At 44.7% G+C, this 139,688-nt stretch overlaps 4 protein-coding genes and 1 pseudogene across 8 annotated transcripts in view; 2 read left to right on the forward strand and 3 right to left on the reverse strand.

Moving 5' to 3' along the window:
- Positions 1–5,863, forward strand: part of LOC110573734 (zinc finger protein 787) — a 182,790-nt gene extending 176,927 nt beyond the window's left edge. Inside the window, exon 5 of one of the 5 annotated variants that reach the window (XM_044911291.1) lies at positions 4,234–5,863. In XM_044911291.1, the coding sequence (XP_044767226.1) occupies positions 4,234–5,200 (967 nt within the window). In that variant the 3' untranslated portion in view covers positions 5,201–5,863. Of the gene's footprint in view, positions 1–4,121 lie in introns of all 5 variants that reach the window. The other 4 variants (XM_044911293.1, XM_044911294.1, XM_044911292.1 and 1 more) reach the window with 4 other exon arrangements.
- A 16,485-nt stretch (positions 5,864–22,348) lies between these two features.
- NLRP5 (NLR family pyrin domain containing 5) lies at positions 22,349–53,020 on the reverse strand. The gene is given in 14 exon segments (XM_021682292.1): positions 22,349–22,481; positions 24,076–24,246; positions 25,487–25,657; positions 27,686–27,856; positions 29,914–30,084; positions 32,035–32,205; positions 33,670–33,837; positions 35,344–35,514; positions 36,846–38,436; positions 38,532–38,540; positions 39,044–39,097; positions 42,119–42,474; positions 52,761–52,911; positions 52,999–53,020. Coding segments are annotated over 14 exon segments (3,510 nt in total).
- A 576-nt stretch (positions 53,021–53,596) lies between these two features.
- On the reverse strand, positions 53,597–74,178 carry NLRP8 (NLR family pyrin domain containing 8). The gene is made up of 10 exons (XM_021682293.1): positions 74,096–74,178; positions 73,713–73,990; positions 72,225–72,299; positions 69,114–70,713; positions 65,204–65,374; positions 63,065–63,232; positions 60,845–60,997; positions 58,942–59,112; positions 56,580–56,750; positions 53,597–53,771 (listed from the first exon to the last, which is right to left on the reverse strand). The coding sequence occupies exons 1-10, from the start codon at positions 74,176–74,178 to the stop codon at positions 53,597–53,599; spliced, it is 3,045 nt and encodes a 1,014-aa protein (XP_021537968.1).
- Positions 74,179–95,184: 21,006 nt separating this feature from the next.
- LOC110573597 lies at positions 95,185–95,676 on the reverse strand (annotated as a pseudogene).
- Positions 95,677–102,786: 7,110 nt separating this feature from the next.
- Positions 102,787–126,667, forward strand: LOC110573676 (NACHT, LRR and PYD domains-containing protein 13-like). The gene is made up of 9 exons (XM_021682294.1): positions 102,787–103,087; positions 106,680–106,751; positions 111,320–112,907; positions 115,193–115,351; positions 116,710–116,877; positions 118,666–118,836; positions 122,053–122,223; positions 122,754–122,924; positions 126,493–126,667. The coding sequence occupies exons 1-9, from the start codon at positions 102,787–102,789 to the stop codon at positions 126,665–126,667; spliced, it is 2,976 nt and encodes a 991-aa protein (XP_021537969.1).
- Positions 126,668–139,688: the final 13,021 nt, after the last annotated feature.

Below are 139,688 nucleotides of genomic sequence, written 5' to 3' on the forward strand. Positions count from 1 at the left end.
ACAGCCGGGGGGGGACAGCCATTGGGGGGGTCAGCCGTGGGGGGGCAGCCGGGGTCTGCTGCGCTGTCCCCGGGGGAGGGCAGCCCTTCCGACCTGCTGCCTGGGGCTCCTCCTGGTGGCCCCAGCCTGGCCATCCAGGGTGCAGGTGGTCAGAGGCCTGGGATCAGGTGGTGGCGTGGCGGGGTGGGAGAGCCATCCAGGCCTGTCCTGGGGCTTTAGCTACAGGGTATTCAGAATGGAAAGTAATCCAAAAAAGGAATACATAAATAAAGGTGACATTGTGATTCTGAGGAGGGAGCTCTCCCAACAGGAAAGAAGTGAGCTGGTGTCCTGGAAGGCAGCCACTGGGGGACGGGGTTCTGACCTCCCTCAGCCGAGCTCTGGCTCTCACGTTGAAGTGCACTTCAGAGTCATTCCGGGGGGCTGACCTAAAATGCGTCCGGCCCAGAATGATGGCAGCCCTTAAGCCTCCCCAGACCTCCACAGAAAAACCATGTGGCAGAACCCAGATCCCTCGGGCCACACTGATGACAATACTCCTTAGGTGTGAAGGTGCCCCCGTGACCCCAGAATACAGTTGGATGGGGACAAACCAATGGTCACAAGCCTGTGTGGTGTTGGCATTGTGCTGGAGGGAAGGAAGCAAGGAGGAGCCCCAAATAGCCCTCCGGGGTTCACTGGAAAGCTTGGGGGGTGGTCCCACTGAGACCAGCAGCTGAGATTGGAGGTGTTCTGTCCAGACCGGGAGCAGGGAGCTCGGGGCCACAGGAAGGTCTGGGGCTGGAGCAGCCTGGGGGCCCACGCGTGGGCTCTGATGCCAACCAGAGAGCGCGTTCTGCCCATGGCAGGACCCACTCAGAGCAAAACCTTCTGGGAGGGAACTCAAAACTGAGTGGGACCCCTGTCCTTGACCATAGGGAGGGAGGAAGGAAGGAGGAGGCACAGATAAAAACAGGGAGGCTGTGGAGCCAGGAGCTTGGGACACTGTCACACACTCAGCTATGGTATGAGAACATCAGAGGAGGGAGCTCGGAGAACCTCGCCCCCTGGGAGTCGGGGGACCTTGCCTCCTGGGAATTTGGGACCTCGAGCACCCAAAGTTGGGGAACCCTTCCGCACAAAAACAAGCAATGGGAACAAACTGAGCATAACACTAGTGCCCCCCCACCCCAAAACCGTTAGAATAAAAGAGAAAATGGGCAGGTAATATCTCCCCGATCGCGAGGCCACTTGGAGATACACCACCTGGTCAGAGAGGTGACAGCCTGTGGAAGAAGCACGAAATCAGAACAGCTCAGAAGCGAGGATGCAGGACTCAGCAGAAAATACGAGCAAAGTCGTTTCAAAATGAAAACTGAAGGAGAAAACCCAAGAGGGAATAAAAAGAACACATTCCCTGAGAAAAGTTGGAGGTAAAAAGGAGGGATGTTTAAAATTAAAAAGAAATGAAGGTTAAAATGAAGTATAAAAAAAAAAAAAAAAAGTCAGAATCCCAGCGCGGGGCTGGGGAAGTCCTTGCAGAAATCCAAAGCAAAGGAAGAGAATACTCCTGAATTGTCAAATTGTCAAATTGTCAAGAAGACTCCTGAATTGTCAAAATTAGGTCTTGAAAGAGCAAGTCACAAATCTGAGAATATTTCCTCAGAGGTCACCGGAAGAAGCAAATCTTTGGAGCACCTAGGGGCAGTGCTTTATGCCAGAAGACAGTAGGGCCATATTTATGGTTCCCAGGAAAGAAAAGGCGAGCTGAGGGTCTCTTTAAAACTGACCTACAGGGGCGCCTGGGTGGCTCAGTCGTTAAGCGTCTGCCTTCGGCTCAGGTCATGATCCCAGAGTCCTGGGATCGAGCCCCGCATCGGGCTCCCTGCTCGGCGGGAAGCCTGCTTCTCCCTCTCCCTCTCCCACTCCCCCTGCTTGTGTTCCTGCTCTCTCTCTCTCTCTCTGCCAAATAAAACTGACTTACAGGTTGGAAGGGCAGAGGAGGAGCTCAGTCCACAGCGTCCTGGGCCCTTCCGGGGGATTTGTTAGCAGGCGAGCCTCGGACAGCCACTGGCTGGAGAGAGACGGGCAGCGAGCAGGGCCGCGGGAGGTTGGGTGGGACAGGAGTGGCGCCCGCAAGGCCGTGCTTTGTGCTTTCAGAAATTGCAATCGGCAGTGGTGGATTAGGGTGGTTATCTCCACACCGCAACATGGGGTCAGCAAACGAATAATGACAGACTATTCAAACTCTCTTCTCCCTTTTGAAGAAGGGAGATGCAGACATCCCAAAGAAAAGACTCAAGAAAAACCTGTAGGTCCGGATTTATCTGGGAAGAGGTGTTGGTGTGAACTCAGCAGAATATTACTGTAAGGAAAAAAAAAAGCAATGACCATTTCCAGATTTGGGTCTTGAAATACTTTCCACCAGAAGAAACCAGGGCCTCCTGGAGAAACAGCGATTGCACGTCTGGGCGTCTCATGAGGCTGGGGAGCAGGGAAGCTGCCAGGGGACGGCAGTGGATGGAGACCCACCAAATACAGGTAAATCCAGGAGTTCGTAGCGATGTTCAGCAAGGGGAGACTGGAGGGTGATGGAGAACGGTTCATCTGGCGAAGCGAGCGTGGACCGTGCCACAGCCACATGTGGCTGACCGTGGTGATGGGGAGCGCGTGTGGGAAGCCTTCCAGCTGCCAGTGCCACGAGCAGCTCCGGGCCGCGCTCCCCGGTGAAGCGGTCGTGAGTGCCCCAGAAAGGCGCCGAGGCCGCCATGTGCCTCTGGAGCAAGAGCGGGGTCTTGCCTTCAGGCCCGGCTGCTCTCCGAGGCACCCCCTGAACCCCATGCAGCGAGCCGGCAGAAGCCAGGGGGACTAGAGCAGGGCTCTCCCAGGTTGTGATTCCTCTCCTGGTGCTGGGGTTCTGTGCTGTAAAGACTCGAGTTCCGTAGCCCCTCCCTTACAGGACGTAGACGCATTGAAGCTTGTTGAGTGCGTGGCGCCCACCTCGGTGCATCCTAACGCCTCTTTGCATGTTTGTGAGTTACCCTGGGTCAGTGTGAGTGCTTCGGGCCTGGCTTGTGCCCTAGTGAGGGAGGGAGGGAGCGGGGAAGCAGTGTTCCCAATGCATGCTTGGAAGGGAAGCTGCAGGCACACCGTGGAGGGCCACGCCGGGCTGGTGGGCACCGTGGAGGAGTCCCGGCTGAGGCCCAGGCTCCGCTGGATTGGGGAGCAAGAGCCCTTGTTGCAGGTGCTCACAGGTTGGTCTCTGAGCTGGGCAGGTTGCCCGGGGGAGGCCAACGCTCTTCCCTGGGAGATGGCTCAGGGCCAGGTGTGGTGCAGATGTTGGACAGGCTTTGAGTCCTCACTTCACAGCCGGCAAGACCAGGGCTCCATGCTCCTCTGTTGTCTGCGTGGGGCAGCAGGGATAGGGTCAAGGACGTCTGTCACAGAGGCTCCGGTGTGTGGGGGTCGCACTCCCAGGTACTGGGGCAGGCGGGATCCCATGCTGGCCTGTGATCCCATTAACCAGTCCTGTTCCTCCTTCCTCTTCTCCACCTGCACCGGGATAGTCTTCCTGGAAGCCAGGTGCGATGCCATTACTCCCGGGCTTGCCTTGTTCCTGGGCCAGGGTGTGAGCCCCTCTCCCTGGACCCTCCCCGCCCCTGCCCGGTGCTTTGGGCTTCAAGTGTCATTTCCTAGACTTCCATCCATGTTCGTTTATGTGGATGCTGTTTATTTCCCAGACATTTCTGGAGTCCCTGTTACGTTCCAGGCATTGTTCCGGGTGTGGGGGAAGCAGCTGGGAAAGAAAAGTCTTGACGGTGGGTAATGAAATGACCACATGAACGTTCAGTACAGTGTCAGGGAGTGAGCTCTGAGGAAAATAGGGCGGGTAAGGAGGTGGGGAGACGGGCATCTGCGGAGGGCCAGGTCTGTGCAGAGGCCTTCGCACCGACCCGGCCTAGCTGCCCTCCGGGGCCGCCGGGCATCCTGAGAAGGCGCGCGGGTGAGGCTTTGCGCATGCCCTGTGGCAGGTGGCAGGGGGCAGAGCCCCGTCGAAGCCCCCGGCCCTCGGTCCTGGACCGGCCCTCTGCCGAGCCGGGGCTTCTCTGACTCTCCTCCCCTCCCACCCTCTTGCCTTCTAGTGGACATCCTCATCATGGATGATGACGACGTCCCCAGCTGGCCCCCGACCAAGCTGGCCCCGCCCCAGTCAGCGCCCGCGGCCGGCCCCCCGCCCCGGCCGCGGCCCCCGGCGCCCTACATCTGTAACGAGTGCGGCAAGAGCTTCAGCCATTGGTCCAAGCTGACGCGGCACCAGCGCACGCACACGGGCGAGCGGCCCAACGCCTGCGCCGACTGCGGCAAGACCTTCTCGCAGAGCTCGCACCTCGTGCAGCACCGGCGCATCCACACGGGCGAGAAGCCGTACGCCTGCTCCGAGTGCGGCAAGCGCTTCAGCTGGAGCTCCAACCTCATGCAGCACCAGCGCATCCACACGGGCGAGAAGCCCTACGCCTGCCCCGACTGCGGCCGCAGCTTCACGCAGAGCAAGAGTCTGGCCAAGCACCGGCGCTCGCACAGCGGCCTCAAGCCCTTCGTGTGCCCGCGCTGCGGCCGCGGCTTCAGCCAGCCCAAGAGCCTGGCGCGCCACCTGCGGCTGCACCCCGAGCTCTCGGGCCCCGGCGTGGCGGCCAAGGTGCTGGCGGCCAGTGTGCGCCGGGCCAAGGCGCCCGAGGAGGCGGCGGCGGCGGACGGCGAGATCGCCATCCCGGTGGGCGACGGCGAGGGCATCATCGTGGTGGGCGCGCCGGGCGAGGGGGCCGCGGCGGCCGCAGCCATGGCGGGCGCGGGGGCCAAGGCGCCGGGGCCGCGCTCGCGGCGCGCCCCGGCCCCCAAGCCGTACGTGTGCGTGGAGTGCGGGAAGGGCTTCGGGCACGGGGCGGGGCTCCTGGCCCACCAGCGCGCCCAGCACGGGGACGGGTTCGGGGCGGCGGGGGGCGAGGAGCCGGCGCACATCTGCGTGGAGTGCGGCGAGGGCTTCGTGCAGGGCGCCGCGCTGCGGAGACACAAGAAGGTGCACGCCGTGGGTGCGCCGTCGGTCTGCAGCCGCTGCGGACAGAGCTACTACCGGGCGGGCGGGGAGGACGACGACGACGACGACGACGACGACGAGGCGGCTGGCGGACGCTGCAGCGAGTGCCGCGGCGGGGAGGGCCGGTAGGGGCGGCGGCCCGGGGGGGCAGGGCCCCTCGGGCTTGGCGGGGACGATGGCGCAGGACCCGGAGGCCGGAGAGAGACGGACAGAGGGCCCCACGGGCGGCGGAGGCCTCGTCTCCCTCCCCCGCCCCGCCCCGTCCCGCCCCGCCGGGTGGTCCGCGCTGTGGGGACGGGCGGCCCGGGGCGCTAGGGCCCTCCCGCCCCCGCCCTGCGCCTTGCAGCCTGCAGCCTGCCCCAGCCTGGCCTGCCCTTCTGGTTCTCGGCGAGCCCGGGAGAGACCGCGCGCGGGAACTGGAGACCGAGGGAGGACGGAGCCCACGACCGAAAGAGCGGCCCCTGGTCCCTCTTTCTCTTGCCCCGCCGCCCGGAAGGCCCCGCCCTTCCGCTTCACAAGGGCCGCACGGAGCGAAGGGAGGGGGTCCTTTTCCCCTTAGAGTTTTCTTTTGATCACACCCGCCTCCCGACCACCCTTCCATTAATTTGTCTCTACTTCCCCGCGGGTCCTATTCTTTTTCTTGGCCCTCGTCCCTCTCCCCTTCCTGGGTTTGGGGTCGTGGAGGAGTGCTGGAGCAGGACTAGGCCCTGTTCCCAGCAGACCCCGCAGAGATGGGGTCCCGTCTATTCCCTGGCCTGGACGCGGCTGAAGGAGGGGCGCGGGGGCAATAAATCGCACTATCTGATTGTCCCTGCTCTGCGTGGTTCTTGAGTTGGGAGGGAGAAGGGCAAGAGCATGACTTGAGGGCTCCCCAGCCCGCAGTCACAGAGGGGACACCGGGCGAGGGCTGGGCCGTGGAGAAAGCTGCTGAGTTGGTACCCTCCTGGGCTGATGAAGACTGGGCTGTCCTCCTGAAGAGTGACCCGACCTAGTCACCTGCAGTGGGCCGTGGGCTTTCCAGACAGAAGGGCACCGGACTTGGAATATTCCTTGGGCTTGTGAGGAACTGGGGCTGGTTCCGAGTAGGGCCTGCTTCTTGCAGCTTAGAGGAGGAATCCCACAGCCTCAGTGGGTTAACACAAGGCCGTTCCTCACTCGTGGGACAGTGACAGCAGACGAGGTGCCTGTGCTCCCGACTGTGGCTTCCTCCCCCAGCACCTGAAGCCCCTTCCTGCATCTAGCTTCTTGGAAAACTTGGCCTGGAGGTGACCCGTCTTTCCCCTGCTCACATCTCATTAAGTGTGTGTGTTTGTGTAGGGGGGGGGGCAGTCACAGGGTCACATCGCACTGCACAGGGGGCTGGAAATGTCCCTGGTCAGGCCACTGTTTTCCAGTGGGGAGCTACACCATGGAGGAGGAAGAGGGACTTTGGTGGGTCCAAGTGGAGGAACCAGCTGAGGGGCTGGGGGGGGATGAAGACAAGGATATTGACGGCTTATTGACGGTTTGGGGGCACTTCTGTGTCCCAGGCACTGTGCTCTGTGCCTGACAGACACGGTCCTATAGGGTCATTGCAGCCGTCCTGTGAGGTGAGGCCCCCTAGTAGGTCGTTCATCAGGATAGGCCTCCCCCCAAGCTGATGCTGATTCCAGTTTCCTGGGACCCACAGCCAGAGTCTGGGTGCCCATGTCCCTGGATTTGTGGGAGGCTGCAGTGGGCTGTCCTGGGGCAGAAAGGGCCCCACCAAGGGGTGTTTTCAGCCTGGTGTCCCTTTTACCTCTGGGGAAAGAGGAGTTTGCTGGCATCAGGGAGTTGAAGGAGGAAGCAAGATTTCCAGCGTGAGCTCGGAATCTGGCACCTGGTACTTCCCTGTCCTTGGGCAGGTCATGCTCCCCACTCTCCCCCCGGCCTCATGTCCTCATCCGGAGGATGAGGGGCTCAAAACCAAGTCACAGGTGGCCACCTGGGGGGTTGGAGCCTGACTCCAGGGAGGATCTTTTAGACTCTCTGGTTGTGATTGTAGGTCAGAAAAGCCTGGTCTCAAGTGGCATTTCCTTGCTTGGAAATTGGTTAATATGGTTCAATTTGGTTTGAAATCTCAGATCGCTTTAAAGGGGCGGGGGGTGGGGTGAAGCTCTTGTTTCTCCAGAGAGGGTATGCAAAAGCAGAGCCCTGAGAAAACATGGCCTCATGCCCTTGGGTCCCCTCTGTGAAGCACTGACCTTGGACCCCTTGGGAGGCGGGGGTGAGGAGTTGTGGGAGCACGAGTGGTGGCGGGTGGAAGGAAGCAGCTGGGCCCTAGGCCTGCGTCTTCTGCTCCCTACCCCAGGAGGGGGGGAGGAGCTGACCCCTAGGGCTTGTGACCCTGGGCAAGTGAACTCTGACCCTCGGGTTCCTCTGCAAAGAGCTTGCCTGCCCCACTTGGAGGGATAGCTGGGGCATCTGTCCGTGCCTCTCCAAGCCTCAGCTTACTTCACTTAACGCAGAACTCAGTGAGCTAACAGGACTGTGTACCATTAATATTAATATCACCATTATTGTTGTCCCGATGCTTTCCAGGAAGACGAGTCATTGACTCACTGGAGTGAGACTAAATACACTTACCCACAACGTTAACAATGACACAGGATCATCATTCCCCGGGTGCACTTACTATGCGTCGGGCACCCTTCTCAGCCCTGCCGTCCAAGACGCCAGTTCAATGTTTCTTCATCCCAAGAGACCACGTATGCCCACGTGGAGAACTAATGTGCTGCACAAAACAGATCAGGCCCTCTCAGCATCAGCAGTACTGACATTTGGGGCTGGGTCACTCTGTGACCCAGTCCCCAGTAGGGTGTTGAGCGGCATCCCACCCAATCAATGCCGATAGCACCCTCCAGCAGTGTCAGTCCAGCTTGTCTCCAGACATTGCCAGATGTCCCCTGGGTGTGGGGCAAACTCGCCCCTCGTTGAGAACCACTGAATGAAACTGAAGAAGCCCCGCAGCCCTTAGCTTTTTCCTCTCACGGAGTGAACATTGCCCCCTTCTTTCCTGCAGCCGACTCTGCCTCTCCTGGCTCTTCTACCACGTGCTTGATGTCTTGGCTTCAGGTCTCGGTGGTGCCTGGTCTGAAAAGTTCACCTGCAAGCTGCAAGCTTAGATTCTTGTGGGGTCCAGGCAGGGGACGGAAATGAGCGAGGGCCCTGGGAAGATGATACCCCGGCCAGCGCGGGCCCTGCGGAATGTGGGCGTGGCATTGCCTGGCCTGATTTTCCAGGAGAGATCAGAATTAGGATTTTTAAAAATGGGAAACCCCCCGTTTTTTTTTTTAATGTTAGCAACTAATTAAAAAAGAATTAAAGCCCAGTGTGAACCAATCCAAACATACCGGGGGCCGATTTGGGTTTAGGGGCTTCAGTTTCCAATCCTCTCTTTAGCATCGATTCGAGAGAATTAAGTTCTCACCAAACACAAAACAAAACAACCCCCCAAACAAAGCAAAGGTAACTGTGAGAGGTGAGGGGTGTGTTAATTAGGGGGTGGGAACTTTGACAGTGTACACGTGTATCAAATTAAGATGCACACTTCAAATACCTTACAATTTGTCAATTTTACCTCAAAGCTGGCAAAAAAAAAATTTTTAAGGGGGAATTAAGGTTTTGGAGTCCCATATCAGTAACCTTTGTCTCCTTTTCATGATCTCGAGCCAGAATTTTAAATTGGAACATATCACATAAAAGCATGGACTTCTGGCTTCTCTTGGAAGTTCTGCAACACTGGGTCTTCATGCTGTGTGGAGACAGTTGGCCGGAGGTGTGGGTATGTGTGTTAGTGTGTGTACGATAGTCCTTTGTACACTCCAAACCCAGGGGTAGGGACCTTTCTCATGCTTGGTCACAGGACCCCAAAGCAGGTCTTTACAGTGTACAGACCCAATACGTTTTGGTTTCCTCTTGAGGCTTGTACAGTTAGTTCTGGAGGTCAGAGATTTTGACTCTGGGCTAAACATTCTGAATTGCAACTGGGGAAGGCTGTGGTGGCCATGATGCCCAGGACTGCTTACTGAGCATTTCAGGTGATTTGGACGGCTGCCCTAATGGGGAAGCTGCCTGCTCCAGAATAAACTCAGACCTTCTCCACTGGGAAGGAATATGTGCTCTTTGTCGGGGTCTGCTGTCCTTGAGCTTCGACGGGCATGCGGATGTGGAGGGGCCGTTGCTGACCAGGCAGATGCCTGGGACCTGTCTTCTCATGCATCTTGCCATGTAGTCCTCGTGGTACGCCTATCCTGCAGCCGTTCACCCAGGGCAAAGATGAAGTATTCGGGGGACATGAATTTGGGGGACCTTTCCAATCACATGAGCCCAGAGTGGGTAGTGGTAGAAAGAATCACACTTGCTACCATGTATTTAGTGCCCACTTGGGGGCAAGGCTGACTTCCTGTCCCTCACAGCTCAGTCCTCACAAAGGCCCATGGGGTTGGCATTAAGTTCTCCCTTGTTGGTGATGGAACTGCTACCAGATCATGGTCTGCAAAGCAGTAGAACTGAGATCTGAACCCAAAGCCCCAAATTTCACACTCCTTCTACTGTGTCCACATCTACTTCCTTATTTGTGTTTATTGAGCACTTACTACTTGTCTGGGACCCTGCCAAGCACCGGGGACACATCGCTGAACATAACAGGCACAGTCTGCCCTTGAAGCTACCCTCTAGTGTGTGTGTGTGCAGGGGTGGGGAGTGACACGCAGGCGAGGATTGATGTGGAGAAAGCCCTGGGGTGGGGAAAGGGGAATGGGCGGTCGTCTGGAGAGGTGAGGTCTCAAGGAGTGGAAGTCAGACAGTCACGGGATGACTCCGTCCAGCTTATTTCCTGCTGTGAATGCGATTGTCTGGGAATGTTGTGTTCCATGTATCCCCACACCAGGACTGTTAAATGAACATTTATTAAGTTGAGCACAGATGGTGAGCTGAGGCTCAACAGTAGACCACAAGAGAAACTGAAATAGGGAAGTTTATTATTTACGGGTCCCGGAGGAAGTACAGAGCACGCCTCAAGGGGCCACATGGGGAGGTCAAGGCAGAGTGCAGACAGAGCCAGGACCTGGCGCACTTGCCTTTCTTGGGATCTGTGGGTGGAGTGCTCTGGGGTTCCCGGGCCAGGACTGGACTGGGATTCAAACCAAAAGAGTGGGGTTTTGGTGAGCCCCACAGGGGTCTTAACCAAGGGGTGGATGAGGGATATAAGCGCTGGGAAGCAGGGGAGACTTGCTCACAAAGGTGGTTGGGGGAGTCACCAGGAACTTGCCTTTGCTCGTTACTCTAAGGCATGTGCTGCTGGGAGGGGCGAGTGTCAGGTTCAGGTTCCCACAGGCCACCTGGCAACACAGAAGGGATGCCGAGGCAGCCATTTTCTGGAGTAGCTTAGCTAAGGTCTGGACACCACCTTCCCCAAAGTGTGCCCTGGGGAAGGTAGGTTCCAGGGAATGTGCATAAGGTGTTTGGAGAAGACAGGATCCTGTGTTCATGGAATTTAGGAAAATGTTGTATTTGAACTTTTTTTTAAAGATTTATTTATCTATTAGAGAGAGAGAGAGAGAGAGGTGGGGAAGGGGCAGAGAGGGAGGGAGAAGCAGACTCCCTGCAGATCAGAGAGCCTGCGGGGCTCAATCCCAGGACCCCAAGATCATGACTGAGCTAAAACCAAGTGTTGGGCACATAGTAGGTGCGAAATCAAGATTTTTTCACTGAATAAATCATAAAACAAATTTTTATTTGTTCCCCTTCAGGAGCCTTTCATTGCAGTAGTCGGGGTGGAGGGTACGTTGTAACTTCCGGCATTTTCTGAACGTGTTTGATCATGAAACCTTCCACTGATAGAGCATCTTGGGGGCTTGTGAGCTCCAAGCCATCCCTGGAGGGGTGCATGTTGTGTGTATGTATATGGGTATGCATGCATATGCACATGTGTGTGTCCTTGTGTGTCTTCACATCTCTGCATGTCTATGTCATTGTGTGTGGATTGTATATGCATGTGTGTCTGTGTATCTGTATATGTGTGTGTCTCTAGTGTCTCTGTTTGTGTGTGTGTCTGTGTATTTATGTCTGTGTTTCATACACGCACTCATCTGTTCTCTTCCACTTACCTTCCAAAGAAGCTATAGGTGTGGAGGGAATTGGTTCTGGCCCCATCGATTTTGCCTGCTCTCTGCCTCGATAGACAAAAAGTCTATCCACAAACCCTCCCCATTCTCTTGCCTTGGCCAGATCCTTCAGCACCACGGACAGAGCCCCATTGCTGGGTCTTGGGTGTTGGGAGTCCAGCTTAATCCACATGCATCATCTTCTGAAGCTTCCCAACCATCTCATGAGGAGGTATCATCCCCATTTTACAGATAAGGAGAGGCTCAGGGGAGGTTATTTCCCCCAGACTCTCCCAGCTCGTAAGTAGCAGAGCTATTTAATAGTGAAATCAGTTACCCATACTTACAGTGGTCTCTGCTTCATGCCATGTTTGTGAAATTGATGTGGTCACCAGCTAGCAAAGCAATAAGAGTATTTCGATGGACAAAGTCATTATGGCTTCTGGGGGCTATGCCTAAGGAATTTGGGTCAAGAATTGATCTGTTTGATCACAAATAAGATATTTTTCTTTTTTTTAAGATTTTATTTATTTATTTGAGAGAGAAAGAATGAGGTACAGAGAGAGCATGAGAGGGGGAGGGTCAGAGGGAGAAGCAGACTCCCCGCTGAGCAGGGAGCCGGATGCGGGGCTCGATTCCAGGACCCTGAGATCATGACCTGAGCTGAAGGCAGACACTTAATAGACTGAGCCACCCAGGCACCCACAAATAAGATCTTAAATAGAATAGATACTTGGAGGAAAATTACCAAGTCTCTTTTATGCCAATTCCCAGATTCCTCATTCCTCTTCCTACATTATTCTTTGAGATACTCAATGAATATACAAATGTTTTTATTTATTTTTTAAAAGATTTTATTTATTTGGGCGCCTGGGTGGCTCAGTTGCTTAAGCGACTGCCTTCGGCTCAGGTCATGATCCCGGAGTCCTGGGATCAAGTCCCACATCAGGCTCCCAGCTCAGCGGGGAGCCCGACTTGGGACTCTATCCCAGAACCCTGGGATCATGACCTGAGCCAAAGGCAGATGCTTAACAACTGAGCCACCCAGGCACCCGGAATATACAAATGTTTTTAAAAATAATTTACCAAATGGGAGCACATCGTGCATATTATTCTGCTACTTGCCTATGTATGTATGTATGTGTATACGATGTATCTGTGTATCTACTCTTGTATCTATGTATCTATCTAATCTGGATATCTATATATCTATCAACTGTCTATGTATCTATCCTTGTATCTATATTTCTATGTATGTATGTGTCTGTCATCCATCTTTCCACTACCACCTAGCTAGCTAGCTACTGATCTACCTGTGTATCCAAGATTGTTCCAGAGAGGCCCATATACATCATCTCATTCCTTTCAATATTTTCACAACATTTCATTGTGTATATAACATTTTATTACCTAGTAACACAGTAAGACTGTCTCTTGTCTTCTGCTATGATAACAATGCTCCAGCAAAACTCACTGCTTCTCTCCTGGCTTCCAGGAGCTGCATGAAGGGGAATGTGTATTTGAATTCTGACAGATACGACCTCTCCCCAGAGGCTAGACTGATTGATTGTGTCCCCAACAATGTACGAAGTGACACTTTCTGCCTGCCCTCCCCGTGAGGGTGATGTGGTTTGGAGTGTTGGGGTGCGGAGCAGACCGCCAAGAAAGAATTCTTGAGATGTCTTTGGTGCAAAAAAAAAAAAAGGTGGTTTTATTAAAGCACGGGGACAGGACTGGTGGGCAGTAAGAGCTGCGTGAGGGGTGACTCATTATATACTTGGGAGTTGGGGGAGGTAAGGAAAAAGGGGGGTGTCCAAAGGGACTTTGATATGCTAAAGAAGACTCACCAGATTCTGGCGGCCTGGTTATTGTCAAGCTAAGGTTGTTTTTCCTTCTACTAAGGCATTAAGACAGTTGGGAGTTTCCTGGTGGAATGTTGTACTCTGCCTATCTCAAGTATTTATCAATAGGCTGCAGGTTATAAGGAAATTCCCCTCTGCCTTTGTTTCCCACAACACTAAGGAGGGGAGGGTGATGTTAGCCTCCAGGAAATGGAGTCTGGGTCTCTGGAAGTTAGGCCAGTGATAAGAGTGCTTTTTCCTTGTAAATCACTAAGACATTTGTAAACTGATGGAGACTCCTGTCCTGTAGGACTGTGATCTCTATCAGTGAACCATTGGTTTTTTTTCCCCTTCCCTTAGTTTTAGGGCAACCAGGAATGCCTGATGAATGTCACATGTACCCCAGCTGGGGGGCAGGGGGGTTGTAGGGTCTCAGCTTGCGCTTGGCCCTCCCCTTGCCTTCGCTCCCTCATCAAGGGGACACCTGAGCGAGGGTTTTGAGATGGCCATTATCTAGGGAGATACAATCTAATGTGCACCTACTCTGTGTCCGGTGCTTCATAGATATCATCTTGCCTAATTTCACACCAAAACTCGGAAGCAGGAGCTGCTTTCTCTGTCTGACAGAGAAGCAAACCTCAGAGAGGGGACGTGACACATCCTAAAAGCCGCTAGATTTTGTTATTGTTAAGTGAAGCCACTGGCCCAAGATCTGGTGATTCATTATCATTCCCCATGGGATAGAAAAACTGCCCAGAACTCCATCAAGTTTGGCAGCTTCCTCCAACCCACCCGCCTTGTCCTAGACCTCAGAGGCTCCTCCCTCTCCTTAGCTGCCTTTCATGTGGGAAATAAAGGCAGAAGAAAAAAAATAAATTTCCTTACTGCCTACAGCTCATTGACAAGTCCTTGAAACGGGCAGAGTGACATTCCTCTAGGACCCAGCTGCCTCTATATTAATACTTTGCTGAGGATAAAAGGCAACCTTAGCCCAACACCCAGGATCCTGTAAGTCTACTTTAACATATAAAAATTCCTTTAGAAATTTCCTTTATCTCTAAACCTCCCGAGAGACATGTTGGCAATCACCCCCCAAGCATATGATCCACCGATATATATCTGAAAGGTCTCATGACTCAGGTTTTTTTTTTTTATTTAAAGAAAAAAAATCTTTATTTCATACATAGAAAAAATAAGAAAGTAATTAAGCTTGACTAATTTTTATTTTATTTTTAAATTTTTATTTATTCTTTCTTTCTTTCTTTCTTTCTTTCTTTCTTTCTTTCTTTCTTTCTTTCTTTCTTCTTTCTTTCTTTCTTTCTTTCTTTTTGTTAGTCACCATACATTACATCATTAGTTTTTGATGAAGTGTTCCATGATTCATTGTTTGCGTATAACACCCAGTGCTCCATGCAGAACGTGCCCTCCTTAATACCCATCACTGGGCTAACCCATCCCCCCACCCCCTCCCCTCTTAAACCCTCAGTTTGTTTTTCAGAGTCCATAGTCTCTCATGGTTTGTCTCCTCCTCCGATTTCCCCCTCTTCATTTTTCCTTTCCTTCTCCTAATGTCCTCCATGCTATTCCTTATGTTCCACATATGAGTGAAACCATATGATAATTGTCTTTCTCTGCTTGACTTATTTCACTTAGCATCGTCTCCTCCAGTCCCATCCATGTTGATGTAAAAGTTGGGTATTCATCCTTTCTGATGGCTGAGTAATATTCCATTGTATATATGGACCACATCTTCTTTATTCATTCATCTGTTGAAGGGCATCTCGGCTCCTTCCACAGTTTGGCTGTTGTGGACATTGCTGCTGTGAACATTGGGGTGCATATGGCCCTTCTTTTCACTACATCTATATCTTTGGGGTAAATACCCAGTGGTGCAATTGCTGGGTCATATGGTAGCTCTATTTTTAATGATTTTTTAAAGATTTTATTGATTTATTTCACAGAAAGGGATAGCAAGAGCAGGAACACAAGCAGGGGGAGTGGGAGAGGGAGAAGCAGGCTTCCCGCTGAGCAGGGAGCCCGATGTGGGCTTGATCCCAGGACCCTGGGATCATGACCTGAGCTGAAGGCAGATGCTTAATGACTGAGCCACCCAGGCGCCCCTCTATTTTTAACTTTTTGAGGAAACTTCGTACTGTTTTCCAGAGTGGCTGTCCCAGCTTGCATTCCCACCAACAGTGTAGGACTGTTCCCCTTTCTCCGTATCCCCGCCAACATCTGTCGTTTCCTGACTTGTTAATTTTTGCCACTCTAACTGGTGTAAGGTGGTATCTCAATGTGGTTTTGATTTGAATTTCCCTGATAGCTAATGATGATGAACATTTTTTCATGTGTCTGTTAGCCACTTGTATGTCTTCTTTGGAGAAGTGTCTGTTCATGTCTTCTGCCCATTTTTTGACTTATTTGTTTTTTGGGTGTTGAGTTGGAGAAGTTCTTTATAGATCTTGGATACCAGCCCTTTATCTGTAGTGTCATTTGCAAATATCTTCTCCCATTCTGTGGGTTGCCTCTTTGTTTTGTGGACTGTTTCCTTTGCTGTGCAGAAGCTTTTAATCTTGATGAAGTCCCAAAAGTTCATTTTTGCTTTTGTTTCACTAGCCTTTGGAGACGTGTCTTGAAAGAAGTTGCTGTGGCTGATGTCGAAGAGGTTACCGCCTATGCTCTCCTCTAGGATTTTGATGGATTCCTGTCTCACATTGAGGTCTTTCATCCATTTTGAGTTTATCTTTGTGTATCGTGTAAGAGAATGGTCGAGTTTCATTCTTCCGTATATAGCTATGACTCAGGTTTTATTAGATGGTAATAAATGACCTTTTCCCAACAATAGCTAGCCCCCTCAAAGTCCTGGAAGCCTTACTTCCAAAATTCCTTAGAGACTTATGCTATCCCTAACCCCCTCCCAATTTGAAAGTATATCATGGGCCACTCCTCATGACCCCAGTGCAGCTTTTTCTGACCATGGGTCCTATCCCCATGCTTTAAAATCACCTTTTTGCACCAAAGACGTTTCAGGAATTCTTTCTTGGCCATCAGCTTCGAACCGTAATGTCTTTCCTACATCACATTCACTGCTGTGAATACATCCAGAACAATCTATTATTTATTTATTTATTTTAGATAGAGAGAGTGTGCCATGTGAGTGGGGGGAGGGACAGTAGAAGAGTGAGAATCTGAAGCAGACTCTGGCTGAGCTCTGGCCTGGGTGGGTGGGTGGGGAGGGGGGTCGATCCCACTGTGAGATCATGACCTGAGCTGAGACCAAGAGTCAGAAGCTTAACCAGCTGAGCCACCCAGGCGCCGCTATGTCGTATCATTTAAATGCATGGGTCTGAGTTACACCTTGTTTTGTTTGCTTGTTGAGGTAAAATGCACATAATGCAAAACCAACCATTTTTCTAAAACTTGGTAAGATTGTTTAACCAAAAAATTAACAAAATAACAAAATACCCTAAGCCATGTTCATTTTACTTTATAAAAAGTATAAATGACCTCATCATAACCTCATATATCCTAATCACCTCCCATGGGCCCCACCTCCTAATACCATCAGATTGGGAGTTTCAACATGTGAATTTGGGTGTGGGGGGGGAACACAGACATTCAGTCCATAACAGTTATAGAAGGAGATTCTTTTCTTTTTTTAAAGATTTTTATCTATTTATTTGACAGAGACACAGCGAGAGCAGGAACACAAGCAGGGGGAGTGGGAGAGGGAGGAGCAGGCTTCCCGCCGAGCAGGGAGCCCGATGCGGGGCTCGATCCCAGGACCCTGGGATCATGACCTGAGCCGAAGGCAGACGCTTAACGACTGAGCCACCCAGGCGCCCCAAGATTTTTTTTTCTTTTAATAAAAATAGCTTCCTGAATTTTTCTCTCCGCTCCCCCTTCAGCTTTTAATCATGGTCCCTAATCGTCTGTGGCAAAACAATGAAGAAACACCATTTCTGACACAGATGCTCCCAGACCATGAAATGACCTGACTTGGTTTTCACCAAGAATTTAAGAACTCTGCAGCCAGACTCTTTCTTTTTAAAAGAATAGACTTAATTTTTAAAAAAAGATTTTATCTATTTATTTGAGAGAGAGAGAGAGCACGAGCAGGGGGAGGGGCAGAGGGAGAAGCAGGCTTCCCACTGAGCAGGGAGCCTGATGCGGGGCTCCATCCCAGGACCCTGGGATCATGACCTGAGCCGAAGGCAGAGGCTTAACTGACTGAGCCACCCAGGCGTCCCAAAGAATAGACTTAATTTTTCTCAGGCAGTTCTGGGTTCACACAGTTCGTGGAAGGTGCAGAGATTTCCCAGTAAATGCCTGACCCACCCACGCACAGCCTCCCCCACTAGCAGCATCCCCAGCCGGAGTGGTGCATTTGTTACCACCGATGAACCTACGCAGGCGCATGGTTATCATCCAAAGCCTGTAGGTTACATTAGGGCTCATTCTTGGTGTTGTATATTCTACTGGTTTGGACGCGTGTATAATGCATCTCTTGTTCTAGCATCACACAGAGTAGTTTCACCGCCCTAAGACCACCTGTTCCTCCCATCCGCCTCCCCCACCCCCTGGCAACCACTCATCATTTCACTGTCTCCATAGTCTTGCCTTTTCCAGAATGCCATATGGTTGGAATCGGATGGTGTGCAGCCTTTTCAGACTGGGCTCCTTTCACTCGGTAGGGTGCCCTCAAGTTCCCTCCATGTCTTGGCTTGATAGCTCATTTCTTGTTAGTGCTGAGAATATTCCGTTTTCTGGACGGACCACATTTCATTCATGCATTTACCTCCCGAAGGGCACCTTGATTGCTTCCACAGTTTTGGCGACTGTGGATAATGCCGTTACCCTCTTAGGTGTCGGTTACACGGCGGTCCCTCTCTTATGGAAGAAGCCAGCCGTGGAGGTATCCGATATCCTCAGCACTGCATGCTGACATGGGATTGCCTGTGGATCAGCCCGACCCACTGGGGTTCAGGGGAACCCACTGAGGGTGCGACTGAGGGAGGTTTTCTGCTGAATGTAGAGTGATGGTCCTCAGGTGAGGGCGATTGTGCCCCCGAAGTGACATCTGGTGGTGTCTGGAGTCATTTTTAGTTGTCACAACTGGGGGCAGGCCAGTGCTCCTGGCGTCTTAGTGGGTAGAAGCCAGGGATGCTGCTCAATATCCTCGAACGCGCAGGACAGCCCCCTCCCCCATAACAATGCTAACAGGGCAGAGGATGAAAACGCCGGTGCAGGGAGGTGTGAGCGGATCCTTTCTGCCGGTCCAGCTGTCGAAAGATAAGGATGGTGTTCTACTGCCATCTAGTGAGGATGGGGGGGGAGGTTCAAGGGCATTGCAGAGCCATAGAAAGGCAGGCGGGGCATCCCGACCCGAGGCCATATCCCTTCTGATGCTTTATTTATTTTTTTAATTTAATTTTATTATGTTATGTTAATCAGCATACATTACATCATTAGTTTTTGATGTAGTGTTCCATGATTCATTGTTTGCGTGTAATACCCATTGCTCCATGCAGAACGTGCCCTCTTTAATACCCACCACCAGGCTAACCCATCCTCCCACCCCCGTCCCCTCTAGAACCCTCAGCTTGTTTTTCAGAGTCCATCGTCTCTCCTGGTTCGTCTCTCCCTCCGATTCCCCCCGCTTCGTTTTTCCCTTCCTTCTGAGGCTTTAGGCTGCACTCAGTAACCGGCTCTGTGGGTGGCTGATTCCAGTTTAGTTAATTCAGCAATGCTGGGAGGTTGTGGGGAATAAGCGTGGGGCACAAGTGGGCATGAGGGATTTTTTTTTTTGGAAGATGAACTGTTCTGTATATTTTGGTGATGGCTATCCAACTGCTTGTCAAAACTCAGAACTGTACACTAAACAGAGGGCAATTTCTACTGCATGTAAATCATATCCCAAAACCAACTTAAAAAATTACAGACGATGCGGAAGAAAAGCAGCCTTCTCAGGCTCTAAAGTAAAAAATGGCTGGCATGCTCTTGCTAACATGACTCTTCATAGGATGTACTGATTGAACATTTGCAGCTTGTACTTGTCGCCCCCCCCCCCCCAGTTGCTAGAATGTAATAAGCTCCCAGAGAGCGGGGACCTTGTCGGTCTTGTGTGCTGCTGAATTGTCAGCCCTGGCCCAGCAGCCAGCCCATAGGCGCTGGGCATTTCTAAGACTAATCAGCACCTCGTCGCCTCCTTTTGGAACTTGGAATCAAATGAGAGATCAGGAGTTAGATATAGATCAAGATGTCGCCTCTATTACTCAAAGCTCCATTGGTCCAATGGCCTATATTTGCAGATTTTTTTTAAAGATTTGAGAGAGAGAGAGAGAGAGCGCACACAAGCAGGGTGAGGGGCAGAGGGAGAGGGAGAAGCAAATTCTCTGCTGAGCAGGGAGCCCTATGTGGGACTCGATCCCAGGACCCTGAGATCAAGACCTGAGCCGAAGGCAGACTTCACCGACTGAGCCACCCAAGCGCCCCTGTATTTGCAGATTCCCAACACTTTGCCTTAATCAGAGTCGTAGGGGGAAAGAGTGCACATGTCCTAAGGACAGGCTACTTGGAAGGAGTGCCCAGAGGGTCTAAGCCACACAGGCCTGGTGTTTTCCTTCTGTCCTTACCAACTAGGTAACTTCTTTTCTACCCTTGGAGATGGCTGGGGTGGTGGTGGTGGTGGGGACAAGACATTAGCTGCCCTTTCCAACACGCAGAAGTGAGTTGAGAGTGGCTTCCCCCTAGAGCATAGAGCAGAGCATCGGACAGACTCTAAGGTGGCCCAATGATCTCTTCATCCCTTCATGCCCTTCTGGGGCCTCTTCCCCTTGAGTGTGAGCAGGACTTGTGACTTACAGCCAAACAGAATATGGCAAAGTAGGTGGGACCTCACTTGTGTGGTAACATGAAATTTTCAGTCTGTTTTGCAGGGAGACTCTCTTGCTAGCTTTGAAGAAGCAACCTGCCATGCAAAGGGGCAGCATGGCAAGTAGCTGGGAATGCCCTCTGACAACTTGCAAGAAACTGAGGCCCTCCGTCCAGCAGCCTGCAAAGAAATGAACGCCTCCAGGAACCACTTGAGTTTGGAAGAGGTTCCTTCCCCGGTTGAATCTCTGATGAGACCATGGCCCCATTGGACACATTCATTGTGGCTTTGTGAGACCCCGAGGCAGAGGACCCAGGTAAGCCACACCCAGACTCCTGACCCACAGAAACCGTGAGGTAATGTATTTCAAGCTGCTAAGTTTGTAACAATATTGTGAACGGCCATAGATATCACAAGTAGGTATTTAATAACATATTTGTGGGATGAATGTTCTAGCTTTGAGAGCTTTCCAGGAATTCATCTTCTCAAACTGCCCATAAGAAGTAGGTGCCATTTTCCTTATTTTACAGAGAAGGAAACGAAGGCTGATGGAGGTTGGCATCTGTCTTGTGTCATCAGTCATTTAGGAGAGCCAGGATGCCAACACGGGTCTGAATTAAAAACTCATTGCCTTCTCTCTTTGATCTTCCTTTTCGGGCAGTTTTCCAAAGTGGGACATATGTACCGTCAGGGGGAGAGAGGGACAGGCAGTGCTCAAGAGACTCCACTAAACACAGACGGCAGGTGTTAGGTACTTTTAGCTCGAGGTCAGGTGATATTCCTTTAAAGACTAAAATAGTAATGTTTTATTAGCGTTTTTTTTTTTTAAAGATTTTATTTATTTGAGAGAGAGAGTGAGAGAGAGAGAGCACAAGAGGGGGGAGCAGGAGAGGGAGAAGCAGACTCCCTGCTGAGCAGGTAGCCCGATGCGGGACTCGATCCCGGGACTCCAGGATCATGATCTGAGCCGAAGGCAGTCGCTTAACCAACTGAGCCACCCAGGCGCCCGCCTTATTAGCGTTTAACACAAGCATTAGTGGTACTGCCTCACGGGGTATGCGGGTCAGATGGTCATGTGTCCCAGGTGGAAGAGCCGGTATTCCGAAGACTAGGACGTCTCTAATTTAGGAGGTGTAACTGTGACCCCTCTCCCCCATTCACATCACACAAACCATGCCCCACTGGTCCAAGGCACAAGCATTATGTAGTCTGAGATACTCCCAGAACATGCATTTAAAAAGTATTCCTGCAGAGACACCACAGACTAAAGATAATTCTAGCAACATAAGCCCAAGGAAACTACAGGGCTGACATTTCTCCTATGCTCTGCATAAACTTTTCCTCAGCCATATTACAGGGCTGAGAGGAAGCAGGCTGATCACCATCTAATCACCATCTGAGAGGGAACAAGCCTAAAACATTTCCAGGTTTGAAAAAAAAATGAGGCTTGGAATTTGAAGACCGAATGAGTTAATTTGTAGATTGTTTCAAGTAGAGCCTGTGTTAGCGACCATCATCATGGAATAGAGAAATAAACGGAAGGACCAATAAATAGGACACATTGGTGAGAACACAAGAATTTCCCACTTTCCTGGGAAGAGACTGGTTGATCTGTAGCCATGGTAACAAGTAGCCACCCAACCGGACCCTTAAATGGATCCAAGATGACTTGCCCCAGGGAACATGCTTTGACAAGGCAACGATGGACTCCCCTTAGCTTCTGAGATTCAGCCGATCAGGAAGGGATTCACTCTGATGAACACACTTGTGAACGCTAAGCAGTCTTACCTGAGGAACTACATGTCGCAGCTCACTCCAAAGACTCACCAATCCCTGAACTCCATGCTTCCCCAAATCCCTACCTACATAAGATCAGCAGTCTGCTCTTCTCGGAGACAGTGGTAGACCAGTTCTTCACTACACTAAGCAATACATTTGGTTTGTTTATATTTAGATAGTGATAGTCACACCATCCTCCTCTGACTTTTAGATTGTGCTTTAATTTTTTTTTGTAACACCAGCAGAGTTGTATCATCAACATCTGGGGGCCACTTTTAGAACCTAAGTCCTCCCACTCTTCTCTTGGATCATATCCCCACTGCTCAAGAAGGTCACATGGTATTTACTCCCCAAATGCTCAGTGCTTATTTTATTTGATTTTCTCTATATGCTCCGAGGTAGGACAGACATTTCATAGATACAGAGATCCTAGGATTGGAAGGTCACAGCCTATGTCAGAGGCAAATGCAATAACCAAGTTATATTGGACACATGAGAATTGCCACCAGTGAGGGCTTTGTGAGAACCAGAACTCATATTCCATCTCTGAGAGGGAACTCCTGGGTACAGCTTGCCCCAGAAGACCGCTTTTAAATGTTCCTCCATCAGAGTGCATGTGTGTGTGTGGTCGGGGGCGGGGTGGGAGAGTTTCATGTTTTCAGTTTTTCCACCAATACCGGTCATCTTCATCAAAAGAATACCAACCGTCACCAATTATGATCTGTGGCTTGAGTCGTTGGACCTCGTTCAGAAGCTTCCGTATTTGAGTGGGATATTGCCATTTCCACAACCTGGAGAGGCAGAAGGGGGACACATTACTCTGGGAATTTGCTTCTGCTTCTCCTTTCCTTAAAATTCCTGGAAACCCCATCAAGGATCTGAAACCTCTTCTTGTACTCTTGAGGTGCTCCACAGAGCAAGAGTAAATTCCTACATGTGAAGGCACACTTGCATGTATTAGGTGCTACACTGAGCTTTTATGGGCATCTGCCCCTCACCACGGTCCTCAGAGGCAGGCATGATTACTCATCCATCCATAAACTCCTTCCTGAGAACCTTCTTTGTGCCAGGTCCTGTTATAGGGTTCAGAGGCACAGTGATGAATAAGGCAAAGCCCCTACCCTCAGGAAGCTTATATCCTAGGGCAGGAGAAACAGGTATTCAAATAGATACACAGCATTGTTTCTATTTTACAGATAGGGAAATAGGCTCCTGGAAGGTCCAGTAGTAAAATCCAGGTCTGACTCTTCAACTGCCAAGTCCCATAATCACAGGCTGAGCTTGTCCAAAGCTATACTGCTTCATGAGTCATTGATACAAATATGCTCTCTTTCAACCCAATATTCTGCCTTTCCAGCTTCTCTGCTGAAGAGATCACTGTGACAGTTCCCCTTGTCCACACTGAAGTCTCTGAATCCACAGAGCCATGCCTTCCATTCCATCCTTCCCCTCAGATCCCACACTACAACTACCCTGTTACATCCATACGTCGACACTTGAGCCCTGCACAAACCCAACCACCGTGAGCTGGGCTACACAGAGGCAGTTTTTCAATCAGGGAGTTTGCTATTGAAATAAATATAGGACAACCAACCTCAACGGTCTGTCCATCTTAACCGTTTTTCAGTGGGGAGTTCAGTGGTGTTAAGTACACTCGTGCTGTTGTGCGGCCATCTTCACCATCTATCCTCATAACTTTTCATCTTCCCCAACTAAAACTCTGTGCCTATTAAACACCGACTCCCCATCCCCTCCCCCTCCTCCAGTGCCACCATCTACCTTTAGTCTCTATGGATTTGACTGCTCTAGGGACCTCACTTAGGTAGAATCATGCAGTATTCGTCTTCTTGCACCTGACTTACTTCGTCCATGTTATAACAGGTGTTAGAACTTCCTTTTGTTTTAATGCTGAATGATATTCCACTGTGTGGATATATCACACTTAATTTACCCATTCCCCTGACCGCAGATGCCTGGGCTGCTTCTGCCTTTTGACTACTGTGAATAATGCTGTTGTAAACATGGATGTACAAGTAGTTCTTCTAGATCCTGGTTTCAGTTCTTTTGGGTATGTACTCAGAATTGTTGGATCATATAGAAATTCCACTTCTAGCTTTTTAAGGATAAACATCTGATTTGTATGTTGTCTCTACATTCTTCCTAAACCCATCCAGAAGTAAGCCCCATGATATCAGGCACCTTACCTCTGTCTCTATCCCTATCCTCAGTACGGTGCCCGGAACACAGTGGGCACTTAGTGGCTGAATCAAGGATCTGGTTGTTGAGCCACATCTCAGCTTCTGGGATAAAGCGTTTCTCCACCAACCAGCATGCTTTGTAGCAGAAGGAGGTTTGTATCTCGGAAGACAATCGCCAGGGACTCACCCGATTATTTGTAGGTTAGATGTGGGTTGTGCAAAGGCGGGACACAGCTTCATCATTCCTACGGGGCTGAAATTGTTCTGCATCAGATTCAGGCTGGTCAGGCGCTGGCTGCAGAGGAGAGCCGAGGCGAGGGCCTCACAGCAGCCGGAAGTCAGTCCACACGCCTCCAACCTGCAGGGCCAACACGCCAAGAAATGCCTCCAAAGTTCAGTGACCGACCCTTCAACCCACTGGCCTTTCATGGCAATGTTTAAGATAGAGGGGTGGGCTCTACCACTGGTGTTTCTGGTTTCTAATGGATTCCCAGGCGACGATGCTCGTTCTCTTGTTAAGAGCCACTGGGTGACTTAATTACAGTCGTGGAAAGAATGAAAGATAAAGGGTGAGAATGCTTGCAACTAGGGAACAAAGCAAGGCACATGGAGAAAGACTTGCTGAAAACCTGCATTTCACCTGGAACCCAAGAGGCAAGAAGGAAGCCAGGTGAACAGGGCAGGAAGTAGCGATATAGGCTTGGGAGTTGCACGCACCTGACCCTCGCGGAAGGAAGGCTGGGACATGTCAAAGACTCGGACAGTGAACCAGACAGCCACAGGGGAGTCAGAGGCCACGGTGTGAAAGGAGGCTGGGCATTTTAGGTCACATTAAGGATTTAGGATTTTATCCTAGGAGCAGCTGAGGGCCAAACAACTTTGTTGGATGTAATAATTGGATGGTGGCCGTGTTCTCCCATGTTGGAGATGCGTGTTGAGGTATTCAGAGGCTGAACAACAAACTATAACTCGCTATGAGATGGTTCACCAGATAGAGCAAAAGACTGATGATCGTTTAAACTGGGTGGTGAGCATGCAGGTTTTTAATGTCCCAATCATTCTAGATTCTGTGTATTTGGGAATGTCTTGTGATAGAGTAAAAAGTTGTGGGATGTGCTCAAGTATTTTTAAGTGCCTATAGTTAGATGGTGAGGTGGGGTTGAATAAAGCTTATTGTTATTATTGGTTTTGCTTCTAAAATAATATCTAAGCCTCTGTGAAAACAGGAAATCTCTACTAGGGAGGCTGTGGAAAGAGGTGAGGGAAGGTAATTCAGTGATAGCATAAGGCACTTGATAGATTGCCGATATGAGTGAGGTTAAGCTGATAGCGGTAGGGATTTTTCCTCTATTGTTTCAGAAAGAAGGGAACGTGGGTACAGATATTAAGTGGTTTCATGGTGGAACGTGCAGGGCTTTCCTATGAAATGGCTTCATGTTGATTCGAAGGGGGTGAGGTCATTTCTTAAGCACCAGGAAGAACAAGGCAGGTTCAAATGGAATTGTGAGAGTTGGAACACTGTCTTTGTTCAGCAACTTCACGCCCAGGTCCCCCTTCCTCTTCACCCAGCCCTCATACTGGGGACCCCAGGAACTCACCCGAGCCTCCTCAGAGAAGCCCTCCTGTGTTTCAGCCCCTCGCACAGCGCTATGATGCCTTCATCACCCAGGGCATTCACTGCCAGATCCAGGCTCTTCAGGTGTTTGCTCCTTGTGATCACATGGGACAGTTTCTTACAGCAGGCGGCAGTGAGATGACACTTAACCAGTCTGCAAGAGGAGAGCCCATGTCATTTGAGGAGAGGGCTAGAGGGGGACGATGCCCAGAAACATCAGTGGGGCTTTCCTGGACTCCTTCCTCACTGGGAACCTTTCTGTCCATCCCTGGGAATGGCTTAGGTTGTGCAGCATCCAGTGGCTCAGGTAAGGAGGGATGATAGTGGCAGGTGGGGAAAGCATGTGATGTGGCTGGAGGGATCTCTGGAAAAAGAAATGAGCACATCAGAGCTTGCTTCCCACCTGCAGATGGGATGAAGATTCTCCCTGGTGGATGGAGAAAAAGAGACAGGAAAAAAAAAAATGAGGAGAAGTTGGTAGAGTCCCTGAGAAAGTGAGAAAAGATGACAGATAACAGAAGGTACTGAAATGCTAGATGGGTTTGGGGTCCGAAAGGAGAGGCATCTTGTGCTTCTGTTTCCGGGACGAATGGGGAGGGTGGGGGCAGAGAAGGCCCCTGAAATACCGACTGCATGACTCATTTGAGTAGAGATGATGGGAACAGCTCCACTGTCTCCTATCTTCAGCTAAGAATAGAATGATCCCACTGGGGATGAGAGAGTCCATCTTCACGAGGCGTTCACACAAAGAATGAGCAAGAGCTCATACCTGCAGACCAGGTGTTAGGGCTCACACCTGCAGACCAGGTGGGAATGGCTAAGCCTCAGATGCCAGCAAGGATCAGTGATGATGATCCCCCAGCATTTAAGCGTAACCCCAAAGAAGTGGCGCCTCCAAGTGATTAAGCTTTAGTTTCTACACCATGCAAAAGTAGAGCTCGAAACACCGATTTCATGAAAACAAACATAGGACTAATACTTGGGGGGGGGGGGCACTCAGATCTGTGGGCTATGATCTCTATCCAGTTTCTTTCTTTTATTTATTATTGGAGAAGGAGAGATATTAAAATGGTCCTACTTTTTGGTTCACTGATTCTTTTTTTTTTTTAAAGATTTTATTTATTTGACAGAGAGAGAGATAGCGAGAGAGGGAACACAAGCAGGGGGAGTGGGAGAGGGAGAAGCAGGCTTCCCTCAGAGCAGGGAGCCCGATACGGGGCTCAACCCCAGGACCCTGGGACCATGACCCCAGCCGAAGGCAGATGCTTAACGACTGAGCCACCCGGGCGCCCCTCTACTTTTGTAACTGAGAAAAAGATACTACCAAGTACACAAAGATTTAGAAGGTATGCATGACTAAAACATTGGACGTAAGCTCTATGTCCAGCTTTAGGGGATTTTTAAAGTTATGATGCATCATTCAGTGGAATACCATACCATACTTAGTTTATGATTACGGTCTGCAGATCCTCAAGGGACAGAATGTGAGACCAAAAGGCAAGGTTTGGGCTCCTAAGGGAGTTCTGGTTTCCCCTGCAAATGATTGGTAGGAGAACTACATGAGCCTAGACATGTGAAATATTTAAAGCCCTGTGCCTGCCATGTGGCAAGAATGCTTTCAGCGGTAACTGCTGGGATCCTTTCTTTGTAATACTTATGCATCCAGGAGGAATTTGCCAAAGTATTAACTGCTTTGTCAGATTGGAGATTCATTTCTGTTCATTGATATCTTTTAACTTTTCTATAGTCTGTTTAAGGATGGAATAGTCTTATTAAATAGAAACACTCCAATAAAAGGTAAAGAAATTTGAGCCCCAGAGGAAGAAGGTGTTGAGAGAGAGCCCCTCCATCTCCACCCTACATACAGAATGAACAGCTAAAGAGTAACTTAGGGCAAAAACAGGTTTTCTGAAAAGTGAACAGGTTTTAGAAATCGAGGGTGACCTAAGCTCCAAAAATCCAATCGTGGGGTTCCTGTCTGGACTCATTTCTGTGTCCTTCCCACACTCACTGTGGTAAACATATGAAAGCATGAGCATCAGTTGACCCAACTAGACCCAACTAGACCCAATTACCAAGAACTAATTTTTGGTACCAGTCTTCCTGCTCACATATCTGGACTTTCTAGGAACCCCAGTCCCCAGTATGGTAGAACTGACCCCTGACAACCATTGAAACTTACTCCAGGTCCTGGAGGTGACAAGATGGTTCCATCAGGACCTCGCAGAGAAGGTTCATCCCACCATCTTCCACGGGGTTCATGCTAAGGCTCAGATGCGTCAGATGTTTGTTGCCCATAAGTGCAAACGCAAGAAAGCCACAGCCGGCGACATCCAGGTTGCATTCATTTAGTCTGTGGGGCGCACACAAGGGAAAGAGGAAGGTTATACTCGTGACTTGGTGTCACCTTGGGTAAGCCATTTCTGTTGGCCTCAGTTTCCTCCTCCTTTGGGAGGGTATTATGTAAGGGGGTACTTAGGGAGGTTTCAGCTTGGGTAACAGGATGACCATGAAGTGCTTGGTATGATATCTAGCAGAATGCATGCACTGGATGCCGTTCAAGATGCTCTTTTTAATCTTCCTTCATACTCAATGTGTTGCTTTCCTATGGCTACTGTAACAAATTACCACAAACTTAGTGGCTTAAAACATACATTTATTATCTTACAGTTCCGGAGTTCAGCAGATTTTGACTGAGGCAAAAATCAAGGTGTCAGCAAGGCTGTGTTCCTTCTGGAGGCTCCAGGGGAGAATCGGTTTTATTGCCTTTCCTAGCTTTTATAGGGCTGCTCATAGTCTTTGGCTTCTGGTCTTCAGTCAGCCATTATATCCTGTTACCATATCTCCTCTCCCACTTCTCCTTTCCCTCATAAAAACCCCTTTGATTACATTAGGGCTACTCAGAGAATCCAAGATAATTTCCCATCTCAAGATCCTTAACTTGCTCACACCTGCAAAGTCCCTTTTGCCATTTGAGTTCACATATTTACAGGGATTAGGACATGGGCATCTTGGGGAGCAGGTCACTCTTCTGTCCACCATCCTCAGCATCTTCCCATCACTTATTCACTGAAGAACCTTGGAACCCACAAGGTAGACATGTACATTAAAGTTATATTCTTTAACAGAATTTCTGGCTACAGGTACACCATTAACATATGTTGATTTTTTAAATTAGAGAGTTATTGGTGAACTAATTGGTCAATGGTGTGAAATGGCAGAAAGCAAAGTGACCCCAGCAAGGCAAGCTGGCAGTGTGGGACTGGTGTAACACCCATCTTTTGTTCTCACCACCAGACCAAAGATGTAGGCTAGAAGAATAACCTGGCAACAGGGCAGCAGTTTTCAAAGCAGTTATGGAGACCCCTTGCTCTACGCTAGAGTGCACGGCCTCCCCTCACTGTGCACGTGGTACTGTCCAGAGTGGTGGGGACACTACCTCTGTGCCTGCCAACCCTGTGTCACTATTACCAGCATCCAAAAATCTCAACTATCCAGCTCTCCCTACCAGAACCTAAGCTCTGTGAACTTAGGGACCACGTCGGTCATCTCTGCATCACTGGCAACTAAAAGTGTTCGCCAGTTGCACGCGCTTACTGTAGTCAGTCCTCATGATGTGGGGATTCTGTGTTTGCACATTTGTCTGCTTGCTAAAATTTATTCGCTACCCCCCCGCCCCCAAGTCCATTTCGTGGTGCTCATGGGTCCTGCACGGACACACGTGCATGTGCAGAGAAATATTCGCACACGCTCCCCGCTGAGGCTGAACTCATTTCAAATTCCCTGTCAACAAGTATCCTTTTCATGATCCAGTTAGGGCCATGTTTTCCGCATTTTTGTGTTTTTTGTGGGTCATTTTGTTGTTTAAGATGTGGTGCTAATGTGTGGAGCTGAAGTGCTGTCCAGCGTTCCCATGCCCAAGAAGGCTGTGCTGTGTGGAGAAAGTGCTTCGGAGATGAGCTTCGTTCGGCCACGAGTCATGGCGCGGTCGGCCCCGAGCGCAATGTGAGTGAACCAACAATATGTATTAAATAAGGGGTCTTTAAACAGAAACACACAAAGCGAGGTTAGGTACTGGTTGGTTGATGAAAATGTGACCAGAGGCTCGAAGGAACCGAATCCTGTGTTTCCCCTGGGAGCAGTGGTTCGGTGTTTGTGACGACTTTATAGAACATAACTGCAGGAAATGATGAGAATCGCCTGTATTTGGATAAATGACGACTTCCCACTGTAAGAAAACGGGCCGAGATGGAATTTTCCAGGGAAGGAGGAAATTGGCGGGGACAGGATGCAGCCTTATCGGTTCCCTTCATCATAACAACCGTCCTCCCACTGCTTTGAGCTTGCGAGCGTCACATGCTGTTTGTAACAAAGCAATGCAGTCCTCCCAAGGAAGCAAGCTGGACTCACGTCAGCCTCTGTAGCCCACAGGTGGGCACTTTTATGGCTTGACACAGCTGATTCACGCCTTCACTCCCCAGGCCGTTGCTCGACAGGCACACGTGCGTCAGACTCTGGTTGCTGGTGAGGGCTGAGGCCAGGTCCTGGCAGTCGGCAGCTGTGAGGCCACAGCTCCCCAGTCTGCAAGGAGAGAGCCCCCAGGAAGGAAAGGGTGAGGTCTATTCTGAAGGTTGCCCCCTCCCTCCTTCGCAAATAAGGGAAAGAAATCCTACCCCATGGCTGACCATGCTCTTGCAGACGTATGCTGAGGTCACACTGTGTCTTGCATTTAACTTGCAAACCCAACCCTGATATTTATATAAATGGCATGGGTGACTAGATCTGCCATCACCCACAATGGGAGACACATGGACAAGGTCAACCTGCTCCCCATCCAGGGGTCCTTGCTCCTTACATGTGCTGTGGTGTGAGGTGTTGCCCAGATTAGGAACCTTCCTATATAGAAAGTGCTCTTCCTATTCCATCCGTTTCTCAAAGCTTCATACACAATAGCACTTGAAAATAAGAATTTCATACTACTTCTCTCATGGGATTGTGGCAAAGCTAAATGAATTAACACATCTAAAATGCTTAGAGCAGCGCATATAGCAAACATTTACTCCCTATTACTGACAGTGATTTATTTTGATGAAGAAATACTGGCTGGGTTGGATTAGAAGGGGGTCAGAATATGTAAGCCTGAAATATGCCACTTGGGCATAAGGATGATCTTGAGCTGAAAGCAACTGAGAAAAAGCAGACACAGGAAGGGCTCGGTGCTCTCCCCCATCTGCCTAAAAACAGGGCATGAGTTTCCCTTGTACGTGTGTCCCTCCTCTTTGGTACCAGCAAGAGAATGACCCTTGTCACCAGAGATGGACATGACATGGAGATGAGTCATCATATAACATTTATCTACCATTAATTCCTCTCATATACTTCCTAGTCACCTACCCACAATTTATCAGCCCCTAGAAGCCCCAAACGCCTTTTGTCTAGTCACTTCTCCACAATTTAGCGTAACTTTGTTAAAATGATATATAAGCTTGAGTCTAACCACTTCTTTGGGTTTCCTCACATCTTTTCTGTGAAACCTCCATGCATGTTAAAAAAAAGTAGTACCAATACAATATGTGTGTCCTTTGTCCTGTCAATCATCAGTTTAATTTGCAGGCCTCAGACACTGAACCTAAGAGGATAGAGGGAAAGTTTTTTCCTTCCCCTACAGACTGAGGGAGAGAAATGTTGGCTTCTAATGTGATTCCCCCCCCCAGGAATTTAAAGGGTAATTTGTGCCATTTTGTTTTCAATTTCTGCTATGACTTTAGACTCAAACTCCCCAGGAAAGAGGGATGTTATTGACATGGCATGTTTTGGGAGTGATGAGGGGGGAAACAGCTTTGCCCAGATTGTAGGTCATCGAGGGGGAGATTTCCAAGTCTTAGGTATCAAACCAGAGCTCGTGTTTTAGTTTTGCCTTTTATTCCCTATGTGGCCCTAGACAAGAGATTTTTCTTTCTTCTGGATTCTGTTTCCTTATCAGCAAATGGGGTGAAAATAATTCCTATGTGGCACGTTGTGAAGGGTGGCATTAATGGGATTAGAACACTCAGCACAGGGCCTGGAAGGACGCCATAGATGGCAGCTCCAACCACAAGCTAAGACTCTCTGGGATTTTGGCATTGGTGCAACTTTCCAGTATATAACACGGCAGTGCTAACTCTAAGCAGAATGCCGTATGTGAGATCCCCAGACCTTATTTGTCTTTTAATGGTACATCTGTACCCTTAACCAACCTCTCCCCATTTCTCCCCCCAACCACCAGCCCCTGGCGGTCAACGTTCTTCTCTCTGGTTCTACGCATTTGGCTTCTCCCCTAGACTTTTATATCGTTCAGATTTGATAGCAAAGACACAGATGTTATTTACTGAGTCTTCTTTTATACCTCAATATTGGGGCACTCCCATGGGGTCAGAACTCCCATTCTAACCCTTGGCTTAGGCGTCCACTAATTCCCCTCCCCTCCTTCCCCACCATTTGGGCCACGTCAGCTAAGAGAAAGGAGCCCTGGTGGACAGAAGTGCAACTCACATCAGCTTCTGCAGGGTGCACTGTGAGGCAGTCAAGGCATTGCAGAGCGGCTTTATGCCCCGGTTTGACACCTTATTTCCTACCAGGCTGAGAGATTTTAGGCTGATGGACGTAACAAGGATTTGGGAGATCACCAGGCAACAGGCGGGGGTTAGTCCACAGTGATCCAACCTGCAGAGATAAACAACATGAAATGCATTCTCACTTCTCCCCCCAAAGCAACCCATTTCCCTGTGCACCAGCTACTCTGGCCATGTTGCTGATTTCTGGACACAGTTTGCTCTAGGCTCAGGGTCTGAGCATTTGCTATTCCTTGTGTTTGCACCATCCCTCCTGATCCCCAAACCCACATCTTTATGTGGTTCAATTTTTCATTCAGGTCTCCTGAATGTCACCTCTGAGTTCGCCAGTCTCACAACCTTACTTAACTGTGCCTGCCCCACCCCACTGCACCCAAAACCCCTCTATCCAGCATTATTTTATGCATAGCAATGATCACCAGCCAATGTTTCATATATTTGCACTTTAAAAAAATTGAAGTATATCTGACACGTAATATTGTGTAAGTCTAAGGTATAAGCATGTTGATTTGAAACATTTATATACTGCAATATGATTGCCATTGTAATAGTGAGGACCTCTGTCAGGTCACATAATTATTTCTTTTTTGTGGTGGGAATAATTAAGATCTAGTCTCTTAGCAAGTTTATGTTTATAATACAATATTGTTGTCTATAATTATTATACTGTGTGCTAGGTCTCCAGGACCTATTTACCTACTAGTTGCAAATTTTACCTTTCAACAACCTATTTCTACTTTCCCCCACCCCCAGTCCCCGATAAACACCATTTTACTGTGTTTTTATGAGTTCAGCTTTTTTAAGATTCCATATGTGAGATCATAATGGTATTTGTCTTTCTCAGACTTATCTCAGTTTGCATAATGTCCTCAAGGTCCATACATGTTGTTGCAAATGGCAGGATTTCCTTCTTTCTCAAGACTACTTGCACTTGCTTATTGTTTGTCTTCCTCTCCAGAATGTCATCTCGATGACCCTGGCTTGGAATGGCAGCTCGCAGGTTACAGAGCAAAAACGCATGTGGTGCAAAGCGAAATACTCTTCCGCAGTTGCTCTGTGTCGATTAAAGCTCAAAACAGAGCTTATGTTTCTCTGTCTCAGCATGGCATCCAGTAGCAGTGTCTTTAGACCAAGTTAATCTAATTGACAAAACACATGCCCAGGATCTACAAAACCGTGTTAACAGCCCCAAACTGGAAATGACCACATGTCCCTGGACAGGTGAATGGCTACATTACTGCAATGTATCCATCCTACTGAATAGTACTCAGCCCTAAAAATGAACATGCGATTGATACCCAGAACAGCATGGATGATGGATCTGAGGGGCATTTGCTGATTGAAAAAAAGCCAATCTCGGGGGCGCCTGGGTGGCTCAGTCGGTTAAGCATCTGACTCTTGATTTTGGCTCAGGTCCTGATCTCAGGGTCACGAGATCGAGTCCAGATTGCCCTCTTCCTTTCTGATAGGTTTGCAACTTACTGCGAATGATTATTTAACAAGGAAAGACAACAACGACAAAGCCAAAAATGCAGAAGCCATACCCAGAATGTACCTCAAAGACTCCAGCAAGCAGTTTGGGTGTCTTAGTGCTTCACACGCCATCATCATATCTGCCTCCTTCAGGTGAGTGCTTTCCAAGTTCAGGTATTTAATATTACGGTTGGTAATGAGAGTCAACCAGAGATGACGAAGGCCCAGGGTAACCTGCGCACCTTTAAATCTACCCAATAGAAAGCAGAAAATACGACGAGACACAGGAGACAGCTGTATCCCAATTTTCCCCTTTCCCCTCCTCTCCCATTCCAACTCTCTTATCTCTCAACTGTTGGCATTTATGTAATCTTAAAGATTTTTAAAATTTTGTAAGTGATCTCTACACCCAATGTGTGGCTCGAACCCACAGCCCTGAGATCAAGAGTTGCACACTCCAGCCAGGTGGCCCACATTTAATTTTAAAGCAACAAATACTTGAGCATCTATGATGCATCAGGCACTGGAAACAGTATTAAGTGATGCTGATACTCCATGTTCTGATGGAGCTTGATCTCATGGGGAGACACTCATCAAAGAGCTGAACCAGAGTTATGCTGAAGAATGAAATATGGTCGGTCCATTAAGAACGGAGCTAGAGGGGCACCTGGCTGGCTCAGTCAGAGGAGCATGTGACTCTTTTGATCTTGGGGTCGTGAGTTGGAGCCCCATGCTGGGTGTAGAGATTGCTTAAAAATAAAATCTTAAAAAAAAAAAAACAGAACTATAAACAGATATGGTCAAGTTCAGGCTGAAGAGAAAGGTCAAATGTCCGAAGAGTGTGTATATCGTGACACCACTTGGATTTAAAAAAAAAGTCATTTGCCAATATATACATATAATTGCATGGGAAGTTGATGAGTAATTAGGGTGATAGGAAGTTGAAGAGGCATCAGAGGTTTTACCGAAAACCCTTGTAATGCCCGAATCTCGTTACCATTATGATGCGTTACTGCTGTATTACAAATACAGTGATGACACAGACTTAGGCTCATCACTGCGTGGCAAGAGCTAAGAGCAGGGGTTCCCAGGGAAACGCTAGGGTAAAGCCGGCAGAGGGGTTTGGTGCAGGACGGAGGTGAACAGGGCACTGTCAAGACTCTGGCATAGTCCAGCTTACGGAAACTACTTAGGGAAGGGATACAAGTGGCAAGAAGGGGAAGAGGTTTGTACGGAGAAGTTACATGTGCTTCTCCTGGTCTTGGAGGGAAGAGTCCAGAACAGAACCTTTGTCTGCAGCAGAACTAGCACCATCTCCTACTCCAGGTGCTTGGTGAGTACCCTGGGGTCTACCACAGACCCAGGACCTTATTGGGTGTTCAAATATTTGTTACCTTATTGATGAACGTAAAAGCATTAAGACCTGACTTAAAACCTCCCATGAGTCAAGTACTTTGATCTTGCAATGGCCTCGCGCTCCACCCCATTTGCCTGCAATGAGCTCCCCGCACCTTTGGCCCTAACAAACTCCTATTCAATCTTCAATACCCAGCGTGAATGAACCTGCCTCAATAATCCCTTCACAGGGTCTTGAGTTTCTCCCTATTGTGTGCTTTTGGGAGCTTGGCTCCTGTATCTTCCAAAGCAGTTATCCCCTCTGATTACATTCTCAGATGGGTCTTTTCTGGTAGGTGGGAGAAGAGAGTGGTGACAGAGCCATGCCAAGGGGCATGTACCAGGGGCCGGGTAGCCTTACATTAGATTCTGTATTTTACAGGTTGGCTGCCTCAGTTTGATGCAGAGGGTCTTCATGGCCCATTCATTCAGGATACTGCCACTCAGGTCCAGCTGTCGCAGGCTTGGGTGGGTGCTGAGTACGAAGCAGAGACTTTTCCAGCACTCATCAGCAAGGGTCTTAATCGGCGTCCTACATTGGAGAAGGAAATCAACATTGGCTTCCACTGGATGGGGTTTAACATGAGCATCTGCCACAACAGTGTCAGAGGAGAGGAACCAGGCTGTTATGGCAAGACGGGGAGGACTTCAGAGGTCCTGAGGTCAATTTAGTGATGTCGCTTTGTGCTTTGAATGCGTGCTTGCACACCCACCCTGCCTCCTGAACGGGGTACATACTAAGGTGATGCGGAGGCACCAGCTCTTGAATTGGGTTTGCCCTTAGAGTCTAGCTCCCCCTTGGATGTAAAATGGTGCAGCCACTGTGGAAAACAGTATGGAAGTTCCTCAAAAAAGTAAAAATAGAGCTACCGTATGATCCAGTGATTGCATTTATAAACATCGAATTTTGAAATTGAATTGAATTGAATTGAAATCAGGATCCTGAAGAGATCTGTGCACTATCATTCCCAACAGCCAAGATATGGAAACAACCTAAATGTTCGCTGATGGCTGATGGACGAATAAAGAAAACGTGACCCATACACGGATATATACACACCAGGGGATATTATTCAGCTTTAAAAAAAGAAGGAAATCCTGCCATTTGCAACAGCATGAACGAACCTAGAGGACGTTATGGTAAGTGAAATAAACCAGCAACAGAAAGATGCGTACGATCTCATATATAGAATCTAAAATAGCCAAACTCATGGAAGCAGAGAGAGGATGGTGGTTGCCCGTGGCTGGGGGAGGGGGAATGGGGCAATGTTGGTGGAAGGGTACAGAGTTTCAGTGACACAAGACGGATATCTAACATAGAGCAGTGTGACTGCCGATAACAATACTGTATCATATACTTGAAATTTGCAGCAACACACACACACAGAATGGTAACTAAGTGAGGTGATGGATATGCTAATTAGCTTAATCATGGTGATTATTTTACCAAGTTGTACATCTTAAATATGTATAATTTTTATTTGTCAATTATGCCTCTATAAAGATGAGAAGGAAGGGGCACTTGGGTGGATCAGTCAAACATCTGCCTTCGGCTCAGGTCATGATCTCGGGGTCCTGGGATGAAGCCCCGTGTTGGGCTCCCTGCTCAGGAGGGGGTCTGCTTCTCCCTTTGCCCCTTCCCTTGCTGTGCTAATAAACAAAATCTTAAAAAAAAAAAAAAAAGAGGGCATGTGTGGTGATGGACGCTGGGGGTTATATGCAACTAATGAATTGTAGAACACTGCATCAAAAACTAATGATGTACTATATGTTGGCTAATTGAACATAATAAAAAATAAAATATAGGAAGAAAAAAAGACTAAAATGGCAAAATTAAAAAAAAGAATAAAATGAAGGACTCACCCTTGAGGAATGAGGGGCTGTGCCTCAGTGAACTCATCCTTTGAGAAGCTCTCGTGGACATCTATACGAATTTTCTGCAAATACTGGCAACGCTGCAGACAGAAAGAGGACACCATCAAGTCCATTTGGCGGTTTATCGGAAGCCACACTTCCTGGAAGCTGTTCAATGCCAAGCGAACAAACTCTTCATCTTGAGTCTCGAAAAGACAGTGGAAGGCGTCCAGCGAGTCTGGTGGGGCGGGGGTGCTGGCCTGTTGCCCCAGCAGAGAGATCCAGCTCAGAAGCCCCTGCTTCACTGCCAGGGGAACATGACATCCAAGCAGGACTTCCAGAGCCCCCATCACTTCTTTGTTCATGAGGCCAAACAGGAAACGCTTCATCTGGAACAGGTGGGCATCAGAGCTGATCTGTTTGAGCTGCACCAAACTCCTCATGTTCTCCATGAACACAGGGTAGGGGTCCCTCTCCATTTCCAGTCCTTCCAGAACATAGTACAGGGCAGCAAAGAACTCCTGGAGGCTGACGTGAGGGAACATGTAGCACCTGTCGCCACCACGGTCTTGGAGGAGGAGGTTCGTGTGAAACAGAGCGGAGAGCTCAGACTCCCTGAGTCTGTGAACACCAAGGTCATCTCCATAAAACACAAACTTCCTGTTCCACACTCCCTGCACAGCCATGAAGCACACACTCTTCAAAACGGCTCTCTCTTCCTGGTTGAGACAGTGCCGGGAGGCATCTCGTGGAGTGAGCTGATGGAACACAAAAGTGGCATATAAACCCGTGAGAGTTTGGCAGGTAGGGGGAAGGCTCTTTCCCAATGCCTCCTGTAGATTCAGAGCATCGCAGATGAGCAACCCCAAGATGGGGACTTGGCACTTGTCCAAGAACGGGTGGTTGTCCACCACCAAATGCAAGACTTGTGTCTTCTGATGCTCATTCTTTGTGTGCCCAAGGAGCAACTGGATCCTTTTCTCCACAGAGATGCCCCCAACAAAGAGGTAACAGGGCGATGTGAGCATGGATTTGAGCTTCTCTATGCCTGTGTCTCTGATGGTGATCATCAGGGAGGACTCAGGGAGAAGGACTTTCTTCAGCAGACTACGCATCAGAACAGACATGGGTTGTTTAGCCGCCCAGTCTTCACAGAGATTTGTGTCATCGTCTTGGAAGGCGAAGTCCAGGTCATCGAAACCATCAACAACAAACAAGAGCCTTTCCGGTTGGGACATGATCTCCATCATTGGAACCTGGGAGTCTGGCCACTCTCTGGAAATTAAGTCTGCAAAGCTGCCCTCCCTCATGCATTGCATGTCTCTGGCACAGAGGAAGAAGACATAGGAGAACATGCCCTTGAAGAGGTCACCCTGTGCCCAGCACAGCAGGACCCTTCTGGCCAAAGTGGATTTCCCAATTCCTGATTTTCCATGCAAAACCACAGTGCGAGGCTGGAAGCCCCTCTGGTCTGGATTAAAAGCACCAAGCAATGTTTGCATTTCTGGACAGTCAGAGGCAAGGTTTTCAAAACCACGGTATTCATCCAATTCTGTAGCAAATTTTATCATCACGTAGCCCTTGTAGTCCCTTGTGTTATCTCCACGGCCCAAGTTGGACAGGGAAAGGGAGAAGAAAAACAGGAAACATTTTAAGAAAGTCTGGAATTTAGGAAAAAGCAAAAGCAAAACAAACCCCCAAACCCTGGATCTGGAATCAGTGGATCCTAAATCAGACAGTCTACATACATGGTTCTTTTGTCCCTTCCTAGCAGTGTACTGATAACAAGCTCCATCCCTCAAAGATCACTTCCTCAAAGCTTAGGAACATCCTACAAAATAGCTCTATTTGTCCCTTTAGCCTCATCTTTCTTTTCAGCACTTAATACCGGATACATTACATTTTTGTTGGCTTATTGTCCTTCTCCCCTCAGTAGACTCTACTTGATGCCCAAGTTCACCAGAATCATAGGTTTTTGGAATTTATCTTTATACCCAGTCCCTGTAGATGATCACAGTGAACATACGTGACTCTGTCCTTGGTGAGGATTCTAGGAGCTCTTGGGGAAGAGACTGATGCACCAGAGACAAATGTGGATGAGCAAAGGGACAGTGGACTCCTCTGCCACCCAAACTCCATAGACTGGTTTTCACCCAGCTCCATCCCAGGGCAGAAAAAAAAAAAAAATGCGAATCAGTTTTCTTTACCTTCTTCTTTTGTCTCGGCGGCTATGGCACCATCTTCTATAGCTTGTGAAATTTCTGCAATAAAGAGAGGAAGGATGGATTCCCCCACTCTTATGTGAGTATCCAAATCAGAGAGGGCACAGTCGTTGGGCATCTGCCTTCGGCTCAGGTCATGGTCCCAGGGTCCTGGGATCGAGCCCTGCATCGGGCTCCCTGCTCGGCGGGAAGCCAGCTTCTCCCTCTCCCACTCTCCCTGCTTGTGTTCCCTCTCTCTCTGTGTCTCTGTCAAATAAATAAATAAAATCTTTACAAAAAAAATAAAGCTAGGATAATAGTTTCTATGTTGTGGAGTTGCTCTGAAGATTAAATCAGGTGTTTTGTTGGAGGAATAGCACAGCCTCTGGCATGTAATAGCTACCACTTATCGACAATAATCATTATGTCTACTTATTAAAAAATAGTGTATTTCATATCATCACTAAATCACTAAGTAATCTTTAAATGCATAAGATACAATTTTATCCATGGAAAGATGATAATATATAGGACTCACCCTGTTAAGCTGACATTTACATTAAAATTGGAACAATTTATAACCTCTGGGATTCTGAGACTCTGACTCATCAATTGCTCAGACTTTCGTTTTGAAGGGGGTTTTCCTATCTGCAGCATGGACAAAGCTGTATCAACACAAAGTTGGTCCTGATTCTTTCAAGGTGTTAGACTTCGTGGTCAATGCTGACTGCTGGAAGATTAGTGATATACAAGTGGTAGTGTGGGTAACAGTGGGGAATGCATGTTGTCTATGCAAGCCTACATCTTTCCCTCTATGTTTTGGCTTCACTGCTTTGATCCCTTTTGTTAGTCTCCCTTTTCCTTCACTGAAGTATGAGCTTCATGAATGCAGGGGATTTGCACATACTTGTACACAGATGTAACATAAGTACAGAGAGCAGGGCCTGGCTTGTCACCAGTTCTCAAATATTTGGGGAATTGTACTGAATCTGGTTTCATGCTATCTGGATCTCTCCACCAAAGCCTCCAAAACAGATCCTTAGGTGGAGCTTGTCCTGGCAAGGTCATGAAGTTCCCCAAACTGAAGATGGGAAACCAGAGAGTTGTAAGAAAGCTTTAAGATCACAGAGTTCTCTTGGACTTAGAATAAGAAAGACCATGATTACTAGATGCTCAGAAGCCATACAGTCAGCTAACAACAGGATGCCAGACTAGAAAGAACATTGGACTATCAGAAGTCATGGTTCAAGTCCTGGATGGGCCACGAACTAATCACCACATGGCTTTAGACACATCCATTGTCCCACCGAATCCACACTGACCTGGCACTTCTTTCATGCTTGGTTCTTGGTCATTCTTCATTTGTGTAGAGTTTTCTGGTATTTCAGGCAGTGAATATTCTGCAACAGAGAGGAGATGACACAATAGTCTCAGTAAAGTCATAGCAATTACCCAGACGAGGGATGAGAGCATCCCCTGCCCAAATTACTGAGGGGAACCAAGACAAACCTCAGGATCTCACAGTTTGTTCCATGACTAGCTGGTAATGGAGACAATGGAGTCAGATCCTCCAGTGCCACCAGCACAGTGAAGCAGCAGAGACTGGTCACAAAGAGCGCTCAGAGTTTGAACTTGTAAATTCCAGTCCCATTTTGCTGTGTGGCCTTGGGTTATTCACATGATGAGGCAGTATATTATGGTTATCAAGAGTTTATCTTCAAGAGTCATCCTCAGCACCTGTCTTGAACTTCAACTAGTTAGTTAACTACTCACTAGAGGCCTGTGAATTATCCAAATAGAGGTGTCCAACTCATGAGTTCTAACACTGACCACTCTTTCTCCAGTCAACATATTTTCCACACAGGACTTTTCTGAAGGTCAGAAGGGATGGCTTCTCTTAAAGTCCTTTGCAGCTGTAGATGTCGAGTTACATCTAGGGATGGCATACCTATAGTCTTTAGGGCCAATCTGACTGCTTGCCCTTGGGACTCTAAGTTCTCTTTCTTTCTTCCTTTCTTTTAAAAAAAAATTTTTTTTTTAGATTTTATTTATTTGCGAGAGAGAGAATGAGAGACAGAGAGCATGAGAGGGAGGAGGGTCAGAGGGAGAAGCAGACTCCCTGCTGAGCAGGGAGCCCGATGCGGGACTCGATCCCGGGACTCTGGGATCATGACCTGAGCCGAAGGCAGTTGCTTAACCAACTGAGCCACCCAGGCACCCCTTCCTTTCTTTTTTTAAAAGATTTTATTTATTTATTTGAGAGAGAGAGCGAGTGCGCACACACGAGCAGGGGGAAGGGTAGAGGAAGAAGCAGAATCCCCACCAAGCAGGGGGCCCAATGTGGGACTCGATCCCAGGACCCTGGGATCATGACCCATGCTGAAGGCAGATGCTTAACCGACTGAGCCACCCTGGACTCTAAGTTTTCTGTCCACAATTGAAGAGAAGAATTCCTCCTGATAAAGGAGGGCTATTTTTTCTACTACCTTTCTCCTAAATACCCTACGCTAATCACACAGTTTGATCCAAATACGTTGCTATAATATGGACACCAATGGTCTGACAAGATCAGTCCTTAGAAGAGTTCCTTGAACTTTAGTCCTTTAGCTTGGGGCAAGAAATATGGGAGACACCCACTGTACAACCACCATAGTGTTCTCAATAAATGAATGAAGATTTGTTAACAACTTCGTATACATTAGGTTATTGAGTCTGCAACAGCATCAAAGTTACTGTTCCAAGATGTAGAACCCAAGGGGATTTGCCCAAAGTCACACATAGAACAAGTGGAAGGTCCAGAGCTCAAGCTTAGCACTTAAGACTCCAAATCCTGTCTACAAACTTCAACCAAATTCTGTCTGGGTAGAGCGTCTGTCTACTCATTTCTTTTCTTTTTTCACAGGCTGGAGACTGCTCTAATTTCTAGCCAGACAGGATGACTAATGAGTGACTTCTCACAGTTCAGACTCATGCCATGGAGGTGGACCCAGTTAGTGACCAAGGATCCCTCTCCATTTCCATGGAAGCTTGAGGTAATCTCCTTTCTCTTCCACCCCCAGATTTGCCCCAAGTCTTACTCACTTTTCATCTCTTTCCTTGCCTTCTCAGAGAGTGTGGACAGGTTCATCTTTTCAAAGATGTGAATGGATATTTTCCAGGCAAGAGATTCTTTATAATGCTCATGCAAGAGGGAGGCTAGATGTTCCACATTGGCATTGTTCACTTCAACCCATGGAAAAGAGCACATTGCCAACTCTGAAGCTTTTTCCCTGAGCAATTCCTTAAATGTCTGAAACTCTTCCTTGCTTAGCTGCTTGAAACACCATTGCAGTCCATAGTTGGAAAAGGAGGGTAATTTGGCTTCTGTCATCTTAGTGCAAGGCTAAGAGCTCAGATTTTGATGGAAAAGTGGGTTCTTTAATATGGAGAAATGGTACCTGTGAAAGAGTAATAAGATTCAAAAGAGAATCTTGCATCAAATTCTCAAGTTCATACAACCAACCTCGTCAACTCACTAGAAACAACATTTTCTGTTCCTTTTGTGAAATACACAGAGAAGCCCAATTCATGGGTAACAATTCTTCATAGACTTAAAATTACTTGACATTATATCTATTTATCTTGTTATGAAAATATAAACTCTGGGATGTTTTGCTGCCCTATCCCTAGTTCCCGAAACAGCACCTGGCATAGAGTCAGAATAAAAACACTTAAAGAATACAAAAACACTAACTGGGAGGTAGATGTGCACTGCTACATTTATTGCAACATTATTTACAATAGCTAAATTATGGAAACAACCCAACTGTCCACCTATTGAGAATCATTAAAAAAGATGTGGTATATACACAGTGGAATATTATTCAGCCATAAAAAAGAATAAAATCTTGCAATTTACAATAACATGGATAGGCCTGAAGGGTATTATGCTAAGTGAAATAAGTCAGACTGAGAAAAACAAGTACCATATGATTTCAGTTATAGGTGGAATTTAACAAACAAAACAAATGAGCCAATGAAAAGGAAAGAGAGAGAGAGAGACAAACCATGCAACAGACTCTCAACTGTAGGGAACTGATGGTCAGTAGAGGGGAGGTGGGTGGGGACATGGGGGAAACAGGTGATGGGGATGAAGGAGTGCACTTGTCCTGATGAGCACTGGGTGATATATGGAAGTATTGAACCACTATATTGTCCACCTGAAACTAATATAACAACAACAAAAACCCAAAACACTTGTCAGTGATGCTCTTGGCTAATATGTTATACTCATGGAAACTGGCAAATAAGTTACCACCATTTACGGAAAATTAGTCACTCTATTTATTTAAAGTAGGCTCTACACCCAACATGGGGCTTAAACACACGACCCTGAGATCAAGAGTTGCATGACAGCCAGGTGCCTGAATCACACAGTTTTTAGATCAGTTGATTCCTTTTGTGTCTGTTAACATAACATGAAGTTACATAAACATAGAGTTTTGGTGTAAAAATGGATAAATATTTGAAAGTCTTATCTGATAAGGGTCTTGTATCTAAAAAGTAGAAAACCCTTTATAATAAAAAAAATCTAATTAAAAGTGGGCAAATGATCTGAATAGACATTTCTCCAAAGATACAGAAATGGCAGATGAACACATGATAAGACGCTCAACATCATTAGCAATCAGAACTGATTCCATACCCCCGACCCCCTAAATCAGCTTGTTCTATAGGTGCACATCCATGAGCTGTGCCATGCATTTCTTCTCCAAGTTCTCTGGAAGGCTTGTCTGTGATGACAAACATTTTGTACTTATTAAGAATGCTCCAGGAAGAATTCTTAAACCTGGCAAATCTCCTCTTCCACCATTATATGGCCCCTATAAACAGTGACAACCAATGTTGGTTGGGCATTTTTAGGCTGCTCTGGTCTTCCCCAACCATTACTTTGTGGTGGAAAAGAAAGCAATCAAAGGGATATCCTATAATATATAATAAAACACTTTAAGGGGTCAAGTAGATGGCAACTTGTTTTCCCCCCCAGGAGCCCTATTAGGGTGGAAGTTAGCTGTGCTCGATGTTCCTACACTTGCTGTACTTCTGAGACTGATCTGTAGATACCCACTGAGGTCCTATCTAGCTCCTTCCTGGTACTGGAACCTTCCCACGAAAGTACAACCAGACTGCAGGGGACAGGTCTGGTCAAACTCGGAGTTTTGCTGCTGCTGCTGAGGCAGATGGGGGGACATCTGCTCTCTCTTCCCTTGACCCACACACTTGTTTCTGGTAGGTCCTCTCTGCCCCGCTGCCTGCCGTGCTAAGATTATTTCAGTTTCCTATGAGAAAGTCAGGATAAAGAAACTGACGATTATAACATACATGGAAGGGAACACAGAAGGAAGGGCTCTGTGCTGGTCAAAGAAGGGGACATAAAGATGCCATTGTGACAAAACGCTTCATTTCCCAAGTTTGAGTATTTCAAACGCTGCTTTCAGAGATGAAGTGGTCTACGTGGGCACAAGGATATGAACTAAAAAAACAAAAACAAAAAACAGCAACTGGTTATGGCTTTTAAATGTACTTGAAATCAATGGTATAATTAATATAAAAAAAATTCCAATGATGTCCCATGTTTGACATTAAGCTAGCAGCGTCCATAATGTTTGATCATGCACTGCGTCATTACGGTGTAGGAAAAAGATGCTCCTACGTTTTTGGTGGAAGTATAAACTCATGCCATCTCTTTGGGGGACAATTTGGCAAGATCTGTGCATTTTAAAATGCAAATATTATTAGACACAGGCTTGTGTGTAGCATCAAGACTGAAGACCATTGATCCATAATAGGTGGGTTAATTTAAGCAATTAAGCACTCTGCATCCTTAAAAATGCTCAATCAGCACAAAATGGTGCCCCAGTCTGTAGGACATTAACATAATCCAACCCCACCCCCAGCCCGCCTGCCACAGGATCTTTGGGGGATGAGCAGAAAGTGGGTTGAGTGGGGGAGGATGAACTAACTGGGCCAAGGCAAATGTTAGGAGTTAGTTGGACAGATAGGCAGTCAGGGCCAGGATCCCCCAAAAGAAAATATGGGGTCAGGACAGCTAAGATAAAACAACACTGACATCCTGTTTTGCAGCTTAGACAGACGACACTGACATTCTGCTTCGCAGCCTTTACAGAAATGATTCTGCAAAACATCCTAAAATAAGACAATTAACCATAAAACATTTGTCACTATCGTGGGCAAGGGGCAGTTAAGACATAAGCCCCTCAGATGTCAGCCAAAAAAGACCATCGGCATGTAGACATTAACCTAATAGGTAGACAGATACGTGACCAGAGCCCTGATTGGCATGACTCAGTACACTCTGATTGCTTAAGACAGCTCTGCAAAAGAGCTCATAAAAAGTCCTAAACTTAGAAACTCCAAGGGCAACCCTCTTCGGCCCCTTCCCTCTCCGGGAGCTTTATGATATTACTCAATAAACTTTGCTTTGCTGTCTACCACTCTTCCTCTGGTCTACCTCTTCATTCTTCGAAGTGGTGTGACCAAGAAGTTTGCGTACTAAAGGCAGAGAATTTCTGCAAACAGAAGAACACTTTTCACTTTATGCCTTCTCATATGGTTTGCCTTTTCAAAATAATACTACCATTAAAAATCATTTTAGAAGCAACTAGAAATGTATTTTACTAACACAATTCTTACCATTACTCATCTATGAGAGACCCCCCCCCCCAAAAAAAAGCACCAGGAAGAGGGAGCCAGGTAAACATTACTAACGATGGGGAGAAGTTTATGTGCTGATTACTCAGAGCCCTTTCAAGAACATCAACTTTTCTGCACATTCCTATATATTTATGAAGAACACTGACCATATTGGTGGAAAAAGGGAAAATACTTATTTCTAACAAGTTAAAAAGTTTACATCCTAACCACAGAGCAATTAAAATTTTAAACTAAAATTTCCTAATTTTTTTCCTAGCATAAAACAACTTGGATACATGGAGATTGAAAACAAAATACCCCCCCCACCCCCAATCTCCCAACTCTTTGGTTAAGTGACTAAATGAATATGGGAAGCTCATTTAAAAGAGAATGAATTTCAGATTGCCACACCTGAACACTGATATAGACATGATTTGAATTAAATGTTTGCTTTACCGTGCAAAGCCATCACTGAAGGGATCAGAGGAGCAAGAAGAGAACCATGGCTGTAAGAAGCCACAAAAATCTCAGTGATCTTGGGAAGGTTATTTTTTTGGATGAGATGAGTGACAAAGTTTATATGCTCAGAGTGAAGAGTAAGTAAAGGTACAAGCAGCAAATAAAAAAACTAAATGAGTACTTAACTCTTTTCTAAACCCCTTCTTAGACAACTTACAGCAACTCATTTGAACTTCCCGTAAGTAATGTCAATATACAAAGAGCATTATTGTCTTCACTTTCCAGAGTTGAAAGCCGAGGTTCTGTGAAGTTGAACAGCTCGCTCTGCTTTAGGAAAAAGCATTTTAACGCATACCTAATTAGAATGCTCCACCTCTTCCAAAGCATCCCAGAGAGGGAGCTGATAATGAAACCCAACAGAGTAGAGGGGAGGAGAGCCCAGGTAGGACTAGCAGTCCTAGGCAGATGGACGCCTTCCCCTGTAAAACTGAAGAGGGACTGGGGAGAAGGTAAGGACATTATTCCCATAGAGGCAGGATTGTAGGTTGGAAGAATGTAAACTAAGAGTGGTGGTTAATGTTATTTTCTGGAAATAAAAGACTAACCAAAGCTCTCCCTTTGTCTCTGTCCTTTATAACCTCTACCTGCAACAGCTCTTTGCATGGGGACCCTGAATGATCCCATAGAAGCAGTCAAGACTACAGGGCTGGAGATCAGTCACACGCCGTTCTGAACATGGATTCACCCCTTGCTACCCCATGCAAAGCCATTTAATTCATCTGTGGCTCAGTTTCCTCACTCGACAAAGAACACCCTCAGGACTGAAGAGCACTTCAATAACCGTCAGCCGGAACTAACATATAATTAGCACACTTAACACAGTGACACCCCCGATCTCCCACAAGTCCAGACGTCAGCTCATCTTGGACTCCCAGCCACAGCATCCGCGACTCTGTCCTTTATTTTATTTTTATTTTTTTTGTTTTCTTCCTTATGTAGTGTTCAATGATTCATTGGTTGCGTATAGAACCCAGTGCTCATCACATCACACGCCCTCCTTAATGCCCATCACCTGGCTGCCCCATCCCTCCACCCACCTCCCTTTCTGCAACCCTCAGTTTGTTTCTGGGAGTCAAGAGTCTTTATTTTAGGCCCAGAGGCTGGGAAGGATTGAGGACCGTACCCCAAGCAAATGTGAAAAACACATGGGGCATGTGGGGGCACAGAGCAGAACTCAAAGAATAGGTCTGAATCAGTAAATGGAGAAAGAAAGGAGAAGGAGAAGGCACTAAGAACAAGACAGGATAAAATACTCACTGACTCGCCTCCTCGCCTACCAAACCAGAGCCTGCTCCCCAGCCCACGGGCAACCACACAGTGATGGGCTTTGGGGAATCCTGGGCCAGTGACGTTGTTGCTCCCCATTGGCTGCCCTGGGTTCGGAATGGCCAGACCCAGGATGGATGTGGAGGAGCTGCTTTCTGCACCTGTATGCACTGCCCCTCCCACCTGTCCTAACGCTCGTGGTGAAGACGCTGCCTCCACCTCAGCACACCTGTGCCCAGCCTCCACTGGGCTGTCCCACAGCAATAATTGTGCGTGGGTCCTTATTTTACACAACCTGTATTTACTGACCACTGTCTAATGCTGCTGCTGTTGTAGGTTCAATCTGCTTTCTCCATAAAACTCTTATCTGGATTCCCTGTGAACTCAAATAAGCATTTGTTTGTTGTCAGAAGAACGTTCTCCAAAATTCTCCCCTTCTCAAGTGTCCATCCTGGGTAATAGAAATACCAGCCACTTGGTGCCGTGAGTCTCCACATTAGTGGTGATCTCCCAGAGTTTTTCTATCCTGTCCCTCGTGGCTTTATTGGGATATAACTGACAACACTGTAAGTTTAAGCTATGCAACGTATTGATTTGATACGCTGATTCACTGCAAAATGATTACCAGCTGTGGACAGATAGCCCCTACTACAGTAGTTCCCAAACTTTACCCCAGATTAGAATCACCTGGGGGAACTTTTAAAAACCCTTGATGCCTGAGCCACACCCTATTCCAATTGAGTCTGGAGGTCTGAAGTGCCCCCCGCCAGGTAAGACGCTGCGCCACAAAACCTGGGGACACTGTCATACTTTCAAGCCTGGCTCTTCCCAAGGCACATTCCCCTATTGCTTTAGCAAAGGGGTGTCTCCTGGGCCTTATGGGGAACATGTCAGTGGGTGGATTCTCTGGCTTTCTGTTGCCCAGCTCTGAGCCTGTTGACCCCAGGCAAGGTGGGTCAGCCTCACCTCATTCACTGTGGTGGTGCCTCACCATCAGCTCCAGCTGTTAAATTCTGGGCTCTGGAGAACAAATTAAAGCCAACTCTAAATGGAGAGTTTGACTTTGACGGACCTTTATTTTTCTCTACCCCTTAAGGATGGTGTGAGGGTGGGAGTGGGGTTGAGGATCCCAACTGCTCTGACTTTTGTAACAAAAACCCTTTTGGAGATCACTGCTTTGTAATATAGCTTGAAATCGGGCAATGTGATGCCCCCAGCTTGTTTTTCTTTTTCAACATTTCCTTGGCAACTCAGGGTCTTTTCTGAATCCATACAAATTTTAGGATTGTTCCAGCACTTTGAAAAATGTCATTGGAATTTTGATCAGGATGGCATTGAAGGTATAGATTGCTCTGGGTAGCATAGACATTTTAACAATATTCATTCTTCCAATCCATGAGCACGGAATGTTTTTCCATCTTTTTGTGTCATCTTCAATTTCTTTCATGAATGTTCTGTAGTTCCTAGAGTATACATCCTTTACCTCTTTGGTTAGGTTTATTCCGAGGTATCTTGTGGTTTTTTGGTGCTATTGTAAATGGAATCGTTTCTCTAATTTCTCTTTCTATAGTGGCATTGTTAGTGTATAAGAAAGCAACTGATTTCTGTGCTTTCATTTTGTATCCTGCCAAATTACTGAATTGCTGTATGAGTTCTAGTAATTTGGGGGTGGAGTCTTTAGGGTTTTCCACATAAAGTATCATGTCATCTGGGAAAAGAGAGAGTTTGACTTCTTCTTTGCCAATTTGAATACCATTTATTTCTTTTTGTTGTCTGATTTGTTGCTAGGATTTCTAGTACTATGTTGAACAATAGTGGCTAGAGTGGGCATCCTTGACGTGTTCCTGATCTTAAGGGAAAGGCTCTCAGCTTTTCCCCATTGAGGATGATATTTGCTGTGGGTTTTTCATAGATGGATTTTATGAACTTGAGGAATGTTCCCTCTATCCCTATACTCTGAAGAGTTTTAATCAGGAAGGGATGCTGTATTTTGTCAAATGCTTTTTCTGCATCATTTGAGAGGACCATATATCTCCTCTCTCTCCTCTTATTAATGTGTTCTATCACATTGATTGATTTGCAAATGTTGAACCACTGTTGCATCCCAGGGATAAATCCCACTTGGTTGTGCTGGATAATCCTTTTAATGTATTGTTGGATCTTATTAGCTAGGATTTTGTTGAGGATTTTAGAATCCATATTCATCAGGGATATTGGTACTGGCACAAAAACAGACATATAGACCAATGGAACAGAATAGAGAGCCCAGATATGGACCCTCAACTCTATGGTCAAATAATCTTCGACAAAGCAGGAAAAAATATGCAATGGAAAAAAGACAGTCTCTTCAATAAATGGTGCTGGGAAAATTGGACAGCCACATGCAGAAGAATGAAACTCAACCATTCTCTAACACCATCCACAAAGATAAACTCAAAATGGATGAAAGACCTCAATGTGAGACAGGAATCCATCAAAATCCTAGAGGAGAACATAGGCAATAACCTCTTTGACATTGGCGACAGCAACTTCTTTCAAGATACAGCTCCAAAAGCTAGTGAAACAAAAGCAAAAATGAACTTTTGGGACTTCATCAAGATAAAAAGCTTCTGCACAGCAAAGGAAACAGTCAACAAAACAAGGAGGCAACCGACAGAATGGGAGAAGATATTTGCAAATGACACTACAGATAAAGGGCTGATATCCAAGATCTATAAAGAACTTCTCAAAGTCAACACCCAAAAAACAAATAATCCGGTCAAAAAATGGGCAGGAGACATGAACAGACACTTCTCTGAAGAAGACATACAAATGGCTAACCAGACACATGAAAAAATGTTCATCATTAGCCATCAGGGAAATTCAAATCAAAACCACATTGAGATACCACCTTACACCAGTTAAAATGGCAAAAATTCACAGGGCAAGAAACAACAAATGTTGGAGAGGTTGTGGAGAAAGGGGAACCCTCTTACACTGTTGGTGGGAATGCAAGTTGATACAGCCACTTTGGAAAACAGTGTGGAGGTGCCTCAAAAAGTTAAATATAGAGCTACCTTATGACCCAGCAATTGCACTCCTGGGTATTTACCCCCAAGACACAGATGTAGTGAAAAGAAGGGCCATATGCACCCCAATGTTCATAGCAGCAATGTCAGCAATAGCCAAATGGTGGAAGGAGCCGAGATGCCCTTCAACAGATGAATGGATAAAGATGTGGTCCATATGTACAATGGAATTTTACTCAGCCATCAGAAAGGATGAATACCCAACTTTTACGGCAACATGGATGGGACTGGAGGAGATTATGTTAAGTGAAATAAGTCATGCAGAGAAAGTCAATTATCATATGGTTTCATTTATTTGTGGAACATAAGGAATAACATGGAGGATATTAGGAGAAGGAAGGGGAAAATGAAGGGGGGAAATCAGAGGGAGAGATGAACCATGAGAGAGTATGGACTCTGAGATACAAACTGAGGGTTTTAGAGGGGAGGGGGTAGGGGGGATTGGTTAGCCTGGTGATGGGTATTAAGGAGGGCACGTACTGCAGGGAGCACTGGGTGTTACACGAAAACAATGGATTGTGGATCACCACATCAAAAACTAATGATGTATTGTATGGTGACTAACATAACATAATAAAATTAAAAAAAAAAAAAACAACCCTTTTGGAGAGCAGAGAAAGCAACGCAGGTAATATGCTCATTATTTCCTGTAGAAAAAGATGATTTTTCAAAAGAAAAAAAATGTATGGCTGCTTCTAGATCTTTGAGTTCCAAATGCTGTCCTAATACTTCAATCATGAACGGCATAGTTTAGACTTGAAAGAGTTCCATCTGCCCTGTGACATACAGTCCCTTCCCATTTGGTTAGAGGGGAGGTCACCTGCGCGTTCCTACACTTCTTGACGTCCTGCGGACCACTCTCTAGAGCAAGGCTCTAGTTCAGCCTGCTGCGTGTCCAAGAAACATCTCCCTTAACTTGTTCTATTGTATTAATGGACTAAACCCATTAAAAAGTTAGGAGTCACACTTCATTTTTTAAGAGAGTTCCTTAAACACAAGGTGAGGGACACCTGAGTGGCTCAGTTGGTTGAGTGACCAACTCTTGGTTTCGGCTCAGGTCGTGATCCTGGAGTGGTGAGATTGAGCGCCACGTCAGGCTCTGTGCTCAGCATGGATTCTGCTTCAGATTCTTTCCCTACCGCTCCCACTCTCTCTCTTTCTCAAATAAACAAAATCTTTAAAAAAAATTATGTGATTTCCCTTTTCCATCCCCTGCTGTATTATCTTCCTTGGAAATGTCCCCTGGACACTTTTTCAGACAAGGAACAAATTTCTTCTTTTTTTTTTAAGATTTTATTTTTAGTAATCTCTACACCCAACATGGGGCTCAAACCCACAACCCCGAGATCAAGAGTCTCATGTTCCACTAAGAGAGCCAGCCCAACACCCCCGAGATTTCTTCCTTCTCAACAGTTTGATATACTAGTCTACTGGTAAATAAATCACACTTGAAAAGTTTTTGAAGTGCATTCATGTATACATTTTTAATTAAATTCTTCCAATAACCTCAAAGGCCAGTCAGATATTTTTCAGAGACAATGTTAGCATGACAGATTCAGAGACATCTGGAAGCCAGGGGTGGAGGTGGGCTGGTGCCCCCAACTCAGTGACTAATCTGTGTCTAACACATGGCCCTCAGCATCTCCGAGGGAGGTGCTTAGAGGTCACGCCCCACACCATTTTCCGGAACCAACTGGGCCATTCCAGACTCAGAATGGCCCACAGAATAGGCCAACAATTCCCAAGGAAGAAAGTATCCAGGGCACCACCGGATCATTCTATCCATCTTGCCTCATCCCAGCAATCAGCGCTCCAGTCCTGTACGATCCTCAGGATTTTGTTCTTCACAACTGGGCCCTCCAGCCTCGTCATCATATTTGGGGCATAATTCTGTTTCGTCTCCCTGTGAAAGGTAAGAATCAGGCTTTGTACCCTCACATTTGGTTTTCTTCTGCGGTCCTAGAGAAGTACGCACAACCTCAAGGACAGAAATTCACCACGCCGGAGACCACTCTGGTCCCACGCGGCAGACCGAGAACAATGGTGCTGCGCTTGGGAGTCAGGGATGGAGTCCAAGGGCCTCGGTTCGACCACTTACTGAGTGCGGTCAGCAGCCTCCGCCAGCTCAGTGATCCTGCCCCCTGTTACTCACACTCTGGTGGAGTCTCCTCCCTCACTGGGCTATGGTTCGTCTGTGTGACCAAAAGAGTAAGGCCGAAGTGGTGGACGCCACTTTCAACAGGAAGTAATCAAAGACTGCGGTCTTTTTTTGGGTGCTCTCTCTCTCACTTGTTGTGGAGGAAGCCAGCTGCACTGTCATGAGCAGCCCTACAGGGAGCATTGAGGACTCTGGCCCACAGCCATATGGGTCAGTGTGGAAATATCTAGTCTCCATCCAACTCCAGTCAGGCTTACCTGAGGCCTCAGGGAAGACCATGAGCTAGACCCACCCAGTCAAACTGCTTCCGTATTTCTGACCCTCAGAAATTTTATAAGGAAATTCATGTGTGTTGCCTTAAGTGACTAAACTTTGAGGTAAATTTGTTACAGGGCAACAGACAAGGAATACTCCAGGTGTCGTTACAACCTCCACCCAGAATCCACCGCTCGCTGAGAGCGTCGTGGTTTCATGCTTCAGAGACACACTTCCTTTCCATCCTCACAAGACCTCCATGGAGAAGCCGCCATCCCACTTCACAGAGGGGGAAACAGAAAGGTAAAGGAACTTGTTCACAGTCATATGGCTGTCAAGTGCTGATCGATCAGTTAAGACCAGCGTGGAAGGTGAAGGATAGAAAGAATTTAAAATCAGACGGGAGAATCCAGGTCAGTTTTCCCATCAGGCACAAGCAGGAGCTGGGGTCTGATCAGCCACATAAAGGCGAGTATAAATCCCCAGGAGACGAGGGAGGGACATTAGCAACATCTGCGCTAGCTTTTTGGGTCCAGAGTCTCCCTCTTTACGAGGAGCTTTGCTTGGGCGCTGTTTCTGCACAGGGAACCCAGCAGAGACTTACAGAACAACCTTCTCTTTCCACTTGCGCTGCTGGAAGGCCTCCCACAGGAGGACTATGCCCCTGCGCCCAATGTCGTTCTTGCTCACGTCCAGGTATCTCAGGCTCTGGTTGTGGAGGAGCATGGAAGCCATAGTCTGGCAGCAGACGGAGGTGAATAGGCACTTTTCCAGCCTGTGGGATGGAAGCAGACAGTAGACAAGTTGCCACGCCCCACATCTGAGAGCTCAGCCCATCCTAACCCTGTAAGTCCTAACTCCGGGAAGCTAGGAGCCACATAACCTCTTTCCGAAATTGCCACCGTGCATCAGCTTTGCTCAACCAAAAAAATATTTACTTAGCACCCCCTGTGTACCAGGCACTGTCCTGGCCATTGTTGATATAACGGTGAGGAAAACAGCATCCCTGGCTTCCTGGAACTCATAACTGATTGGGGCTGGGGGAGGACACACGTCACCAGATATATTTGAAGAGCACCGTTGGTTTTGCTATTCTAGCGTGCAAGGGGTTCTGGTTCCTCTATGAATAGGTCCCTCTGCTTGCCCAGGCTGTGTGAAAAAAGCAGGGGAGATGGTCCCGAAAGGAGCTGCGTCACATAAGTACCACATATCGTAAATTCAGAGCAAGCATAAAAGAGGAAGTGGTGTGTAGGTGAGCGAAAGGTACAGAGAGGGGGTGGTTTTGGGTCCCATTTTTGAGCAGAGTACAACTTCCCTGGGAGCAAGGCTATTATAAGCAATGCAGAACAGACAGGACAGAGGGGCGCTGGGGGTCCCTGTGTCTCCTACATGTGCATCCTTTGCTTTCTTTCCGGTGGCTTGCCTCCCCTGCCCTGTGAACCTCCGCTAGCTGATAAATGACAAGCTGGAAACTGCTGCCCAAGCCAAAACTACAAGGGCATGCATTCAGCTTTGCATTAGTTTATAAAGGTCCCGACCCTGTTTCTGTCAGGGAGGCACTTGCTAAACAGTGCACCAGCTAAAACATCCCTTAACCTTGATCAGAGTCAAGTAAATCATTTCCTTTCAACAGTAGGAGGAGGAGGGGCACCTAGGGGGGCTCAGCTGGTTCAGTTTTTGCCTTCGGCTCAGGTCATGATCCCAGGGTCCTGGGATCGAGTCCCGCATTGGGCTCCCTGCTCAGCGGGGAGCCTGCTTCTCCCTCTGCCTCTGCTTCTCTCTCTCTCATGAATAAATAAGTAAAACCTTTTTAAAAAAACAATAGAAGGAGGAGAGTCATTCTAAAATAATTCTAACTATAAGTAAGACCCACAGGTATGTGAGGATTTTTTTTTTTTAAATGAAGAGAATAAGCAATAGAAACCTGGGTTCTTCTTGGGAAAAATAAAGATATAGATGGCTTTTCTACAAGACTAGAATTCTACAGAATGAAATCTAGGGGATTTTTAGATCAAGAAGTTTGGGATGGGGGCGGTCCATGAATTTTATACTCAGCCAAGTTACTGCTCATCAGTGGAAGTAGATTATAAAAAGTGGTCTCACACAAGAAAGGCTTAGAGAACACTATGTAAATGCTCACCTGGAAATTTATTTCATTCTTGAAAATATATTTCACTCAGTCTAAGAGATAAATCAATGCTTAAAACCTAAGATTAAATTTCTGGAGAAAAAGGATCGTGAGCTGGGGCGCCTGGCTGGCTTAGCCAGGAGAGCATGTGAGTCTTGATCTCAGGGTTGTGAGTTTGAGCCCCACGTCGAGTGTACAGATTACTTAAAATAAAAATTTTTTTTTTAATATTTTTTTTTTTAGAGAGAGCGCACGCATGAGGAGGGGCAGAAGGAGAGGGAGCGAGGACCTCAAGCAGGTACCACACCGAATGCAGAGCCTGACGCGAGGCTCTGTCTCACGACCCTGAGATCATGACGTAAGCCAAAATCAAGAGTCAGGTGCTTAACTGACTGAGCCACCCAGGTGCCCCAAAATAAAAATTAAAAAAAAAATGAGTTATAGTGAACACTGAATTTCCTTAGACTAGCTAATTATCAACAAAAATGAAATCCATTATCAGTACTAATCCTAAGAAATTACAGATGTAACATAAAACAACGATTTTAATGATCTAGTCTTCAAATCCAGATTATACTAATAGAGAACAGAAAATGCGGGCAGAAAAGAGGCAAAACAGTTTCATCCATGGATCACTAGAGAAGAGATGTTTCCAAATCTTTCCCAAACACTTAATGTAACCATGATACGAATTAAAAATAGGATCGCTCTTGTCAAATCGCTGGCTAGTATGCATGTTCGCATAGAGACCATTTAGGAGAAGAAGACAAAAAATTATATGTAAAAAAGAATCCCTAAGTACAAACGTCGATTTCAGAAGACCAGCTATGTCAGGCATCGGTCCACAGCCAACAAAGAAACTTTTACCGAATGGAAGACTATTTCCTAGAACCATGGTCCTGCAAGCGCACCATGCATGGGAGCCACCTGGGCGTGAAGGTTGAGGGGTCTGCGGGCTCACCCCCAGAGTGCCACATGACCCAGCAGCCCCACCTCTGCGTCCCCATCCAAGGAAGTGGAACCAGGATCTCCAAGAGCACCCTCATTCCCTGCGGCATTACCCACAGTAGCTACCACACAGAAACAGCCCCCATGCCCACCAACAGGTGAATGGATACAGAAAATGTGGTATTTACACACGATGGAATATTATCCAGCCATAAGAAAGAAGGAAATCCTGCCATTTGTGACATCACGGATGCACCTGCAGGGCTTTATGCTGAATGAAATAAGCCAGACAGAGAAAGGGAAACCCTGCAATGATTTGCATTTCTAACAACTCCCCAGAGGAAGAAGTTCCCGGTCTGAGGATCCCCTTTCTGAACCCTGCACTGAGGCTGCCCAGTCCTCCAACTAAATGGAGGAAAAACCCCGGAAGTGCAAAAACCCTTTCCCGTATTCTGCTCAGAGAATTTTACAGACCGTTGTTGCAAAAGAGGAGACGGGGTGACTTACTCCAGAATCTGGAGGCCAGACTTGGGTTTCGTGAGGGCCTCAAAGAGCAGGATAACTCCATCATCCTTCAGGTTGTTAAAACCAAGGTCCAGGCTTCTCAAATTTTTGTTTTTATCCAGAGCGGAGGCCAAGTCTTGACAGCAGTCAGAGGTCAGGGCACAGTTTCTCAGCCTGCGAAGAAACGTGTCAAGAAAACCAACCAAAACACCTTTAGATTTTACTCCTTTCCTGCCTTTTTTTTTTTTTTTGCATAACAGCGTTATCAAGATATTCCTAACATAACCAATATCATTCACCCATTTAGATTGTACAAATCAACATCTTTTAGTGTATTTACAGAGGACATTTTCGTCACCCCAAAAAGGAAAACCCTGTACCCTTTTAATTCCCAATTTCTTCCCCCAGCCCACCCCCAACTCGAGCAACCTCTATCTGGTTCTGGATATTAATCCAAAGGAATTGGAATCAGGATCTTGAAAAGATCTTGAAAAAAATATGTCATTTACCATAATATTTTCAAGATTCACCCATATTGTAGCATGTATCAATACATTGTTCCTTTCTATAGTTCAATAATATTCCATCATTTGGATACACCACACATTCTCCATTCATGCATCAGCTTATCAACGCTTGGGTTGTTTCCACTTTTTGGCTATTACAAATAACGCCACTATGAACATATGTGACATTTCGGCGTGAATGTATGTTTTTCTGTTGCATGTGTACCTAGCAGTGGAATTGCTGACTCCTATGTTAGGTCTACATTTAACCTTTTGAGGAGCAGCTAGACTGTTTTCCAAAGCACCTGCACCACTTCCTGCTTGACTTTGGGAAGCTAAAATTTAATGGGTTCAGGGGATATTTTGTGCCCCCTTTTTTCATTTCTGGTTTTATGAGCTAGCAAATTTCTTTATGGTTTAAGACCATCTAAGTTTATTTTCTGTTAATAATAGACAAAAGCACCCTACATTGGTGTTCTGAGTCCCATTTCAACATGTATGGGGGGTCCCCCCCCACTAAGAAACAGGAAAGCCCAGATGGTAATAGTGTCTGAGAAATCCACTCAATTCTGACACTATGTACAGATCATCAGATTGTGCAGGCTAAGGGCTCAGTCCTACGAGACTGCTTCCCTCACCTCCCTCCCCTAAGACACCAGCCGCAAGGCCAGGCTGGGCTTCTATAAAGTGGAGGTTCCAACTCCAACCCAGGATGCCAATCACCAGTCAGGTTCCCATGACCCCCTCCTTGGATTCGGTTCATCTGCTGAAGCAGCTCGCAGAACTCAGGAAACCCATTTACTCATTCGATTACCATTTTGCTATAAAAGGATAGAACTCAGGAACAGCAGATGGGAGAGATGCAATGGGGGAGGCATGGGGAGAGGACACACAGAGCTTCCATGTCCTCTCCAGGTGAGCTGCTCTCCCTGCATCTCCATGTGTTCACCCACCTGGAAGCTCTCAAATCCCATTCTTTGGGGCTTATATGGTAGCTTCGTTACACAGGCATGATTAATTAAATCGTTGGCTTTGGGTGGCTGGTTCCACCTCCAGCCCCTCTCCCCTCCCCAGAGGTCAGGGGGAAGGACTTAAAGTTCTTTTTTTTTTTTAAGATTTATTTATTGGGTGCCTGGGTGGCTCAGTTGGTGAAGCGACTGCCTTCGGCTCAGGTCATGATCCCGGAGTCCCGGGATCGAGTCCCGCATCGGGCTCCCTGCTCGGCAGGGGGTCTGCTTCTCCCTCTGCCCTCTTCCCTCTCGTGCTCTCTGTCTCTCATTCTCTCCCTCTCAAATAAATAAATAAAATCTTTAAAAAAAGAAAAGATTTATTTATTTACTTGACAGAGAGAGACACAGCAGGAGAGGGAACACAAGCAGGGGGAGTGGGAGAGGGAGAACTGGACTCCCCGCCGAGCAGGGAGCCCGACGCGGGGCTCGATCCCAGGACCCTGGGACCACGACCCGAGCCGAAGGCAGACGCTTAACGACTGAGCCACCCAGGCGCCCCAGGACTTAAAGTTCTAACCCTCTAATCACAAGGCTGGTTCTTGGGGCAACAACCCGCCACCCTTGGGTGCTTTCCAAAAGTCACTCGTTAACATAATAATAGACACCTTTATAGTTCTCACCACTTAGGTATTTCCAAGGGTTGGGGAACTCTGTGCCAGAAACAGGGATGAAGACCAAATACACATTTCTTAGCTTATAAATCACAGTATCACACATCCTGACGCTCAAGGGAAATCATTTAAAGAATTTATGATTGAGATCACACGCACACGCACACGCACAGCAGTTTTCTTCAATCGCTCTATTCTACTCCAGGGATCCTCAAGAAGAGGATATTTTGGGACTCACACCAGCCTCTGTAGAGGACACGTACGATGCTGTAGGGCGCTGCAAAGCCTTTTGGCTCCTTCGTCCTTCAAGGCATTTTCTGCCAAGCTCAGATGGGTCAGCATCTCATTAATCTTGAGGGAAGAGGTAAGACTTTTACAGGTAAGCTGTGTGAGGTCACAATTCTCCAATCTGGGGGACAGAAACACACAGATGGGAGGCACCTTAATCCATGTGCATGACCAGATTTTCTTTGTCCCGTACTGGGAGATGAACATTGCCATGTGGGCTTTCCTTTTCGGCGTGAAAGCCTCATCACACGTCTGTTACCACCTCTTAGAGCTTCCAAGTCCTAAAGAAGAGTAGCAGCCTTCCTGTGAGGCTAGGGGAGTGGAGGAGATGGGGGTCAGGAAAATAGTTATAGGGATTAGAAGGACGGGAAAGAGACCACCAACGGCTAAAGAATACGTAACGGATACTGGGGTGGCCCAGAAGAGACAGCCTTTCTTCTTTTTTTTTTTTTTTTTTTTTTATTTGACGCAGAGAGAGAGATAGTGAGAGAGAGAGAGAGAGAGATCACAAGCAGGGGGAGCGGCAGGCAGAGGGAGGGGGAGAAGCAGGCTCCCCGCAGAAGAAGGAGCCCGATGCGGGGCTCGATCCCAGGACTCTGGAATCATGACCTGAGCTGCAGGCAGTGGCGTAACCAACTGAGCCACTCAGGTGCCCCCGAGACAGCCTTTCACAAGCTTAAAAAAATAAATGCTTACTCAAAAAAAAACATATATATAAAATAAATATACATAAATATATATATATTTAAGCATATATATATATGCTTTAAAAAGATTCATTAAAGACAGGAACAGGCATTCGTAGTAGAGAAACCAAGATGAATAGTAAGGTCATGAAAACATTTTCATAGTAATGAAGGAAATATAGGTTAAAACAATGAGATATGATCTCCTGCTTGTCAGACTGGCAAAATCAGTAGGGAGAATACAGACGATAACAATGGCCAGACAGGGACTCGGAGTTATGGGAAGCGGCATCCACCTGCTGGCGGGACTGAAAACTGGTGCAAAGACTCTGGACACAAGCTGGTAAAATGGAAGGTGGATGCTCTCCATGACCCAGAGATCCCACTGCTGGAGTGCTCTTCACAGCGTGTGCGTGCGTGTAAACAGCCCAAACCTCAGGCCGGTAGGACAGATACCTACATTGTTGCATATTCACACAATTGTTATCATTGAGCAGTGACGAGGAATGGACTTCTGAAGCAACTAAGCACAAAAATGTCAGTTGATCAGAAAAAGAACATATAGTAGCTGAGGCCACTTACGTGAAATTCAGAGCAATGCGAAACTGCGTGGTGCTCCATTTAAGAATACACATGTGAGGGGTGCCTGGGTGGCTCAGTCGTTAAGCGTCTGCCTTTGGCTCAGGTCATGATCCCGGGGTCCTGGGATCGAGTCCTGCCTTGGGCTCCCTACTCAGAGGGGAGCCTGTTTCTCCTTCTCCCTCTGTGTTCTCCCTCTCTCTTTCTCACAAATAAATAAAATCTTAAAAAAAAAAAAAAAAAGAATCAGCCCAATCAGCCCAATTCAAGGCAGCTATCGTGAGGGGTAGGGCAGGGATCAATGTAACCCGTGAGGAAGGAAAACAGTACTGGTGAGGTTCTAGGTCATAAGCTGGATGACAGATACATCGGGCTCGTTGTAACTATGTTTTCCAGGGTATTAGGTATAAATGTGTACTTTTTCGTGGACATTCTCGCACGCCTGGACTCTTCATGGACCCATCTATGCAGTTGACTCCAGCACGAGACTTAAGTTGGCACACATTCCTCCATTACTGCTCTTCTCCCAGAATCACGCAATTCACCGAACAAATGAGCAACAGTCATGACAACAACAACAAGACTTACACCAGCTTCTCCAGTTGGGCCCCTGACAGGCAATACGCCCCAAATGTCTCCAGGCGGCTACTTCTTAGCATTAGTGTCTTCAAATGTTTGTCACTTCCAAGATCCCTGGCAAGATCAACCCAACACTTAGGGGTAACCGAGCAGTCTTCCAACCTATGGAGGCCACACAAAAATGCCAAGCCTGAGCTCCTGGGGCAAATGGTACCCATGTAGCCACGTAGATCCCGTCTACTGTCCCACATCCTTGTTCTTCACACAAGAGTGACTCCAGGGGCGATTTCCATCTTCTCCAGCTGGTAAGCTTGCACCAAATTCAGCATCTTAGTCACAGAGTATCAAATAATAGACATTTGGGGCCATAACCAGCTAGCACGGGCTTGCAGCTGGGCTCTATCCATGAACCAGAACTCAATTCAGCCCTTGAAATAAATGCAACTTCTTTTTACATTTATCTGCCCAACAATCTTCAAGACAAAGAACTGAGGTTTCAGTCACATGGGATCACAGCTGCCGTCTTGTCAAGCTAGGTTTCCATCGGAAGTCGACTGTTACCCAACTACTGTGCTGAACCACCTCCAGGTCTGGCCACCTGAGCCTCGGAGGCTCCACTCAGCTCTGACCAGTGTGAAGGACCAGAGCTGCCAGGTGGAAACAAGAGGTTGCCCAAGCTTTGTCAGCACAACGTAACACACGGAAAGGCTGGTGGGGATGCTAAGCACTTGGGTGCTGGGATGTGTTTAATTACTGACTCTGGCGAAAAAAGCCCTGATGTGCAGTGTTGGCCAATGTCTAGTGTGAATGCTCCCACGGTGGCTGATTTACCCATGTGGAGCTGTTAAATGCACAGCAGGAGCACCCCACCGCACAAACGCAACAACCTCAGGAACACACGCTGGGAGTTGGCAAACTATGGCCATGGGCCAAGTCTCCTGGCCACCTGGTTTTGTACAGCCTGTGAACTAAGAACTTACAAAAATTTTTAAATGGTTAAAAAAAAAATCAAAAGAATATTTTGTGACACATGAAAATTAAATGAAGTTCAAATCCCTGTACCCATAATAAATATCAGCAAATTATATAGTGGGATAGAGTTATTAATAAATTGTATAATTCTTAATAAATTATTAATAATTGGTGTTAATAAATGGTATTATTAGCAGATATTCAATAAATTAATAATAATACAGTTTTATTGAAAGACAGCCACACCTGTTCATTTACATATTGGCCGCATAAACTTTAGCCCTATAATGGCAGAGTTGAAAAGTCAAGACAAAGACCGTATGGCCAACAGAGCTGAAAATACTTATCTGGCAGAAAAAGTTTGCTGCACCTTGGCATTGATAATAGTATAGTAAAGAAATTAGGAGGTGATGGGTTTTGATAATCTATTAATTTTTTCTCATATGTTTTTTTTTTTTTTTTTAAGATTTTATTTATTTATTTGAGAGAGACAGAATGAGAGAGAACACATGAGAGGGGGGAGGGTCAGAGGGAGAAGCAGACTCCCTGCCGAGCAGGGAGCCCCATGTGGGACTCGATCCAGGGACTCCAGGATCATGACCTGAGCCGAAGGCAGTCGCTTAACCAACTGAGCCACCCAGGCGCCCCTCATATGGTTTATTTAATTGTAAGTCTGTATGATTTAACTTTTCAATAATGCTGTTCGACAATCAGCTCACAAAACTGCCGTCTTAGCAATCTCCTCTTGTGAGCCAGTTTGAGATAGGTGAAGCTCACCAATTGGGCTCTAGTCTCCCTATCTCAGACACATCTAGGACATGGTCCAATTGTAGAGCATGAAAAGGTGAGAGAATGGTGGTTGCCAAGGCAGGGGTGTGGAAGAAATGGGAGAGAATGTTCTTCTGGTTGTAAGATGCATGAGTTCTGGAGATCTAATGTACAGCTTGGTAGCTGTGGTTGACAATACCGTCGTATATACCTGAAATTTGCCAAGAGAGTGGATCTTAAATGCCCCTCCCCACAAATGGTAACTGTGTGAGGTCGTAGGTGTGTTAATTAGCTTGATGGTGTTGATTATTTCTCAGTGTGTATGTATATCAAATTATCACATTGCCCACCTTAAAAAAAAAAAAAAGCCGAGTAAAACTAACAACGATGAGATCAAAAGAAAGATGACAGGAAGACCGCGCATGTAATCCCACCTCTGAAAGAACAGTCTGGGCGCCAGGGTCTCTCTAGATCCCAGGCTCATCTTACCTCAGACACTGCAGATAGCACTGTGGGCTTTTCAAGGCTGTGCACAGAAACTCCATGGCCTCACATCTCACTTCTGTGCCTTGTATTTCCAAGTATCTCAGATACCGGTTTTCAATCAAAACTTGGATTAAGTCTTCGTTCAACATGGAGGGATGTAGACGTCTAAAGCTGGAGAGGTAAGCAGTGCCTAGTTATAATAAGATCTCATCCGCTCATTAGTTCTTTTCTCAAAAACAGCTTTATTGAGGTATAAACAATATCAATAAATGCATCTATCATATTTTAATGGTTACAACTTGATGAGTTTGGACATATGCATACACCCGGGAAACCATTACCACAATCGAGGTGGCTAATTAGTCCTCCAGCTTTATGGAGATGTGATCAACACATAACAATAAGTTTAAGGTGTAGGACATGTTGATTTGATACATTAATATATTGCAAGATGATTACTGCCTTGGCATTGGGTAACACCTTCATCCCATCACAAAATTATCATTTCTTTTTCTTTTTTGTGATGAGAACACTGAAGATGGACTCCCAGCAACTTTGGAGTATACCATACAGTATTGTTGACTACTGTCACAATGCTGAATATCAGATTCCCAGAACTTATGACCAACATCTGCCCATTTGCTAATCACTTCTAGATTTAATTCGTCTATAAATATGTGAGGGCCTTTCTGTGAGGTCTGAACTGAGTTCTCAGCTCAGCGTGGCCTCCCTGTTTGGGTGACCTTATGTAGATCACTTACCTTCCAAACTTCAGTTTCGGGTCCACAAGAGAGAGTGCATGATGCCTTCTTCTTAAGATGGGTGTGGGAATTAATATACACGACACCTGTAATTGGCTCTGCAGAGTGCTTGATGTATAGCAGTTACTCAATACATGGGAGCTAATAATAGTCATCATAATAATAGGAGAGAAAATTGGTCAGACACTGGCTAGGGGCCACATGCTGTCTGGTGGGTTATTTCAAGGCATTTTGATGAGTTATTGGGTTTCTGGATCTTAAAAACCAGAGAACGAGAGCATGATATAGTGGCTAGGAGAACAGACTCTGGAGCCAAGATGTGCATGAGAGACTCTTGACTCCAGGAAACAAAGTGAGGTTGCTGGAGGGGAGGTGGGTGGGGGGAGGTGGTAACTGGGTGATGGGCATTAAGGAGGGCGCATGATGTGATGAGCACTGGGTGTTATACACAACTAATGAGTCACTGAACGTTACATCAAAAACTAATGTATCATATATTGGTTAATTGAATTTAAATCAAAATTTAAAAATCTGTATTTTAAGTATGTATTAACTGTATCACCTTGCGCCCCAGTTTGTTTATCTGTGAAATGGGGAAACCTACTCCATTTGTATGTCCTTTTTGGAAAAATGATCTCACTCATATGTGGAATCTAAAAATGCAAACAGGGGCGCCTGGGTGGCTCAGTTGGTTAAGCGACTGCCTTCAGCTCAGGTCATGATCCTGGAGTCCCTGGATCGAGTCCCGCATCGGGCTCCCTGCTCGGCAGGGAGCCTGCTTCTCCCTCTGACCCTCCCCCCTCTCATGTGCTCTCTCTCTCTCTCTCATTCTCTCTCTCAAATAAATAAATAAATAAAATCTTAAAAATAAAAAAAAATAATAAATAAAAAATAAAAAAGCAAACAAACCCAAAACTCAGAAAAAGAGATCAGTTTTTTGTTGGTGTCAGAGGCAGGAGGTGGAGGAATTGGGTGAGAGTGGTCAAAAGAGACAAGCTTCCATGTAAAAGATGCAAAAGTACTGGGAATGTGATGTACAGCCCGAGGACTGCAGTTAACATGGCTGGGTGGTATATTTGAAAGTTGCCAAGAGAGTAGATCCTTCTCATCATGAGGAATAAAAACATTTGGTTGCTCTAGGAGGTGATGAATATTAACTTACTGAAGTGATCGTTCTGCAATATATGCATGTCAAGTCATTATGCGGCATACCTACACAGGGCTGTTTGTCCATTCTATCTCAATAAGACTAGAAGGGGAAAAACAATACACATGGATGCTTTCTGCAAGTCTATATGAGTAGAGAAGGGGTAGAAAAACGGGATGGGAAACAGACTCTTTCCAAGGAATTCCTTCTAAGCAGGGTCTGTTTTATACGCACATTAGTTTTTGCAGTTTACACCCAGGATGTCTCAGAGCCGTAGAAAGAACCTTCACTGACTCAGTCTCCATAGAAGTGTTTGTCACAGTCAGGACTTCCAAATTCTCATGTGTCCTAAACACGGAGCAGAAGTCTTGCCACCAGAGAAAACACTGGTCACTGCTTTCTGGTCTATGTGCAAGAGAGAAAAGAGAACATGGCTCATCGTCAGAGGTTAAACTTGAGAAAACCTACTTGTAAACCCAGGGCTGATGTTTCCGACCCTGGTTGTGATCACAGACCCTTTATGACTCCAGCAAGGCTCTCTAAACAAAAAAAAAAAAAAAAATGCCCAGGAATACCATTGCAAGACTTCTCACTTTATTCCAGGAAAACTTGTGACCTTAAATAAGGATACCTAGATTTTCCTATGACGTAGGAAGAGAGTTGTTGTTCTAATCACTTAGGATTTATATGGGGCAGAAATTGAATTATATCTGTATCCTATATTCTTACTCTTTGTTTAGAAAATTATTAAAAAGAAAAAAAACTAGGAACAGAATAAGGGAAAAATTAATTTCTTTTGGCATGGTGAGTACAGGAAAGGAAAATCCACAGCCAGACCAATATGGGATATAACTGGACTCTGGAAGGACCTGCTAAATATTTCCCTTCATTTTTCACTGTGCAATCTTTTCAGAGAGGCTGGCCAAGAGATACTGTGAGGATTTTTGTTTCATGCTGTTTGTATTATAGTTGTAAATAACTGAAAAGCAAATGAAGGGGGGACTGGTTTAATAATCTCCAATACAGGGACGCCTGGGTGGCTCAGTCGTTAAGCGTCTGCCTTCGGCTCAGGTCGTGATCCCAGGGTCCTGGGATCGAGCCCCGCATCGGGCTCCCTGCTCAGCGGGGAGCCTGCTTCTCCCTCTCCCACTCCCCCTGCTTGTGTTCCCTCTCTCGCTGTGTCTCTCTCTGTCAAATAAATAAAAATCTTAAAAAAAAAAAAATAATAATCTCCAATACACCTAGAAGACTTGAGTACACCTCAATGGAGAAGGTGTACACAGACATTAAAATATTTCTAAGACATATTAGATGAAAAAAGAAAATTTCAGAATTCTTCTTACACTAGCATGCCATTTTTGTTTAAGATGAAATCCCATAAAATAAAACCATGTGTTTTTCACACCCATTTTAAATGCAAACACATAAAAATAATACTAACTCCATGTATGGAAGTGGGGGAAATGGATACAGGTGGTCAAAGGGTACAAACCTCCAGTTATAAGATGAATAGGTTCTGCATGAGAGACGATGGACTCTGAAAAACAAACTGAGGGTTCTAGAGGGGAGGGGGGTGGCAGGATGGGTTAGCCTGGTGGTGGGTATTGAGGAGGGCACGTTCTGCATGGAGCACTGGGTGTTATGCACAAACGATGCATCATGGAACACTTCATCTAAAACCAATGATGTAATGTATGGGGATTAACATAAGAATAAAAAAAATGAATAGGTTCTGGGGACGTACTGTCCAGCTGGATGACTATCAATGACAATACCATATTGTATATTGGAAAGTAATTTGAGAGTAAAAGTTCTCATCTCACACACACACACACACACACACACAAACTGTAGGTGAGGTGATGGATATATAGGTGACCTTATCATGGTAATCCATTTGCCGTGTGTACATATTCTCTACCCTGTATACCTTGAACATACACAAGGTTACATGTCAATTATAGCTCCAAAAAGCGGGGATAAATAGACCAGCTCCCTTCCAGAACTGTCCCAAAAGTTATCAACAGACTGACCAACACAAAGGAAATTTCTCACCTTTTAAGAGTTCTGCTAGTGTTAGGTTTTAAGATTATTCAGACTTATATCAAGACATTATGGTTAGACTTTTGAGGTCTTTGCTGGGAAGACCAATGTGCAAAACTGAGCTGTTTGGAGTTGCTCACGAGTTGGAAGTAGACATAAGAGAGGCTTTCCCATGCAGTCATTCCACCCACGAGATACTAAGGTTCCCTGGAGAGCAATTTGGAGCCATCTGTGATATAACGTTAGAGAGGCGATGTGTGCACCCTGTGATTGGGCAATTCCTTTTCTAACAATATGCCCTAGCACAGGGGTCGGCAAATTTCTTCTGTAAGTGGTCGGCTAGCAAATATATTCAGCTTTCATAAACCAAAAAATTGGGGGAAACCTCCCAACTCTGCCATAGCAGTGTGGTGGCACTTGGGACATATGTCATAGGCAAGCATGGCTGCAATCCGACCAAAGTTTATTTACAAAAACCAACAGTAAACTGGGTTTGGCTCCCAGGCCGTAATTTGCTTACCTCTGCCCTGGAGAAACTCACATGTGCCAGAGGAAGATAGGGCATTGTTTGACGTGCCAACACACGGAGGAGAACCTAGATGTCCCCTAACTTCAGAAGGTCCATTTTATTTATCTAGCCATATATTAGACTAATGTAGGATATTTAAAATGAACCTGACAACAACCCAGCAACACGTTTAAGATTTATGCTGGCTCTCATGGAAGAAAAATGTGTCTGGAAGAGATTGTGGCTCCTTTACACAGAGCAACTAAGGAATGAGGGGCGCACTCTAATTTTGCATCAAAAAGGGTTGGGCTCCCTCCCATGACTCCAATCCCAGGGGTCAGTCTAGTTTTCTGGCTCTTCACCATAGCCACCAGAGGTCTGATTTCAGTTTAAGTCTTAGCTTCAACCAGCTGTGTGACCTTGGACAAGTTATGACTCTATCTGACCTCCATTGCTTCATGGTGTCCAATGGTGACGTTAAAGGAATAATTCACATAAAGTAAAAATACCTGGCACCATGTCTGGTACAGGGCAAAGTATGAAAACTGTATGAGAAAATGAGTGGTCAGTCTGTCACTTCTTAAGAAAAATAAATCCGCTATATTTAAGTATAGATCTTCCAAGAGAGTATTTCAGTTGAGTGGTGGGAATAAGAATCACATTAGTAATTATAGCTTGTATTTATTGGTAGGAACTAAAGGCTGAGACAGGTTTGGTGTATCATGCCTATTATCTCATTTAATCTTCATAAAAACCTTGTGGGGTATGTACTATTTTTTTAAATCATTTTAAAAAAATCATTTCCTCATGAAGAAACAGACCCAAAAAAGTTAGGTAAACTTGTCCAAAGACACACAGTTTGTTGGTCTCTGGAGGAGATGGAGAACTCAAGCTCTTGCCCAGGAAGCCAGAACACCCACTTCACCTCACAGTGGGGAGTAGGGAAGAAACAGTGAATAGAAGTGGTGTTTTCAAGGTGTTTGGTAGGAAACCAAGGAGGGAGATGTGATAGTCCCCTGATGAGGACACGTAGTTTTCAGTTCTTTTTTCCCTAATGAAAGATGGAAGTGATGTTTTTACACTGAAAGGAAATCTCCCTTGGAGCTGCACTGCCCAATATGGTGGCCACTAGTGACACGTGACTATTCAAATTTAAATTAATTAAGGTTAAATGAAATTTAAAATGTAGTGCCTCTGTCACACTAGCCATATTCCAAGTGCTCAGTAGTCACGCATAGCTAGTGGATTTCCACCGTCAGAGAAAGACTCATTGAACAGCACTTCCCTAGAGGCTAACAACGAGCTGGTGGTATACAGAAGTGGGGCTGACAGGTGAAGCAAGGCCCCCACATATAAGGGAGGGGAGGGCATGCAGACTAGAGATAGGGAAGGTAAACAAATCATCTGGCTTTTCCAGGATTCTCCTAGTTTTAGCATGGAAATCTGCATCCTAGGAGCACCTCCTGTTTTAGAACTGAAAGTCCCGTGTGTGAGGGACCGCCTCAGGACAGCTGGTTACCCTGGATGCCTGGGGGATGGTAGGCGAGGTCCCTGAGAAGCACAGGTTGCCAAAGGAAAGATAAGAGCACTCACTCAGTGTAAAGGACGGGATCCGGGTTGAGTGCGCACACTTGGGTGATGGTCAGGGTAATAGTCAGTTCTAGATCCCGCAAACGTTGACAGTGCTTAAGACAAAAAGCAGACACTTGCATGTCTTTCTTCTTGTTGATGATCAAAGCAGCTTTCTGACAATCACTTAGGATCTGACTTACAAATGCCTCCTCCTGGATTTCATGCAGACAGTAGAATAGCTGTGGGACGCCATGGTGCAGGGTTGGTGGGTTACATTCATATGGCAGGGCTGCCACTTTCAGCAATTTCTTCTTATTACCCAGGGACAGCTTGCATCCAAATGACTTCCCTGCAGCTGAAGCGCACGTTTCATTTAAAAGACCAAATAAGAAAAGCCCCATCTGAGCAAGATAGTTTTTTTTTCTTCCTGGATATGTTATCAGGCGTATGATCTGAACACGGTCCAACACCCGGAAATTTCTGAGTCTTTGTGGGAAGCACAGAACATACAACAAGGCAGCAAAAAACTCCTGGAAGCTTATGACAGCAAAAGCATAACGGTCTCTGTCACCTGCCACCCTTTGAAAAATATTCACACGGAGAAAAGTAGCAACAGCGGTCTTATCCAGCTTGGCTTGCTCAAGGTCTTTCGTGTCAAATACCCATTGCATGTTCCACATACCTTCTGCAGCCAAGTAACACAGACCTGCCAGTTGCTTCTGATGAGTGTTACTGGGAAGTCTTCCAGGTTTGGTTGGAAATAAGCTAGACAGATATTGGACGAATACAGCTGTGGCATTTGGATATGACTGTGCAAGGTCTGCTCCTCTCTCCATCTGCTGCCTCAGACAAGAACACACCATCCAGCAAACTGCAGGGACCTGACACATGGAGAAGAGAATTGTGTTTCCCATGACAAAACTCAAGGCTTCATCAGCATCCCTCTTGTTTCTGAAATATGTTCTGAAATACTTGGCTCTTTCCGTCATGCTAAACCCTGTAAGTGTTATAAAAGAGGGATGTTTTAGGAAGGGCTTAAGTTTCCTCCCAGACGTGAACCTCAGGGTGATCAGTAAGGTGGCTTCAGGGAGCATTTTTTTGCTCAGCAAACTGGTCAGGAGGACAGACCCAGGCAATTTCTGGCTCCAGTCATCACTCAGGTCAGCTGGTCTATCCATGAGGGTCAGTGATACTTCCTCAAAGCCATCAAAGAGGAGCAGAAGCTGGTCTGGTTTGGACATAATCTTGGACATGAGAGACCGTGCCCCGGGCCACTTATGGGCAATCAGCTCGGAGAAGCTCTGCTCGTCCACCTGGGCCATTTCCGTGCAATGGAAGTAGAAAGCACACCAGAACTTGTGGGGGTAGAACTTGTTTTCTGCCCACTCCACCATCACCTTTTTGGCCAAGCTTGTTTTTCCAACCCCAGCGACTCCCTGTAGGACCACAGTCTTGGGCTGTCTACCTTGAGGTCTTTGGGGAAGAAAAATGCATGGTAAGAACCTCTCGTGTCTCTCTATGTCTTGGTAGAAGAAGTCTACGTGGTTCCCAAACCAAGTGGTCACGCTACGTATCATGGAATACTCATCCGTAATGTGCAGTTTGTACTCTTGTATTTTATCTAGATGAGCAAGGTGGGAAAAATACAGGGTACAGTGTCAGAGTTATTTAAGAACCGATTGAACGAAAAGAAAACTAGCCTTGACATCTACATCAAGTCCCATGACACACCCGCACGCATCATGCTCTTTTCCTGACAACACTGCACCAATGAAGAAGCTGTGAGTAATCAGAAAAGTCAGCCTGAAGTGCCTTAAACAGAGAAGGACCGCTTTTTACTTAATAAATTTGGGGAGGGGTGTGTAAAGCTGTTGAAATTGACTCGGTGGTTCTGCAGCATCAGGGCCAAGTCACACCGCATTGCTGTAAGTACATCCTTTATACTTCTTGCCTCATGATTAAGAGATTACTGTTGCAGTTATGTTATCGTTATGTCCTAAGTTATATTCGAAGCAGAAATAGTGGGGAGGAGGGGCATGTTCACAGCTCATGTGTACTTCCATCGGTACAAACTGAAGCACTCAGGAGACTTCTACTTCTATCTCGTGGCCTAGCGCCATCAGATGGTTAACCCCAACTTTAAGGAAGCCCAGAGAAAAAAGTATTTCCCTTAGGGCTGGGTCCATTTTATCCCTAAATAAATTATATTCTGTCAACACATGGGATATGGGGTAGGGAGTTAACAGGATCTGTCACAGCCTTTATCTCAACCTGTGATTCTCTCTCCCCTCCCCTCAACAGGAAACTTTACAAATTAGACATGATGTCTGATTCCAACTTCATTCCCTCCACCTCCAGGTGATCGAGAGGAGGAAGCTTACTACAAGTTCAAGATCTATTTACTTACTAGCTTTAGGAGGATAAGCAAGTCACAGAATCTCTAAGCCTCCAGCCTGCCATCTCCAAAATAAAGTAGAGTTTACAACTCTGGCTCAGACTGTGGTGTCAGAACCATCAGCCCTCCAGTGTTTGTTGAATGGGTGAAATCTAACTGTGCTAAGGCTGGAACTGGGGATCCCACACCCCACTTACTGTGTGCTTTCATAATAGATTAGAGTGTTGCCCTTGGGCCCTCAGCTCCTTTTGACCTCATCTCTTCACACAAGTACGTGGGCCAGTCTCAACCAACCAGAGCTCTTCATCATTTCATTCATTGTTGAGCTCGTGAGCTCAGTTCATTCAGCTCAGTCAGTTCTAGGATGAGTGCTGGAGCAATGAGAAAATACTGCTCTTTCTGCTGATGGTGCTAAACAGATACAATGTAAGGTAGCTGGTGGCCAAGATGGCCACTGCGGTAGGAGAAACCACTCAAGGCTGAGTCCCACGGAGAAGAGGGAGCTAGGAGAAGGACAGAAGTGATGCCTCACTGACATCACTCAATGCCTCCAGCTGGGCTGGTGGCTGGACTTCTGAGTTAGGTATGTCTACAATTACTCTTTTTTCTTAAAATTCTGATTCATAGAAGAGACGCTGACATACTAATTTACAATCTGCCTTGCCTCAGGAACCGAGCTCCTTACCCCAACCCACAGTCCGTTTTCTTCCAGGCTTTGTCACAATGCCAGGACATACCAGATTCTCCTTCCTCCAAATTCACTGGCATTTCTCTTGGGTTCGAGTCCTCTGGCTCCAGGTTGGGTAGAATGTCTGGAATAGACAGGAAAGGAGATTGTTGCACTGGAATGATTGACAGGACAGGGAAAGCCACATGGAAGGAATGGGCCCTTTCAGGATAGGAGCAACCACACCATCCGAGGGTCCCATTCTTTCACCACCTTAGTCCAGGGAGAAGAACATTGCCTAGACTCCACATGATGTTAGGAAGTGAGAAAATGGTGTTGTTTTAGGATGTACTGATGAAATACTCAGTAACATAAATTGATAGCTCAGTCAAACACAGAGGGAGCAATATACACAAACACACATGCATATGTATATGTAAAATATATGCAGACTTTAAAATCTATGCATGTGCACATATATATGTATGTGTATATATCTACATATTTATATGTATGTATATGAAAATAATCATGTGTATACACACACAAACACATACATATAGAGTTATTGATTCTTCTTATTCATGCTATTTATGTTCTATAAAATTACTGTGAATATTCAATTAGCCCCATGAATATAGGGTTAGGTTCCTGTAGCCTCTGCTTACATTTTTGACTCTTCAATACATAACCATGGTCTACGTGGTTTTTTTTGTTTAAAGAAATCTTATTCAATATATATTATTGATTCATGAACACTGAACTCACAGTCAACAGCACTATAACTCATGCCTGAATGAAGCTTACCCAACACATATATTTTCTCTGTGCTTGTGATGCTAAACAGCCCTTCACCACTATGCTTGGGGAGGGGGCAGGTTAAACAGCAACATCACCAACAAGATACACAAAAACATAAAGAAGTAGCACCAAATAGACTGTGGAAAGGATGCTTGTTTACAGGATGAGTGCACAGGTAAGAAGGCAGAGCACTGCTTTATTCAACTGCAGCTGGGAACATCTGTGTCCAATTTTTCTCCACCTTACATGTCTGTAAATGACTATGAAAGTGTCACAATTACTGATTCTGGAGTTACAAATAAATTTTAGTGAATACACAGATTCACAAACATGGAATCCATAAATAATGAAGATAGAGTATATATAGATACCAGATAAGCAATATCTGGTTAAATTTTTTAAAACTATGCTAACATAATGGTCTTTGGCTTTTGGGGTCAGAGTCATCAGCATACTCCACTATTTGCCTTCTTGTTCAGGTGGCCAATATGGGTAGCCAGTAAAATATTTAGTTCTTTAACACTCAAATCCATTCCCATTTTTAAAAAATATTTTATTTATTTATTTGCTAGAGAGAGTACAAGCAGGAGGAGTGGCAGGCAGAGGGAGAAGCAGGTTCCTTGCTGAGCAAGGAGCCCGAGGTGGGACTTGATCCCAGGACCCTGGGATCATGACCCGAGCTGAAGGCAGCTGTTTAACCAACTGAGCCACTCAGGTGTCCCCTCATCCCCATTTTGTATACCAGATTATTACTCACCATTTAGCTCCATTTGTACCCGAAGACAGAGTTCTGTCTGGTTCATTTTGGCAAAGATGTCATGAGTCACATCCCAAGCTAGTCGTCCAGGGAAGAACTCCACCAAGAGATGAACCACCTCTCCCCAACTGGCTGTCTTCACCCGGTCCCAGGTGATCTGGACAGAGCCAGGCCTGGGGTTCTCATCCACTAAAAGCTGCTTGAATGTTTGTAGCTCCTCCTTGCTTAAATAGACCATGTACAGCATGACCCCATTTTCAAAAGGGGAGTTGGAGGAGGCAGAGGACATCAAGGATGAGATTAAATAACAAGGAGAAGAAGAAGAGCTAGAAGAGCAAGAGGAAGAACAGGAGGAAGAGCAAGAGGAAGAGCTGGAGGAAGAACAAGAGGAAGAGCTGGAGGAAGAACAAGAAGAGCGGGAGGAAGAGCAGGAAAAAGGGCCAGACTTGAGATTCACATCACTCATCTTCACTCAAGACCTAGAACCTTAGTGCCAGTGATAAAGACAACCGATTGGAAGAGAGAACAGACCAGACCTGTGGAGACATGAAAATATAAGAAAATGAAAACCCACCCAAGAGGACAGATTTATCTAATCCATATTTGGTAGAGCATACCATGTACCAGATACTCTCTTTAGCTCCTTCTCCGCAAGGTTCTTTCTCTTATGGAAAAACCTAGGGGCTTGTCCAGTATTTGGGCTTAGTGTTTGGACTCAAATCCACTTTGTAGTTTTTATTTTTATTTTATTTTATTATTTTATTCTTGATGCCATGTATTAGCAAGGTAGCTGGCCAAAGCACAGCACCTCTCTGTGCCTCTTTTCTGATCTTTGATCCTGGGACCAGAGCATACCTATTGATGAGGGTGTGAGGATTCTCAAAGAGACAAATCTACAGGTACATTCAGAGCTGTGCCTGGCACATCATAGCTAACAATTATTTGGGGCTTACGTCTATGCCACGGTTATTTTAAAGACTCAATGGGAGGGCGGAGCAAGATGGCGGAGGGGTAGGAGACCTAAATTTCGTCTGGTCCCAGGAATTCAGCTGGGTAGGGATCAAACCATTCTGAACACCTACGAACTCAACAGGAGATCGAAGAAAAGAATAGCAACAACTCTCTGAACAGAAAAGCGACCACTTTCTGGAAGGTAGGACGTGCGGAGAAGTGAATCCGAGGCGATATTCGGGAGGCTAGACGGCGGGGGAGGGGCCTCCGGCGGCCGCTTCTGGCAAGTGACAGAGCCGCGGAGCACAAAATCGGAACTTTTAAAAGTCTGCTCCGCCGAGGGACGTCACTCTGGTGGCTAAGCGGGGGGTGGAACCCTCCGGGACAGTGTGGTCTCAGGACCCTCGGGGTCACAGAAAGACCAGGGGTGCCTGAGTGTGGCAGAGCTCCCAGGTAACGGAGCAGGGAAGCCGGCTGCAGAGGCGGAGCCCAGGCGCGGGCTCTCAGCTCGGGGTGGCCATCAACCGTGATCCGCGGCACAGTCGGGCCCCTGCTCCTCCAGCAGGGACCCAACAAGCGGCAGATCCGGGGAGACTCACCTCTTCCACCGGGAGGAGCCGCGCGGGAGTGCGCCGCAGGGATCTGCTGGGTTTGGAGACTCCACCCGGGGTCGAGTGCCAGAGATAGAAACGCGCGGTCACAGGCCGGGTGAGCACGGAGTGCGGCTGGAGACCGGGGAGACGGGAGTGACTGACGGCTTTTCTCTGGGGGCTCACTGAGAAGCGGGACCCCGAGTTCTCGGCTCCTCCGCGGCGGAGATTGGGAGGCCGCCATTTTCACTCTCCGCCTCCAAAGCTGTAGGGAAAGCTCCCAGGGAACAAAAGCCCCTAAGAGCAAACCCGAGCAGATTACTTAGCAGGGAGGGGGCAGGGGCGGGGCAATTCCGCCTCGGGCAGAGACATTTGGAAACCACGGCAACAGGCCCCTCCCCAGAAGATCAGCGAGAACAGCCAGCCAAGACCAAGTTTACCGATCAATGAGAATGGCAGAACTCCAGCGCTAGGGGAATACTGCACATAGAATCCATGGCTTTTTTACCATGATTCTGTAGTCTTGCAAAGTTAATTTTTTTAACTGTCTTTTTTTTTTAATTTTTCTTTTTCCCTTTTTCAACCAACATCTTATCACTCTCTTTTTTAAAAAATATTTTTTATTTTTCATTTTTAGAGTCATATTCTATCCCTTCATAGTAGTTACCCTTATTTTTGGTATATATATATAAGTTGTTCTCTCTTTAAAATTTTGAGATACAGTTTCTTCTAACAGATCAAAGTGTACCCTAAATCTCTAGTGTATGGCTTTGTTCTAGTCTCCTGCCTGATCACATTCTCTCCCCCCCTTTTTTTTTAAATCCTCTTCTTTCTTTTTTCAACCAACTTATCAATTCCTTTTATAAAATCTTTTATAATTTTCATCTTTACAGTCATATTCCATTCCTTCATCGTATTAACCCTTATTATTTTTTATTTTTTTATTTTTTTTAAGATTTTATTTATTTGACAGAGAGAGACACAGCGTGAGAGGGAACACAAGCAGGGGGAGTGGGAGAGGGAGAAGCAGGCTTCCCCCCGAGCAGGGAGCCCGATGCGGGGCTCGATCCCAGGACCCCTGGATCATGACCTGAGCTGAAGGCAGACGCTTAACGACTGAGCCACCCAGGTGCCCTTAACCCTTATTTTTTTACATATATAAGTTTTTCTTTCTTTAAAATTTTGGGAGGCATTTTCTTCTAACAGACCAAAATACATCCAAAATCTAGTGTGTGGCATTGATCTATGCACCAGCCTGATCATATTTGATCATATTCTGTTTTTTGTTTTGGTTTGGTTTTGTTTGTTTTTCTCTTTTTCTTTTTTCTTTCTTTCCCTTTCTTTTCCCCCAGTTTCAGGTCTTTTCTGATTTGTTTAGTGTATATTTTCTGGGGACATTGTTACCCTGTTACCATTTTGTTCTCTCCTCTGAACAAAATGACAAGACAGAAAAAATCACTGCAACAAAAAGAACAAGAGGCAGTATCAACTGCCAGGGACCTAATCAATACGGACATTAGTACGATGTCGGAACTAGAGTTCAGAATGATGATTTTAAAGATACTAGCTGGGCTTGAAAAAAGCATGGAAGTTATTAGAGAAACCCTTTCTGGAGAAATAAAAGAACTAAAATCTAAGCAAGTCGAAATAAAAAAGGCTATTAATGAGGTGCAATAAAAAATGGGGCTCTAACTGCTAGGATAAATGAGGCAGAAAAGAATTAGTGATATAGAAGACCAAATGATGGAAAATAAAGAAGCTGAGAAAAAGAGAGATAAACAACTACTGGATCACGAGGGCAGAATTCAAGAGATAAGCGATACCATAAGACCATTACCTTGATCCCCAAACCAGACAAAGACCCCATCAAAAAGGAGAATTACAGACCAATATCCCTGATGAACATGGATGCCAAAATTCTCACCAAAATACTAGCCAATAGGATCCAATAGTACATTAAAAGGATTATTCACCACGACCAAATGGGATTTATCCCTGGGCTGCAAGGTTGGTTCAACATCCACAAATCAATCAGTGTGATACAATACATTAATAAAAGAAAGAACAAGAACCATATGATCCTCTCAAGAGATGCAGAAAAAGCATTTGACAAAGTACAGCATCCTTTCTTGATCAAAACTCTTCAGAGTATAGGGATAGAGGGTACATACCTCAATATCATAAAAGCCATCTATGAAAAACCCACAGTGAATATCATTCTCAATGGGCAAAAACTGAGAGCTTTCCCACTAAGCTCAGGAACACGGCAGGGATGTCCACTATCACCACTGCTATTCAACATAGTACTAGAAGTCCTAGCCACAGCAATCAGACAACAAAAAGAAATAAAAGGGATCCAAATTGGCAAAGAAGAAGTCAAACTCTCAGTCTTTGCAGATGATATGATACTTTATGTGGAAAACCCAAAAGACTCCACCCCAAAACTGCTAGAACTCATACAGGAATTCAGTAAAGTAGCAGGATATAAAATCAATGCACAGAAATCAGTGGCATTCCTATACACCAACAACAAGACAGAAGAAAGAGAAATTATGGAGTCGATCCCATTTACAATTGCACCCAAAACCATAAGATACCTAGGAATAAATCTAACCAAAGAGGCAAAGAATCTGTACTCAGAAAACTATGAAATACTCATGAAGGAAATTGAGGAAGACACAAAGAATGGAAAAACATTCCATGCTTATGGATTGGAAGAACAAATATTGTGAAGATGTCAATGCTACCTAGAGCAATCTACACATTCAGTGCAATCCCCATCAAAATACCATCCACTTTTTTCAAAGAAATGGAACAAATAATCCTAAAATTTGTATGGAACCAGAAAAGACCCCAAATAGCCAGAGGAATGTTGAAAAAGCAAAGCAAAGCTGGCGGCATCACAATTCCGGACTTCCAGCTCTATTAAAAAGCTGTCATTATCAAGACAGTATGGTACTGGCACAAAAACAGACACATAGATCAATGGAACAGAATAGAGAGCCCAGAAATGGACCCTCAACTCTATGGTCAACTAATCTTTGACAAAGCAGGAAAGAATGTCCAATGGAAAAAAGATAGTCTCTTCAACAAATGGTGTTGGGAAAATTGGACAGCCACATGCAGAAGATGAAACTGGACCATTTCCTTACACCACACACAAAAATAGACTCCAAATGGTTGAAAGACCTCAATGTGAGACAGGAGTCCATCAAAATCCTAAAGGAGAACACAGGCAGCAACCTCTTTGACCTCAGCCACAGCAACTTCCTAGAAACATCACCAAAGGCAAGGGAAGCAAGGGCAAAAATGAACTATTGGGACCTCATCAAGATAAAAAGCTTTTGCACCGCAAAAGAAACAGTCAACAAAACCAAAAGACAACCGACAGAATGGGAGAAGATATTTGCAAATGACATATCAGATAAAGGGCTAGTATCCAAAATCTATAAAGAACTTCTTAAACTCAACACCCAAAGAACAATGAACCAATCAAGAAATGGGCAGAAGACATGAACAGACATTTTTCCAAAGAAGACATCCAAATGGCCAACAGACACATGAAAAAGTGCTCAACATCTCTCGGCATCAGGGAAATCCAAATCAAAACCTCAATGAGATATCACCTCACACCAGTCAGAATGGCTAAAATTAATAAGTCAGGAAACGACAGATGTTGGGGAGGATGCGGAGAAAGGGGAACCCTACTACACTGTTGGTGGGAATGCAAGCTGGGGCAGCCACTCTGGAAAACAGTATGGAGGTTCTTCAAAAAGTTTAAAATAGAGCTACCATACGATCCAGCAATTGCACTACTGGGTATTTACCCCAAAGATACAAATGTAGGGATCCAAAGGGGTGTGTGCACCCCGATGTTTATAGCAGCAGTGTCCACAATAGCCAAACTGGAAAGAGCCAAGATGTCCATCGAGAGATGAATGGATAAAGAAGATGTGGTATATATATACAATGGAATATTATGCAGCCATCAAAAGGAATGAGATCTTGCCATTTGCAACGACGTGAATGGAACTGGAGAGTGTTATGCTGAGCGAAATAAGTCAATCAGAGAAAGACGTGTATCATATGACCTCACTGATATGAGGGATTCTTAATCTCAGGAAACAAACTGAGGGTTGCAGGAGTGGTGGGGGGTGGGAGGGATGGGGCGGCTGGGTAATAGACATTGGGGAGGGTATGTGCTATGGTGAGTGCTGTGAATTGTGCAAGAGTGTTGAATCACAGATCTGTACCTCTGAAACAAATAATACATTATATGTTAAAAAAGAAGAAGAAGAAGAAGATAACAGGAGGGGAAGAATGAAGGGGGGTAAATCGGAGGGGGAGATGAACCATGAGAGACAATGGACTCTGAAAAACAAACTGAGGGTTCTGGGGGGGTGTGGGAGGATGGGTTAGCCTGGTGATGGGTATTAAAGAGGGCATGTTCTGCATGGAGCACTGGGTGTTATATGCAAACAATGAATCATGGAACCCTACATCAAAAACTAATGATGTAATGTATGGTGATTAACCTAACATAATAATAATAAAAAAAAAAAAGACTCTGGGAATTTGTAAAAAGTGCCTGGAATCAAAGGCATGTTATTGCTCTACATCCACTGTCTCAACCTTCTTTTGTCTTCCTTCATGGGCAAGAAGTGGAATGTGGAGAAGAAAAAAAAACAATGACATTACCAGCAGGAGAGGGGTTCACTTCTTGGTCAATCTGCTGCTCACATACAATTGCTTCTCTGAGTTTTCATTGTTACCATCTTTTAATTCTCATCCCCATCATCTGAGAACTTCCTGTATACTTCCCTTAAGTTATTGTGTATTGGGCACTAACTCAATGTTTTATCTCCTTTTACTCACTGCAATGGTTTTGGACCTTTGAAGGTCCCTGTGGATGACAACCACCACTTAAGTAAGCACTCAACTTTCTTTTTTTTTTTTTTCAAGATTTTATTTATTTATTTGACAGAGAGAGAGAGAGAGTACAAGCAGGGGGAGCCGGCAGAGGGAGAGTGAGAAGCAGGCTTCCACTGCGCAAGAAGCCCAGTGTGGTGCTCGATCCCAGGACCCTGGGATCATGACCTGAGGTGAGGCAGATGCTTAACCGACTGAGCCACCCAGGAGCCCCAGCACTCAACTTTCACCTCCACTCTTGGATTCTGTCATTCCTGATAGGTGAGCAAAAAAGCCTACATTAAGAAAAAAGAAAGATCTCAAACAACCCAACTTTACACCTCAAGGAACTAGGAAGAGAAGAAAAAACTGAGCCCCCAGTTAGCATAAGGAAGGAAATAGTAAAAATCAGAGCAGAAATAAATGAAATAAATACCAGAAAGACATTAGAAAAGACCAACAATACTAAGAGTTATTTTTAAGATAAACAAAATTGATAAAACTTTAGCTAGACTAACCATGAAAAAACAGAGAGAAGGGACGCAAAATCAGAAATAAAAGACATTACAACTTGTACCACAGAAATACAAAGGATCATGAGAGACCACTATCAAAAACTACATATCAATGAATTGGATAAAGAAAAAGAAATGGATCAATTTCTAGAAGCATACAAACTACCAAGATTGAATCATGAAGAAATGGAAAACATGAACAAATCATTAACAAGCAAGGAGATGGAATCAGCAACCAAAAATCTCCCCCAAAAGAAAAGCCCAGGGCCAGATGATTTCCCTGGTGAATTCCACCAAATACTGAAAGAAGAATAATACTACTCTTAAAGTCTTCCAAAAATTGAAGAGGAAGGAACACTTCCACACTCATTTTATGAGACTAGCATCACTCTCATACCAAAACCAGATAAGAATACTACAAGAAAAGAAAATTACAGACCAATATCTGATGAACATAGATACAAAAATCCTCAATTAAATTATAGCAAATTGAATTTAACAATACATTAAAATGATCATACACAATGACCAAATGGGATTTATCTCTGGGAGTGCAAAGATGGTTCAACAGAAATCAATAAATGCAATACAACACATTGATAGAATGAAGTGCAAAACCCATATGATTATTCCAATAGAGGCAGAAAAAGCATTTGACAAGACTCAACATAATTTCACAATAAAAACTCAACAAATTAGGTGTGAATGGAAAGTACCTCAACATAATGAAGACCATACATGACAAGCCCACAGCTAACATCACACTCGATCATGAAAAGCTAAAAGCTTTTCTTCTAAGATCAGGAACAAGACAAGGATGCCCACTCGCCCACTTCTATTCAACATAGTTTTGCAAGTCTGAGCCAGAGGCAAGAAAAAGAAAACAAAAGGCATCCAAGTCAGGAAGAAGTGAAATTTTCTCTGTTTGCAGATGACATGATATCACAAATAGAAAACTCTAAAGACTCCACCAAAAATAATGTTAGAACAAATTCACTTAAGGCACAGAATATAAGATACACAAAAATCAGTTGTGTTTCCATACATTAACAATGAAATATCTGGGAAAGGAATAAACAATATAATTGCATCAGAAAGAATAAAATATGTGGGTATAAATTTCATCAAGGTGGTGAAAGATCTGTATGCTGAAAACTATATGACATTGATAAAAAAAATTGAAGACACAAATATATGTAAAGATCCCATGCTCTTGGATTGGAATACTCAAGATTGTTAAAATATCCAAACTACCCAAAGCAATCTATGGATTCAGTGCAATCCCTGTCACAATTCCAATGGCATTTTTCACAGAAATAGAAATAATAATCCTAAAATTTGTATAAAACCACAGAACACCCTGAATAGCTAACACAATCTTGAGAAAGAACAACAAAGTTGGAGGCATCATACTTCTCAATTTCAAGCTATATTATAAAACAGTATGGTACTGGTGTAAAAACAGACACAGACCAATCAATGGAACAGAATCAAGAGCCCAGAAATAAACCCATGCATATATGGTCAATTAATAATTGAAAATGGAGTCAAGAACATACAATGGGGAAAGGGTAATCTCTTCAATAAATGTTGGGAAAATTGGATACCCACATGCAAAGGAATGAAATCGGACTCTTATCTTACACCATATGCAAAAATTAACTCCAAAGGGATCAAAGACTTAAATGTATTGCCTGAAGCTGTAAAGCTCTGAGAAGAAAACATATGGGAAAGTCTCCTTAACATTAATCTTGGCAATGATTTTGGGGGTATAACCCCAAAAGCTCAGGCAACAAAGCAAAAACAAAAATATGGGACTATATTAAACTAAAAGAGTTCTGCGTAGCCAAGGAAACAATCAACAAAACGAAAAGGCAACCTACAGAGTGGATGAAAGTATTTGAAGATCATAGATGTGATAAGGATTAACATCCAAAATATATAAAGGACTCCTACAACTCATAATGAAAAAAACAAAAACAAAACAACAAACCTCAACAACATAAAACTGAACCAAAACCCCCATTAAAATGGGCAAAGGCCCTAAGTAGACATTTTTCCAAAGAAGATGTACAAATGGCCAAAAGATATGTGAAAAGATGCTCAACATCACTAATTACTGGGGAAATGCTAACAAAAGCACGATATGTATCACACCTGTTAAGATGACTATTATCAAAAAGACAAAAGACAACACTAGAGGATGTGGAGGAAAGGGAACCCTGGTGCACTGTTGGTGGTAATGAAAGTTGGTACAGCCAGTATGGAAAACGGTATGGAGGCTCCTCAAAGAATTAAAAATAGAACTACTTTATGATCTAGCAACCCCACTTCTGGGTATACATCCAAAGGAAATGAAATCAGTATCTTGAAGATTTATCTGCACCCCCATGTTCATTGCAGCATTATTCACAATTGCCAAGATATGGAAACAATCTAAGTGCCCATCAATTGATGAATGAAGAAAATGTGGTTTATATACAATGGATTATTATTCAGCCATTAAAAAGGAGGAAGTCCTGCCATTTACAACACTATGGATGAACCAGATACAGAAAGGTGAATACTGTATGATCTCACGGATCTGTGGAATCTAAAGTGTTGAACTCATAAAACCAGAGAGTAGAATAGGGGTTGCCTGGGATTGGGGTTAGGGCAAATGGGGAGATTTTGGTCAAAGGGTACAAACTTTCAGTCATAAGATGAATAAGTTCTGGGGAATCTAATGCACAGCATGGTGACTGTAATCTATTACATAGATCCTTTCTCCTTCATTTTACAAAGGAGAAAAAATGAGGTTTACATAGGTTAACTAAATTAGCCAAAGCGGTGACAGAAACCAGCAGTTGGAGTCAAGTCTCATTCTTAGCCCTATACACCAAGCCATGCAGCTGAACTGATAATGAACTTTATTGAAAAGGAACACTTGGGGGGGGGGGTGGTGTCAAAGCATTTCTTTTTTAAATTTCTTTTTTTTCCTAAGCATTTCTTAATCTTAGCTGTCTCCTCTTCATGGCTACAGCTTTCTTGTGGTTTTTTGTTTGTTTTGTTTTTAAATCTTATCAGCTAATGGCTACCATAGACCTCGGAGGCTCTGCAGACCCTCTGATATTTCTTTCAGGACTCAGAACTGTGCTAGCTCTGACAGTCTCTTGGCCCTCAGCTACTGAGAGCTGGAAAAATAAGATTGAGAATTTAGGACTTCACTTCAGGGACAGGAAGACTGGATTTCAGAGATTGGTAAGGATTTCATCAATGAAACAGAACTGGTTGTTTTCAAAGGTGAATCTCTAGCTTTGCTTTGCATTTTTGATATGGGCCAACTGGACTTGGTGAACTTGAATGTCTGTCATTGTAACTCTAAGAAACTGAGATGATGCAGATGATAGGGATAGGAGAGACAAAATACAACACTCACCCCAAAGGGAATTAGGCTCCCTGACTCCTTCTTGTCAAGTGCATCTCCCAAGGTAGAAAGAAAAGCACTTGGTCTGCCCTGCCCCCAGCCCTAATAGGCTCTGGTGATCCAGGCAGTTAACATCATCCCTCCCATTGGCTAATCATCCTCAATCTGAGAAGGACATGCTCCCATACCCCTTGGATTCAGAACCAGCCACTTCAGAAAATTATGGTTTTGGAGAGCTTCCCAAACTCACAAAGGCTGACCCTGGAGATAGTCCCAGTGTATTGCTTCCCATCTGAAAACATCTAGAGCAATTTATTGGATGATCTTGTGCACCTGTCCATCTCCCCTACCTGGGGTGTAATTTTACGGAGCAAAAGGAGGGTCTCAGTCTCGCCAGGACCCAATCTGGGTCCAAAAGCAACAGGCCCTGTCAAAGAGAGAGCCAGAGACAGAGCATGTAGGAAAATGACATAAATATACACGTTGGAAGTAGTTTTTCCATGGAGTCTTTCAGGTGTTCTGATATGTAATCAAGTCATTTGCACATATGGTTTTATCTGTTTCCAATTCTTACACCTTTCTCTAAGCGCTTTCAAATTTCCAGTTTAAAATTGCTAATTTAGGGGCGCCTGGGTGGCTCAGTCGTTAAGCGTCTGCCTTGGGCTCAGGTCTTGGTTCCAGGGTCCTGGGATTGAGCCCCACATCAGGCTCCTTGCTCCACAGGAAGCCTGCTTCTCCCTCTCCCACTCCCCCTGCTTGTGTTCCCTCTCTCGCTGTATCTCTCTCTGTCAAATAAATAAAATCTTTAAAAAAATTAAATTGCTAATTTAAATTTAAAATGGTTAAAATCTTGAATTCAATCTGCTAATACCTCCAAGATGATGTTAAGTAGCCGTGGCATTAAAACAGTCTCATTGTGTTCCTGACTTCAGTGGAAAAGCCTTCACGTTATGATGGAATGCTGTCACAGGTGGTTTTCCTGGCCTTGGGAGATGAAATGGTCACTAAATGTGGTTGCCTCTGTGGTTTTATTTTAAGACCTCATGGGGACTCTTTCTTCCTCTTATATTTCACTGTTCTTCATGACCTCTCAGATGGTAGGAGAGGTACATCAATGGTCTTTGGCTGGAGTGGAAGACTCCATTCACATCAGGATAGCACAGGTTTTCATTAGAAACCCACCTGTGCCTCCCCTTGCCCAGCTAGTGATGATTTGCACCTGGAGAAGGCGTCAGAGATTATGTGTGGCAGCTGGGTCCTGGGTGGCTTCTCGACCTAGCTAGAGGGAGTCAGAAGGGAGCCATAAACTAGGAGGTTGGAGAGAGACCTATAGGCTGAGGAGGGGCCTGAGGGCCAATCACAGGCTGGGGAGGGGGTGAGGCTGGCTACTTCTTGGAGGTTCCCTGAATCGGGGCATCTGGGAAGTTGCATGAGGTTAGAGAAGTCTGATCGGTAAGTGGCGTCTCCTCTCTTTGTGGCTCCAAAACTCCTTTTCCAGTGTTCCTCCCCCTGTGGGATCCTGCTGGTGTTTTCTAAAGATCTGCTTTATTGAGGTGTGATTGATAAACAAAAAAAACCTTGCACATACTTAACTACAACTTTATGAGTTTGGATAAAGGCATACACTCTTAAAACAATCACCACAATCAAGGTAGTAGATGTATCCATCACGTCCTCCAAGTGTTTGTGTCCTTTGGTTTGTGTGCCCACGAGGTGAGAACACTTAACATAAGATGTACCCTCTTAGCAAATTCTAGGTGCACAATGCACTGCTGTTGACTGTGTACTTTGCAGACTACAGCAGACCTCTAGAACTAAGTCTTGTATAACTGATGCTTGGCTGTGGGATATATGCCCAACAGAATTTTACTCAGCTTTGAAAAACAAACAAACAAGGAAATCCTGCCATTTGTGAAAACATAGATGAACCTGGAGGACGTTATGCTTAGTGAAGGTAGCCAGCCCCAGAGGGACAAACACTGCATGATTACATGTCTAAGAAGTATCTAAAAGAGTTAAACTTATAGAGGCAGAGACTAGAATGGTGGTTTACTGGGAGCTGGGCAGAGTTTGCTGCTGGCAACTTTCTGAATCAGCAGCAGGAGTCTGCTGCACCTCTGTCCTCTGACTTGAAGCTTCTCGCTTTCTAGACCCAGGAGAGTCCATAGTTCTTGGAGAACTTACCACTGGGTTCCTCCATTCTTGTATCTTCTCCCTCCAGGGCTTTTTGCCCCTTGCCATTTTCACTGACCACTGCCCCATATCTTCTTCCACCCTCCTTGATTCAATCTGATGTATTTTTCAAACCTCCTACAATTCCCTCTCCACTCTCGCTTGCTTCTTCTATTGGCTGTGTGATCTTGTGGCACCTTGTAGGATCCTGTCTCAGACTCAGCACACTGTAATAACTAATTAGAGTCATTCCCCATGATTCACAGATTCTGTATTTGTGAATTCACCTACTCGCTAAAGTATATTTCTAATCCTCCTGCCACCAAATCAATACTTGTTGCACTTTCTCCTGGTCCTTCTTGGACATGCACAGAACATGAAAGATTTGAGAAATGCTCCCAGCTGGGCTTGGACAAGCCAATGCTCTGCCTTCTTGTTTTAGCTCTTATCCTCTATACAGATGTCCTTCTAGCTGGTCCATTTGGTGCCATTTCTTTTGCATTTGTGTGCTTTTTCTTTTGTGATAACAGGACTGTTTAATATGCCCTGTGTGTACTGCTGAAGTGCTGTTTGGTGTTCTTCAGCTCAAGAAGGCTGGTGCTATGCGCTACAGAGAAACACCTGTGTTAGGTGTTTTTCCTTCAGGCATGAGTAATAGTACTGTGGGCCGTGAGGTCAGTATAAATGAATCCACGGTAGGTGCTGAATAAGATTTCGTAAACAGAGACACACCTAAACAAGGTTATGTATTGATGGGTTGACAAAAATGCTGTGATCAGAAGCTTACAGGATGCTGACCCTGTATTTGCTGCAGGCACAATGGTTTAGTATTTGCTAATTCAGTGTTCCTGGTGACTTTAGAGAACGTAATGACTGCAAATGAGAACTGACTGTACCTACAACAGCAGATGGTATGCATTTAATAGAGTTGGTAGAGAAGTGGACAAGACACACAAAGACTTTGCAACCATGTGTTTTCATGGCTGGTTTGTGAGCTCGCGCAATCTGCTTGGTCAGGGCTGTGTCGCCAGTTCTAGTGCAGTGAGTCACTTGGCTCTTGGCAGTTGTTTGATGATAGTTTGATGCTATTCCAAGCTCAGACTTCCAGCTGATCTTTCTCCTCCCTATTAATACCTCCTAGGGCTTTCCGCCTGGAGCTCCCAACCACTTTCAGTGCTAGTCCTGTGAATTTGGGTTGCTGGGATGTTTTTTAATTTAAATTCAATTAGCCAACTTATAGCACATCATTAGTTTCAGATGTAGTGTTCATCCCATCACATGCCCTCCTTAATGTCGACCACCCAATTATCCCATCCCCCACCCACCTCCCCTCCAGCAACCCTCAGTTTCTTTCCCAGAGTTAAGAGTCTCTCACTGTTTTTCTCTTACTTCCCATTCAGTTTTCCTTCCCTTCCCCTATTATCCTCTGTGCTGTTCCTTATATTCCACATATGAGTGAAACCATATGATAATTGACTTTCTCTGCTCGACTTATTTCACTTAGTATAATACCCTCCATTCCCATCCATGTCAAATGGTGGGTGTTCATCCTTTCTGATGCCTGGGTAATGTTCCATTGCATATATGGACCACATCTTTATCCATTCATCTGTTGAAGGGCATCTTGGCTACTTTCACAGTTTGGCTATTGTGGACGTTGCTGCCAAGAACATTGGGGTGCATGTGCCCCTTCATTTACATCTGTATCTTTGGGGTAAATACTCAGTAGTGCAGTTGCTGAGGCCTAGGGTAGCGCTATTTTTAACATTTTGAGGAACCTCCACACTGTTTTCAGAGTGGCTGTACCAGCTTGCATTCCCACCAACAGTGTAAGAGGGTTCCCCTTTCTCCACGTCCTTGCCAACATTTGTTATTTCCTGACTTGTTAATTTTAGCCATTCTGAGTGGTATCTCCTTGTGGTTTTGATTTGTATTTCCTTGATGCCAAGTGATGTGGAGCATTTTTTTCATGTGTTGGCCATTTGTAGGTCTTCCTTGGAGAAATGTCTGTTCATGTCTTCTGCCCATTTTTGGGCTGGATTATTTGTGTTTTTTTGGGTGTCAAGTTTGATAAGATCTTTATAGATCTTGAATATCAGTCTTTTAGCTGTTATGTCATTTGCAAATATCTTCTCCCATTCCATAGGTTGCCTTTTAGTTTTGTAGACCGTTTCCTTTGCTGTGCAAAAAGTTTTTATCTTGATGAAGTCCCAGTAGTTTTGCTTTTGTTTTGGATGGGTTTAAATAGCTATTTGTTCTGAAGGCTGTCCTTGTCAGAGAGGTGAGTCTGCAGACCAGTAGCCCCAAGCCTCTTCTCTATTGCCTTCAGTGCTTCCTGGGACTTGAGATGACTGGTGTCTTGGCTGGACCAAGCTCTGAGGGGAATAGCAGTAGATCTTTTTTTTGTTTGTCATAAATCTTGTGTATAAACTTCGAGATATTTTGGTGTTTATTTGTAAGATTGACAAAACTGAATTAGAGATATTTTAAGTAGATAATCCCCTTACTATTACTCAGCCATCAGAAAGGATGAATACCCAACTTTTACATCAACATGGATGGGACTGGAGGAGATTATGCTAAGTGAAATAAGTCAGGCAGAGAAAGTCAGTTATCATATGGTTTCACTTATTTGTGGAACATAAGGAATAGCATGGAGGACATTAGGAGAAGGAAGGGAAAAATGAAGGGGGGGGCGGAATCATGAGAGACTATGGACTCCGAGAAACAAACTGAGGGTTTTGGAGGGGAGGTGGGTGGAGGAATGGTGATGGGTATTAAGGAGGGCACGTATTGCATGGAGCACTGTGTGTTTTACACAATGAATCATGGAACGCTACAACAAAAACTAATAAGTACTGTATGGTGACTAACATAACATCAAAAAATCCTCTTATTTTCTTTGATAACTTATTTTTCATTGCTTGGATTTGTGACCACTCTTGTATATTGGCATTTTTTGACATGTAAATGATATAAGTTTGATGTGTACAATTCAGTGCATTTGGGGATAGGTAGAAACCTGTGAAATGATCACGACTGTCAAGGCCATAAACCTATCCATCACTGCTCAAAGCTTCCTCCCACCCTCTTTCTTACTATTTTCGTGATAAGAACACTTAAGATCTACTCTCGTAGCATACTGTAAGCACAAAATACAGTATTGTTAGCCATAGGTCCTATGGTGTACATTAGCTCTCCAGAAGTTCATCTAGTGTGACTGCAACTTTGTATCCTTCAACCATCACCCCTCTTTCCCTGTCCCCCAGCCCCTGGAAATTGCCAGTCTCCTCTCTGCTGCTGTGAGGTCCACGGTTTCAGATTCCACCTATAAGTGAGGTTACGTGGTATTTTCCTTTCTGTGTCTGGATGATTTCACTTACTGTAAGGTTCACAAATGGCAGGATTTCCTTTATTTATTTTTTTAAGCCTGGGTAATATTGCAGGTGTGTGTGTGTGTGTGTGTGTGTGTATTCACACTTTCTTCATTCACTGCTGTTTCGGTTCCAACATCTTGGCTGTTGTGATTAATGCAGATCTTTTTTTTTTTAAAGATTTTATTTATTTATTAGAGAGAGCACATGAGAGGGGAGGGTCAGGGAGAAGCAGACCCCCCGCTGAGCAGGGAGCCCGATGCGGGACTCGATCCCGGGACTCCAGGATCATGACCTGAGCCGAAGGCAGTCGCTTAACCGACTGAGCCACCCAGGCGCCCCTATTTTTATTTTTTTCAAAATTTTATTTATTTATTTGAGAGAGAGAGAGAATGAGAGACAGAGAGCACGAGAGGGAAGAGGGCAGAAGGGGAAGCAGACCCCCCGCTGAGCAGGGAGCCCGACGTGGGACTCGATCCCGGGACTCCAGGATCATGACCTGAGCCGAAGGCAGTCGCCGAACCGACTGAGCCACCAGGCGCCCAATGCAGCAGATCTTTTTTTTTTTTTTTTTTTTTTTTTTTTATTAAGATTTTTTATTTATTTATTTGACAGAGAGAGACACAGCGAGAGAGGGAACACAAGCAGGGGGAGGGGGGGAGGGAGAAGCAGGCTTCCCGCCGAGCAGGGAGCCCGATGCGGGGCTCCATCCCAGGACCCCGGGATCATGACCTGAGCCGAAGGCAGACGCTTAACGACTGAGCCACCCAGGCGCCCCTGCAGCAGATCTTAATTACTCTGATTGCTCAGTGGCCCTGATGGATGTAACTGAGCACTGATTTTTTTTCTCTTTCCTGTTTATTCTCCCTCCTATCCCCCACCATCTCTCAAATGTCTTTGATGTGACATTCACTTCAATATTCTTCTTAAGTCACATTTAGGGGAGCCTCCCGAATTTAAGTCCAGTCTTGAATCTGTAACTTTTCTAGGACAAGAGTCACTATTTTTAATAAGGGGACAAATCAGATGTTGACTACCTCCTTATTTCTGGGAAGGGATGGGAGCAATGATCTTGAGTCTAGATAGGGTTGCCAGATAAAACACAAGATGTCCAGTTAAATGACAGTTTCAGCTACACGATAAAATTTTTTGGTCTGTGTTCCAGAAGGCATTTGTTCTAAAATTTAATTGGAGGGGTGCCTGGGTGGCTCAGTCGTTAAGCGTCTGCCTTCGGCTCAGGTCATGATCCCAGGGTCCTATGATCTCTGCCCCACATGGGGCTCCCTGCTCCGTGGGAAGCCTGCTTCTCCCTCTCCCACTCCCCCTGCTTGTGTTCCCTCTCTGGCTGTGTCTCTCTCTGTCAAATAAATAAAATCTTTAAAAAAAAAAAATAATAGGGCGCCTGGGTGGCTCAGTCGGTTCGGCGACTGCCTTCGGCTCGGGTCATGATCCTGGAGTCCCGGGATCGAGTCCCGCATCGGGCTCCCTGCTCGGCGGGGGGTCTGCCTCTCCCTCTGACCCTCTTCCCTCTTGTGCTGTCTCTCATTCTCTCTCTCAAATGAATAAATAAAATCTTAAAAAATAATAAAACTGGAATTGGCACTATCTGGGATTTCAAATAAACAAAAAAAATTTTTTTTTACTGTATGTCCCAAATATTGCATATCTGAAAATCAAATTCAATTGGAATTGGCATCATCTGGAGTTACACTGGAGATAAACAACACATAGCTTTTTTTCTGTTTAAGTGTGTTCCAAGTGTCCTTCCTCATTTACCTGAAATTCAGACTGACTTGAATTCAAATACATGTCCTGTATTTTTATTTACGGCATCTGGCAATGCTAGTCTAGGATCTGCTGCTACTACCTTCTGTCTTGATTCTTGCCTGAAATTCTATCCAGGTTATAAGCAGGAAGTTGAAAGCTATTGGTCCTTGGATTATCAGGAACATGGGTTACCTACTATCATCCACATTTTACTGGATTTTCTTGTAGAAATAGGTGCCTGATTCTTAAATGACAAGACGTATATGTATATAGATCTCCTTCCTGTCCCCTCCCCTTCCTCCTGATCACTGATCTTAGGGACACTGCACATCCCAGGGGTTGCCCTCTGGTTGAGGGGACGAAGGCAAACTTTGAGCAGAGCCAAAGGCCCTTGAGATTTGCTGCTCATGGTGTTCCAAGGGCCTCTCACAGGGTAGAGACAGACTCAGAAATTCTTAATGGGTTTCTTTTTTGCATCTAGGGAATGAACCACTGAGGACAAAGGTTTTGGGTAGATCAAGTGGCTTCTCTGTTTCTGATGTTCTATTTGCTTCCAGCTCATTTGTGTTCAGGGAGCAGCTATTTGAGCAACAAAGAGCCCTTCACTTAGACCTGACAGCACCTTCAGTTTATGCGGGGAACATCTGAAAATATCGTTAGTGAGGCCCCACCTCGGACCCATTATATCCACATTCCTGAGGAGGTGGGGGCAGAGCAGACCTAAATCTCGTCTTTTTAAAGCTGCTCACGTGATTCTAATGTGCATCAAGGCTGTTTAGAAAGGCATAGTCTTTCAATTAAATTCACGTGTGACTTGCATGTTTTTTTTTTTAAGATTTTATTTATTTATTCATGAGAGACAGAGAGAGAGAGAGAGAGGCAGAGGGAGAAGCAGGCTCCCAAGGAGCAGGGAGCCCAATGCGGGACTCGATCCCAGGGCCCCGGGATCATGACCTGAGCCGAAGGCAGACGCTTAACCATCTGAGCCACCCAGGCGCCCACTTGCATGCCCTTTTGTTGGCATGTTCTTATTCTGGGGACATTTCTTCATCCTGAGACAAAACCTCCTCCTTACTCCACACACACTCCACTTTTCCACTAATGCATCTTAAATGTCTTACCTGAAATGCTTTTTTTTCTTCATCAAACTTGTTTCATAGTTTTTTTCTTTAATTGAGCTCAAATTCATACAACATACAATTATTTTAATGTGTACATTTTGGTGGTATTTAGTATATTCGCAGCCTTGTGCAGCCATCCCCTTTGGTTCCCTAAACATGTTCATCACCCCAAATGAAATGTGAACCCATTAGGCTGTCACCCCACATTCTCCTACCCTGCTGTCCATCGGCTTTCTGTCTCTATGGATTTACCTATTCTGTGTATTTCATATAAGTGGAAGCATACAACATGTAACCTTTTAGTGTCTAGCTTCTTCTACTAAGCATAATATTTGTTGAGGTTCATCCACATGGTAGCATGTATCTGAACCTGATACCTTCTTTTTTAATGACTGAATAATATTCCATTGTATGGATATTCCACATTTCATTCCCTCATGTGTCGATGGACAGAAGTTTTCCCCCGTCTGAGTTTTGTGAGTAGTGCTGCTACGAATATGTGTGTAAAAGTGTTTGTGCATCTGTACTCATTTCTTTGGGGTGGATACCCAGGAGTGGAATGGCTGCATTAGAGGGTAACCCCCTACTTTTCTTGACTCTTCAGGCTGTTAGATTGACTATTCTCCCCCTTGTGTTAACCATTGTTCAGTAAATATTTGGGTGCCAGCAGTGTGTTGGGCAGTGTTGGAATAAAATGGTGAGCAGGACCAAATCTTGGTGTCCTCCCTGTTAGGCTTGAGAGCTTGCACCAGGGCTATTTTCTGCCTCCCATAACTGGCATGAAGTGGGCCCTCATTATTAGGTTGAACCTTATTAACTTTCTGTCTGTGTAGATATGAAATCGTGGAGATCTTGGCAATCTGTACCTGATCCAGCCTGGTAGTTATTGAAGTGATTCTGTAGGGCAGAGGCTCAGATGGGCAAGGCTGTTGCCGACTTACTGTGCGGTTCCTAAAGGTTATGATGCATAGTGATACTGTATTTCTTGCAATCTTGGATTTCTTTGGTTCTTTTTTTGTTTAAATGTAACCGGCATAAGGCACAGACGTCTTTTTTTCCTTAGGTTTTTATTTATTTTAAAGATTTATTTGACAGAGAGACACAGCGAGAGAGGGAACACAGGCAGGGGAGTGGGAGAGGGGAGAAGCAGGCTCCCCGCTGAGCAGGGAGCCCCATGCGGGGCTTGATCCCAGGACCCTGGGATCATGACCTGAGCTGAAGGCAGACGCTTAATGACTGAACCACCCAGGTGCCCCTTTTGGTTTTTATTTAAATTCCAGGTAACACACAGTGTAATATTAGTTTCCGGTGTATAATTTAGTGATTGAACACTTCACCCAGTGCTCATCACAAGTAAAGCACAGACATTGTAAGTATACAGCATTGGGGGAAATAATGAAAAACAAAAGCTCCTGCCAGCCCAGAAAACCTCTGCACAAAATTTAAAAAGTTCTATTCTTGACTAAGCATTAAGCCAGACTGCAAAGTGTGTCACAGGCAATCCACAGAAGAGAACACAAAGGCAGATAGAAATTTGGCCCTTCTCATAAAGCCGGGCAGATAGAGCCGGTCACAGATATGTTCTCAAGATAAACGATAACTGGTCGTTAAGTACGAGGACTTGTGTGAGAGTTGACAGCAACATTTGATACGTGTCTTTCATCCTAAATTTACCTGGTAATTGGGGTGGCCATTTGTGTGAGCTAATGGTCTTTCACCAAAAAAGTAATGAAACTTACAGCTTCTCTAGGATGGGCAGGTAATCACAACGTGGAACCAGGACCTAAATTAAAGTCCCAGAGACCAAGGGATGGGGTGCTATCTCCCTTGGCATTTACACCTCAAAGGTGGTAACAGCAGCAAGAGGCAATTTAGACTTTTCAGATACTTCTGTGCATCTCAAAGGGACAGAGAAAGAATTTATAATGACAAGTTTGCTAAAGAAATGGCCTAATCAAAGGAAGGGGCAGCCACTTGTCTACTCCCTGTTTCTATGATTTTTTACTTTTAAGATTACACATGTAAGTGATACCATGCATTATTTGTCTCTGTCTGGCTTATTTCACTTAGCAAAAGTTCTTCCAGGCAAATCCGTGCGGCAGGGGATTGGAAGATGGGGGAGATAGGGAGAGATTGGTAAAAAGGTACAACTTTTAGCTATAAGATAAGATCTGAGGATCTAATGTAAAACACGGTGATTGTACTTGATAACACAGTATTATATAACTGAAATTTGAGTAGAACTTGAATGTTTTCACATGTATATATAGTAAGTGAGGTGATGGAGGTGTTAATTCACTCGATGGGGGGAACCCTTCATTGGGCTCTCTGCTCATTTATCAAATCACCACAATATACAATTTAAATATCTTACAGTTTTGTCAATTATACCTCAATAAGACGGAAATCTAAAAATGAGGAAAATCCTTTCCCCCTTTTACACGAGTAAAAATTAATGTTAACTTTTTAAAAATTTAAATTCAATTAGCCAACATATAGTACACCATTAGTTTTTGATGTACTGTTCAATGATTAATTAGTTGCCTCTAACACCCAGTGCTCATCACAACACGTCATCTTTATCCATTCATCTGTTGAAGGACCTTTCAGTTCCTTGTTAATATTTTTTTATGGTGAAAAAATTTAGATTTAGCCAGCTGGACTCAGTTTAGATGATCCCAATTTTGTTGGCAACATCCAAACCATCATAGTCAGGAGCCAGTCAAACATAGGCCTTCTCTCCATCAGGCCTGATCAAGGTGTTCATCTTGGCCACGCCAATGTCACAGAGCTTCTTCATAGCCTGTTTGATCTGGTGCTTGTTGACCTTGACATCCACAATGAACACAAATGTGTTGTCTTCTATTTTCTTCATGGCTGACTCAGTAGTCAGAGGGACCTTGATGATGACCTAGTGATCAAGCTTGTTTCTCCTGGGGGTGCTCTTTCGAGGATATTTGGGCTGCCTTCAGAGACGCAGTGTCTTGGGTCATTGGAATGTAGGTGATGTGCGGATCTTTTTTTTTTTTTTTTTTTTTTTTTTTTGTGACTGGACACCTTTCAGCACTGCTTTCTTGGCCTTCAAAGCCTTGGCTTTGGCTTTGGCTTTGGCTTCGGCTTTGGGAGGGGCAGGGGCTTCCTTCTTAGCCTTTGGCACCATCTTCGTAAAAGGGGTCCTTGTTCACTTTTGATTCAGACTTGTCCTGATAGCAGCTTAATGCCTTTTATATATATTGCATTGCACCCTCTCCTGTTTGACCCTGAATATTTCCAGTGCTCTAGAATGCCTCCAAGTGCCCCTCCCAGGCTCCCCCAGCACTAATCACTATTCTAAATTCTATCATGGTGGGTTAATTTGAGTTTCATATAAAGATATTATGCAGTGTGTACCTGTTGTGATCGGGACTCTTCTGCTCAACATAGTAATTGTGAGGTTGACTCATGCTGTTGCGTGTGTTGTTTTGCTTTTATATTTCTGTATAGAATGCCATTGTATGGATGTAGCACATTTCCACATTGGTGGACACTTCTTCCAAGTGTTTGACTATCATCAGTTAGAGTTGCTGTAAACATTCTTGTTCAAGTCTTTTGGACATGTGCCTGGGAGGGGAATTGCAGGATCTGTGCACGTGTAGCTCTAGGATTTGCTGCCACGCAGCTGTACATAGTGGCCGTATCTTTTCACACTCCTATAGGGAAGGCAAGGTTATTCAAGCTCATCGGTGACAACACTGGATGTCAGCCCTTACCATTTTAGCTCCTCCGGTTGGGGTATAGAATTATTTCCCTGGGATCTAATGGAAATTTTCTGATGAGTCCTGATGAGTGGTGTCTCAATGTGGTTTTGATTTGAGTTTCCCTGATGGCTAATGATGATGAACATTTTTCATGTGTCTGTTAGCCATTTGTATGTCTTCTTTGGAGAAGTGTCTGTTCATGTCTTCTGCCCATTTTTTGACTTGATTATTTGTTTTTTGGGTGTTGAGTTGGAGAAGTTCTTTATAGATCTTGGATACCAGCCCTTTATCTGTAGTGTCATTTGCAAATATCTTCTCCCATTCTGTGGGTTGCCTCTTTGTTTTGTGGACTGTTTCCTTTGCTGTGCAGAAGGTTTTTATCTTGATGAAGTCCCAAAAGTTCATTTTTGCTTTTGTTTCACTAGCCTTTGGAGATGTATCTGGAAAGAAGTTGCTGTGGCCGATGTCAAAGAGGTTACTGCCTATGTTCTCCTCTAGGATTTTGATGGATTCCTGTCTCACATTGAGGTCTTTCATCCATTTAGAGTTTAGCTTTGTATATGGTGTTAGAGAATGGTTGAGTTTCATTCTTCTGCATGTGGCTGTCCAATTTTCCCAGCACCATTTATTGAAGAGACTTTTTTCCATTGCATACTTTTTCCTGCTTTGTCGAAGATTATTTGACCATAGAGTTGAGGGTCCATATCTGGGCTCTCTATTCTGTTCCATTGGTCTATATGTCTGTTTTTGTGCCAGTACCATGCTGTCTTAGTGATTACTGCTTCGTAATACAGCTTGAAATCGGGCAACGTGATGCCCCAGCTTTGTTTTTCTTTTTCAATATTTCCTTGGCGATTCGGGGTCTTTTCTGATTCCATACAAATTTTAGGATTGTTTGTTCCAGCACTTTGGAAAATGTCATTGGAATTTTGATCGGGATGGCATTGAAGGTAATAGATTGCTCTGGGTAGCATAGACATTTTAACAATGTTCATTCTTCCGATCCATGAGCATGGAATGTTTTTCCATCTTTTTGTGTCATCTTCAATTTCTTTCATGAGTGTTGTGTAGTTCCTGGAGTATAGATCCTTTACCTCTTTGGTTAGGTTTATTCTGAGGTATCTTATGGTTTTTGGTGCTACTGTAAATGGAATCATTCCTCTAATTTCTCTTTCTACAGTGGCATTGTTAGCCACTGGTTTCTGTGCATTGATTTTGTATTCTGCCACATTACTGAATTGCTCTATGAGTTCTAGTAATTTGGGGGTGGAGTCTTTTGGGTCTTCCATATAAAGTATCATGTCATCTGCGAAAAGAGAGTTTGACGACTTCTTTGCCAGTTTGAATACATTTTATTTTTTTGTTGTCTGATTGCTGTTGCTGGGACTTCTAGTACTATGTTGAATAACAGTGGTGAGAGTGGGCATCCTTGACGTGTTCCTGATCTTAAGGGAAAGGCTCTCAGCTTTTCCCCATTGGGGATGATATTCGCTGTGAGTTTTTCATAGATGGATTTTATGAACTTGAGGAATGTTCCCTCTATCCCTATACTCTGAAGAGTTTTAATCAGGAAAGGATGCTGTATTTTGTCAAATGCTTTCTCTGCATCATTTGAGAGGACCATATGGCTCTTCTCTCTCCTCTTATTAATGTGTTCTATCACATTGATTGATTTTCAAATGTTGAATCACCCTTGCATCCTGGGGATGAATCCCACTTGGTCGTGGTGGCTGATCCTTTTAATGTATTGTTGGATCCTATTAGCTAGGATTTTGTTGAGGATTTTGGATATATTCATCAGGGATATCAGTCTGAAACTCTCCTTTTTGATGGGGTCTTTGCCTGGTTTGGGGATCAAGGTAATGCTGGCCTCATAGTCTGGAAGCTTTCCTTCTGTTTCTATTTTTTGAAACTGCTTGAGGAGAATAAGTATTATTTCTTCTTTGAATGTTTGGTAGAATTTCCCAGGGAATCCATCAGGCCCTGGACTCTTGTTTTTCTGGGAGGTTTTTGATCACTGCTTCAATCTTGTTACTGGTTATTGGCCTATTCAGGTTGTCAATTTCTTCCTGTTTCAGTCCTGGCAGTTTATAGGGTTCCAGGAAGACCTCCATTTCATCCAGATTGCTCAGTTTATTGGCATATGGTTGTTGATAATTTCTAATTGTTTCTATGTCCTTGGTGTTAGTTGTGATCTCTTATCTTATTAATTTGGGTCCTTTCTCTTTTCTTTTGGATAAGTCTGGCCAGTGGTTTATCGATCTTATTAATTCTTTCAAAGAACCAACTTCTAGTTTCGTTGATCTGATCTACTGTGTTTCTGGTTTCTAATTCATTGATCTCTGCTTTAATCTTATTTCTCTTCTAATGCGTGGCTTAGGCATCGTTTGTTGCTTTTTCTCTAGTTCCTTAAGGTGTAGAGTTGGTGAATTCAGGATTTTCGGGTTTTTTTGAGTGAGGCTTGGATGGCTATGTATTTCCCCCTAAGACCACCTTTGCAGTATCCCATAGGTTTTGGACTGATGTGCTTTCATTCTTTTTTTTTTTAAAGGATTTTTTTATGTATTCATTCAAGACACAGAGATAGACAATATGAGCAGGGGGAGAAGCAGAGGGAGGGGGAGAAGCAGGCCTCCCACTGAGCAGGAAGCCCGATGCGGGGCTCGATCCCAGGACCCTGAGCTGAAGGCAACCACCCAAACAACTGAGCCACCCAGGCGCCCCTGTGTTTTCGTTCCTATTGGTTTCCATGAATTGTTTAAGTTCTTCTTTGATTTCCTGGTTGCCCAAACATTCTTTTTTTTATTATGCTATGTTAATCACCTTACATTACATCATTAGTTTTTGATGTAGTGTTCCATGATTCATTGTTTGCGTGTAACACCCAGTGCTCCATTCAATACGTGCCCTCTTTAATACCCATCACCAGGCTAACCCATCCCCCCATGCCCCTCCCCTCTAGAACCCTCGATTTGTTTCTCAGAGTCCATAGTCTCTCATGGTTTGCCTCCCCCTCCGATTTCCCCCCCTTCATTTTTCCCTTCCTACTATCTTCTTTTTTTATTAACATATAATGTATGATTTGTTTCAGAGGTACAGGTCTGTGATTCAACAGTCTTACACAATTCACAGCACTCACCATAACACATACCCTCCCCAATGTCTATCACCCAGCCACCCCATCCCTCCCACCCCCCACCACTCCAGCAACCCTCAGTTTGTTTCCCGAGATTAAGAATTCCTCATATCAGTGAGATGATATGATACATGTCTTTCTCTGATTGACTTATTTCACTCAGCATAATACCCTCCAGTTCCATCCACATCGTTGCAAATGGCAAGATTTCATTCCTTTTGATGGCTGCATATATTCCATTGTATATAAATCCCACATCTTCTTTATCCATTCATCTGTTGATGGACATCTTGGCTCTTTCCATAGTTTGGCAATTGTGGACTTTGCTGCTATAAACATTGGGATGCACGTACGCCTTCGGATCCCTACATGACCCAAACATTCTTGAGCAGAGTGGTCTTTAGCTTCCAAGTGTTTGAATTTCTGCCAAATTTTTTCTTGTGATTGAGTTCCAGTTTTAAAGCATTATGGTCTGAGAATATGCAGGGAATAATCTCAATCTTTTGGTATCGGTTGAGACCTGATTTGTGACCCAGTATGTGGTCTATTCTGGAGAAAGTTCTGTGTGTGCTCAAGAAGAATGAGCATTCTGTTGTTTTAGGGTGGAATGTTCTGTATATATCTATGAGGTCCATCTGCTCCAGTGTGTCATTCAAAGCTCTTGTTTCTTGATTTTCTACTTAGATGATCTGTCTATTGCTGAGAGTAGAGTATTGAGGTCTCCTACAATTAACATATTGTTATCAATGACTCTATTTTGGTTAGCAGTTGGCTTATGTAGATGGCTGCTCCCATGTTGGGGGTATAGATATTTACCATTGTTAGATCTTCCTGTTGGATAGACCCTTTAAGAATGATATAGTGTCCTTCTGTGTCTCTAACTACAGTCTTTAGTTTAAAATCTAATTTGTCTGATATAAGAATTGCTTCCCCAGCTTTCTTTTGAGGTCCACTGGCATGGAAGATGGATCTCCATCCCTTCACTTTCAGTCTGGATGTATCGTTAGGTTCCAAATGAGTCTCTTGTAGACAGCATATGGATGGGTCCTGTCTTTTTATCCAGTCTGCAACCCTGTGCTGTTTTATGGGAACATTTAGGCCATTCACGTTGAGAGTGATTATTGAAAGATATGTATTAATTGTCATCATGTTGCCTGTGAAGATGTTGTTTTTATAGATTGTCCCTGTAAATTTCTGTTGTAGATCACTCTTGGGGTCTTTCTCTTTTTATAGAGCGCCCCCCCCCCCTTAATAATTCTTGCAGGGCCGGCTTAGTGGTCACATATTCTTTCAGTTTCTGCTCGTCTTGGAAGTTCTGCATCTCTCCATCCATTCTAAATGACAGCCTTGCTGGATAAAGTATTCTTGGCTGCATGTTCTTCTCATTTAGTACCCTGAATATGTCTTGCCAGGCCTTTCTGGCTTGCCAGGTCTCTGTGGATAGGTCTGACGTTATTCTGATGTTCCTCCCTCTGTATGTAAGGAATCCCTTCCCCCTAACTGCCCTTAAGATGGTTTCCTTGGTTCTAAGATTTGCAAGTTTTACTATTACATGCTGGGGTGTTGGCCTGTTTTCCTTGATCTTGGGAGGGGTCCTCTCTGCCTCTAGGACTCGAATGTTTGTTTCATTCCCCAGATTAGGGAAGTTCTCAGCTACGATTTGCTCAAATACATCTTCTAGTCCTCTCTCTCCACTCCCTCCGGGATTCCAGTAATTCTGACATTGGAATGCTTCATGGTGTCACATTTCTCTGATTCTATTTTCATGGATTCTGAGTTGTTTTTCCCTGGCCTCCTCTTTTCCCTTTTTATCTATTATATTGTCTTCCAGGTCACTGATTCGTTCTTCTGCCTCACTTACCCTAGCCGTTAGATTATCTAAATTAGATTGGATCTCATTGATAGCATTAAGTTCTGCCAATTCAGCTTTCATTTCTGCCTTTAGAGACTCTATGTTGCCATTAGTTGACTTCTCCATTCTAGCTATTGTCTTCACAATTGCTAGCCTGAATTCCATCTCCGACATCTTGGTTATATCTGCATCCATTTGTAAATCTGCAGCATAAGTCATAATCTGAGTCTTTTCTATTTTGGGGGTTCCTCCTCCTAGTCATTCTGTTGATGGGGGGTTGAGGGAATGTATAGAGTCCAAACTATTGAACAGAACCCAAGCAAGATGCACCTGTTTTCTAGGGACCTTAGGGTTGCTGGCCTCTTGTTTTCCCAGCCTGTCTTCTGTGGGAGGGGCTTGCCACGCTGTTACTCAGGCAACCCTGTTTGGGCAGAGTTGCCCTGCCTCCTGTGGCAGGGAATGGGCACATTTTTTGGGGGGGGGAGCTTTTGTTCTCTGGTGGCTTTCCCTTGTGGCTTTCTGGCTTTCCCCCTCTCTTCTGAGAGAGCAGAAGAGACCGTTTCCAACCTTCTGCCTCAGAGCAGAGAGATCTCCGTTTGTTCTTCAGTGAGCTCTCCAGGCCACACTGTCTCCATTTCTGTCCGTGCTGCTATAAACTGCAGCGTCCTGGGTTGTGTGCCCCTCAGCAGCGCTCCCAGTTCTTGCCTCCAGGTTGGGGCATGTCTCGGCCCTTTGTGCTTCTAAAACTGCCAGCCGCCCCCAGTTCACACGTGTGGCCCCACTCTGGGTTTCCATCCGCGGGGCTGTCCTAAAGTCCTTTCCCTGTCTCTACTGGTCTGCGAGTCTGTGCCTGGTCCCCAGGTGGGAGGCTATCACTCCTCTGCGGTGTAGGATCCCTATGGCCAGGCTCCCTCCCCCTTCCATTTATCTTCCGATATCTGCCCACAGAATCACGACTCCCTGAATTGTACCTCGAAACCAACCGCTTGTGGTATTTTGTTTGTAGAGATCCAGATCTATCTTCTTACATCTCAGGCTGATTTCGTGGGTGCTCAGAGAGGTCTGGTAGATATCCAGCTCAATTCCGGGACCGGTTGGTCCCCTACTCCTCTGCCATCTCCCCCCCCCCCATTTTTTTCTTTATAACAATTTAAAGATGTCATTTCATTGTCACTTTTATACAATCGAGATAATTGACATACCTGTGTGTCACTGCTGTCTTAGAGAATGCAATGAGGTGACCAATCATAGTATAGAGTAAGTGTTCGGTATTGCTTTCCTCTTCGTGTACCAGTGCTGCTCTAGGTCCTGGTGGTGCAGCCCAGAACAGACACCCAAGGGAGTTTACATTCTTGCACCATAGAGAGATAGAGAAGTGTGCAGACACAGGTCGCAGGAAGTGCTACTGGGAGAAAGTAGAACAACTGTGTAGATTTGTTTTTGGAGGAGGAGAAATCCTGGCTCATGGTTTCAACTCTATTCCCTACAGGTTCTGTGGATGTAGCAGTTCCTGGGTGGAGCTAGAAATCTTGTGTGTTGGGCAAGATGAGCTCCTCCGTGAACGTCTCTTTTGACCATGGTTCCTGTAATAAGCTGCTGTCTTACCTGATTGGCCTGGATCAGTCTCAGCTGGAGGAATTCAAGCTGTGCCTCCAGTCCCCAGAGCTGCTGCTTGGGAACTTCCAGAAGATCCCCTGGGCAAACTTGAAAGCCAGTAATCCCATTAATCTGTTAGGTCTGTTGGGTGAATACTTTTCAGAAAGGCAGATATGGGAAGTGATCCTCAGCATCTTTGAGAACATGAATCTGACTGCATTGTGTGTGGAAGTTAGAGCAACGTTGAATGGTGAGTGGGTCCACAGGAGGGGTGGTTGGATGGACGGACAGATGGGGGTGGAGGGACAGAGGGGCATCTGCCTGGTGCACAGGGGAGCAAGGAGATGGTTGCTGGATTTTTATGGGGTCATGCCAAAATGCTAGCTACTCTTAAAAAATCTCCCTGCTGGGCTATGAGAGTTTCAGCTAAAGGTATAAAGTCTAACTAGCCTGGGAGGGAATGGTGACTCAGAGCAAAAAGGAGGAAAATGGGAGGTACACTCAGTTGTGGTGCAAACCTTCTTTTGAAAATACTTTCTCCTGGAGGGGAGGTGGGTGGGAGGATGGGGTAACTGGGTGATGAGAATTAAGGAGGGCACATGATGTGATGAGCGCTGGGTGTTACACACAACTGATGACTTATTGAATAGTACATCTGAAATTAATGATGTACTTTAAGTTGGCTAATTGAATTTAAATTAAAAAAAAAAATTCTTCCAATGCAGCTGTAGTATTAGGGAGTGATTTGAGTATAACAGGAATTTCATGTTTGCTTACACAGGATTCTTTTTCCTACAAGGGAAACACTAGGTAAATGCCAACAAAACAAAACAAAAAACTGCCCCCAGCTGAGCCAAGCCATGAAGGAATATACAAAATGTACATGCGCATACACACACCTCAAATATCTATCAGATACCCTAGCACGAGCCACACCCACCCAGAACTTACTGTCTGATTTTAGATCGCTCTTTCCGCGTCACAAAATCTCACAAGCTGTATCACTTGCCACACCCTCAAGTAAACGTCAGGCACTTTTTTTTTTTTTGTACCGTGCATGCTGTTTGTGCTGGTGTGCCTGGTGCACTGTTGTATCGTGTGGTTTTTAGTGGTAGTGATGTGCTTCATAACCAGTTAGCAGGTGTGGGACTGTGCTACTGTTTTTGTTGCTATCGTTTTTCTGAATGTATCACGGATTCCATTTTCCTATAAAATAAAGACCCGTGTGGTATTTATCCAGTTTTCTCTCTGCAGTGAGCCTGAGAGTGCATATACCACTTTATGGCAGAACCAGTTGTCTCTGAGACCAGTACAAAATCATCCTAACTTTTACTGGTACCTGTTATGAGCCAGGCATTGATCCTGATGCCTCCTGTGTTTGTATGTAGTCATAAGAAGAAGGTCCTGTTGTCCCACTTTTGTAGACAAGGAAATTGGGGCCCAGAGCTCAAGTGAGTTGCCCAAGGTCACAGAGCTGGTGACTTGAACCCAGGTAGTGGGTGTCCAGAGGCTCTGTGCTGGACTGTATACTGCTTCTCTTGCCCCAGATGAGGGCATGAGTTCTAAGCAGTGGGGATGGGAGCTGGCAACATGATACCTCCCACATTGGAGACTGAGTCTATGGAAATTCAGGCTCTGTGTATCTTGTGAGCAGGAGGATGGGGTGGGAACTAGATTTCCCTGTCTACCTGCCATCCTTTCTCCATCCCCTCTCCCCCCATCTTCCCCCTTCATTTGAAATCCCTCATTTACTCTTGTGTAGAATAGGCAGGTGTTGAGCAGAGAGTTAGAGAATGGAACCTAGACTCCTTAAATCCTGTTTTAGACTGACAATCCCAGAGGGAGGCATTTGCACAGAGAATGCCATTAAAGGAAGAACATCCTTTCTGGCCACTGGTCCCGTATGAAGGCTGTAGAGCCAGACCTGGCACATCAAAGGAGCCCATTCTTCCTGGTCCTTATTTGATTCCCACTTGGCCTTCTGAGGGGGTGTGGCATATGGAGGATACCTCGCGAGCAGGAAAAAGCCCTAGACCACATCATCTCCCCGGCAATGGGAGTGATGATATAAAAGTCCAGGGGATCAGGATAGCTTCTACTTCCCCCTTGGCTCCATCTTCTAGGAAATATGGCATAATGAGAGTCTCTGTGCTTGAATGATGCTGTGTTGTGAGTATGTGAATGCATGTGTGTTTGCGGGCACGTGTGTGCCATCTTTTGGGGGCCCTGGGTTTAGGAGCTCAGGTTTGGTGTCAGAGTGCCTGGATTCAAAGGTTGGCCCACCTAACCAACTGTAACCCTGGGGAAATGACTTACTCCTGGGCCCCTGTTCTCTCTTCTTGAAAACCTGGCCAGCTGTACCTACCTCTGAGTTTCTAGAAGGAAATGCTTAGAAGATGCTGGGCTCAGAGAAAGTTCTCACACATTCATTTATCTTTGGGGTAGTTTTTTCTGGATTCCAGGTGCTAGTTTGAGACAATGCCAGATGGACAGTATCAGAACTGGGAATGTCTTTGTCATCTTATGGCACATACTTTCCACCCTACCCAAGATGATGTCAACAGATTTTGGGTAGGTGAATCTGATTCAACAGGCTTTCCTAGGCAGACAAAGGGAAGTCTGAATTAGGATTTTTTTTTTTTTTTTAGGAAAATGGGACTTAAATTCTAGGCTGTTGTGTTGACTCTTGATAAGTGGCCCCAGCTAGATCTAGAGCCTTCAGTTTAATGTATCTAGATATAGATTGTGGCAGCAAGGCTATAATCTGGAGGTATCCCATCACTGGGTTTATGTGCAACAGAGGAATGCAATGTGTCATGTTGTGAAATGGAGCTATCGATGAGGGATGATCTTAGCTTACTGCACTATGCACATAAGATTTCCCATTCAGGTTCCCTGATCCTAAGTGAGCTGGCCTAAGCCTGGACAGACCCTACAGGTAGGCTCTGTGGGGCTCCACAGAATTGGGATTATATTGGCCAAGCTCACCATAGTGGAGACTGATGGGTAGTAGCTCTTCAAAGGAACATGGGGCATGAGGAGGAAGCCCAGGACCCAGCTGGCTACCCAGATCAAGTCCTGCAAACCTTGACAACCAATGGAATTATAAACATTAGAGCCATGTCTCTGTTAGAGCTATTATCCCTTACGGGGCATTGGCTTATAGCAGCTAAGCGCTGGGCAGTGGAATAGGAGTTATTGCTGTCTGAGTTAGACATGGAAGGGGCCCTTTAGCTCATGAGGAATAGGGCATTCAGAGTGGTTTTGTGAAATATATAGAGGGAGGCTTGAGTTAGAACCCAATTCTTGGTGCTTTTATTCCTATGGTATTCTGGTATCCAGAGATCGTAGAGTGGTTTCTATGTGCTGGGTGTTGTTCTGCATACTTGGGATAAGTAAGCAAACAGAGGCTAGCCATTTGTGTCCCTCCTTCAGTCGGGGGGGGGCGGGGGAAGAGAGGTACTGAACCTAAGAAATACATACACTACATAGTGTGTTAGGAGGTGACAAATGCAATGGAAAGAGAAAGTTGAATGGGGAGAGTCTTGAATGTGTGCCTGGTGATCAAGTGAAATACTGATCAGGACTGCCCAGCACCACTGAGCTAAAATTTGAGCAAAGACTCAGAGGTGAGGTTGTGAGCCACATGGGTATGGGGAGAGAGCATTCCTGACAGGGCATGGCTGGGTCCAAAGTACTTGAGTTGATGGAGCTGGAGGATGATTCCTTTGTCTCTTCAGTCTCAAGCCTGTCAGAGCAATACTTAGCTCTGTGGCGAGCATCCACCATTGGCCATTTTCAGCCTGGGTATCTCAATATCGCACCATCACTGTTTGTTTCAGAGATGGCACAAACATGGGTACCCCAAGATCCAAACCAGGAAGAAGCGGAGATGCCAGAAGAAGAAGAAAAAGGTTTGTATGCTACTTTATGGTGGAAAAATGTGGTGACAAATTGCTTGATGGGGCATCCATTTTATTGGGTCTATAATTGCCACCACCCCTGAAATTTTCTTCAATTGATAGCATGCGGGAAATTATACCATTCCCAACCTGTTCTTGCACTGCTGGTTATTGAATAATAAGTTACTATAAACTGGATAATTTCTCTGACTCCACTCTCTGCTCTTAGATACCAGTGTCTGTTTCCGGACTTTGTAATTTGTTGCATTAATAGGTAACTTTTTTTTTTTTTTTTTTGGTACCAGTTGACTGTTGGAGATTTTCATGTTGACAAAGTAATACATGCAGCTATGGAACAGTTGGTTTTCTCAAATATATGTACTGGTGTATAATCCAGAAAATATCATGGAAACCTAAAACTTGTAATGAAAAACCTCAATCCATTGCTCAACCCTTGAGTTCTATAGAAGCAACTATATGCCATTCTTGCTCAAAAAGGATTAACATCTACTGTAACCTCTTGGTTTTTCAATCAGTTATCATGGTAGTTAAGTATCTCCAATTATTTTTGTGGAACAATCAATTTTCAGTGTCGTGGATATAAATCAATGCTGAGCCACATGATACATCAGGAATACATGCTATATTTCTTTTCTAGGGCTGCCATAATAAATTACCACAAACTGAGTGGCTTAAATAACATGTTTACTCCCTCACAGTTCTGGATTAGTCCAAAATTAAGGTGTCGGCAGGGTCATGCTTCCTCCTGGGGTTTGCGGGGAGCCTCATCCTTGTTTATCTGGCTTCGGGTGGCATTCCTGGATTTGTGGCTGCATCCCTCCAATTTCTACCTCTGGTCACACGGCCACCTCCTATTGTGTGTCAGAATTCTGTCTCTTGTGAGAATACATTTGACTGCATCTAGGGCAATACAGGATAAGTTCTTCTCTTTAAGGTCCTTATATTTGCTACACAAGGTTCTGGGGATTAGGACGCCAACATATTTTTTGGGGGGGGGGCACTGTTCAGCCCACTATATATGCCTGTTTGGGGGAATCATTGCCTGTTTTTGTTTGAGTTAATAATTGCTTTTTAAACTTTCCATGCAATTATCTCCAAATTCTTCGGGAAGTATAATGTAATCGGATGTAACAAGAAATCCCTCAGCTTCCTCATCACTATTTCTAGACCGTTTCCTGAAGCTGAACATCCTTCCCTAGTCTGTATCAGTTGCCATGGATTTCTCATCCTGGGACTTGATTTAATCTCGAATTCTATTTTCTACTCTCAAATGTTGTCCCCCCCCCCCCTACTTTGCCCTAACTTCTATGTCCATCTGTCTTTTTCACTGCTGTTACAGGAGACCCATTTTATGGTAACTTAGGAAAGTCAATATGAGGAAATTTGAGAGCTTGCCTGATAATTTCTCTAGTGCACCATTGGTGAATGGCTTGGGTGTAATTGTCCAGCTTGAAAGTCCTTCTCCCTCAATGTTTCTGGTGTTCCAATGTCCTCTAGTGCCTAGTGTTGATAAATCTTGATAACTTGTGATTTTTTTTTTTTTTTTTTGCATTGTATACGACCCATGACCTATCTTTTACACTATGAAAACTTGTGGGGTCCTCCATCCCTGTGTTCTGAAATGTCACAGGGTATCTAGGTTTGTGGTCCTTACCCTCTTGATTAGGTTGGATACTAAGCAGGACATTTAAATGTAAAAAGTGCTCTTCTGCTCTCAAATAGTCTTGTTATCTTTTTGGCATTAATCATTCCTTCGCTGTTCTTTTTCTACAACTCTAATTAGGTGTTGTGTTTCCTGGGACTAACATTAGATCATAACTTTTTTTTTTCTTTCACAAAATTGACTTTTATTGTGTATAGTTGACACAATGTACATTAGTTTCAGATGTACAACTTAGAGATTCAACAAGTTTATACATTATGCTGTGCTCACCGTGTCATTGCCATCCGCCCATTACATCGCTACTACAATATCATTGACTATATTCCCTGTGCTGTGCCTTTTATTCCTGTGACTCATTCATTCCATAACTGGAAGCCTCTATCCCTCCTTCATCCATTTTACCCATTCCCCCAATCATAACTTTTTAATCCCATGCTACCATCTGTTTTTGTTAAAACCGTTTGAAAGATTACTTCAACTTTCTATCATACCTTCCACGAAGCCTATTTCATCAATAATATTTGTAATATCGAAACTTTTAACTCAATGTCTTCTTTTTAAATGTAATACCTTTCGAATTTTTTTTTTTTTCCAACTTTTGGAGCACCTTTTGGTTCCCAGAGCTACCTGTTTCTTGGTTAGAGTAAAGTGATTATACAAGCAAATATAAATGGTACAATGTGCTTAATATTTTAAAGTTTCTCCTATATAGCCAATTAATTCTACAAAGGTAGCAAGCTTAAAAAATTGGTGTGTGTTCTTCCAGCTTTTCTTCATGAATTAGATTATATGTCAGTTTGTAATGCTTGTCATTTGATACCTTGATCACACCTTTATACAAACCTATCAGCTTCACATTTTAATAGCTACTTAATATACCATTGAATGCATAGGTCATGGCCTGTAGCTTACCCTGTCCTGTTGGTAGAAATTTAGGCTTCTGGGTGTGTGCATATTAAACAGTATTTGATAAACATCCATGACCTATTGTGTCCATCTGCAAGTATTTCTGCAGAAGATGTGCCTAAACTAGAACTCACGGATCAAAGCACATACAGAAACTATGATGCAGCTAAATTGATCTTCTAAAAGACTGTATAAAGTTATGTCTCTCATGATATTTCAGGTGTTTGTTTTACTGTCCTTTTATCAACAGATTCTTTAAAAAAAAATTGCCAACTTGATAAAAAATACTGCCCTGATTTGATACTTGGTTTGCATTTGTTCTGTGAGTGAGTTGAAAACTGTAATTGCTTTTAGCCTGTTTATTTCTTGCAAAATGACTGTTTATTCTCCCCCTCTTCTTTTGGGTGCTTGCTCTATTCTTTATTGACTTGTAAGAGCACATTGCATATAGAAAATGAATGACCTCTTGGTCTGTCCCGTAGACGGCAAGTATTCCCCCTCATGCAGTTTTTGTCTTTCAAATTGACATGTGTTGTGTTTGTGTTCTGCTTTATATCTTCTGGATGGCAAGACTGCTTCTCCACTTGGTTGGGGTGGGGGAAGGGAAGGGGAGCCCTGCCATAGCTGCCACCTGAGTGTAGATCCACATGTTCTCCAGCTCTTGTTGTGTGGTTAGAGAACAAAGGCAGGGGGAGATGGATTACCTGGTTCTGAGGAAGAAGGTCCCACACGAGTCCACCTTTGGTCCATAAGATCCATTTCTTAAATGTTGTGTGATCAAGTTTTGGGGTTTAATCAGTCCAGAACAGTCCATGTTTGGAGATGGGGTAAAGCTCTGTGAGGTTGAATATTTGAGGAATGCCAGCCTTCAGAGACCTGTGATAATCTGAACAGAAAGGGCCCCACCTCCAGAAAATGACTTTGCCCTTCTGGTGAGTAAAAGAAAAATGCTTTTCCATTCTTTCCTGCTTATTTGGAACTTAAAAGGGGACCGAGGTTCAAAGAATTTGATGTGTCCACAAAGCATTGCAGCCCTAAGCATTAGTTCTAAATCTTAAAGAAAATGCAAAGGCAGGCCTTTGGTATTCCTACTCTCCTGTTCTTTATGAGAGAGAGAGAGAGAGAGAGAGAGAGAAAAAGAATCATCCACCAAGATATTTAAGTCACAAACCTAGAATGCATGTACAACTCCATTTTCCTTAGCATTCCCCACACCCTCATTATTAGAAATCATTAATAATACTACTGGTTCTACTTTCAATATATACCCTAAGTCCATTCATCTTATTTTCAATACTATGCTCTAGTTCTTCACAGGCTCTGCTCAAGTATTTCCACAAAGAACCAGGGACCTATTGTTGTTGCTATTATGTTATCAATGGATATGTTTGACCAACCCTACCTACTTTTGCTTAGACAACAGAAGCAGCTTAATAAGTGGGCTTCTTGCTTTCTTGCACCATAATCCTCTCTCTAAGCAACAGTGACCTTTTAAATATGGAGATTGTGGCTTATCATCTCTTGGCCTTCAGAACAAAGATACTCATGACCAGCCCTTCCCCACAGTTGAGTGCCCCTGTCAGGCACTTTGCTCACTCTGCTCTAGAATGTTCTTATTCCTGTCTCAGGGCATTTGCACTAGCTCTTGCACCCTGCCTAAAAGCCTCTCTTTCTACATCTTGGACTGGCAGCATCTCGTGATTATGGTGTTAACTCTCCTGCAGAAGCCGCCACAGATCCCTTCCCCCCCCCCCCTTCAAAGGGCATTCTCAGTCTCTCTTGTGTTCTCTGTATTTGTTTTTGTATATCCTCGAGCTATTCTGCTACCTTTGCTACTTTGTACCACCATGCTGCTCCTTCCAAAAGTTAGACCCTTGAAGGTAGAACTTATTGTCTTGTTTAAGGCTTTATATAAAAACTTACTATTCCTAAGGCCAAAATTCATTCTGACCATTGTTGTGTTCTGTTTTGCCTCACTTCTCTGTTTTAGTTCACAGAAGAAGATACAGAGAGAAGATGAAGGCTAAAATATTGATGATGTGGGACAACATGCCTTGGCCTGAAGGCCATATATATCTCCGCAATGTGACTGAGAAGGAACATGAAGAACTGAAGAGCCTCCTGTATCCGAACAGGACTGGAGCCCAGCCACAGACGATAGTCTTAGAGGGAGTAGCAGGGGTTGGGAAGACCACCCTGGCAATGAAGGCCATGCTGCATTGGACAGAGGGCTTGCTCTTTCAGCAGAGGTTCTCCTATGTTTTCTTTATCAGTTGCCATAAACTTAAAGAGATGAAGGATACCACATTTGCTGCCTTGCTTTCCTGGGACTGGCCTGACTCCCAGCCTCCCATTGAAGAGCTCATGAGTCACCCTGAGAGGCTCCTGTTTGTCATCGATGGCTTTGAGGAAATGGACCTGCCCTCCAACTTGGACAACAGCCCACCATGTACAGACTGGTATCAGCGACTCCCAGTCAACAGAATCCTGCTCTACTTATTGAGGAAAGAATTGGTTCCCATGGCTACCTTACTGATCACAACCAAGGAGTATAGAACCAAGGATCTTAAAAAGTTGTTACTGAATCCATGGTTTATACAAATCTTAGGGTTCACAGAGGGAGACAGGGAGGAATATTTCATCAGGTACTTTGGTGACCAAAACAAAGCTAAGAAAATCTTGCGTTGGGTGAGAAAAAATGAAAACCTGTTTTATTTCTGCTCTGCCCCCATGGTGTGCTGGATCGTGTGTTCCTGCCTGAAGCGGCAGATGGCAAGAAATCCTTGTTTCCAGCTAAGCACCCAGACCACCACCAGTCTGTATGTCTACTTTTTCTCCAGCTTGTTTGCCAAAGCAGAGGTGAGTTTGTCAGACCAGAGCTGGTCAGAGCAGTGGAGAGCCCTCTGCTCTCTGGCTGCAGAGGGGATGTGGTTTTGGAATTTCACATTTGCAAAAGAGGACCTCGAACACAAGTGCCTGGAAGCACCTCTCATTGACTCTCTCCTCAGGCTGAATATTCTTCGAAAGGTCAGTGACTGTGAGGAGTGTGTTACTTTCACTCACCAGAGTTTCCAGGTGTTTTTGGGGGCCATATTCTATGCACTTGGGGGGACAAAAGGATCCGTTGGCAGTCCTGCAAAGCATGAAGAGATGAAGGTGCTACTGAATGATGCTTTGGCTGACACAAACTTGTATTGGAATCAGATGGCTTTTTTTTTCTTTGGTCTTTTAAAAAGAAACTTAGCAGGAGAACTGGAAGCTGCTTTGCATTGTAAAGTGAGTCGCAGGATAGTGGATGAATTATTAGAATGGGCAGAGGAATTAGGAAGTTATGACATTTTCTCCAACCGTTTTGAATTCCTACACTTTTTTGAGTGCTTATATGAGACTCAGGAGGAAGACTTTGTAAGGCAGATTTTGAGTCCTCTCCTTGAAGCTGACCTTGATATTTTCGGGAATCTACAACTCCAAGTTTCTTCATTTTGCCTAAAGCACTGTCGAAAGTTAAGTAAGCTAAGGCTTTCTATCACCGTTCCCATCCCTCAAACGGAATTGACTTTCAACGTGGAAACTTTGGAGTGAGTAATGCAAACCATTTCCCTCCCAGGTTTCTTCCCAGGCTCTGCCCAAGTTCTTCCATGAAGAACTGGGGATATGTTATCATTGGTTATGATTGACCAAACCTTCTAGGTCGCTCCAACCCAGGAGGCCATTTTCCTTTAGGTGTCATATAGGATTCCTTGGCTACTTCCATTGATCTACTTTGAGGTAGAGCTTCTATCTCAGGCCCTGCATAGTGAAGATGTATGTGCCAGACATTGTGCTAAGACCTCTACTTATATCTGACTGATGCCCATTGTTGAATGGAGGGTGGAGTGTTATTGCCATTCGTAGATGAGAAAACTGAATAAAAACAGAATTTGCTTATGTCAGTGTGGCCACTAAGCAGCTCAGCTTGAATCAATTGAACCAGAGCTCCAGAGCTCAAAATGCTGGTGCCCCTCCTTTGAGCATGAGTTGGGGTGGGGGTGGGTCCAATGGTGTCAACTATATCCTGAGGTTTGTTATGAAGAGTTTGTCCCTTTGTCTCCTGGAAGAAGAATCCCAGAAATACTTGAACTACTTTTGGTTCTTACCCTATGACCTTCTTCCATTGCTGACACTGTGGACTTCCAGCCTAAGAGGTAAAGAGATCTCAGTGTTCTAATTATTTCAGGCCCTAAGGGTGTTTTCTAAACTCCTCTCATGAGACAGGGGCTGCTATGTGTTCACAAATCCTTTCTTGTTTAACCCTCAGACCTACAAAAAATACCAGTTCAATTTTGGTTGTACAAATAGAAATTCTGAGAAGACTAATCTCTTTGTGTTCACCCAGATTGGAATATTAGTAAGATGTTTGGTCTCGGGGTCTCGGAGTCATAAATGTTCAATATATCTTGGCTGACGTTTGTCCAGTCTTAGATTCCCTAAAGCCTAAATAGGGGACTTTATTTAGGTAGCATTCACTGTTGGGTTACATGAGTAAGTGTCCTTACTACTAAATGTTTTCCCTAGGATAATACCACTTATTGTAAGGATTAATACTCCATCAACACCGTTCCTCACCTTACACATAATCACCCTAAGGCTGAAGGAGATTTCATGTCTTCCTTAATGGCAATAACAGACCTTCTGATGTGAAGGTCAGTCCCTGTTTCTCTACAGTACAGTTTCTTTTCCTAAGTGGTTTTTAATTCTGTCTGTATCTCAGAATTAATTGGATGTTAAACATATGAATGCATGGACATGTGTACACACACACAAATACAAATATGCTAAGGTTAGAAACAACTAACCAATGCTATAATTCTGGGCTCACCATGTAGAACTTTATATCCTTGGGTGCTTTAATGTGTTTCTTCTACTTTCTTCATTGGAGATAAAAAGTTTAATTCATGACTTGGATGCTCTTTTACTCTTGTAAATGTTGAGAACCTACCACATTAAGGAAATACTAAATAATTAGAACTTTTTTATTATGTTCAGTTAGCCAACATATAGTACATCATTAGTTTTTGATGTAGTGTTCAATGATTCATTAGTTGCATATAACACCCAGTGCTCGTCACAACATGTGCCGCCCTCAATACCTATCACCTGGTTACCCCATCCCCCCACCCCCTCCCTTCTGTAACCCTAATTTTGTTTCCTGGAGTCCAGAATCTCTCGTAGTTTGTCTCCATCTCTGATTTCTTCCCATTCAGGTTTCCCTCCCTTCCCCTGTGGTCTTCCACACTATTCCTTATGTTCCACATAGGAGGGAAACCATATGATAATTGTCTTTCTCTGCTTGACTTATTTCACTTGGCGTTATCCCCTCCAGTTCCATCCATGTCGATGCAAATGGTAGGTATTCATCCTTTCTGATGGCTGAGTAATATTCCGTTGTATGTATAGAACCCTCCTAAGTTCTAAATATTTGCATAAACCTTTTTTTAAATCACAAAATCCTATGAGGGTAAGTTTTATTAAGTACATTTAGAGATAGACAATTGGAGCACAGAGATTAAATCATAGGTAATGCAGCTCTGAATTTATCTTAAGTCTGTTTGACTTGAAGTCTGAATGTGTAAGGATTAAACCAATGGCCACCTCACCTCACTTATGTGGTCGCTTTCCTCTGAAAAGGCTGGTTGAGGATTGTTGGAATAAAACATCTGGGACTTTAAGAACTATACTTTTGGGGTCATGATTTTCCTGTCCAGCACTCTAGCAAATTCCTTCATTTCCAGTGGGTCTCTTTTTGTCTTCTGTAGACCACACTCTGAGCATCGGTTGAGGTTCACTTCAGTAACCCTTCTTTCTCTCTCTCATAAATGACAAGGCTGCCTTCCAAGATACATCAGTGGCAGGATATTTGCTCCATGTTTTGCAATGGGAATGTGAGTGAGCTGGACCTGAGTAACAGCAAGCTTAACACTTCTTCAATGAAGAAACTCTGTTACGAGCTGAGAAATCCAAGGTGCAAGCTCCGAAAACTGATGTAAGTATGACACACACTTTGAATAATTCCGTCAGAGAATAATCCAACATTTTTCTCTTGATTATTGCAGTGAGTATCTATTTTCCAGAAAGTAAGCTCAGGTGCTTGGGATAATAAACATGTTTGTATGAGTTGAGGCCAAGACCTGGTACTCTGTCATGAGTCATCTTGTGTGAAGCTGCTGTTTTGAGCTGAATATGAAGGAGTAGAAAACTTGTAGGATGTGATTGGGACAAAGCACTTGAGGAGACCCAGAGTTTATGTAGAGTCCATGTGAAGTGTTGAGTCTTATGGAAAGGTGGGTGGTTTGTGGTAAAGAATTTGTTCATTCAGTGGATATCTAATGAGCATCTCTTCTCCATTCTGAGGTTATAGCCATGAACAGAATGGATAATTCCTGCCTTCATGGAGCTTACAGTGTTGGAGAAATGAACTTAAATGACCAGAGTAGTGTATGAGACAGTGAAATCTCCCAAAGCAGGAGGAAATCTGTTCAGGGACCCTGGGTGTGGAAGAGGAGGCTTTGTGTTGTTAGATAGAGAAAGCAGAAGGGCCTCTCCTATCTAAAAGTTTTCTGAATAAAGACCTACTCATTGGAGCTGAAGCCTCGTTTTGGACTGAAACCTCTCACATGATGTAAATAGAGATCACAGGGTGCCAAATCTGGCTTGAAGGTAGGGAATAATGGAGGTGGCCATTGAAGGAGAAGCCAGTAAGAGCTACCTGACTGAGGACAGACAATGACTCTTACAGTTGGAGAAGGTGTTAGGTTGGGTGCTCTGGAGTCCATGCCAACTAATTCTGCCCTACTGTCCCTCTGCAATTCAGTGCTACCTTGAGGTCTGAATATCAGATGTATGCACTGATTCAGTGAGTTAACAGCAGATTTGGCAGTAATGATTGGACTCAAACTTCAATGTATTGTGAGCTGAATCAAACCCACAGGAGGCAGCCTTAAACATCTTTTATTAGGATATGGCTTTTTCATCCTCCCTCCCTCCCGTCTGTTTTGGTCTTATCACTTAGTCCTAAAGTGGGGAGAAACAGATTTAAGAAAAAACAAGAGGAGAGGTGTTCTCATCAGAACTTTCCGGGTTGTGTGGGGGGTCACCCCCTGCCTAGAAGAGTAGGCTGCTCCAGGGTCTCTTATGCAGACTTGGTGGGGGAGGGGATTGATTCCTGATTTGATACATCCAACTGCGCTTCAATTTTTGGGTCCCTCTTATAAATGTATATCCTTGAGGGAGGGGGGTACATGAGTGTGCATGTGTATGTTTGTGCGTGTGTGTGGTAGAAAGGCAAGATGAGGAAGTACTCCCTTCCATGAGGCCAGCCTCCTCACTTCCTCTCTTTCTCAGATGCAAATCAATAACTCCTGTGAGGATTCTGAAGGAGCTTGTCCTTGTCCTACACGGTAACAACAGGCTGACCCATCTGAACTTGAGCTCAAACAACCTGGGAGTTCCCGTGTCCACGATGATCTTTAAAACCTTAAGGCATTCAGCCTGCAACCTCCAGTATCTGTGGTAAGTCTCTGTTTTTCCAGATCTGTCCTCAAGGTCACCCCCAGGTTCAGTGATGCATTGGGAGGACAGGACTCAGCACGGCAGCAAAAGGATGTAGAGAAAGATGAGCAGAGGGAACAAGTGCTTGGGTATAATGCAGTGCTTTGCATTATTTAATGTCCACCAGACCCACCTGAGGGGGCGTGTTAAAATGCAGGGTCCTGGAACCCACACCCTGAGACCTAGCAGGGCTGCTGGGGGGCCTGATAGCTAGCATTTCTAACAGGCTCCAAGGTGGTGCTGGACCATGGACCACTCTCTGAGTGGCATTGACTTGGAGGCCATCCTGCCTGGGGAGATGATGAGGAAGAAGGAGACATAAGCTTTTATTTGTAGAACAAGGGGGCCTCCAAATGAAGACCCCTCTTCCCGGGAGTAACTGCCTGTCTTGGGGCCCCTTTGGTAGGTTGGAATCGTGTGGCCTCACCCCTCTGATGTGTTGTCATCTCTTTCTGGAGCTCAGCAAGAACTCGACTGTGAGCTTCCTTAGCCTGGGGGACAATGATCTCTCGGGTATTGAGGTAAAAAGTCTGCAGGGGCCCTCTGGGATGTCAAAGTCTTCCCTGAAGGAGCTGTCGTAAGTCTTCCTATCTTGTCAAAATAGTGTCTTTGCAAGGTTAAGTGGCAGGGTGGGGTGGCAGTGGGAGCATGTCTGGGGAGCCTTGGGGATCCCCCTATTGTAGTTACCTACCCTGCTGACACATTCCCTATCTTCACTCTTTTTCACTATGTCCTTAGGGCTCCATCTCAGCCAGCTTTGCCCTCACCTTGATTGTGGGTGACTCACCTGCCAGCCTCCCCTAAACCCAGTGGTTTTTTATTTTTTAATATTTTAATTGTTTAACATTTTAAAATTTAAATTCAGTTAGCCAACATACAGTACATCATTAGTTTCAGATGTAGTGTTCAATAATTTATTGGTTGCGTATAACACCCAGTGCTTAAAGATTTTATTTATTAGAAAGAGGGAACACAAGGGGGGGGGTGGGAAGGGGCAGAGGGAGAAGCAGACTCCCTGCTGAGCAGGGAGCCCGATATGGGGCTGGATCCCAGGACCCTGAGATCATGACCTGAGCTGAAGGCAGATGCTTAACTGAGTGAGCCACCCAGGCGCCCCATATTAAAAAAAAAAAAAAAAAAAAAAATTTATTGAAAACAAAATCAAAAACTAATTACTCTATGGTGGCTAACTTAACATAAAAATATATATAAATAAATAAAAATGAAGAAAAAATGTCCCGTGTCAAAAAGATTAAAAAAAAAAAAAAGATTTTATTTATTTGAGAGAGAGAGAGCATGAGCAGGAGCGGGAGTGGAAAGGGAGAGGCAGACTCTCCAGTGAGCAGGGAAAACCCAGTGGTTTTAAACTGGGGGTGATCTTGTCCTCCAAGGGACATTTGGCAATGTCTGGACACTTACTTGGTTCTCACAACTGGGAGGGGAGGATGCTACTGGCATCTAGTAGGTGGAGAACCAGGTATGATCAATATGCTTCAATGCGTTGGGGGACCCCCCACTGCCCACCCCCCACACACCAGCATCACAAAGAATGATCTAGCCCAAATGTCCGTATGGCTGAAATTGAGAAGCCTTACCCTGACCCATCTTTTTCTCCTTAAAACTTTTGTTCTTTATCCAGTTCAATCTTTTGATGATGTTGGGGTCCCAGATGTGTGGCCCAAGGGACTGGGAGTTTGAGAAAGAAAGTGGGCATGGCTGGGGCTCACACTACACTGGTACCTTCTACAGCCTGGAGAAGTGCAACCTGTCAGGGGCCATCTATCAGGATCTGGCCCTGTACCTCACCAGCACCCAGAGGACAACTCGACTGTGCCTGGGATTTAATCCACTCCAAGACGATGGCGTGAGGCTCCTCTGTGCTTCCCTGACTCACCCCAAGTGTGCCTTAGAGAGACTGGTGTAAGTTCCTCTTGGTTCTATTTCTCTCCTTGGGGGTAGGCATGGAGGAAAACAATGGGTCCTTCATTTGGGACCCATTTATATCGTTGAATGCTAACACGTGTTGAGCAGTTATTCCATGTGGTAGGCACCATTCTAAACATAGGTTCTGAGTAGCACCCCAGATTTGTTGAATCAGTCTCTGGGGGTTGTGCCAAGGAATTCAGTTTTAACAAGGATACCAGGAAATTATGGCCTGGTCAACTAATATCTGAGCTCCTATCTCTAGATACAGAGCTGGGCGCCAAGGCTGGGGTCAGGGATAAAATAGACACCCGCCTGTGTGGAGGATGTAGTTATGAGTGTGATACCAAAAAACAAAAACTAGGAGTTCAGCTAGGAAGAAAAACAAAGTGGAATGAGTAGACAGGAGTGGTGGGCTGGTTTCCTAGTAAGGTCTTCTCTCATCAACCTATCAGAGGAGGGGACACTAAAGCCACAAGACATTGACTGAAGAAGCCACATGCAGAGAGAAGGAAGAGGAGGGCAGAGGCCCCGAGGCTGGAGTGAGCGTGGGGCATTGTAGGAACAGCAAGACAACGAGTAAGGCTGGGGTAACAGGAGTGAGTGGGATGACGGACGAAGATGGGGCTGGAGAGGCAGGACGATGCCTGGAATATGCCCCAGCAGTGAAGGAATCGGTTTTGTTTGGAGGTGGAAGCATTGTCTGAGGACTGGAGTTTGTACAGGGACATACTCTGAAAGATTACTCAGTCTGCTCTTGAAGGATGGACTAAAGGGAAGCAAAAATAGGAGCAGAAGCAAGTGCCTGTAGATGAGGCAAGAGGATGACAGTGGATTGGCCAGAGTGAGGTGGTAGGATTTCAGGGTATACTTGGAGGTAGAGCCAGTAGGACTTGCTGATGCACTAGTGTGGTTTAGGAAGGAAAGAACCAAAACATCTCCAGGTGATGGGCTTGGCAGCTGGGTGAAAGGTGGTACCATTTTCTGACATGGGGCAGACAGGGGAGGATGAGGTTTGGGTGTGAGGGGTTTGGTCTGGGACAGGGGAGCGTGAGATGCCTATTAATCAACCACATAGAGATGTTACCTGAGCAGATGTATGTAGGACTATAGGTTTCAAGGGGGTTGCTGGGTGGGGAGGAGTCCACTGGCGATGGAAGGTGCCAAGTGTGATTTGGTAGATGTTTTCTACTTTAGCTACAATCTGCTGCTCTGGGGCAGGTGTGGAATAGATGGAGAGATGGGTTTTCCTGGAATTGGATACTGTTCAAGTAAATATAAAAGGTTTAAAAGGCCAAGGGTCTTGAGGCCCATCCAAGGGGGTAAATGGTGAAAGACCATAGAATCTGAGCTACAGACCAACAGGTTAGCACTCAGCACTGAGCCTCCAAGAACCATAATATTAATAGCTAATTAATGCATATGTAATATGAACTAATATTATATATAACTGTTACAGGTTATATTATATTAATAATATAATAATGTTATAATTATGCTTATAGCAATATACTTTAATATATAATTTTTTAAATTTTATTTTTTTATTATGTTAGTCACCATACAGTACATCATTAGTTTTTGATGTAGTGATCCACGATTCATTGTTTTCGTATAACACCCAGTGCTCCAAGCCGTACATGCCCTCCTTTAATACCCACCACCGGGCCAACTCATCACCCCACCCCCCTCCACTCCAAAACCCTCAGTCTGTTTCTTGGAGTCCATAGTCTCTCATGGTTCATCTCCCCTTCTGATTTCCCCCTCTTCATTTTTCTCTTCCCTCTCCCAATGACCTCCATGCTATTCCTTATGTTCCACAAGTAAGTGAAACCATATGATAATTGTCTTTCTCTGCTTGACTTATCTCACTTAGCATAATCTCCTCCACTTCCATCCATGTTGATGTAAAAGTTGGGTATTCATCTATAATTATATGTGTTTAATAGATACATGAATATATAACATAAAATACAAAATAATATAAATCATATATGTAATCTATATAATTCATGATGTTACTCAATATTATATAAATCATGTATATATAACGTGTCTATTATATAATGCTTAAGTATTATATGTATAAAATATATAGTATACATATTTATTATATATATCTAATGCTTATATAATCTCTCTATATTCTATATCTCCTACAACTTGTATTGCACACTTGCCAAGTGCTGTTCCAAACACTGCACGTCATGGCTCATGGGATCATCAACAATGCCGTGATGGACCATCATAATCTCCAGCTTAGAAAGAAATGAAGGCTGGAGGGAATAAAGCAACATGCCTGACAATAGTCAGTAATGGCTGAATGGCATTTGATTCCATGTCTGACTGGCTTCAAAGCCTTGGGTTCATCCCCAGCTGCCTCAAGGTCATTTAAAGTGTTTTCCCTTCTATTTATTTTTTATTTTTACTTAAAGTTAAAAAAAACTCTCACATTAAAGTTCTGACATATGAGAAGTCGCCCATTTTTACCCTACAAGTCGGTGAGTTAGGGGAGAAGTACACACCCATGAGATCTTCCCCACCATTAAGGCCATATACATATCCATCACTTTCCAAAGTGTCCTCTTCCCCCTTTTTTACTAAATTCTTTTGTGACATCACTTAACATAGAATATTTAAATACATAGAAAATTCTAAATCTTAGAGAACTTAAAGTACACAATACGGTATCGTTGGCTATAAGCGTGATGTTGTAGATCTTCAGAACTTCTCTTGCACCACTGAAACTTGATATGCTTTGATCATCATCCCTTTATTTTTAAAGACTTATTTATTTGAGAGAGAGAAGGGAGAGGGGCACAGGGAGAGGGAGAGAGAGCATCCTCAAGCAGACTTTCTGCTAAGCGTGGAGCCCAGCATGGGGCTCAATCCCAGGACCCTGAAATCATGAGCTGAAATCAAGAGCAGGAGGCTTACCCGACTGAGCCATCCAGGTGCCCCGATCATCATCCTTTTCTTGGCTTTTTTTTTTTTTTTTTTTGAAGCCACCACTAATGACAAGCATGTTCTTGCTATGCTCATTGCATAAATCTGGGAAAGGATGAGTAAGCACAGATGCTCAGCATATCCTGGTTTGGGGTTCAGGGGGATGCCATGGTTGAACTCAGAGGCAGGGCCTGAGGCTTGTGTCCCCAGGGGCCTTGGTTTGGGCTGCTTTCCTGAGCATCTGTCTCTGTGGCTCTTGCCCTGTAGGCTCTGGTTCTGCCAGCTCGGTGTACCCAGTTGCAGGTACTTGTCAGATGCTCTCCTGGAGAACAAGAGTTTGACACATCTGAACCTGAGGAGGAATAACCTGCGAGATGAGGGAGTGAAGTTTCTGTGTAAGGCCCTGAGTCATCCGGACTGCAGCCTACAGAACCTGGAGTGAGTTCCATTGCCCCTCTGTCCTTCAGAGGATGGGAAGAGAGCATGTCAATTAACTTGCAAATGCCTGAGTTCCAGATGGGGCTGGAGTCCTGGGTGTAGATGTGATCGCTCACCTACAGGAGCTTCAGGTTCTATTGGAGGGGGGTAAGTGGGGGTACTGGGGTGACTGCTGAGGACCAACCACAATGTGTGTTGGCAGTTCCCGAGACCACTCTGTGGGTCTGATGACTCACAGAGGACTTCAAGAACTTGGCATGGGGTCAAATTTGTGGCTGTGATTTATTACAGTGAAAGGAGAAAATGCAAAATCAGCAAAGGGGAAATGTGCATGGGGTCAAGTCCAGAGGAAAACAGGTGCAAGCTCCCCCCATAAATGGCATGGGGAAGGAGCTGCACTGTCCTGTCTACTTCCTTTCTACTGGGTAGATAGTGTATTCCTTAGAAGACTGTGACATGGGCTGGGGTAGATAGAGCAAAGCCCAAGGATTCAGGGGTTATTGTGTTTTCCCTCTCTGTTTATTTTGCAGTTTGTCAGGTTGTTCTTTAACAGCAGAGGGCTGTCAGGAGCTTGCTAATGCCCTCAGGCATAATCATAACATGAAAAATTTGGATCTCGGGAACAATGATGTTCGGGATGATGGAGTGAAACACATGTGTGAGGTTCTAAAAGATCCAAATTGTGCACTGAGCACACTTGGGTGAGTTGACGCTGTTCTCTTTGTGGGGAGCCCCCATCTCTACTGTTGCATCTGGAGGGAATAATATACGGTCACCTGAGGGTTCAAGAAAGTGAGGAACAAATGACAAAGTTCTGTTTTTAAAAATCTCTTCTGCTTAGGGCGCCTGGGTGGCTCAGATGGTTGAGCGTCTGCCTTCGGCTCAGGTCATGATCCCAGGGTCCTGGGATCAAGCCCCGCATCGGGCTCCTGGCTCAGCGGGGAGTCTGCTTCTCCCTCTCCCTCTGCTTCTCCCCCTGCTCATGCTCGCTCGCTCGCTCTCTGTGTCTCAAATGAATAAATAAAATCTTTAAAAAGAAATCTCTTCTGCTTAATGATAAGGCTCAAGTTCAGAGACAGAAGTTCATTCCAGTTAACCCCTCCTTGGTGTATTGTAAATATTCTTTGTTTCAGTCAGTACCTTTTGGATAGTAGGTGGGGGGCTGGTGCACCATGTTTCCCACCCCAGAGTCTTTTCTATCTAAGGGGAAGTCTGATTTTAACCATAAGGTGATGTTTGTTCAGCAAACTAAGACGGTTTAGACTCAAATAATAGGAGTCTTTGTTAAGTGTGGCTTATAGGATAGCTATTTTTCACATAGGTGGTGATTCTACTTACACTCACAAAATGCTTAGAGATTATACAGTATTTCTTTCTTTGTGGATATCCTGCCATTTGCCTTAAGTGGATGGACCTTGAGGACATTACGCCCATAAGTGAAATAAGTCAGAAGTTGCTGTTTTGTTTTTTTTTTTTTTCTCACCACATTCCTGTCCTTCAAGAAGTATCTTGAGGCGCAATATTCTTTATTCCGTAGGTAAAGGAAAAGCTGTCAGATTTATGCAAGTAATTCAGGGTCCTATTTGTGCCTTAAAAAGAATCTGCTCTGGTTTTAAGCCCTCGCTCTCTAGGTCCTTCTCCCTGGATGTAGAAATGAATAAATTGTTTGCAACAGTTATTGCATTGTCTCTAATGATGAATGCCTGTCTGATATTCAGTTCACTTTCACTCAGTTTTACTCTAATGTTGTAGCTTTAATGGTTTTTAAAATATTTTATTTATTTGAGAGAGGAAGAGAGAGAAAGCATGAGCAGGGGGGAGGGGCAGAGGGAGCAGGAGACCCCTTGCTGAGCAGGGAGCCTGATGCAGGGCTCCATCCCAAGACTCTGGGATCATGACCTGAGCCAAAGGCAGATGCTTAACTGAGCCACTCAGGTGCTCTGCCAATGTTGTAGCTTTAAAGCAGGCACCTGAATGTCTTATTTGGGTTCATAGGATTCCGTCTTTACCATCAGACCAGGGTTTCTCAACCTCAGCCCTACTTACACCTTGGGCTGGGTAATCCTTGGCTGTGGGCTGTCCTGTGTACTGTACGATGCTGAGCAGCGTCCCTGGCTTCCACCCTCCAGATGCCAGTAGTGCCTCCCTAGTCTGCAGACATTGCTCAGTCTCCCCTGTGGGGGAAATATCACCCCTCATTGAGAAACCCTGGCCTAGATGACCAAGGAAATACTATTAAAAGTACATGATCGAAGTCAATCATCTATAACATAGTGGTAAAGGCCCTGCAGGTGGCGCTAGACCGGAGACCGGACACACGGGTGATGTTGGAGCCCATTTTTCTCATGTCATCCTCTTCCTGTCTACCAAATAGTACCTTTACCTTGAAGCATTCTCTGGATCCTACCCAACTTCTTCCACCCTAAGGAAACATTCTTTCCCTTTACTCTTTTTTTTTTAACCTTTTATTTTTTATTTTTTAATTTTTTTTTTTAAGATTTTATTTATTTATTCATGAGAGACAGAGAGCGAGAGACAGAGGCAGAGGGAGAAGCAGGCTCCCCGCGGAGCAGGGAGCCTGATGCGGGACTTGATCCCAGGACCCTGGGATCATGACCTGAGCTGAAGGCAGACGCTTAACCGACTGAGCCACCCAGACGTCCCTTACCTTTTTTTTTTTTTAAATCTTATTTTATTATGTTATGTTAATCACCATACATTACATCCTTAGTTTTTGATGTAGTGATCCATGATTCATTATTTGCATATAACACACAGTGCTCCATGCGGAATGTGCCCTCTTTAATACCCATCACCAGGCTAACCCACCCCCCCTCCCCTCTAGAACCTTCAGTTTGTTTCTGAGTCCATAGTCTCTCCTGGTTCGTCTCCCTCTCCGATTTCCCCCCCTTCATTTTTCCCTTCCTACTATCTTTTTTTTTTTTTTTTTTTAACATATAATGTATTATTTGTTTCAGAGGTACAGGTCTGTGATTCATCAGTCCTTCACAATTCACAGCACTCACCATAGCACATACCCTCCCCAATGTCTGTCACCCAGCCACCCCATCCCTCCCACCCCCCACCACTCCAGCTACCCTCAGTTTGTTTCCTGAGATTAAGAATTCCTCATATCAGTGAGGTCATATGATACTTGTCTTTCTCTGATTGACTTATTTCACTTAGCATAATGCCCTCTAGTTCTATCCACATCATTGCAAATGGCAAGATTTCATTCTTTTTGATGGCTGCATAATATTCCATTGCATATAAATACACCACATCTTTATTCATCTGTCGATGGACATCTTGGCTCTTTCCATAGTTTGGCTATTGTGGACATTGCTGCTATAAACATTGGGGTGCATGTACCCCATTGGATCCCTACATTTATATCTTTGGGGTAAATACCCAGTAGTGCAATTGCTGGGTCATACAGTAGCTCTATTTTCAACTTTTTGAGGAACCTCCATACTGTTTTCCAGAGTGGCTGCACCAGCTTGCATTCCCACCAACAGAGTAGGAGGGTTCCCCTTTCTCCGCATCCTCACCAACATCTGTCATTTCCTGACTTGTTTATCAAAATTTTCATGTATAGACACCTGTCACTTTTCTTTATAGGCTTAGATGGAAATTTCTGCTAACTTAAACTGATATAACACTATCACTTTTGTCTTTGAACATGTGGTTGGCTAGCTACTAGAAATCCAGATTTTGTTCTGTTGAATTTAGAAACAAGATGAAAGTGTAAGGAAGGGGTTGTAATCTTATTTTAGTCCTTTCAAGGACCTTATAAATAAAATCACATCCACTTTTTTTTTAAAGATTTTATTTGACAGGGAACACAAGCAGGGGGAGTGGGAGAGGGAGAAGCAGGCCTCCCACTGAGCAGGGAGTCCAATGCAGGGCTCCATTCCAGGACCACGGGATCATGACCCGAGCCAAAGGCAGACGCTTAATGACTGAGCCACCCAGGTGCCCCAAATCACATCCACTTTTTATGAACATTGTTACTTTCACAGTTGGGCAGGCTACTGTTCTGTTTCCTCAGCTGGCAAATGGAGTTTAAGATTTTGGCTACCTTTTATAGGATTGGTACATGGATTAATGAGTTATGTGTAAGCATTTAGAGAAGTGCCCAGGTTGTGGTAAGCTTTCCACTGTAAGCCAGTTTGTTTTAATCACATACTTTTTCCTAGATCTGGTATCACTTCTAACTTCTCAATCTTAGAGGACCATCTTTCACACTTCCTTCCCACCCACTCCTAGGTTGGAAAAATGCAATCTGACGCCTGCTTGCTGCCAGCATCTCTCCTTGGTTCTTGGAAGAAGTAAAAGCCTGGTTAACCTGAACCTTTTGCAGAATGACTTAGAGCCCAGTGGAGTCAGCATACTGTGGAAGGCCTTGAAAAAATCAACGTGCAAACTACAGAAACTTGGGTAATCCCCAGTGACTTTTATACTAGGAAGCACTAGCTGAGAGAGGGGGATGGATTGGTTGATGTTTTAAAGCAAGCATTGGGTTCAGCCTGCATTCGATTTCCTAGAGCAGTGCTGGCCAGCAGAACCTATGGTAAGGACGGAAACCGTTTAGGTCTATTGTCCAGTGCAGTAGCCAGCAGCAGCATGTGGTAACTGGGCACTTGACAGGAGGTTAGTGCACCCCAGGAACTGCATTTTTTTTTTCAAGATTTTATTTGAGCGAGAGAATGAGAGCGAGAGAGAGCGAGCACATGAGAGGGGGGAGGGTCAGAGGGAGAAGCAGACTCCCTGCCGAGCAGGGAGCCCGATGCGGGACTCGATCCCGGGACTCCAGGATCATGACCTGAGCCGAAGGCAGTCGCTTAACCAAATGAGCCACCCAGGCGCCCCAGGAACTGCATTTTTGACCTTTCTCAGTTTGAATGACTGAAACTGCCACATGGGTAGTGGGTAATGGGTAGTGATGACCATACTGGGCAGCATAGTCCTACAGACATTTGGGTAGTTGAGGAGTCCCCTCATTTTTCTCATTCTTGTACCTACTCAATATTTCACTCAACAGACATTCACTCAACGACCTCCTTTTCAATGCTGACAAGCATGCCATGGTAGATAGCAGAAAACACATGGTCGTGGGCCTTGCCCTGGTGGCTCTGCATTCTCCTCAGGGAGATGACAAATCTGAGATGTATAAAAGTAGTGTTGTCATGAACGCTATGAAGGAAACTCTGGGTTGTGGTAGAAAAACAAGGGTGATCAGGGTGGTAACAGAAGGCATGTCTGACATGGTGACGTTGGTCTTGAGTCCCAAGGAGGCTGGAAGGAGGAGTCCATGTATCAGGAGGGGAACATGGACAGTGACAAGAGACAAAGTGTAGAGTATTCTAAGGAAGTTGGAGTAGCATGTGTAAAGGCCCCGAGGTTGGACTGCCAAGCTCTGTATTGCCCCTTCCAGGCATTGAAATAGAGCATTTCATTAGAACACTCTCCACCTTATTCAGTATTCTGGAGATGAGGTCAGAAAGGTAAGCAGTGGGTTCCCCCCTTGTACCCTGGAGAAAGACTTTAGGCACATTTTAGCAGAAATCCTCTTGGATTCCAAGGAATCCTACCTACTTTGGGAAGTTGGTCAAAAGCTATATATTCAGGACTTTATATTACCAACTTCACATCTAAACAATGCATATTTATTTTATTTTTATTTTTATTTAAGATTTTTTATTTATTTATTTGAGAGAATGAGAGAGAGAGAGCCCATGAGAGGGGGGAGGGTCAGAGGGAGAAGCAGACCCCCCGCCGAGCAGGGAGCCCGATGCGGGACTCGATCCAGGGACTCCAGGATCATGACCTGAGCCGAAGGCAGACGCTCAACCAACTGAGCCACCCAGGCGCCCTAAACAATGCATATTTAAAAGCATTCTATCTCTCTCTCTTGCAGGCTCAAGAAAGAGTTGTACGACATAGTGAAGGGGGAGCTGCAGGAATTGCAGAAGAGGGGGTCCTTTCTAAGAGTCAAGTGTAAATGGGATTTCAATGACCTTGAGGACAAATGGTGGTGGTGATCCAATGAGGAGGTGCCATGGCTTCACCATGGGACGGTCTTGGATTAGAACCACCGGGAGATTGTTCAGGTGTCCCTGTTCATGGGGACAAATGAGCTGTTCCCTCCAGAGTGCTTTTCTGCCCTTTTGCTGTAGGCAGCATATTAAATACCCAATCTCCAGATTTCTAATCTAATTCTACATTTGGCCCCAAGACCCTACATTGGCTTTGCCTCAAGTTTCCTTTTGTCCTTCTTGGTGTAATGTCTTTCTCAGATGTTAAGAGGATTCAATAAAGCAAAGGATATTAAAAATACCTTGAGAAAGCCTAAAGCCTCATTTCCTGTGGATAGAGAGATGGGATAGATGTGACTCTAATTCCATAGTTATCCTACTGTGGATAAACCAGCCAGATGGAGATCCAGAACCACTCCTAATATGCAAAAATAGACCCCATTTTGGCTTTTGCATCTACCTTTGAATGATCTATGGCTGTGCTATATATAAAATGTATTTTACCTACCTGAAAACAGGAACCATGGATCCTACACAGGATATAATGTGAAATTAATGTGCTTCATGGGAATGCATATGCGGATAGGAGCTCACTACGATTTTCTCTCCCTTGCCACCTTATTCAATAAGCAAAAGCCATCAGAAGTCTTAAGGAACAGTTGGATATTCATTTTATTTTGCATTTTGTAGCTTCTAAAACCTTTGTGGTATGTCTCAGTCCTCATCAGAGCCCTATAGGTGGGGGCATTCCTACTTGACGAAGAATTTAAAAACAAAAGACCCTGAGGGTGATCATGGTATCTCCTCTGCTAGGTAAGTATAGGGGAAGGGAGAGAAATCTGAAGGGGGAGAAATCAGAGAGGGAGATGAACCATGAGAGACTATGGACTCCAGGAAACAAACTGAGGGTTTCAGAGGGGACGGGGGTGGAGGGATAGGGTAGCCAAGAGATGGGCATTAAGGAGGGCTCGTGTTATGATGAGCACTGGGTGTTACAAGCAACTAATGAATCACTGAACACTACATCAAAAACTAAGGATGTACTATACAGTGGCTAACTGAACACAAGAAAGATACTGAGGGTGAATGCTTTATAACAGATCACAGAAATAGTAAGTCAAATAATGGAACTTGGAATCCAAGTCTTCTAAGAGCCAACATGCCTTATGAAAGCCAGTGGGGTCTTTTAGTACATTGAATGAATGCCATGATCCTTCTATCCATCCATCTTCCCTTATCCATTAAATATAAGTGAAACCTAGATCCTTGAAATACTTCATTCTCTTCCTGCTGCACTTTTATCATTCATTGTAGATGAAAACTGGGATAGATAGTGAGTGGGGAGAGGTGTATTAACTAACTTGGAAAATCTTGAGGGAGAGATTTTTAAAAATCAAAGGTTTAGACTGCTTTAGTCACCATGTCGTGACTTTAGTTACTGCTGAGTAAAATGGTATCATGTCATTTCTGATAATCTGACAACTTGTTAACCCCAAATCCAAGATAAGCCCAAAGTTTCTTGTTTCTTTATAATGCAGGGATATTTTTCTGTGAGTGTTGGATATACAAATTCTCTATTATCCTCATAATATTTTAGGAATTCTAGAATTCCTGAATTTGCCATGGAATTAATTCAGTCGTAGCAAAGGATCTTAACCCTTGGGTATTCTTAGAGTGTTGTTTTATTTCAAAGCCATGTGAGGCCAAAGTGGCTTTCTAGAGGAATCAATGATATGTCTACCCACCCCTGCCCCAGGAAGGGGAATTGAGGGTTCAGGAAAGGAAGAGATGGCATCGAAGGGATTTGTATGAGCTGTGATTGCTGAGCTCCTTCCCCAGGCTCACTACAAGTTATGAAACCCACCACCCAGCAAGGAACGATTCGCTTGTGGCCAATCGCACACTAACTGCAAGTCTGTGATCCTGGGGAAGACCTACCCACCCACTTTTTTCACACCTGCTACTTTGCCATCATAAAAGCGTGGGTAGGTGTGGCCAGGGCTAGGGAGTGGCTGGGGGTAAGGCCGAGGTAGTGTGTAGTTGAGGTTAGAGAGCAGGGAGAACCCCGTCTGTGATGTGACGGGGGAGCTGTGGTTGAGGAAATGATCCCCTGAGTGGAATTTGGTGAGACAAATAGATTCTCTCCAGAATGGCTTTTGATGATGGCACCACTGCTTCTTAGCTAGTGACTTACACCCTTTAAGTCGATTTTTCTCATTACAACATGGGTCTAATAGCACTAATCTCAGGTTTTGCAAAAATTATACAAAATAACTTGTAAAATGCTCAGTGTGTGGTAAATAGCTATAATGTTGCTCTTAGGTTAATAATCTCCTTCAATCCTGTCATCTCAAGATCCTCTCTTGCAAACTAGATGCTTTATGGCTCAGTTCTTTATCTGCACATCCTTCCCCCTCTTTTCTACTGACCTCTACTTTTTTTTTTTTTCAGGATTGAATGGATCTAAGGCAGCTTTATTTTTTTTAACCCTTCAGATTGCTATTATTTTTAATTTTATTATGTTAGTCACCATACAATACATCATTAGTTTTTGATGTAGTGATCCACGATCCATTGTTTTCGTATAACACCCAGTGCTCCATGCAGTACGTGCCCTCCTTAATACCCATCACCGGGCTAACCCATCCCCCCTCCCCCCTCCCCTCTAAAACCCTGTTTGTTTCTCAGGTCCATAGTCTCTCATGGCTCATCTCTCCCTCCAACCCCCCCCCTCTCATTTTTCCCTCTACTTTTGAGGGAAAGAGGTTTGAGATTATGGGAAACTGTTGGAACGCCTCTTAGTGGGTGGGAATGGATGTCCCCTTAACATAATTGTTGCTAGGGCAGTAAGTTCTTTGGTTTTTCCAGCTGGTCTTTCTCTCAGAAACCCTGGCAGGATCTCCTCCTCCTTCTCCACAGATGGCTTGATGTGACTTTCTCAATCTTTCTCTTGTGATGTTTGTGGTAAGCTGGACATAACAAATTCACTATTTAGCCATTTTGTTTTATTTTATTTTTTTTTTTAAGATTTTGACAGAGCATGCACACAAGCAGGCGGAGCATCAGGCAGTGGGAGAGCGAGAAGCAGACACCCCGCAGAGCAGAGTCCGATATGGGGCTCAATCCCAGGACCTTGGAATCATGACCCGAGCCAAAAGCAGACACTTAACTGGCTGAGCCGCCCAGGCGTCCCTATTTAGCCATTTTAAAGTGAACAGTTCTGTGACATTAAGTAGATTCACACAGTTGGGATGCCTGGGTGGCTCAGTCGTTAAGCATCTGCCTTTGGCTCAGGTCATGATCCCAGAGTCCTGGGATTGAGTCCTACATCAGGCTCTCTGCTTGGCGGGAAGCCTGCTTCTCCCTCTTCCTCTGCCCCTGCTTGTGTTCTGTCTCTTGCTGTGTCTCTCTGTCAAATCAATAAAATCTAAAAAAAACAAAAAAAACAAAAAAACTTCACACTGTTGTGCAACCCTCAGCACCATCCATCTGTGGAACTTTATCTTCCCAAATTAAAGCTCTGTCCGCATTAAATACTAACTCCCATTTCCTATTCCCTCAGTCCCTGGAACCACTATTCTACTTTGTCTCTATGAATTTGACCACCCTAGGTACCTCATAAAAGTGGGATCATACAGGGGCATCTGGGTGGCTCAGTTGATTAAGCATCTGACTTCCAGCTCAGGTCATGATCTCAGGGTCCCCAGATTGACCCCCATGTTGGGCTCCATGCTCCGTGGGGAGCCTGCTTCTCCCTCTGCCTCTACCCCCTGCTCATGCTTTCTCTGTCTCTGTCTCAAATGAATAACTTTTTTTAAAAAGTGGGGTCATACAGTATTTATCCTTTTGTTGACTGACTTATCTCACTTGGCATAATGTTCTCAAGGTTCATCTGTGATATGGCAGGTGTCTGAATTTCCTTGTTTTTTAAGGCTGAATCCTACTTCATCATGTGGATAGACCACGTTGTGTTCATCCATTCCTTTGTCAGCAGACACTTGAGTTGCTGACTTAATCTTAACTCCTGAATTGATGGTATGGGAGTCCAGAAATGAAATACTCCTTAAGTTTTCTTTCCAGTTCCCACTGCTGTCTTCATTTACGGGGTTGGAGGTCTTCATTCGGAGGAAGGGAAAGAAAGCCATAAGGTGTAGTGGGAAAAGGAGGACCAGACTAGAGTCTGGGGAAGGATGGGAGATGCAATGGGTCATGCAAGGAGGTAAGATTAGCAATGCCAGAGAAATGACCTAATACTTGGAAGGAGGCAAAAGAGAATTAGGTGTTTTTTGGGGGACAGTGCTGCTCTTGCAGCTTTTGTTGGAGTGATTTATACAGCTCTGCAGAGGCTGACTTGTGGAGTCTTCTCTGGTGTTTATATACTATTTAATTTTATGCTTCTACTTTTTCAATTTATTCCACTGAACAAGCATGACTCACGAGATAGAATCATAAAGCATTGTTCAGATTTACTCTCAGATGTGAAATCTTTTCCTGCACCTGGTTAAATACTTGTCCTGGGCCATTTCTTTTCTTTCGTTTTTTTTTTTTTTTTTTTTTTTATCATGTAATAGTCTCAATATCAATAATTTAGCAATCTAGTCCCATGCCATAAAACTCAATTTAAACTTCATGCTCTCCTGAACTATGAGATGGAAGCCCTGAATCCTGAGAAGGAATGTGTTTGGAAAAAGGAAAGCCAAGGGAGCAGGGAAAATAGTTACTGGATTGACACAGTGACAGACTCAGCATATGCACCACCCGATCTGAATGTGTAAAGCCGGCTTTCCTGGGATCAGCAGAGCCTTCTCATCAATAAAGAATTGCCCATCAGAGGCTTTACTGATGAAGACAAATACATGTTTCATTCAGCTGGTAGCTTATTCCTTCCTAAACCCCCACATATCCATTGAGACCAGTAGCTTATCTTGCTGATATTTGTCCTTGCGACTTTACACACATTGTCTACTAAGGTCTTACTGTGCTGGATGTTGAGCTCAGTTCTGCATGCCCAGGCCACCCGCCTCCCTCTTGTTACAATTTTTATCCTTCTATTGGCTGCCTTGTAGATAAATGTGGTACATGTACATCTCTAGATGGTTAGACTTCTGTATGAGAAGAGATTTACAAGGTTGTAGGTTGTGATGTGTATAATGTCAAATATTAGCAGCTAAAAGCCTATCAATAGATTACTTAAATGAAGTACATATATACTAGGCTATTCTCTCAGGTTCAAGAAACAAGGTTTAGATATATATAGGTATGTATAGATATGGTTTACTTACCTATTATGTATCTCAACCTTTTTGTGTGTACATATGTATACATACATACACCTTTAACCACAGAATGCTACTGTATATAGGTGCTTCACTGTGTGTTTATACTTTGTTAATCTATCCATGTTGAGATATATACATACACACGTTTCTGTATGTTTATATTACATGAAGTACATTATTTTCAGTCTACTCATGTTTACATACATATATCGATATGGATAGACTAACAATGAAAAATGCATTTAGCGTGGGATCTTTATGTAATTAAAATCAATGCTATTTTGTTGATGGATGCATTCCCGTATAGAGAAGTATAGGAATGATATGGGGGGTCCGTCTTAGGACCGATTGCTTGTGCAGAGGAGAATGAGACAGGGTTGGTGGTCAAAAGGATCTTCACCTTTAATTGTACTTGTAGGTGGAGGACAATGGATGGTTTGTACTTTTCTGATTTTTAAAAAAGCACTTTCCAAATACCATCATGAGGCAAAAGAAGAGAAAGAGCCTGAGTTGGGATACTAACAACACTAACAGAAAAGACAGTGACCAAGTTACACCTCAGGTCCAGTGCTCTTGCTACGGGCTGCATCTGTCCAAACCATGTGCGGAAAGGATCGTGGTTTCTACAGTCCACATGCTTGATCCAGGCATTCACTGGGAACAAATTCTGTTGGGAGATTTGTTTTACAAAATGTTTAGGATCTAAGACTTTATTAAGTGTTCAAAATGTTGTTGTGAGACAGGATAGGAACTGGACCTTGGCAGTCTTTAGTGACTTCCCCAAGGCCACAGAGTTGAGGGGAGTGCAGTGGGGGCACGCGTTAGCCTGGTGATGGGTATTAAAGAGGGCACGTATTGAATGGAGCACTGGGTGTTATACGCAAACAATGAATCATGGAACACTACATCAAAAAAATAAATAGGGGGCGAAAAACCCATATAGACACAGTCTATGAAGTATCCAAATGAGGGGCCAGAAAAATCAGGGTTCACATCCGTGTCCAGAACTGTAATTCCTGGGGAGAGAGTAGGCATGAGTAAAGGCTCCAGTAACTTTGAAGGTGCCCTTGGGTCAGGAGGAGTCTAAGTTGCTTGCTGCCCTATCGTCCTGTCTCTTTTCTATCAGTCACCTATAATTGTCAAGGATGGATTTTGCTTTTCTGCAGCTGTCAGAAGTCTCCGTGTTTCCTCATCAAATTGTTTTTTGCAGCCTAATAAAATAGAAAAGGGGCTCTGTTGAATTCCTACCTCTTTTGTTTCTTCTCTGCAGCTCCTCTTTCTCAGTCAGTTCTTCCTGGGACAATCCTAGAACAACTTGGTGTTGCCTCCAATGGGAAAGACAGATCCATGGGGCAGTGGTGTGTTGATAAATGTTTAACGCCTGGCTCTTGGGAGGGGAAAAAAGCCCTGATTTGTAGCCCTGCACATTTCTGAGGTGTAAATTATCCAACCATGGCCAATTTTAAGCTGCCAACTTGATGTCTCTAAACACAATAGGAGGAAGAGATAACACAGGGTTATCATGATCTGGTAGGAGCGGTCTCCACATCACTGGACAGAAAAAGTGTCCTGTCTGATAGAAAGCCCTGATTCCACCTAAACACTAACATTTGGGACCGGAAGTCAGAGGCAGCTTGGGAGAAAAACTTTTTATTTTTAAAAAGATAAATTAGTAATAGCTTCCATTATCCGAGTGCCTGGTCCTAGCCTTCTATTGTGGGTTTTACGTGTGTATCTCATTAAAATGTCAAACCTTATGAGATGCCATTATTGACCTGATTTGTGATGAAGACAAGGAAGGCTAAGCAAGTTAAGGAATTGGCCCAAGTTCACACAGGCATCGAGTGGTAGAGACAGGACACAGCTCCCAGCAGTTTGGTTCTGGAGCCCCCGCACTTAGCACAAGGCCATATATTGTTGCTCTGAATTAAATGGGAGGGTTAAGGATCACAGTTTCTTTGTTCTTCTGTGGGTATCTGTTTGCAACTGTCCTGAGTAGCTTCACCTCACTGTCGGAGTGAAGGATACTCCTTCGTTTCTCTGTTTCTGTCCACAGTTGGGGAGGCTGCAGGGGACGTGGAAACTCATGTAGTTCTATATTTTTATCACATTTATATTTTCATAGTTACTATGTCAAGTCAAATCATTTCCCCCATTTTGCAGAGAGAAGACAGATCATCAGGGAAGACAAAAGCTTTACCCAGGGCGACGAGACTCAACACAAAAAAGCTAGAATTCCACAGCTCAGGAAAATGATGGACAATCCAGATCTTCCCACTGCCTCAGGCACCACCTCCCGCCCTCTATGCTCTGAATCTTTCACACAAGGTAAGAGGGAGATGACATGGTGCGAGGCACCTTAAGTTTCTAGATGTAGGTTTACAAGGAGGGGCTTTAAAGGAATGGAGCTATTTCTTCACAAGTTGGAAAAGACGGTAATAGTCTTAGTGCTGGACTTCTACATCATCTACTTCCCCTTTCAAGAGATTAGTGGCCCTAGAAGTACCCATGACCGTGTGTGATTTCAGATAGGTTTGAAGAGGGTAGGAAAATACGGAAAGAGATGCTCTAGGTTCACTATATTGTTACTTAATAGAACAATATTTATCTGATAAAATAACAATACATATAATCTCTATTTGTAATTATATAACATACTATACATGTATAATTTATATGTTTAAATCTATAATTATAAATATAATAAATTATACAGTATAATTATAACAAAGTATAAATACATGTGTTATTTGATAGATTTTATAGTTATAATTTATAACTAAGTACCTATTAATATAAAATTTTAATATGTCTGTATATTACATGTTATATAAGTCTGATATTGATTTTATAACAATATGTTTATAATACATATGTATAATTTTATATTTATATGGACTTATATATATTTTATTTGATACTAGATTTGTTATAATTTATAAATGTATATAAGTCCTGTAAGTCTACATGAGTCTTATATAAGTCTATGACTATACATTAAATTTTTAATATAAGCTTTAATATTGTAAGTTATAATTTGTAATTTTACACACCTATGTATTGTAATTATAACAATAACAGTAGCAAATGCCAGTTTTTGGGTGCTCACCATCCACCAGGTACTGTGCTGAGTTGACCCATCTTTCACTCCTGCAAGCCCGAGAGGGGGAGCACCATTTGCATTTTGAACATAGCGAGACTGGACTGTGGCAATGCCATGCCTCAGGTCCACTGCATCCCTCCTTTGCTCAGGAGTGTCGCCACAAGGAGAGCAGCCCCGGGTCACCTGAGCATCGGCAGGGTGCACACTGGGTGTCTCAGGGCTTCACACAGCACCACTGCCCCACTGTGGTCCAGGGCGATTCCTTTCAGATTCAGTCTTCGCAGGGTTTTGCTGCTGGTGAGGGCACGGGAGAGGCCATCACAGCAGGCACCCGTTAACTTGCATGCGCCCAGCCTGCAACCAAGGACAAAGCGTGAGAAGTGGTTCATCCATGTGAATGGGACAAGAGCTTCACATTTGGCCAGGCTCGCTCCTAGCCTCTGAGTACAGTGTCTCATGGTCCAGTGTGTGACATCTGGTCCCTGTGCTCGGGTAGACTGTAGAAGTGGCCACAACTCTGTGTCCCTCTTCGACCCAGGCCTGTGGCAACATGCCTTTGGTGCTCATCCATGTGCATAGGGCACTGTGCAGCACCGTTTGCCGAAACTGTGTCCTCTCTCTGCCCCACCTGTGATGCAATTGTCCCCGGTGCAACATCTGAGTATGTGTGGATGGGTCTTTTTGGGATCCCTATGCTGGTTGTTTATAACTCTGGGTTCAACTTGGCTTTTAATTTCTTTTTTTTTTTTTATTATGTTATGTTAGTCACCACAGAATACATCATTAGTTTTTGATGTGGTGATCCACGATCAATTGTTTTCGTATAACACCCAGTGCTCCATGCAGTACGTGCCCTCCTTAATACCCATCACTTGGCTAACCCATCCCCCCTCCCCCATCCCCTCTAAAACCCTCAGTTTGTTTCTCGGAGTCCATAGTCTCTCATGGTTCATCTCCCCCTCCCATTCCCCCACCTTCATTTTTCCCTTCCTTCTCCTAATGTCCTCCATGCTATTCCTTATGTTCCACAAATAAGTGAAACCATGTGATAATTGACTTTCTCTGCTTGACTTATTTCACTTAGCATAATCTCCTCCAGTCCCATCCATGTGGATGTAAAAGTTGGGTATTCATCCTTTCTGATGGCTGAGTAACATTCCATGGTATATATGGACCACATCTTCTTTATCCATTCATCTGTTGAAGGGCATCTCGGCTCTTTCCGCAGTTTGGCTATTGCGGATGTTGCTGCTATGAACATTGGGGTGCATATGGCCCTTCTTTTTACTACATCTGTGTCTTTGGGGTAAATACCCAGTAGTGCAATTGCTGGGTCATAGGGTAGCTCTAATTTTAAATTTTTGAGGAACCTCCACACTGTTTTCCAAAGTGGCTGTACCAACTTGCATTCCCACCAACAGTGTAAGAGGGTTCCCCTTTCTCCACAACCTCTCCAACATTTGTTGTTTCTTTCCGTGGCCATTTTTGCCATTCTGACCAGTGTAAGGTGGTATCTCAATGTGGTTTTGATTTGAATTTCCCTGATGGCTAATGATGAACATTTTATCATGTGTCTGTTAGCCATTTGTATGTCTTCTTCAGAGAAGTGTCTTTTCATATCTTCTGTCCACTTTTTGACTTGATTATTTGTTTTTTGGGTGTTGAGTTGGAGAAGTTCTTTATAGATCTTGGATACCAGCCCTTTATCTGTAGTGTCATTTGCAAATATCTTCTCCCATTCTGTGGGTTGCCTCTTTGTTTTGTGGACTGTTTCCTTTGCTGTGCAGAAGATTTTTATCTTGATGAAGTCCCAAAAGTTCATTTTTGCTTTTGTTTCACTAGCTTTTGGAGATGTATCTTGAAAGAAGTTGCTGTGGCCGATGTCAAAGAAGTTACTGCCTATGTTCTCTTCTAGGATTTTGATGGATTCCTGTCTCACATTGAGGTCTTTCATCCACTTTCAGGTTATCTTTGTGTATGGTGTTAGAGAATGGTCGAGTTTCATTCTTCTGCATGTGGCTGTCCAATTTTCCCAGCACGATTTATTGAAGAGACTGTCTTTTTTCCATTGCCTGTTTTTTCCTGCTTTGTCAAAGATTATTTGACCATAGAGTTGAGGGTCCATATCCGGGTTCTCTATTCTGTTCCATTGGTCTATATGTCTGTTTTTGTGCCAGTACCATGCTGTCTTGGTGATCACAGCTTTGTAATATAGCTTGAAGTCACGCAACGTGAGGCTCCCAGCTTTGTTTTTCTTTTTCAACATTTCCTTGGTGATTCAGGGTCTTTTCTGATTCCATACCAATTTTAGGATTGTTTATTCCAGCACTTTGAAAAATGTCATTGGAATTTTGATCGGGATGGCATTGAAGGTATAGATTGCTCTGGGTAGCATAGACATTTTAACAATGTTTATTCTTCTGATTCATTAGCATGGAATATTTTTCCATCTTTTTGTGTCTTCTTCAATTTCTCTCATGAGTGTGTGTTGTGTAGTTTCTAGACTATAGATCCTTTACCTCTTTGGTTAGGTTTATTCCGAGGTATCTTATGGTTTTTGGTGCTATTTTTTTTTTTAAGATTTTTTATTTATTTATTTATTTGAGACAGAGAGAAAGAGAGAGAGCACATGAGATGGGGGAGGGTCAGAGGCAGAAGCAGCCTCCCTGCCAAGCAGGGAGCCCGATGCGGGACTCGATCCAGGGACTCCAGGATCATGACCTGAGCCGAAGGCAGTCGCTTAACCAACTGAGCCACCCAGGCGCTCGGTTTTTGGTGCTATTGTAAATGGAATCGTTTCTCTAATTTCTCTTTCTACAGTGGCATTGTTAGTGTATAAGAAAGCAACAGATTTCTGTGCATTGATTTTGTATCCTGCCACATTACTGAATTACTGGATGAGTTCCAGTAATTTGGGGGTGGAGTCTTTGGGGTTTTCCACATAAAGTATCATGTCGTATGTGAAAAGAGAGAGTTTGACTTTTTCTTTGCCAATTTGAATACCTTTTATTTCTTTTTGTTGTCTGATTGCTGTTGCTGGGACTT

Source organism: Neomonachus schauinslandi, chromosome 16 (assembly GCF_002201575.2).
Source record: "Neomonachus schauinslandi chromosome 16, ASM220157v2, whole genome shotgun sequence".
Classification (NCBI taxonomy): domain Eukaryota; kingdom Metazoa; phylum Chordata; class Mammalia; order Carnivora; family Phocidae; genus Neomonachus; species Neomonachus schauinslandi.

Excerpts from the sequence above, each read along its gene's own strand:
- NLRP8 (XM_021682293.1), bottom strand. The coding sequence starts at position 74,178 with ATGAGTGATGTGAATCTCAAGTCTGGCCCTTTTTCCTGCTCTTCCTCC. Across the intron at positions 70,714-72,224 it reads TTTGGAGGAAGGAGAATCTG|ATAAAATACAAGAGTACAAA; the intron begins GTATGTCCTGGC and ends TTGCTCATCTAG. Across the intron at positions 59,113-60,844 it reads GCCCAACTGGAGAAGCTGGT|ATTGGAGAATTGTGACCTCA; the intron begins GTAAGTCTTGTT and ends TCTGTCCCCCAG.
- LOC110573676 (XM_021682294.1), top strand. The coding sequence starts at position 102,787 with ATGAGCTCCTCCGTGAACGTCTCTTTTGACCATGGTTCCTGTAATAAG. Across the intron at positions 112,908-115,192 it reads TTCAACGTGGAAACTTTGGA|GCTGCCTTCCAAGATACATC; the intron begins GTGAGTAATGCA and ends ATAAATGACAAG. Across the intron at positions 115,352-116,709 it reads TGCAAGCTCCGAAAACTGAT|ATGCAAATCAATAACTCCTG; the intron begins GTAAGTATGACA and ends TCTCTTTCTCAG.